We start from the raw sequence: 144179 nt of genomic DNA, 5'->3' as shown, positions 1-144179 counted from the left end.
GGTGAAAAATCTGTGCCAGTGTCCACATCACAAGAAAACCCCTTTTTAAAATTGATTGCCATATCGAAACTGATCTGAGATCCTTTCTTACAACAGCAAAATTATATCAAACTGGTTGTAAAAAGGTATCAAATGACAGTACTCCAGCAGCATAATCCAGGTCTGGAGTACAGTTAAAATACTATTTTTAGCTATAGCTTTCCTGGCCAAACCCTGCAGCTGTGCAGTCCAAACTTCCACTACTTGAAGGGCATTTAGTTATTTTCATAATCCTACAAGAAGGCTGAGAAGCTGTTTTAGGAATGTTATTAATATCTATAAGAGACAGGTCCAAGGGTCTCCGTAACCTGCATATTAAATAACTGAAGTCAAAAATAGAACCACAGAAAATAAATCCCTTAAGTACTCATGGTGTATTCTTTTTAAAAATACATCCTCATATTGTTATTACTAATTTATTATAAGAGTGAGTTGCTTACCGCTTTTTTTTTTTGCAGCAATCATTTATGCTGCTGTCAAGTCCATCTCTAACCATTCTGTCTTTCAATCACAAGAAGACAAGAAGACAAAATGAAGACCAAACACACACACACACCATTTTTTAAGTCAACTGAAATTACTCTCACTTAGCGAAATGACTTTGTAACCCAATTCTACCCTGTTGGAAAACAGCCAGAGAGCGCTGGAGAATCAGTAGATGAAAAAGAATTAGTTGAAAGAAAGTTGTCACTTTCTGTCAAATGTCACCATGAATACGTTTTTTTTTTTTTTTTGAAGACGGCAGAGAGTTCAGGAGCATGAAAAGACCAGATGTATCAAAGGACATTATGTCTAGAAGTCAGAAATATATAAAAGTGAATACCTTACAGCATATTCTTGTCCAGAGTCAGTGTTCAAGCACCAAATTCAAACTGTCATGTCAAAAACCAGGTTACTCTGCTTTGTAAAAAAAAATAAAAAATTGCATTGACATTACAGCCTTTCTAATATCGAGTACAGTCTGTTACAATCTTTGTATCAAAAAACATGTTCTCACTGTCAGAGCTGGAGGGGATGACGACAAGATGCGACAGGCCTTCGAGGATGCTCGTGCTAACCCGTTTGGCATTGATTTTGGCTTTTCACCATACTACCATACATCAAACAGCTTACAGTAGCATGACTTCTTAACTGTGTTAGCGGTGGAGCCATGCTCTCTATCAACTGACTTCTGTCGGGAAGTTCGGAAAGAGGCTGCAGCAGCTCCAGGCTGTTTGTCAGTATGACATCATACATTAGTTAATGTGTGGGTTTTTTTTATTATGGGGATCATACTGTATCATGTCTGTAATGTTACACGGTGAAAAATGTCCAGTCCTGGCAAATTATTTTGTACATTTACTCAAGTGATATACGTATGGTGACATATCATGCACATTTCCAGATCAATATTTATATTCTGGGGCTCCAGTGGAATATCTTCGCAGTTTAAAAAAAAACTCCTACTGGCCCTCGATGCAGCACCTCAGTTTAGCCTCTGTCTGACACAAGCTGTTCTAGCTCCTGTCTGTTGAAGGCCCCCCTCCCAATGAGCCCACTGATGGTCTTGTATATAATCTCTAATAATCTTGCTTTTAATTTGACAAGCTTACATTATTAATTTCTAGTTGACATTGTGGGTGTATGTGATGTGTTTTTTTTTGCTTTGTACTGTTTGTTATTGTGCTTTTATATGTTTTATTTGTAAGGGACTGCAGATGAAAATGGTGCAGTACATCAAATGTTAACATTTATGTTTAAAACTGTACATTGTCCTAATAAATACAATACAATTCTGATTGGTTAGCACCGCAGACGCTGCCCTCAGCAGACCACTGCTGGCTCTAGAGGTTACATAAACAAACAGTAGTCGGATTTGCTTCTTTTTCTCATTCTTTCCTAAAAATATAAACTTCTCAGATACATCTGCACATGTTGGAGCCTGAATCTGATCCAAAATATGTGAGTGGACAACGTGAAAAAACCCGTGGAACAACGAGACACCTGTTTGTGGTCATGTGCAAACGTCTGATGTCAGTTCGGTGTGCAAGTAGAGGTAATTTTGCAAACAAAGCATTCAGGGCAGGTTGAAGCCTCAAGTTTTGCAGCTTTGACCAATCCAACATTATAACTTTATATATAAATGACAGAAAATCACAAAAATCTTGTTATGACCCCTTTAATAAACCTGGGAGACTGAACGACATGCATGTTAAGATATGCTTTTTGCATTTAGGGATCAAATAAGCAGTAGTGTTGAAACAAATACGAACACCGAGCAATCGCCGAGAGCTCTAAGACCTCTCCACAAGAGGGATCGGACAGTAAAACCGCACAGATCCTGATAAGTACTTTCCAACACTGCAGTGGCACTGTGTGACACTCTCAACTCCAATTACATGCAGAGCCTCTTCTTGAGACTCACACCCAGCTCACCTAAGATGTTAGGCTTGAGGTTCATTGGCTATGCAAGAGGTGTTTGTCCCCAGAGAGCCTGCACCATCTTTGTTAATTACCCCTTGTCTACCTTTTACTTTCGAGAAGGCTCCCATCTACTCAAGTCAAGCTGAAGAGGGAAAAGGTGTGCATCTTGAAGAGTGCCATTATTCCTCTCGTTTTTTCCAAGTTTCAGTTGCTCAGAGGAACTTAAACTGACTATAGTTGTTTGGTTTAACTGTGTAGCTTTTACATTCAGTAAAGACTCCACAGGATGGACAAGAGCTGAAAGCCTTTTCCGCTTTTTATGTCATGGCGATAGATTAAATGCTCTATTTTTCTCAAATCGCAGTCAAGTGCACTGTTGCCGGTGCATTGGGGGCGTGCCAATACACTTCAGCAAGAATGCATTATCATACATTATAGGTGGGCATGTTAGAGGCTCTTGACTATCACGGCCAATCACATTTGCAACTTTCATCCCATTTAAACGCAAGGCTTTCATCGTCATGATGCACAGTTTGGGAATCCGGCGGAGAAGAAACTTATCATCCGGGACGTGCAGATGTATAAATACAGCAGCTCAAACATTTAGCCGATAGCAGATGATTTATGATCCATACAATAATCATCTGCAGTTAAATACCACAGTAGTGCTTGTTGTTTTATTTTTGAGTTTATTCCGAAAGTTTTCTTCAATTTTGATTTGATTTGATTTGATTTATCCTTGGCTTCACTGTGCCTCTCCTCCCACATGGGGCGCATGGCAAGTCTCCTTACCAAAGCATCACAAGCCAGGAAATGACCTCAGTGTGCCCCAAGAAAATGTTAGTTCGCCTTTTCAGAAAACAGAGGCCCAAGTAATTATCCCCAAGCTCTGATTTGTAGGTCAAAATATATCTGGATGTACATTAAACCTGGAAGTTTGCCAAGACATCATAGTTATTTACATACACATATTTAAAAAACACTATAATTCAGTGTGATGCAGTTTCCAACTATATACTGAAAGCTAGTCATTTAAAAGCTACAATTGTATGTGATCTCTACAGCTACAAAAACATTTTGGCTTGTGTAATCTTTGATTTTTTTAAATCTACAAATCACCATATCAATGCATTCTAGAGGTACAGACACCTTCATCAACACAAGTGACCACTTACGCAGGTTTCTTTAATCAAGGCAATCAGTGGAATAAGTGTTGAGCTCACAAAAACTCAAAAAAGTGTTTCGATATTGGCAACAACAACGTCTCTAATGTAGAGAGAATATGCACAATATACAACCATAAAGACGCCAGCAACATCTGAACTTTAAAAACTAATTAAACTAATTCTACTGACTTCAGAACATTAAAGATATGTTGCAGAAACTTTAATGAAAACCAGGCTATTCCTCACTCAACTGACATCAGCACTGTTATTTGCTTGATGTAACTTCTTGCCTTGAGCAGTGCTTGATTGTATTTTTTATTGTTTTAACATTAAACGTAACATCATTCAAAAGCTGTCTCTCTATGACCTCAGCTTCATATGTCCGTCCATTCCCTGTAATTTCCCTACTTAATCAAAAAGGCAGGAAAATATTGTGGATGACTAATAAAGTGATAAGATTTTGCATTACCGCATGTAGGAAATGTCACTCGAAGCTGCCCAGGGCTTATATTCTTAATTATAAATCATTTGGTTAAGCTGCCTGGCATTACTACACTGTTAAACAGGATCCTGTGGAAGTACCTGACTCTTTTTCACGTTTGATCATGTTCCTGCTGTGACTTTCATAACCAGACGACACAAATGTGACTCCCATAGCCAGTGAAGTAGTCTAGATGACTAACCAGCAGATATCTATTTAAGCTTCGATGTTGATGCACCTTTCAACAAATCACATTTGTGTCGTGACTTCATGCAAGTCTCAGCCCATATTCAGCTGCTGGCTCTAGCTTCATATTTACTGTACAAATATAAGAGTGGAAATTGTCTAGATTATTGTAGCATAAGTATACACCTAATAGCAAATATCCAGATTAGCTAAACTCTCCTTGGTCGCTCCTTAAACCTAACAAACTTGTTTTTGTGTCTTCACCTAACCAAACTTTAACCATAAATCATAAAATATATGTATTTTTCAACAGGGTTTTATAACGAGACTGTACTCCCAAGAAAAACAGCAGGATCAGTTGTTAGTGCAAGTGCTTCAAAACAACATATATTTACCTTCAGCGTAGCAAAGGAGGAAGTCAGATGACTTTATTATATAGCAACAAATCCCATGTAGAGAGGAGATTGTTCATTCTCCGCTTCCAACCACAAGTTTCACATTTCCTGTCTTTTAAGAACAATGACCACGATCATCCTCCAATCCTTACCATGTTATTATTACTGTAACCATGACGACGAAGGCCACCTAACCTTAAGGAGGAATATCAACCCAAACCGCAATGTCTCCCTGAATCTTACCAAGTGTTTTTTATTCCTAAACCTGATCAAACCTTAAAAGATACAGCTGCTGTTTTTCTATATTTTTCTTATTTACAACAAATCTTTTATTGTGGAGAGCCAAACCAACAATGAACTGATCCTTCTCAAAGTATTGTGTGTGTGTGTATATATCCATCGCTGCTGTTGTTAGTCTTGGGAAGGAAGTCAAGGACGGTGTGACTCATTGACGTGTTTTTAATGGTTTTTGGACAACAACGGAGGTTTACAGCACAGATATGATATAGTAGGCTTCGGATAAACACATAATACTTGTAAGAAGGACGAGTTGGTTTGAATGAGCACATGAGATTTGTAAACAACATGAAAAATGTAGAAAATGGCCAGCCTTGTCCTTTAACCGTGGTGTTGTCACATCATAAAACATGTTTGTGTCAGTTTTGGAAGGCACAGAGAAATGATGTCTTCTTCCCAATAGGGCCACTCAGATCAGAAAATGTATGTGTCAACAAATTTTGTCATTTAATTTGAAGAACTTGTGGGTTTAAGATGCTGAATAGTGTATTATTTATAGCTTTTCTTTTAAATTCAAGCTAAATACTGAGCAAGATGTTTAGAGAAACAAGTAAAGGCAAACTATTGCATCAGCACTTGTAGAAAAACTCAAATGCTGTTTTTTTTTTACCTCTAAGTTCTTGCAGTTCGTATCACATTTGTCTGACACTGATTCTGGCACCGTCTATGTATTTTTTACCATAATGTGTACAGCCGGAAATGCTTGACCTTTCTAGTCCATCTGCCTTTTATAAACCGCTAATTAAGACTCCAAAAAGGGATCTGACACCTAGCCAGTGAATAGACTCCTAAACACAACGATGTAGGAGCTCAGCAGTCATTGTGTGAGGTAAATGTCAGCTCATAACCCGCAAAAAAGGCTGTTATTACTCTAAAAAATAAAAGATTTGTTACAGAGAAACTACCCAAAAAAATTTAAATATCTTTGAGCACTTTGACTCTCTTTATTAAAGGCAGAAAAATAAAAAATAAGGTCCAGCAGACCTTTAAAAACTCTTAGAATCACTATCATGTGTGTATTTATTAATGATTGTTTGGTTTTTACAGTTTAACAAAAATATAAATGCTAAATGTAATGTTGTGACTGGTGAAGCACATGTAAAGTCACATGTGCAGTCTCCCCTACTGTCTCCCCTTCCCCTCCGTCTGGTGAATTAAGACGTTTTGATTTCATCAGAGAGGAAAGAGGAGTTGGTTTTTTTTTAGTTTTTAATGCAAATTTTTATCCAGAAGGTTTTGATGTTTTGAAAAGTATCCCTATAAACTGCATCTGATTCTGTGTATTTGCAAATGAGTATTTTTTTTTTGCACTCAGCATAGGTTGGATCTGCACTACTAAACCGAGCGTAAAGGGCTCCTGTGTTTAAAACATGATGGTTTTATTATGAAAATTTCCTTTCATCTATGTTAAGAGAAGTAATTTGACTAATGAGCCTCTGGCTGAATTATAATTGACAAGTGCCAAAGACCAGGTGTTTCCCTGTATTTGAATTTCAAAATCATGCTGGATAGATGTTTGCTTAAAGCACGTATTCAAATGCTGAGTGTGTCAAGATGAGGGACCAGTTTTGGCACCAGCTGCCTGGCACTACAGAGCCCCTGATTACGGCACCGGGGGCGACATGTCAACTTGAAATACTACGCTCTGGGTTAGCATGTTTTGAGGCCAACAGCTCCAGTAAAAACCCCAGCTGGATCATGACTTTAACTCAGTGTGTGATGGAGAGTATAGACGAGAGAGGGCTGCAAAAGAAGCAATCCCAGGCAAGGGCATCTGCAAGGCCAATAAATAATAGGGTGTGTAAGGAACTGGGGTGATGGCTAGCTGTATTTATTCACTGCTCTTCTTGACAGCTCTGTGAATGTGGTGTTTTTCTTCTTTTTAAACTCTCTTGCCTGCAGAGGGACAATTAAAGAAGCCCATGCTCGGTTCTAGACTCAGTGAATGATTATGGAATACTGATGAGAGGTGATGCCCAGCCAATCCTAACAGAGTTTCACTGCTGAGTCCTGCATTGATTTGTTTCTGTTCATCTTTTTTTTTTTTTTTGCCGACTAGATGAAAAAGGCTCTACCAGCTGACAGACTGAAAAAATAAATCTGGTTGAGGATGATGAAGGAAATATACACTGGGCTGAGGTAGTTTTTTTTTTGCTCAGGAGACAGAATGTGCGGACCATTAAGGTGTTTAATTTACATTTCACATTATGTTTTGTCCTGATAGTGCTCTTTATGAACTACACCAGGGAACAGACATAAAGGGCAAGATTCACTCGAAAGGTTCGGCTATAGCTAAGTAAATGAAGCTTGTATTTCACATTTTTATCTCAGTAAACCTTCAAAGAATCAATGGCCAGCATTGGGGTTTGAGGACTTTTTATAAAATCTGAATCCAGTATTGATAGTTAACGAAGTCAACGGTCAGCCATTTGGTTTCTAAGCCAAATGGGAGCCCATGAGTACAGGCCCGACCCCCTGGAGTTCCCCTCCCGGGCCTGGCTCCACAGGCAGGCCTCGTCTCCTTATCCGGACAAGTTTTCTCCATTCTGAAAATGGCAAATAATAGATGTCTTCTGGTGTGTTTCAATCACCATTTGTCTTCCGCTTGGCACTTGCAATTTAATGAGCAAGAGGGTTACGTCCGAGTAGAGGAAGATTTAAAATGGAACGCACTTGCCCTCGTCTGCAGACTACTAAAGTACTTTTCCGCGATGGATTGTCAAACATCTGTTTGCAAAATTGCCCGCACTTTGCAGTTACTTTGTCTCACCAATGTACCAATTAATGTCAAGAAGGAGACAACATTCTCAGTCAAAAACAACAAGCCACCTGGACGCTGTGGCTGCTACAAAAAGTGGGAAAATGGATGGATGAATCCAGGATGATGTTATTTGCTACTTACAATTTTAAAAAGCAAAAGTTAGATATTCATTATGAGGCTAATCTAATATTTAAGAACTAAAACTTAAAGATTGCAATTCAAAGAGCAAAACATTCAGGTTGAGATTTATTAGATTTAATATTTTAGCTAATTAGCTAAATGAGAATCTGAATTTACTGTCTGTTAATTTTTGCTAGCAAAAAAACATCCCAGAAGGTACGAGATTCAGTTGTTTTACCAGCTATCGAAACAGTATCACCACCCTACATAACAACAAAGGCAAAGAAACTGAGGAAAAAGCAAAATTTGTGTGAAATGGTGGAAGGAGAGATTTGGGCAACAAGAAGTGTAAACTCTTCAGAAAGAATCAGAGGTGAGTGAACTTAAAACCTACGATGAACTTCAGCTCTGCACTGACACTTGGATGAACTAGATCATAAAATAATACTCTCAGTCATGGCATAGTGCAATATTTCTCTGTTTTCAGTCAGTTTTTTTTAATACTATGTCTACCACATACACATAATGTCTAATATCATGATTTCAGTCTTACAAATGCTTGAAATAATCTAACAGGAAACAACTGGCAGCAAAAAGATCTGGAAGCATGAGATCAGACTTTTGAAACATCACACAATGATTTTTATCTCCCTTCTGTTTTACAACCAAGTGGACTCAGGCCAGCTTGGTTGGATCGGTCGTAGCGTCCAGTTACAACATGAGCTTCTGCATCATGTGACAGTAAAAAACGTTCCATTGAAGGCAAAAGCAAATGAATTCTTTCAGGCTGGATTATGAGCAGTGTGCCTCCTTCTGCTCTTCAACAGCAGGAAAAACTCTGAGCCGCAGAATAAACCTGGAATCAAACGACATGAGTTCTCAAATCTTGCCTGTAAAGGGCAATATTGACTGTGAACTTAGCTGCTCACAGTACGTGATAGGGCAAAGATGGCTGTCACACACATAAAGACAAGCAATCACACACCAGCAGCTCTCATTCATTAATATATCATTTGTACAGAAGCCTTCATTGTGAATACAATTACAAAATGTTGTATTTAAATCATGTATTTAGGTGTTTTTGAGATTAAGGCTTACTCTTATGATTAAACGATCCTTCCAAGGTGATGTCTTCCAATAACTTGTTTTGTCCAGCAACAGTTCAAAACCTCAAAATATTTTATTTACAATGATATAAACCAAACAAAAATAGCAAATGCTCACATTTGAGAAAGTAGGACAAGCAACTGTTTGGTATTTTTGCTTTATAAATGACATGAATGATAAAATAATTTGTTAGTAAGTATTTTTCTGACAATTGATCAATTGATTTTCAGCTGCGAGATTTAACCAGTGAAGCACCTTCCAAAGAATTACGTTTCCAAATTGTCTCTATGAATAGAAGTTAATAGTAAAAATGAATTCTCTTCCAGTTCATTTCCTCTGTTTGCCTCCTAATCTCCCATTAGTATTTGCCAGCATTCACTCTCAGAACTTGGTGATTCTTGGACCACTTCACACTGCATGAGCCGGGACAGACTGGGCTTGTCAAAATCAAACAAAATTACTGTCGGATTCCAGCTGAACTGGACTCGTAATAACCCAGTCTCCTGTTATGAAGCCACAGGAAAACCTCCAGACCAGATTTAATGCTTGGGGGGTGGGCTTAGAAAAACTTTGTGTGACCTTGACTTTAGTCTATTAAAACCAATCCACCAGGAGAGTTTTCCTGATTTGGTCATTCAGCCAGTGTCTCCATTGTCCTGTTTAATGATATGCTTCTCATCTAATCTAAACAATAGCACAAGTGTTGTGCTGATTACGGTTGACCCTAAAAGTAATTGGCAGGCTGCTTGCCAAAGCAGGGAATTAATCTAATGTTTTGGAGCAATGATGAATCAAAAGCATTCAGAGGAGATAAATCACAAGAGGCCCAACAAACAAATGACAGTGACTGTAATTATCAGGAGGACTTTGTTTTGCAGCTTCACCTAAGAACTCAGTGTACTGAGAGAAAGGCAATAAACCTCTCTGAGACAGAGGACGCAGTCTCAGCAGACTCCCCAGCTATTGTGTAAGTTGATGCCCAGCAATTACTTTTCTGCGTCGGCCACAATCGACACAACACTCAAGGGGAGGCTGCAGATTACAGACCTCTCTCCTGAGAGGTGTGAACAGGAGGGTTGCCGGCTCAAATGCTGAACCATCTGGGAAAGTGTAGTTGAAGAAAGTTAATGTGAAATGCTCTTGCCATCTCGCAAGACCTAAAATCAGGAGGCCCTTGAGCAGGGCACTAAACTGGGGAGTCACTTCACAACTGTATAGTCATAGCATACTGAATGCACTTCAAAGAAATCAATGTATAGATCGGTAGACAATAGACAGCATACAAAAAACCTGGCATTTTGAAGTGTGCATATGGGAGTTTTTCCATTGTGAACCTGCTTAGAATTAGGATGTAATATGGAGTTTGTTCATACTTTCGGAGAGTTGCCAGTTCAATAGCGTTCATGAAGAAAGATGAGTCTATTTTTGGTGTCCAGACCCAAGGAGGGAAGTGCTGCAAATGACTAGCAATTGCAGCACTTCCAAGGCTTTGATAGTTTGATGGATACTAACTTCTCCCATTTAAATAATAAGTGAAAAGATTAACGACTACGTTAGAAGATGTCTGGTTAGGGTTAGGGTTAGGGGTTAGGGTAATTAGCTAAACTATCAAAGGTTTGTGGCCTGTGTTCATAAAATGTTAAGGAGAAAAAGTCAACTATGATCCCATTTCAGTGAGAAAGTCTTTCTGTGTGTATGACTTGCAATGACTGGAAGCTAAAGATTAATCTTTGTAGACATGCATTAAATTCTAAGTCATTGTTGAGTATCTACTGCTCTTGATATTAAAATTTTAACCATTCATGTTTTTAACAAAGTTAAACAACACTACAAAAACAGCTCCAATAAAGTTTTACAAGCCCAGCAGGTGTAACATGAAATATATCATTGTAGCTGTTGGTTTCTCCTTGATATCCACCCACAACTTTTTTTAGCTGAAGTCTCTGCTGTCCAAAAAAATATTCCAACACCATCCCAACCAGTCTGTCCTGCTAGTTCTGGCCATGTCTCAACTAGCTGCAGCCACTTGAATCTAGCCTGGTTCCAGACTCCTGAATCACCGCCCACGTCTCTGATTTGTTGAGAGTTTCATGAAGGAGCTATTTCAGGCACCCCTGGTTCCAGAAGTAATGATCCAAAAGTTCATTTTTCCCATTCACAATGTAACATGACTCACAGTTGGAGCTCTTCTACAGCTCGTATCAGCATGAAACTTTCATGATTAAATAATCAGTAGAAAAGAGTAACGACTGCATTGTTTGGTTCTTTGATAAAAAAGTAAAAGACATAAAAACTTTGTGGGTGGAAGTTAACTTCACAATCAATGAGCTAAAACTTCTTTCACATGCAACAGTTGGCAGAAGCTAAAGGTTACGATGTTGAGAAAATCGATTTTACTATCTACTGTATAAATTTGCTTTTAATTTCTTGATCATTATTTGTCCTTTCTTTACAACTTTTAATTCTCCATAGAAACAGGAAGTGGGTATTGTAGTATTTTTTTAGCCATCCACCGTGCCAAAATGATGAACAAAACATGATTTCCCATAAAGTTTAAACCATTGACACTAGTGATCATAACATAAACCTGGAGTGTTTCTATTTTTTAGCAATATTGAGGAAATTGTTTGAAGAACATTTGAATGGGACTACAGAATGAGGGGAAACACTTGACAACTTTATATTGGTCTGCTGTTGTGGATCACAGTTGTTTATTTTCTGCTAGTTGGACAAACAATCAACCAATCAGACCTTTACGGAAAGGATTAACATCATCGTATAGCATAACTTGGTGGCTACTTAACTCACATCTATGAAAAACAGCCACAAAAATGGTGACAAACAGGAGACTCAGCTGTACTCTCATGAAAATTTCTCCAATTGTCCTACATAATGTTAAATTAAGTGCTCATTCCAACCACTTCCACAGCGATTCATTGGTATTGTATTATTTAGAGTCATCCACTATACCAAACTAACAGAAAAACCATGTTTTCTTAGAAACCAAGTTGAAATAATAAAGCTATAGTATTGTTAAATTATGCAAGAGACTTGTGTGTCTCTATATTCAAGAGCACCGAGGATTAATATTGAAATAAAATTTAAAGTGGTAAAAACCAGCAGCTGTATTTGTCAGATAAATAAAGGTTAACAAGGACACAGTGAGTGATTCTGCTTCTGTTTTTGCAATGTGTTCATAATCACCATCTATTCTTGCATATTTTATTATCGCTGAGTGTCATCGATTGATGAATGCAAATCAGATTCAAATGGGTGGTTGTAAAATCAAACAACACTGATTTGTTTCCAAATCTAACAATAAAAATCATTTCGAATCCAATTTCCAATCATGACTGATGAATAATGAAAACATGTCAGCAGACGTAAGCCAAAAAAAACAGGCCAGTTAGTCGGCTTGCTGTGATGTTTGTTTGTTTTTTTGCTCTCTGAAACACTTTGGCCGCTGACGAGAGGACTGCCCTCCCCGCAGACGATGTGCTGAAGGTGCTGCTTCTTGGGGATCTTTTGAAAGAGCATAAACATGGGTATTCATAGGATTCTGGAGAGCTTTCTGAACCGGTGCAGAGCTGTCCCTCACCGCAGCTGAGACAGTCACAAAATACCTCAAATTAAAGGATGTTGGGCAAACACTTGAGTGGGAAGGGAGTGGAGGAGGGCAGATAGGAAAAGAAGAGAAGGAGGGAGAGAGGCTTGTGACGATGCAAGCCAGTGCTTTTATGTCCTTCCAGGGCTCCCTCTCACATAAGGGTTTACTCACAGAAATCTGCCGCCTGTGGTTCTTCATAGAGTTTTGAATTGGCCCTATCGGTGGGATTTGTTTGCGCAAAAGGGAGACATTTGGCCAGGGATTATCACAGGCCCAGACCTCCATGTCTCAGCTCACTGTAGAAGTCTGCCAGAGATGCTCCTTCTTGCCAAACTCCTGCAATTCTGAACTAAATCGGTGTGCACGGGGCTCTACTAAGAGCAATATTTCATGTTTAAAAAGTTTGGAGAGTGGTTTCTTTTTTAGATGCTCTCACAAAAGCCCCGTTTTCAACTAGCACATCCACTATGTAGTACTTCCCCACTTTGTGAAAGACAGTCCTGGATGTTATCAGAGTTTAGTGTAATGTTAGCAACTCTGACCTGCTCTTTATTGGATTTGGGGAAGTTTATACACCAAGACCCCAGCTAATAGTACCAGAGATAGTGTTTTCCAACATATTGGTTAGTCATCATCCTAAAAGCTCTTCAGCATCCATGAATCATCAACCCCAAAGACCTCTGAGCTCTAGCTTTTAGCACTTATCATATATGTAGTCAGACAGCTTTTACAAGATTCTCATTCAAAAATGTGCATTTAAGTGATTTTCACTTACTAATGAAGCTAATTAGTTAGCTCAACAAGCTAGCTACAGCTGATTATCTGCCAGCAACAGTTGTCTTTTTATATAATGAAAATGATAAGCAGCTTTTGTCTTCTTCCTTCTTAAATCAAGGAGCAATACTGTCTGAAATATTTAATTTGCCTCTGTTAAATCTGAGCGGTAAATCTGCCACTGTTAATCACTGTAAACTGCATATATCTGTACATTTATGTGTCGTGCGAGAATAGAAAGTTTAAAAGGCATACTGTAGCAACTTTAAAGGTCAGGGATTAGCTGACAACTAATTTGTAGGTGCACTCGGTTCCTCAGTTTATGGATGGAGGTAATTTTAACAGTCTGAGGTCGACAGCAATGTTGTGATTGTATTTATACTTCTAATGCTAAAACCTACCTTAGCTGCTGCTAAGGGGACTGCAGATGGAAATCTGAAAGCTGGTGCAGATCGTTTATTGTTCTCCGTCCCTGTTGAGGGTGAGAATAAGTAAATAATGTGCCCAGGAGCCCCTCTCAGTGCTCATTTCCACTTGTTCATTGCAATCCTTTCCTCTGGGTTTTTCCATCCTTAAATGAATTCTCAGCATTACTACACTATTTCTTTATTGCAAGCTGGGAAAAAAAAGATATTTAGATATTTGCAAGATGAAGTTACAAACGTCAGTGTTTTCATCAGATAACTGATGCCGTTAATCACAAGATCACAGTGTCAACATCTTCTTTTGCAGTTGTGTCTCAACCATCTGCTGTGTACCATGAAGCACGCTGCGCACAAGAAAACAAGAAAGGAAAGGCACTGATTAAAGGAAATTTGGTAAAAAAGAGGTTCTCATTAATTTGAACAGTAGCACATAACTGTCTGTGAAACATGAAAATGCTGCAGCTGCTTATCCAGCTCCAAAAAAAACAAAAATAGAGAAAGATTAGTCTTGTAAGATCATTTCAATCAGATTCCCCTTCAAAAGGATAAAATGGCATTGCATCATATCTCTTAGAGAAGCATGAAACTGTTTATTCTCTCTCTCTGTTGGTGTTTATTCTGGGCCGAACACACAGTAGCGTCAGGGTAACGATCTCTTACACTGAGAACCACCACAACAAAAATAAATAAATAGATAAAATGCCGGGGTGCTCATGGGAAGAGGGAGACAAAAGCGAGTCATGGAGGATTTGCAAAGTGAGGAAAACAAAAAAAAATATATCAACATCACAGCCGATTTTGAGGCACAGCTGCATCTCATCGGAGGAGCTTGAACCTTGAAGTCTTTTCTCTGCCCCTTTTCCATGCAGATGCAACTTCTGCCTCTCTCCCTCCCCCCGTCTTTTTCTTCTTCTTCTTCTTCTTCATCACCCTCTTCTTGGCGTTCCAGTTCTGAGCATTGCCACTGTGAGTGTAATGGTCTGAGATGCACAAAAACAGAGATTTAAAAACACATAAGAGAGGAGAGGAGAGGGGAGGAGTGGAGAGAGAGAGAGAGACGAGCTCCAGAGGCGGTGGCGGCGGCGGCGGTGGTGGCATTGAGTATATTTTTGTTAAGCTTCTTTACTGCATGCCCCACAGATGTACAAGAGGAGATGCAGCAGCTACCGTGGAGCGAAAAAAAAAACCTGGAGAATATCTGTTTGCCTCATTAAAAACGACACTCTCAGTGAGGTGAGCGCAAACAAACAGACAATAGAAATAATAAGAAGCCCTGCAGCCCTTCACATATTCAAATGAGTGGGATACATGCAGATTTGCACTTCATTATTTAAAAATGCGTCGTCCGTGCTCACTAAATACGACCAGCCATCAGGATAAAACAAGCGGAGGAAAATAAAAAAAAAAAAGAATTAATTCCACAGTAGTTCATAGCTGTGAAACCCATTAGGCTCCAGACAATTGGGGCACATGTATTCCGCATTGTGTCGTGTGCAATATGGAGAACTACCCGAATCGGGCAGCTAAAAGGTGAATTAATCAGTTAATTAATCAGAGGTTTTTCTGTGAATTATACACACAAGTTTTTCGACAACTCAAAAGAGATGAAAAAAAAACGACATGAGAATAGTTGAAGTCCCTCGATATCATTGCATATGCATGTATCATCTACATAAAAAGTAGTCATTGTTCCACAACAACACAGACACATTTAAAAAAAGTACTTTCATTAAAAGTTTACTCCCAGAACTGCTGTTTAAAATTCAAGATTGTCCGTCCGCGAGTTCTTTGGCGTTATTCCATAGTGACTCGAAATGTATCATCTCAAAGATAAACACAGAGAGATGATTTTTTTCCGACGCATTTCATCAAGAGCCGATCGCCACAAAAATAAATAAAAACCACTGTGAAAGACTTTTCACGACTGTTAATCTGTTTCTAATAAAGTTTCTGTTTTTAAACTTTATTAAACTGATAACATATTCAACTCACTGGCACAGCTGTTCAGAAGAAGTTATGCCAGGTCACAGGAATACATACTCAAAAATGCCTATAAAAACTGATCTAGACTTTAAAAGTAGTGGAAGCAAGCTAACGTAACACTGACATATTATCATCTTTTAAGCTGATATGGCAAACTTGTTAGCCAATAGGTGCTTACATACAGAAAAACGTCAGCATTCACATTTCAGGTTACCAGACAAATTACTATATTGGTCTGTATGATGACACTGATTATGAGTTTTTGGTAAACAGACTTTTTGACGATACAAAACACTTTCACAGTCGTCCTTTTGGGAAAGTTTCCTGACATACTATTAATTCGAGCAAGAACAGAGGCCTCATCCTTTCTCGTAATAGTGAAATATTTCCATTAAAGCTGAATGTAAATCCCACATTTTGTGTATCTTGTCACATATTCATTCTCTCCCCTGTCAGGCTCTTGGAAGAGCGTCTAAATTAGCTTCTCCAGCAGTTAGCATCTTTCAGACTGTTTTTTTTTCTGTCTTTTGGAGCTCCTAATTACTAAGTCTTGGCTGCTTGAAAGATGATTCAGTCTGCGGCCGTCTCTGTAGTAAAAACAGATCGGAAGACACTTTGGACTCGTTTTCAGTTGTCATGAATTTATTTCCTCCGCGACAGAAAAAAAAACATGTTAAATAGGCCTTCAGAAAACTCTTGTACTGAGTTTCTGAAGCTAAACTGAGCTAACGAAACCCTTTTAGGGCTCACTTATAGACTCACTATGAACAGACTAGAAGAAACTGGCTAGCCAAGCGACAATAATGCTACAAATGACCCATAATGCAACACTGCCCATCTTACAGCAGTGCACTCTCCATTCAAAATCACGTAATTGTCTCCTTTTTGAATATAAAATGACTCTGACTTTTTCCAAAATGTAATTACCAGGATAAAATATCGTGCCAGTGCAGTAAGTCCACCCTTGCTTGGATTTTTAGAGCTTCTTATAGTGAAAGCGGCTTCCTGCGGCTGAAAAAGATTCTGTAAACACTATAACTTACCCGTAGTCATGATACATGTGAGAGACATCAGCTCATGCTTTTAAAGAGAAGAGAAAATCTGATTAGAGTCTGGAGCACACGTTGAAAACTGACTCACAGATATGTGCTAATTAAGGAATTAATTGGCAGAAATAGTAAAGCAGGTTATTTTTTATACGTAAAGATGTTAAAAGGTCATTTCACAGGTCAGCAGCCATTTTTCTTTGATCAACTTCGACTGAGCTCAGACAGTTTTGTTTGTTTTAGGTTTTTATACTTTTTTTTTTTTGGTTAATGCTGCCATTCAAAAACCTCAATAAAGCCTTATTTGCCGGGGGATGCCACACAGCAAGGCAATAAAGTAAAATGTTATTTGAATTATGTATATGTGAGGGAAGTGCTGTGAGTACAAAGCATTAGAAACAGGTCCTCTTTAGGGATGTTATAATAAAATTTCACTCAATATGCAAATTTTCTCCACGTTTTCAAGGCAATCATAAGTACACTCTGACAATGCTCTTTTGCTTGTGTGGTCTTTTTTTTTGTATTGAATTGAAATATGTTGCTTTTCTGAGTTTAATGTTTTTTTCCCGCTCAATGCGGTTTACAGTATCTTAGGCTGAGGAAATTGATGCATTTCGTCATGGCACAGACAAACACTAATAGGGATTTAAGGGAAATAAAAGTTGAATCATAAATTTCAATGATAAATTGATTATGTCTGTTAAATTTCACTGTAAACCAGTTTTCCTTTTCCTTCCAGTCATGCATTTGTTGTCGACTGAGAAGTTGCAGGTCGCGCTTACTGACAACATGACGACATCAAAAAAGAGAGTCGGTCACCAAGTTTTTAGTCCTCGCAATACAAAGCAGAAGGAGCAACATGCACATTTGTCAAATAGATGTTTTATCAGGCAGATCTTATGAACTTATGACAGTCCTCTGCACATCCCGGTGGGGATGGAGGAGTCTCACCAAAGGGTGTCATTAGACTGACGAGAGAAATGAACGGTCAGATTCAAAGCTTCCTTTGTGTGTAATTAAGGGAAATTATCCTTCACAGTTTTGGCAGGGCAACGGGCTGATGAAAATTTGCCTCCGCTGCGGTCAGACTGACTGCAAAGAGGATAGTAAATAGCTTCGCCGCTGAAAGATGTGTCAGAATGAATCCTCAGACCACCTAATGTTATAAAATTGCAGCTTCCCTTTCAGTTAAGGTGACATTAAAGTGACTTTGAATCACGTTGCACAAATGGACTGTGTCCTATTATTCAGCATTTATTCCAAAACTTTGCAAAACAGCAATTAGATGGAATTTTCTGAACATTTCCTTCTGGATGGATTGATATTTCAAAATACGCTGGAGAAGAAATCCTTTAAATTGAACTTTTTATAATTTACAAAACATATGAAAACAGATTTGTTTGCTTTGGCAAAAGAGAAATTAATAAAAATATTATCGTAAAACATAAGCCTAATTTAATGAATTCTTAATCTGGATGCTTCCAAACATGTAGCCGGTAACCATCTGTCCAATGTAATAATAGATAACTTTATTTTGCCGCCATCCAAATCACTGTCACTCAGGGAATAATGCACATTGATAAATTCAAATAGCAGTCCAAACTTTTTCAAAAAATCCAATCCCTAATATTAAATGCAAAATTATGTGTTGTTAGTAAATTGCACACACAGCATACTCATGTTTATTAGTCTGTCTTGGTAATATAACACCTTTGGACATTGAGTTTTACTGCATCCTCCTGAAAAATAGCCAGAAATATGTATCAGCGTGCACCTTGCTACAGCCTAACAAAGCAAGGCTATAGCCAATTGTGTTATAATCTTGTATAATCTGTAGTGTTTCCTGCGCACTGGAGACTTCTGGCAACAAACAGTGCACCCTAAAACCCAACCAAGCATGAAAAGAAGTGTTGTCTCGAGGATAAACTCAGGGGAAGCACATTATAATAAGAGGAAACTGTCACACACATGCTGACATTGATGACAGCCATGAGCTAGAGGGAGAGGTGTCTTCAGAAGGAGATTAGATGGATGCAACGCAGCGGTACATCAGCAAAACCCAGAAAAAATGCTTGAATATATACAGTAAGTGATGCATGTAATATACTTTTTCGAATGAATGTGCCAATATCAATTAACAGTACAAACTTCGTTATAAAGCAGGAGCTTCCCCTGTAGGTGTAAATGTTGATGCAGCATTTAAAATTCAAAATAGATACATGACGAAGCCCCGCCCCCCCTTTACCTGCATTTCCTGTTTGTATTTTTACTATCACTATTAAATAAAGGCAAAAATGCTACCCCCCCCCTGTAAAAAGCTTTAAAAAATATAAATACATGAAACATTTCTGGGAAGTGGGGCAGGTTTTATCTTTCTCATTAGCTAGAAGTAGTAGCGATATAGCTAATAGCCAACAAAACCATGCAAAACCCAAGAAGAATTGATACAAAGCTAAAGAATGTGGTTCGATAATGGACTCACACTAAATTAATGCAACTAAAGCAACGACTGCAACAATTGGACATCTTTCACAAATCCAATACAATGCAAATATGCAGCAAAAAAAACCTTTTTATTTTGCTTTTTGCTTTTGCCGACATTGACTTCATGTACTACTGACATTGGTGGTGGGCATTTCCCTTAAAGAATAAGGCTGGTGATATTATATATTTTGTTATTGTTAACAAATCCCATTAAATGACCAAAACTAACAATTAATTGATCCAGTGTTGCCAACTTTGTAATTTTCTTGCTAGATTTGGCAACTTTTAAGACCCCAAAAAAGCATCTGGTGACAAATCTAGCAGCTTTTTGGGCAGAGCTTAACTCTTCTCCTTGACTGAATGAGTGTTATTGCGGATGTCGCTCTCTGGACTGATCGAGTTCAGTAGCACTTTCAGTCAACCAATCATCAGCCAGAGACCTGAATGAGCTCTGAATGTACATATCGAACGACCAATCACTGATCCCCATTGTTTGTCCGGGAGACCCCTTCCCTTTTATTTTTATTATAAGCGGTTGAACTTAAAGTTAGATTTTTACAGTAGTGAGGTTATTCCAGTGTCTGGATCACCTCTATTCATGACATGTCACTTCCACAGTCTGTTACAACAAAGCAGGTGGTTTGAGTCAGTAAAGTTTAGTTTTTTAAAACTATTTGGGTATTTTTTTGCAGATATGCAAATAGGGCGTGACATCATGTTGCAACTTTTAAAAAAGGCTGAAAATAGTTGGATCACCAAAGTGATCCTACTAAGAAATATTGTCTATGTATCAAAGGCCTGAAATATCTTTTTTTTCTCTGTCTTAGAGCTTCATTGTTGTCTAAAATCTATTTAAAACTTCTCAAACTGCCCCCCTGAGGGACAAATAAAGTATTTTGATTTGAATTGGAAACACATTAATGAGCCACACTGGGTGACATGTTCCTTCATCACCATGAACACACACACACACACACAAAAACACTATAGTGAATTGTGAATCCGTCCCACACACACCATCTTGCTTCCAGAAATACTCACCAGAGCACCAAATGTGGATTCATCCACCACTGAATATAATAGAATAATAGTCCCCAACAAATGCACCATTTCCTTTGTTTGAGTAACATTTTCTAAAAAACCACAGTGTCCAGCTGTTTTGGAAAATGAATGAGCCCTTCAGAACTGAAACTAATATATTTGTGTGCTGTTTTTAAAGGTTTGGGTCTTCAGGAATCAATGGGCTTGAAGCTGAGAGCTGCAGACAGATTAAAGACGACAGAAAGTATTGAGAGACAGACTAACAATTGTTGGTTTTGGTCTTTTCATGGAATCTGTTCCCCACAGATTAACCTTAACTTAAGCCAGTTGTAGGCGGTTTAGCATCATGCAGTAATTAGTAAAGGCAATTGGCACAATTTGGCCACTTGGAGATGTTTGGAGAGGATTGGGAACACCAGTGCCACCACAAACTAAAAACTCCCTAGCTCCCATAAAGTAGGCCTAGAGGTCTGGGATTTTATACAGGTGTGGTTGACAAGATGTAGAAGGTATGTGGTGACTTGCATAGTTCTGGCATAAAGCATGTCCTAGTTATTGTTATTCAAATATGACTCATTATAGAGGAGTACCAAAAACGCTTTTTTTGAGCCATATTTGAACTGATGTGCTAAACAAGCACCTTTCCAGAAACTAGGAGAAGTCACCTTTCAAATGAAGCCTAATACATGCATTTTGGCCTTTCAGTTCTCTTATAAGCTTTTCCATTTAGGTATGCCAAATAGGCAAAAAATAATTTCAAAAATGGTTGGATGTTAAGAGGTTAAGGCATTTTTGGGACCTCTGCTGAGAGCCACAGACAGATTAAAGACGACAGAAAGTATTGAGAGACAGACTAACAATTGTTGTTGTTGTTGTCTTTTCATGGAATCTGTTGACAATAAGAAAAATATAGAATAACATAAACCTTCCCCACAGATTAACCTCTACCGGGTCGCTGGCGACCCACTTAAGCCAGTTGTAAGCGGTTTAGCATCATGCAGTAGTTAGTAAAGGCAATTGGCACAATATGGCCACCACAAACTAAAAACTCCCTAGCTCCCATAATGTAAGGCCTAGAGGTCTGGGATTTTATACAGGTGTGGTTGACAAGATGTAGAAGGTATGTGGTGACTTGCATAGTTCTGGCATAAAGCGTGTCCTAGTTATTGTTATTCAAATATGATTCATTATAGAGGAGTACCAAAAACACTTTTTTGAGCCATATTTGAACTGATGTGCTAAACAAGCACATTTCCAGAAACTAGAAGAAGTCACCTTTCAAATGAAGCCTAATACATGCATTTTGGCCTTTTAGCTCCTCTGTTATAAACTTTTCCATTTGGGTATGCCAAATAGGCAAAAATTTAAAAAAAAAAAAACGGTTGGATGTTAAGAGGTTAAGACATTTTTGGGACCTCTGTTTCGTTCTGTGAAGGTATTCAAGTTGAAAAGGTATTGTCCGCACCTGAACCAATTAAAAAAAAGTACAACAGAGTTGCAGTGTTTGAATGAACCACTCAGATTACACTCAGTGTTAACACTGGACAGATGTAGAAAGAGAGGAGTGAAAAAAAAAAAATCATAATGATGAGCCAAAGCCTTAACATTGGCTATCAAGATTCTCATCAGCACCATGTTTTCTCCATAGAGGAAATTTTTGCCGTTTTCATTATTAGCCGGTGAGCTAAATAATAGCTGCCAAAAACCATCAGGAGAACCTTTTCATACTTAATGTGCTCTCACTGGAAATCAAGCTGAAATCCGGCTGCCTGTGAAAGAAAATCTACTTTTGTTGTGTCACGTTTAATTCCACATCTCGCTTTCTTTATTGTCTTACTCAAAGATATGCAGAGGTGGGGTTTTTTTTATATATATATAAAATGAACACACAGGTCTGCCAGATCCCTACACCACTACCACCAGCGCCGCCGCCGCCACCGCCACACTCCTCTTCCCCTCTTTCCTCCTCAATTCCTTTTGTCTTCTGAACAATACTGACTCTGGCATTTTGATCACAGCTTCAAGGTCCCTGATGCCTGAGCTTAAGTTGAAAGCAGTACGAGAGAGGAACTCCAATTAGGGTTTTTTTTTTTTTTTTTCTTTATAATTTATTTTCAATCAAACAAAAGAAGTATGATGTCTTTTTTAAAAACGAGAGGAGCGACATCTGTGCTGGTCTTTGAGCTCCTGGAGGTACAGTAAGTCATTTAACATCAGTTTAACCATTTTCCCACTTTATAGGAATTACAATGACAAACACTGAGCGGCTCTCTGTTGGCATTATTTTCCCTCATTCCTATTATGATTCATAATTCACCAACCTACTCTTTATCAGGAGGCTTTTTCTGCAGGGAGCCTGGAGTTTCCCTGAACTGAACCAAATTATAATAAAGTACTTTATTATTATGATTATTATGATATAATTTTGGCTACTGCTTTTAAATACAGAATGCAGAAGGATACACGCTCACAGACTGGTTCTAGTCAGCTGCTATCAATGGGAAAGGTTCTCATGTTTACAACAAGTTAGGATGGTTGTATGATTGTATTAACAATACTTCTTTTTATCCATTATATCCGTAAAATTGTCTTGGCAGAATTTGGCTGATGTGAGACGTCCATTATTTGTCTGGTTTTCCAGACACTATCATTAAAGGTACCCCGTGGAGATTTTGTTCTCTAGTAGCGCTATGGGGCAGTTTTGTTTGTCTAATGCATTTGTATACCTTCCTGACAGTTGTTTCACATTATTTCACTGATCTGGAGGTGGTGTTAAAGCACCAATAAGTGCAGCAATGTGCCAACAAAGGCGCTGAAGAGGAAGAAGACTGCAAACTAGTAACCATGGATGTAAACAATGCAGGTTTCAAACTTCAAAGATACACACAATGAGTTTTGGTGAGAAATACTGAATGTAAACATAACTTTTGTTTCTTTACAAGAAAACTTAACATATATTGGAGTTTTTTTGAGTTGCAGTTACCACTTGAATGTTGACATGAAGGTTATTTACAAGCTGGAAACTGGCAGTATGACATGAACGGAGCATAAAGGCTGATTTATGGTAGGTCACTCAAAAGAAATGACATATTTTCAACAGAAAAAAGTGTTGCTGTGTTTGCAATGTAATTGGGTCGTGTTATTAACATCACCATGGAGATTTTAGTTTTCACTGAACTAACTTATTGATACTGTGGTCTGTAACTTTAGACAACTGTAACGCCCTTGTTTAATTAGTCTCCGTCCGGATGATATAACTAAACAAGCCGGCTAGAGGACAGCGTCTTGTCACCATTTTTGTTTAGCGACACTTATCAAAAGTGTCAAGTGACCTACCATAAATCATCCTTTTGTAATCAGCTAATCCATCACGATGAAGTAGAAGCGTTGCAAGCTAGCTTATAGGCTATAAATACTGTGGCATCTGGCATTGATCGATGATACTTTTTTCCTATAAAAACAAACATAAATAAATGAATAATATAAATATACTGTACATTTAACTCCTCAACTTCCCAGAACTTCATCAGTCATCTTTATACTGAGGTGAAGGTGTTACTGGTATCACAGTTTCCCTTATGAATGTCTAGATTGCATTTTTTGATCCACTGTTTATTTTAAATATTTAGCCTAATTGAAATAGGGGTGTTCACCTCTCAGTATAACATCATGTAATTCAACAGCACTATAACCTAAAGCAACCAAAATGACCATAAAGTTGACTTTTACATCATATTAGGGGTGTCGAGATATACCGGTATTCATGTTAATAATACACATATGATAATGTTGTGTAAATAATCCAGAGCCTCTTAAAACCCCTTAACGTTCCGATGGCCCGTCCACGGCCCTTCACAGCTATGCTATGTGCACAATTCTTGTCTTTAAGTTGGTACTCATGCGACATTTCTTTGTAAAGCTCAGATTCTTGTGATTCGATTGATACAAACCATTTCCAGTCACAACAGCAGGTACAATCAACGCCTCTGTCAGACCACCAATAAACAAACAAACAATTGCAAAATTCATGTTACTCCAGTCAATCCAATCCAGTATAATATTTAGTCCAAAACACATTATTACATCAATAAATATCCACGAATGGCTGTTGTATAACGAGATATGACGTATTCTCCGTCATATCTCTTTATTGCTTTTTATAAAGCCACAACATGGAAATTATGTAAATATAAATAGTTTGCTGTGATTTACTTACTTTCTATGAACTGCTTTTCCACCATAGTACTTGTTTTGACTCTTTTATATGCACAAAGTTTAGTTTCAACAGGGGAACAAAGCACTATAATGTGTTTATGCTTCAGTTACTCTGAATCAGGGGTTATTTGGTGTCTCTAAATGGCCTTTTTTGGGAAGACGCCTAGACAAACCCTTCGAAAAACGTGTGTAAAATATTCATTTTCTGTGGTATTGTCATTAAATTTAACTTTGGACCAGGTAAGGCTCCGTGCTTTGGTCCTATTGTGTTTTCCAGCTAATAAGTCACAGCTATAGGTCTGCAAGCATCTGTTTGCAAAAAAATATTCAGGCGGAAATGAATACCTTATACTTCAGTGTGTTCAAACTTCTTTCAAACTTCAAATCATAACCTTCAAGAAAACATCATTTACTGCAGGGCTGTTGCATTAGTAATAGTTTTCGACACGTGGACCTAACAAATTGGCGACTGTCTTAGGCCTTAAAGCTGCAATAATCAATATTTTAATATTAACAATGTGTCAAATAAGTATGTGTAATGAAGGGGTCGCTCATAATGACAAATTCAACTGTCACTCTCTATAAAACTCTCAAATTTCAGCTTTTAGCATCTTTCAGCTCATTGTTTTGGTTTTACAGGCTTAACTGATTTGGTTCACTCTCACCGCTCTCATTTGCATAATGTCCAGCAGCAGGCTGTTGTTTTTTTTTCAGCAAAGAAGCTCTGATAAAACCACTATATGCTAGTTGCCCAGCACCAAATGGCAGACAGACAAAATTGGTGACTAGATGGTGACAAAAGTGGAGCGTTTTAGCAGTTGAGTGGAAGCAAAACAGACTGAAAAGGAGAGTCAACATTACACTTACATTTGTCAGGTGATTAAAAACATGACTCCCATTGAATGCTAATCTTGCTCAGTATCTGCTGGATGTGTGCCAATATGTTTGCCATATCAACTTCATAAGGCAATCATATGATATAATAATATAATAAACTTTATTTGTACAGAAATTTTCTTAAAACAATGTTTACAAAGTTCTTTACATAAAATAAAACCCAAGGAGACAGTGATGTAAAATTACCACAATTAAATAAATAATAGAGCTGAATAATAAAGAACAAAAATAATAGTATTAATAAAAATATGAATAAAAGGTCGTACAAGAGATAAAAACAAACCAACAATTAAAAACAGATGGAACTTAACAGAAAAACACAAAGACCCCATAGTAGCTCCAAACACCCAAACAGCAGTGCGTGAGAAGGGATTCACATAAAGGCTTGTCTGTATAAGTGTGTTTTTAGAAGGGATTTAAATGATGAAAATGATTTAGCTAGCTGAACGTCCTCAGGCAGATCATTCCACCGTCTACAGAAAGCACAGTCACCTTTAGTCTTGAGCCTTGACTTTGGAACAACCAAAAGGGCCTTGTGTGAGGATCGTAGGCTACAGGTCAGCAATATAGCTAGGGGCTAGACCATGCCATGCTTTAAAAGTAATCAATAAAATTTTAAAATAAATTCTAAATCTAACTAGTAACCAGTGCAGATGTGCTAAGATTGGGGTAATAAGGTCTCTATGTTTGGTGCCTGTTAAAATCCTAGCTGTGGCATTTTGAACAAGCTGGAGACGTGAGAGTGATCTTTGACTGAGGCAGGCATACACAGAGTTGCAACAGTCTAGACGAGATTAAATAAAAGTATGAATTTACCTTCTCTAAATCAGTGTGAGATAAAGATGATTTGACATTTGATATATTCCTCAATTAAAGGAAGCAAGACTGCACAACTTTTTTTACTTTCCCCTTAAAAGTTTATTTTTTGCTTTCATTTAACTGTGAAAAGTTGTTGGACATCCAACATTTAATATCCTTGAGACAGTTTCTGAGAGTTTTAAAGCCATTGGGATTATTATGTCTTCAAGGTAGATATAAGTGTGTGTCATCAGCACAACTGTGAAAAGAAACATCTTGCTTTCGAATTACATGACCAAGTGGAAGCACGTAAAGGGAGAAGACAACGGGGCCAAGAACTGAGCCCTGTGGAACCCCACAGGTGATGTCTACTGTGATTAACGAAGACTTTCCTATTGTGACAGAGAAAGTCCTATCGGATAAATAGGTTTAAAACCAGCTCAAGTCTGAGATACCTACCCACTGTGCAAGTTAAAATAGTATGATCCCCAGTGTTGAATGCTGCACTCAGATCTACAAGGATTAAGACTGAGCTACTTTGACGAGGGCTGATTCTGCGCTGTGTAGTGTCCTAAAACCCGGATTTTTTCAAAAATCATTATGGTTTAGATAAGATGTTAATTGGGTAAAAGCAGTTTTTTTTTCTAAAACTTTTGATAAAAAATGGAAACTTAGAGAAGGGTCAAAAGTTACTGAGATTAGACGGATCAAGGCTGGATTTTTTAAGGAGAGGCTGAACTACAACATCCTTAAAGCTATAAGGAAAAGTACCGGTGGCCAGAGAAATGGTGACAGTAGACAAGATACAAGGACTGTCAGAGACATCTTTGAGAAATTTTGTTAGAATATCAGAAGAGCAAGTAGAGGACCTCAGTTGGAATACAATATCCATTAAAAACAATGAAGAAATTGGTTGAAAACCATTTGAAACAGCCGAGTTAAGGGACATAACTGAGAGGTCAGCAGAGGAGATCTGACATCTTACATTATCAACCTTTTGAGTAAAACAAGCTTAAAACTCCTCACACTTCTCTGTGGAGGCTTTAAGGCTGTGGCTGAGAAAAATGCATCTTGTTCATCCATTAACGATCCTCTCATATGTGAGCATTCGATTTCTCAAAATATCATTTAAGATCTGTAATTTATTAGCCTTCCATTTACGCTCGGCTTTTCTACATTCTCCTTAGAAAGGCCCATTTGTCAGTGTTGTGTTTACAGCTTGTTCTGCTGTCCCCAAGCGGCTAAAAATCTATTAATGCTGCTTTAATATCTCCTCAATACAACTTTCAGAACTTGCACTAAGGCAGACATTAGAAGAAGTAAAATTAGCTATTGATAACCCTCCCCCTGCTTGTGGAAAACAAATATCTCTGGAATATCTTGAGAGACATTGGGAGTTTTCCCACCCATCCTAATACATTTTGGAATATTATTGAGCTAGCGTCTTGTGGCCAGTAAGGGAAGAGCATCTGGATGCTCTCTAACAGTCATTCAAAGAGCAATTTTATCTATTTTTATTATTTCCATTGCTCATTGAGGCCCAAAGTACTCAAACACACACGGCAATGCCCATCTGACACATTACAACGTGTATTTTCACATTCTTCAGGAGATATAATGCCCTTTTCTTTTTCACTTACCACTGCATTTCACAGCACATTCTTTCACTTATTGTACACTAACCATCATCTTCTCCAATTTCTCATCTCTCCTCCTCACAGATGGGCTCAAAGTGTCTTTTCCCATGATGCTTGAAGAGGGAGTAAAAGCAGGCTGGAAAGTCCAGGCCAATCAGCGTTATTCAGCTCCTTCTTGGATGTTCAGTACAAGGTAGCCTGGAAAGCTGACAGAGCCAATCGTCATCAAAAAGCCATACATTCCCCCAGAACCTCCCCCCCTTCTCTTATCCGAGCACCTCGTCATCTCACATTAACCTCCCCCCCTGCACGGCGAAAGACGTGCGTTGCACCCCACCAACCTGGAGTCATCTGGAGTCCAGCTTCATCTTCATCGGCAGGATCATCACGCTGCAGCTCTTCAGCCCCCGGGGCAAATACTGTATCTCCTCTGAATTACTTTGTTAGACACTCAAACTGCTTCAGAACAGGTAATGTCACTCCTGAGATCTGATAACCACTCTCGTTCATGTTATCTCTTTATTTGTTACCTGAAATAAAGTCCGACTTGGGTTTTTTTTTGTTTTTTTCAATCAAATATGACGTATATTCTCCAATATTTTCAGTTGGAGTCATAAATTGTAAACGTATTCGTTTGCATATGGATTTATTGTGCCTTTAACGGTCTTGCAATAAGCCTTTTCTCCTCTGAAGACAGTGGAAAACCTGCTTTAGAAATACAGTGAAGGTTTATTGATCTTCACGGGCAGATTAGGCTTCTGCAGCAACACAAGTAGAAGGAGTCTGCAGGGAACAGAGAAGACTTTCAATGCAAGGTACGAGGGCGTGCTCAGACTGACATTAACGCCGCATATAAAAACACGGACCGTTCATTTATTTCAATGAGAGAAAAGGCAGAAACAGAAATGCAGAAACGCTATATCGTCTTCATCGTCACGTCTGCTGTCATCTGCCAATCAAACATGGGCAAACACACGTTCCTAATAAGTCACTTTGTAACATGAGCAGGATAATTCTGCTGTTTAACTTCACAATCATTCAGATAAAGAATAAAATGATTGTCTGTGTGATAACTTTCCAGAGTTTCAAAATATTATAAACCGCTGTACTGATAAGCCTTTAAAACTAAAACCAGCTTTCCTAGATAGTATTTCAAAGTCTCACTGATACCTGAAGGAATAAACTAATGCGGCCCCTTTTATTATTTCTTATTTTTATCATTTTTCCTTGATAAATTGCTCTAATTTTAATACATTGGACAAATACAAGCACATCACAACACAATATCAGTACAAAACAAACAAATAACAGGAAAAAAGCAAATAAAAATGACCAATTATAACTATTTTACGCTGTGTTATGAAGAGAATACCAGCCGGAGTTATGTATTTGTTGAGTGAGCATCATGGTACATCATGTTGCGGCTCGAGAGGAAGCAACAGGTGCAGCGATGAGAACTAGCCGACCCTTTCCCCCAACCCACTAACCAGTGACAGACTGGGATTTTTTAAAAAATGTACCTGGACGTCAACATAGACTGATGAAATGGCATAAAACAGCAGCATCGACATTAACAAGCAGAGAGCATTTACGGGGCACCATGCCATTACCAACAACAAACCTTTTTAACATTCATCATTTGAAAACAAATGCATTACCTCTCTCTCTCTCTCTCTCTCTGAGGCTGATGGGAAAGTCATTACTTTTACAGGTCATAAGCCAATTTTGAAAAAAAAAAAATTTGGACCTGATGATGGTGCTAGATGAAACTTTAAGAGTTCATCAAAGTTTTTACAATTCATCCTAGCGGGGGACATGTCTATCGCAAATGTAACTATGAATAATCATATACAGAAGACAGAGAGTGTAAAGAAAACATCTGATACAGTCCCATAAAAACAAACATTTTTCATGTTTTTTTCAGCAAGAGCAAGATTTGAATGAGACCAATTCATCATTCAGATTATCTATCAAAATTTATGTAAGATAGTAAGTTTCTGAAGTCTCTTTGAAATTAATTTCACTTTACTCAAGTCGAAGGTTGTTTCTCTCCTGAATCTATAGTCCTCTGGATGGTTTTCCGAACTTCAAACGAAGCTAAAAATCTAATTAGAGGGTAACTTTTAGCATCCGGTGGGTGTATGTGTGTCCGTTTTTGTGAGGTTCGGTTGATTTAGACCTTGAGAGTTTGAACGTTTTGGCCCGTCCTCACTTTGTCAAAGGGTTACTTAAGACTTGACTAATGTTAGAATAAGGTTTAGGTTAATGTTTGAGTGTTTATACATTTTGTTAATGGGTTTAAGATTGTCCAGATTTGTTTAATCCCTTTATCTTTAGCTTCTGATGGGACAATCTTGCTACAAATGGAGCTTTAGCGAAAGTTCAGACAGGAAGACTATCTTTTGCGTGCTTCGGCCTCCTGCCATTCATATCTCTCACACATTATCACTCATAATTTCTCTTGCTGTCATTGGCCGAGGCTATCAGCTGTTCACATCAGATGTTCACATCTATCCAATAGCATGGCAACACACGCCCTCTGTTGTTAGCCAATCATCTTGAGGCCGTCTTTTAAAATCTTTTTTAAAGTTTCTCCCTCTCCGCCCCATCGCTGCCTAGTCTTCCCCAAATTCATCAGTGTCATCACTTCATCAACCTCATCAGCCTTATCAGTCTCAGCAGAAGTCATCAGCCACCATCAACACCAGTGTCTGGACTAAATGGGGGGATTTATCCTGCTGCTGCTGCTCAGGACTGATGCCCCTCAATTACAGAATCTCCTTGTAGAGTCTAAGCGGCAAAGACTTTCTTGACAAGACTTAATTATCACCATATCATCTGTTATAATAAACAATCATCATCGCTTCATTCACTTGTCTCTCCTGATTGAAACTCCTTTATATTACCTTTATGTGACAGTTAGTAGTGATAGATTTCTCACATATTTCTCACATAAAATTGATCATAAAGTTTCTGACATTTTATTGCTGTTTTAGTAGGTTAAATATTGGCAGAGTTGCAAGTAAAATTCTTTCCTCCTTTATCTCTCGCCATGTTTCCTTCAATGGAAGAATATTTTTTCTAATGTTTTGTCTTTCACAAAACATAAGAAGAGAAGTCTCTAAAAGAAAGCTTTATCCAGCTCTGTAAAAAGCTAAAACAAATATATGTTTGTTATTTTTTTTTCTGATTTCGCACATTTCTGGGGAGACTTGAAGTATGTGTTAATAAGTAAGAAAAGCAGCTGGGTAACACAAGCTGCCTCTGCTTCTTCTTTTGTTTGTTTTAGAGAAACATTGTTATTATGATGTCTCTACAGTGAATTTGTGAAAGTCTGCCACAGACAGGTCACAGCTCTTTTTGTATTTGCACATTAAAAAGCCTCACAGTTTCCTCTCCTATTATTATTATTTTTTCCTCTCTCTACAACAATAAAGAAGGTCCCTGTAGATGTTCGCTTGGCTTTTATGTCAAAAGCTATCTGACTGATAGGAGGAAATGTCAGCCGAATCCAAAAGTAAAAAAAACAACCTGATTATTCCTTTCCATGAAAGGTCACCTGTGACACAGTATCTCTAAAATGTAAGATAAATTTGTACAATATTAGGTGTACCGAGGCATACCCGAGCATCTGTCTCTGCTGAGCCACAAAAAAAGAAGAAACAATTGGCTGTAGACACTCGACTGAAGTCACACGTTTTTTCATTTGTTTATGAAAACCACGGGTTCCTGATAAACTCCACATAATTCAACAGCAACTGCAACCCATCATAGGACCTTTATTATGCCTTCAAAGCATTCACAGTGAATGCATCAGTGTATATTCACACCACGAGATCTGATGTCTCCATCACACTGATTGTGCACATGCAGTTGTTTTGTTTGCTACCACAGGTGACCGCCTCGTTCACTCGTACAGGGGACGGAAGATGTAAGAAGATTGCTTTTTATGGATTGCATTTTTAACAGCTGGGAGTTTTTTTTTCTCTCTCTCTCTGGCTGGCTAGGCTGCTCTGTAACCACGGCGGATGATAGAAAAGCTTTGCATCGTGCGTCATTGCAGCACCTCTTGAAAAGGTTCTCCTCTGATGGCCGTGGCAATTCACACGCATCTGTCTTTGTAGGAAAATTAAGGTTATATTGTGCTATACATCTTTTGATGATTTACCTTATATTGAAGGTAATATAAAGCACAATATAGGAGCAGAGTGTATGGAGAACACTTTACAGTATGTGGTGGTGTTTCATGTGACTCCCTGCTGCGGGTGGCACAAATTTCCATTGGAAGTCTGACGGTGAACGCAGCACAGCACGCTTTTCTTCTTGCCTAATGATGCAAATTATTAAAATGGTTTCCCTCCACAACCTGTTTCATGTATTTCCTTCCAGAAATAATTGAGGAATCTTTTTATGTTTTCAATTAGCTGCTTTTTTTTTTCTTCTTCTTCTTCTTCTTCTTCTTCTTCTTCCTCCGGTTGACATTCGTTCTAATTGCTAAAGATTCAGGCTTTGCTTGGAAACGTTGCAGGGCATTACAATAACAGGCGCTTTATTTTCCCTGTCAATCTTATACAATGGGAAGGAGAAGTGAGAGGGAGTTTACAAATAATTACTGCAGGAAAAACATTAATTTTTTTTGCCTTTCTGCCTCAGAAAATAAATACACACATATTGCTCTCAGGGAGTAATTACAGTGAATATTGACATAGTACAATTGTGAAATTTTTGTTATTTTCAGGAAATTTGCTGCACTCACATCAGATACACATACATCTCTAATAATGTCTAGATTTAAACCTTTTTTTCTCTATTTCTTATGCACTGCTTGAAGTTTCTTGCATTGGGCTCGTCTTGTTTTGATGTTGCAAGCTGTAGAATAGCTTACAGGTTACAGAAAGGTTGCAGGTTTAATATACCCCCCCCCCCCCCCAAATATCCTTTGCTCTCTCCTAAAAGAATATTCTGCTAAAAGGATTTTTAGTTTCAAACACGAAAAATAATAAATAACTGCAGGCTTGAAAGGTGCTTTTTTTTTTTTGAGAGCTGGCAGATTTGTCCTTTGTGAACAACAGCAGCTGCGGTCAGTTTGAATTCAAGTTGGTTACAATGGATGGTGACTCAATTTTATAGAAAAAAAAAAAGAATCAAAACACCCACAGAACCTTCAAACAACCAGTGCACCACTCTGTATTCTGTTAGACAGTCCTATTGCTCACAAATATGCCAAATTACATAGCTTCTCATTGTAGATTGAAGCACATGAACATGTTTGCTTGAAGTAGCTGGTCAAGCAAACAATCAATTATTACAGTATATTAATTATTATAAAACACTAAAAAACACTATACTAAAAAACAAAAAAATACATTAAATTTGCAAATATATAATAGAGATATGAGCAGAAATTCTTTTTAGAAGCTGATACCAGTAAATATTTGATATTCTAGATTTGACTTCCACAATTAATCAATTATCAGATTAGTTGCTTATTGTTTTATGATGATTAACCAATGAATCAATTAATAATTAAAATGTTCAGAACTACTTTTTACAGTCAGCTCTCAACTTTGCAGGGGCGGAGTGTGGTACACATTTGGGTGGAGTGTTCCTTTAAGCGACATACTATGACTGGATCAACGTACGAGAAAAAACGAGGTTGAGTGTTTACTTGTCTTTGCCTAAAGTTATAATCCTGAAGGTCCTGGTTGATTTGGAAACACCTGTAGTTACTAGAAACTTTGTAGACTGTAAATAGTATCAAAAATGGGATTTTATATGATAAAAAAACATAATTTTAAACCATTATTTTAAAGGGTTGTTTAAACATTTTAAATTTTAAATTTACAGAAGACTCCCGGTCCTGCCATCAGATGCAGACTTAATCCCCATTTAGACGGGGATTAATATTCCAGTGGAATGTGGGAAATAATATTTCTCCTCTGTGACACCGTTCATGACTGCCAAAATACAGGAAGACCACGGAAAAATCCTGATACCCATGGCACCGGTGGGCTTGCATCATTCAATTATACACGTTACAGCTCTAATGTAGATTATAATGTAGATTATTAACCTGATCATAGCATGTTTCAGCTTATTCTGATTGTTGTTTTCTAGAAAAATGAGGTAATTAGAGTGAAAATTGGTGCAATCAATGTTGTGACAATGTCTTTTTTGATACTAAGAGTCACCAAGGTCAGAAATTGGTGTATTCAGAGGGGGTGGGGGTGTGATTAATAAGGGGGTAGGGGGGGGGGACAAAACACACACACATATGTGGACTCCAGATGGGATGGGAAATGAATATTAAAATCAACTTCTAGAGAGTTGAAAATTACATCTAAATGGGGCTTAATACCATTCCCGTCCAGTCCCAGTTGGTGAGAATAAACTCACCCTCCTGACTCTTGCAGTGTCCTTATGGAGGTGAAAACTAGGCTAACCTTCCTGGCTGTTTCCCTTGGGAGGAGGTGGCAGATGTACAGAACCGCACTTGCCCTCCGCAGTACACATACAACAGACATTTTTACACAAACACACACACACACACACTAAACCCAAAAGCTCTCCAGGGTTCTGTCTCAAGTCGAGCCAAAAACCCAAGCTGGGGTAATCCCAGGGGAGCTGAACTCTACCACCGGCTCTCCCCTCAAATCCTATTGGGTCAGAAAATCCAGAGAGCAACTGCTCCACCACTGGAGGGAGGGAGGGGAGGGGAGGGGGGCGCTTGTTATGTTCGAAGCAACATACAGTACTCTTGTCCCTGTGGAGAAAGTGAGGATGGGAGCAGGAACGCTATTCGGACACAGGGGCGTTTCGTGACTTCGCGAGGGGGCCCCAGCTGAGCCTAGCCAGCTGTGAGCACGCTCTATACGATTGTAAAAACACACACACACACACATATATATATATATATATATATATACACTGGCAGCCCTCTCCTGGGGTTTAACATTAACAGCACACCACACACATTTTAAACACAACAGCCCAGATTCATCAGCCATGATCATGTCACCCTCCCAGCTCATCACGTAAGAGAGGAAGAGGCAAAAATCAACAGAGAAACATTTTTTTTTTTCTTTCATCACTCAAAGCATTCTGGAGGCACAACAATCAATTTCAGCCTAATCCGACCAAACGCTGCGGTCATCTAATCAGCAGCAAGGCTGCAAGGTTTTGCCTTGAAACATGGCACGGCGGCGTCATGCCGGATGCCTGGTGCTGGCGTGGAAAATCAGGAAACAACACCAAAGAGCCAAAACGTGCCAAAGAAGAGGCTGTTGAACAAGCCGAGATGGGAGACATTGTTGGAAAGTACATCTGTTGTAGAGCTAAGATAACACAGATAGATATGTAAGAACTTGTCAATAGTGCTATAGGGAAATAACAATAGGAGGCTCCCCATGTGTAAGAATTTGTTATTGATGTTTTTTAGTGTAAATTATTACATTTTAAATGACATTTTTCTAGCATGTAGGGGGAAACGTCAAACAGTGGCTCTATGGATGTGCTTTCTAATAGATTCTCTGAAAAGAAAAAAAAACTATTGCCAACAAATTGCATGTTTGTTGATTCATTTATTTGGTGATTTATAATTAAAATTGGTATAAATACGAAAGAAAATATAAAAACAACAGCAAGTAGCATCCTTGAAATGACCAACTGTCTCTAAAAAAATATGCTAATTATGTATTTGTGATTAAAGTAAAACCCTTCATACAATGCAAATTACCCCCCAGCATCAAAATACACATGAATCAATCAACTTTTGGGACTCCGTTATAACAAATATATGATTTACAGTCATGAAATATTTACATCTAATATCCACATACAATCTGTGAACTGACGGAGTGGCCTAATAACACCTTCATTTCCCATCCCCATGTGCATAGCAGCCAAAAGGTCAACATCTGCTCTCGCCAGTTTGGAAAACACTAGGAGGCAGAGGAAGGACTGGGAGGAGGGAACGATATCATTAATTGGCAAAATGAATCTGAATCTCAATCACTTTACTTGCTCTGTGCGGTAAACGAACAGGAGTTTTATCTTGGTGATAATGATGCAGGGAATTATATGAGCAGGTAATATGTGCACAACAGGAGCTCAAACAAGTGTGCAAACTGACACACACACACACACACACGGTATCACTCTGCATGTACGTTAAACATTAAATCAGCTAAAATGTCATGTACCACTCTTCACGGGAATTTCCTGTGTACATTCAGACATGGTGAATGAGGGATAATTAGGCAGTTCTATGCTGTAAAATGACATCGCTGCACAGTTTTAAGCACCAAATCCTGATTTATGTGACTTTTGTTTTATCTTTTCATGCCTTTAAATATATACCAACAACACGACAGACATAATAATGACAAATGTTTTGCATGCCGGAAAAAAAAACATCCAGAGAAACCTTTTCTAATCTTTTGCAGAAAATCTTTCTTCACCCATCTGTTAATAAAAAATGACAGATTTTATATTAATTAACCTTAACTTGTAAATGGTAGGTTGGCTGAGCATACATGTCTTTTACACAATTAAACTGAGAAATAATACAATAGGAATAGACTGAATCATACACACAATAGAATAAAAGTCCAAACACACCAGCATGCCAAAATAAACAAATTCACTTTTGGGTGTTAAAAGATATGGCTGATTTTCTATATTTCTGTTATTATCAACAAATCTCAGAGCCAAACCAACAATGAACTGCTCTATTAACAAGTGTTGTGTGTATCCAAAGCCTCATATATCATGTTGTTGTCCAGAAACGTCAGTGAGCCACATCGCTGCACTCTGGGTGACGTGTTCCTTCATCATGAAGAGTTTGGTCACGTTAGTTTGTTTAGAAACGACTCCAAAGACTAATAACAGCATCAGGTTTTCAGTCTCCTGAGAGTAGTTCTGTGTAAGGTAGCTAGCTTGTTGTGCTACATATCACAACCTCTTGACTTTGTACTTAAGTTCTTTACAATATAGTACAAAGTCAAGAGGTTGTGATATGTAGCACAACAAGTTAGCAAAGCACCATAAACAGAATCACATTCCTGCACATGCTCAGTGGCATCTTCCTTACACAGAACTACTCTCTGGAGACTGAAAACATGATGCTGTTATTAGTCTTCGGAGTCATTTCTAAACAAACTAACATGACCAAACTCTTCATAATGAAGGAACATGTCACCCAGTGCAGCGGTGTTGCTCATTGAAGTGTTTTTAATAGTTTTTGGACAACAACGGAGGTCTACGGCACAGAGGAATAAGATATATCGGACTTTGAATACACACACAATACTTGTTAGTAGATCAATTCATTGTTGGTTTGGCTCTGCACATGAGATTTCTTGACAGTAAGAAAAAAGTAGAAAATTGCCAGCCATATCATTTAAAGACCCCCTCCAGACATGTTTTAAATTGTATATAAAAGACTCTACTTTGAATAATAATGTGTCTGATATGGTTTTTCGACAAAAAAAAGTTCAATTATCTTGTTGAAATCTTTAAAATGACATCTACTCCTTCTCCTTCATTAAAATGTATGAATATGCAAATATGTCTCGTTTCAAACGTTTAACTGTTGGATACAAGATGTTTTGTACTTCACTTAAAAGTCCATCCTCAGTGTTTGTGCACTGAAGGCTTTCAAGTTTCAACATCACACTTGCTTGAGTTAAATACTGGACCCAGGATTGGCTTCCAAACTAGTTGTGATGTCACAAATCATGCTTGTAGGCCCCGCCCCTTAAAAATCTGATTTTTTGAAACTTTCCACTTTCAGCAGATGAAGGTGAAAACAGCCTTCTGGTGTCAAACTCTGCACAGTGAAGCTCAAACATCCAACTGTAAGAAACAGTAAAAAAAAAAACAGAATTTTGAATGAAGGGGGGACTTTAAGCAATACTTGGCCATGCAACATTTGACCATAATACAGGGTTGAAAAGGTTGATATGAGAGCAATTATCACGCCACAGAGAAAGTTTGCATAATTTAAGCTGCATTAAACACATTTGCATGTTCATGGCCCCAAATAACATCAAGCAGTAATTGTTTCCTGTGGTTCTAGCTCTTCAGTACCCAGATGTCAGTAAACCAAACCGACCACAGGGACACGAGGAGACACTCTTTCTCTTGTCCTCTCTTTTGCAGACTCAGTGTGCGAATTAAACTGATAAAAGAAAGGTTTGTTTCTTACTAGGAAATCTTTTTTTTTTTCAGACTTTTACCATCTCCTGTGGTTTGACTGTTATATACAGTATATCTGATCCACTATGCATCATTTATTCCAATAAAATTATAGATATTGGATATGATTTGCATCCCAATGTGCACAGCATGTATGGATCACTCCGCATGGCATCTCGCATTTTCACACATCTCATCGGTGCAGAGGAGAGAGACGGTCCCCGCAGTGAGACACAGCAGCTTCTGCCAGGGGTCCAAACACCCACATAATACAAATAAACACACAAACACACTGAAGCACAAACACACATTCGCTCAGTCATGCTGAGATACTTGGAAGAGACTGACAGAATTTGGCGGTTGGGGGGGAAAAAAAAAAGGCAATCCAGTTTATTTGCTTGTTGACTGACAAGCAATTGCATATCAGGTTTTGTGAGACAGAAGGCCTGAACGTCAACTGACTAACTGTAGAATCGGGTCATGATCAAACCTGGCGAACTCCAGCTCACATCACACACCAAGTGGGATTTTCTCTCCTCAGAGCCGTCCGAAGCGTCACCTCTGGGACCACGCACGACTCCTCTACAGCGAAGTCCTCCTCTGTTTTCTCAGGCCCGACAATCATGAGCCAATGTAGTGTAAGGGTGTCCTGAATGATGTTTTTATTAGCATTAATATTATCTTATCTGCTTGCTTATAAATGATCTCAATAACTTTATAATTTCAATCTCATATTCTGTTTTTAGGGTGACTCTGCAACATCTGTCCAGGGACTACAGATAAAAAAAAAAAAAAAAGCCTCTTGTTTATTAATGTGCTCTGTCCCTGTTACATAAACCAACAAATGAAATAAATAAATAAACAAGTTAGCGGCTTTCCATCCAAATTATTTATCAGGCCAACACTGGACAGTCCGCTGGAAAATGGGAACTGAGAGAATGGTAACTAAGTGTCAAGAAAGAAATTGGTTGAGCCTCTTTCTTCTCTCCTTCGGTGGTTCAAGATGCCGAAACGCAAAAAAAAACCCCAAAAAACACATCAATCTTGCATGTGTTGTTGACAGATTTCGGACACCTTTTCCACAAGATTTGGTTTGTCATTTGAATAATTTGAGGACGTTGTTGTTAACGTGACCGGACCATATCAACAATTTACAGCAGCTGTGCGGTTTCTCTCTCGCGCCGCTGTCTTGTTTGGTATTTCAAACTATGACAAACTTTATGTGACAGTTGTGTTTGCAGTATAACACTGATCCAATATAGAGAAGTACAAGGCTCCCAAAACCTAATTTGCCATATATGGTACCCTGGTGGCTCAGTACACGGCCGTTATTCACATCTCACCTCTCCAATTTCTCTTTAGATTTGTGTGAAAACCTGTCAAATCAGAAAATGTTTATAAATTTATAAGATAATTAGCATTCTGTACCTGATCCCTGCACTTATTCTACTGCTACACCCATTATAAGTTGTTTTGGGGCATAAGATCATTTGCTCAATGCTCCTGCTGTGATTTAAATGTGATAACTGTTCATTATTATGCATTTTCTGTTCCTTTTCTTCTTCTTCTTTTTTACTGCGTATATGGTTTTTACAGTAACGTGGAGCTCAATCACGAATCAGACAACGAGAACCGGCAGCCGCTGCACATGTCCATCACAAGGCAAATAGCCGTTTGCATGACTGCAATCCAAAAGCTTCTGTCAAACTGCCAGCTAGTCACAAAAACAAGCAACTGTCACAAGGAAGAAATATAGCTGACAATTAGGAAGCTGTCATTGTCATTCACTTGCAATCATTCACATTTGAAATTGACCAGTGGGCCAGAATGGGAGAATTCAACCAGTATTTTTCTTCCTTCATTGTTTTCTCTCATTATCTCCCACTGATGCTTCACAGAGACTTCACTCACCTGTCAATTCTCGCTAGCAATTTGGCCATCAACCGCAGCACGCAGAGGGCATTTGGCATGTCCCGAGTTCTCACTCTATATGACTTCCAGGAAGCCGCTGTGTCCAAGTACAGTGGGAGAAACAAAAACAAGATTGCAAAAAAAAAAGGGAGGAGAGTATGCCGGGATGTCATTTAATAACCCTTTGCTCTTTGCACGTCTGTATTAAGTCAAAGGGAAAAACTAATAATTTGAAAGGGCAGCTATGACCATTGTCTGATCTCAATCAGCGGCTTTTAAACGTGAATGGGATGAAAACCACAAATGTGTGTATCTGGTTTGAAACGGTGCTTAAATGAATAGTATGTGTTTTCACAGCCTTGGTTTTGTTTTTGAGGTTCGGCGATCCTTTGTATCGGTTATGACGACATTTAATTAAGCAGTTTCTTTGCAGAGGTGCGGGGATGTCACAACACCAGAAACACAGCTTTATAATGGAGTCCATTAACACCAAGACTAAATTGTCATTTCATTTTCGCTTCATGCTTGCCATCATCAGTCGGCAATATGCTTATTTAAGAGTTGTTACTTCTGTCAATTTACAAAAACCTGTAAAACTGCGTCAATCTCATTCATGTTTGTCACCATTTTTGTGGCTCTGGCACAGGACAATACCATACTCATTGTTCACACTACTTGCAAAACTCTGATTGGCTTGGTTGTTTTTCCAACCAGTCGTCAATGAGCACAACTGCAGACATACATTACTGTGCAAAAGTGTTAGGCACTTTAGGTGTTTAGATTCTTACCCATTATGTAATACTATCAGGGAAGCGTCTGATCGGTCCCAAAGTCATAAAGAACTATCTTCAGCAACAAGAAGAACAAGGAGTCCTGCAAAAGATAGTCTTGGCCCCCACAGAGCCCTGATCTCACCATCTACAGAAGAACTGTGCAACTTCTCCATGATGTAGGAACAACTGACCTGCCAAATACCTGAAAAACTGTTGTGTTTTTGTTTATTCTAAAGGCAAAGCCTGCTCACAGCAAATATTGATTTGATCCAGTTAATTGAGTGCATTTAATTTAAATCTGTCAAGTACAATTTTCATCAGTCACATCGGTTCACCTGAAATTTCTCTCCTGTGTTCCTGTTTGTACTTTCCGTATTGGAGCAGTGTTAAGTTACCACTGATGAAAACATTTCCTGCTGCTGCTGCTTCATATTAAAAGTTTTTCATTCACGAACTAATGGAAGGCTTTTAGGAAATGAAATGTGTTGATCACTGAGTTAGCAGAGGTTTGTTAGCTGTGCTACTCTTCAATAAAAACAAGTGGACACAAGATTTGGAGATATTTGTTCAGCGGATCAGTTAAAAATACTGCAGAGAGGAAGAGAACAAGCAGCAACAGTCTCAACAGCACGTCTCCAACAGGTAGCCTAAACAACTTATTTTAACTTGCGGTGAGGACACTGCACTATTGTAACGTGAGGGGAACAGACTTCAACACTTACTTTTGTGACATCCTTCGTTGTGCTTCCGGCTGATCTTACTTCCGTGATCGTCAACATCTGAACCCACGGCAGCTGCTAACAGCTAGCGTTATGCGGACTGACTGATCCGCATCATATTCACACACCGCAGAAAATACAGTCCGGTGGCTGCTAGTATGTATTTTAGTTCTGTTGATAACGATATAGTCACATATTGGGAAGATAACAAGAAACAAGAGGCACCATTCTCCCTATTACAAGTTAGTGTACCAGCTGTTATTTTAGGGTAAAATAGTTGCATAATGTTGCTTTAAAACATACAGAAATTAGTGTTTTTAAATAAATTTAAAGGCAAATGTATTTTTTTGCTATGTGGTTTAGATAATATGGTTCAACTGGGGTTCCTGTCTCTCTGATTGCTTATGTAATTGCCCCATGCGCTCTCTCTTATGAAGCCATGATAGCTCAGTATTTGATCATTTGCATATCAAAAGACGTTTAGATGTCTACATTAGAGCTAAAATTAATAAATTTGGTGGAAAATTGAAAGATTTTTAGGCTTTGCTACAGCCTCATTACAATCAACCATATTAAAATAATTTCCTTTAATTACATGGTTTTTAAAAAAATTACTTTTACACCAAATTTATCCCCGTTTAAGGGGGTAAGGCTGCCATTAGGACCAATTAATTGTTGATTTTGCCCTTCACATGGGGTTTGTTGACAGTAATTAAAAATGTTGCCTTCCTACATCTTTTGACCTGCAAATGACCTAATCAGCGCTAACCTGGCAGTGTCGCCGCTCCCTTAGATCTCGGTAATTAAAGCGAAGCGAATAAATCAGCCTGGAAATGGTGGCAAAAAAAAAAGAATGATAATTATTTATTTATTTATTTATTTATTTATTTTAGAGGAATCGATGATGAAATGGTTGTGAAATAATCGTGTTTAAAAAGTAATCAACTACAGATTTTAAGAGTGCACTCTTACAGAAAACTACAAGTAAAAAAGTATTGGATAGGATATTGGTAGGTTGAGACATCTCCAGTGGACTCCACAGGTCAAAATAAGGAGGCAGGGTTACGAAGAAATGTCAGCGACTGTGTGGGGTAAAAAAAAATATGTGAGAGAACAACATTCTCTGCCCTATTTAATGATTTGTTTCCTTGATACTTTCTGTCTCTGCACCTTTGACAGTTCATACCAGCATAACCCTTATTTTGCCTTTATTTTTTATCACCTATCTATCTATCTATCTATCTATCTATCTATCTATCTAAGTCTTACTTTTGTTTCATCTCTGTCTCCGTGTCTGTGTGAGTTTACCATACTCCTCCTAATTGTTTTCTCATCTCACTCTCCTGGGATGTGTAGGCATGGCCTTATTATCCAAGCTGATCGATGTGATTTATAGGTTTAGGGAGCGAGACATGCAAACTTTCTCATCTCCTGGGGATAAACCGAAGAAATCAATCACACACACTCACACTGTGTGCGGGCCAATCCAGTCCTGAAAACGACTTTCTCCAAAGACCATCACTGAAAACAGCAGCACTCTTTTCAAATTGAGCTACTGTGTCTGAGTTGCCCTTTTTTCTCCCAAAATACTCTTTATACCTCAGAATAGTTCTTTTTGTGTATGCTAAAAAATATACAGTTAACACCTGGAAACATTTTTTTTCATGAGTAACTGATTAATTTGTTTATGCCGGTGCACTGTGCAGTAATTTGCCATGATGCAGATGGCCTCCATGTTAACATAATCATGTTGGCCCTCATGAAGACAGCAGGAAATCATATAGCTGTGGAGATAATTCCCACGGTAATCACTATCTTTTTTTTTTCTTCCAAATATTCATGCGTTTTAATGGTATTCAACTTCATCAGACAAGAAACACTTGATTCTGACAGATGTTGCTGTTTTTTATTGTTCTTATACATGACTCAGGCTGCTTGATAAAGGCTCAGTGACAATAAAAAACCCTTTCAAAGACTAGTGGATTAAAGTTGCTGTTATTTTTTTTAAAACCTCTCTTTTATCCTTGATGTGCATCTGCCAGACAGGCATGTGATGTCAAATCAACATACCGCCGGCTGTATCGATACAGCTTCTGGATCAATACGAAACATTTTAGCATTCAGATCTCGCCTCTGGGCTAAATAGAAGAACCAGGAGGTGTAATGCACATGAAAGAGTCAGCAAATACTCTTGAAAGTAAATCCAGAGAGGTCAGATATTTTTTTTGCTAACCTCAGCGCTAGCTAAAGCTGTTCTTGCTGTAATGTCAGACATGTAAGCCACGTTTGTCACTATTCAACAATGTGTTGTTGTTGTTTTATAATCCAGTTATGCTTTGTAGCAATGCTGCCTCTGATAAATGGTTTAAATTGCGAGACAGTTTACTGCTAGTTAATCTGATTTCATTGTGTTTCGACTTTGATTTTTGGCTTCAATTTGAAATAGAGTATTGTGCTTTGAAGTCAGTATACTTCAACAGGCCATTGTTCATATAACAGATTTCCATAACAGAACTTAAGAACCCATGATCTGAGACTTTTCATTACCAAAATTTGAAAACTGCTGAGTATTTTTATATTGATATTGGGTCAAATGACTATGTGTAGGGGTTACATGTAGAGGTGGACTTGCAGAGAATCCACATTTTAGCATTTTCAGCTCATTGTATTGATTTTACAGCTCGTAACTTTACTGTTTTGGACATCTATTTTGTTTCCAGCCGGTGAAAAGGCCCATCATAAACCCGCTTTACGCTACCTTCCCACAACCAATCAGGAGACAAAATTAGCGACTAGCTGGTGAAGATAGTGGAGCATTTAGCAGCTAAAGAACCAGATATGTTTTTCAGACACACCGGAGCTAAAAGGAGAGTGATTGTGGTCAGAAACATGACTTCCAATTAATGCTAATGCTAAAATCATCTTTAGAAGGTAATACTATGTCAGTGTTGAGTTTATAGTTTGTTGTGCTGCCTCCAAGTGGCCAAAAAAATCAATTACTGCAGGTTCAAAACTTTTCAATTGTATTTTACAAACTGGGACACTGTGGAAATAAAGGCCAACTGATGGTCTAGTTTGGATCCAGTGCTTTAAACCAATCACTGTTTTGTGGTTTAGGTTGCGTTCAGACTAATTCCAGCAATGTGTGAAAAAGACGTTTATGCTGCAGGGGTGGGGACCACATAGAGCTCAACAAAAAAATAAAAAAACAAAACACAGCGGTTGAACCAGGCTCAATGTTTGCCTGAACGCAACGTGATGTCATCCGACTACGCTTACTAATCACGTAAGCAGGCGATCAGACCAAAGACACCCACGGGAAGAACCTTGTTTACCATGTAGCTTTGTAGCATTCTGCTGTTTACCGAGGAACTGTGAAGATGGAAGAGAGACTCATCGCCACCATGACGACCTTTCCAGAGCTGAACAACCCTGCCATGAGGGAGGACGAAGACCTAAATCGCCGTGCACTCGCTTGGCGTTGTATCGGGCTGCAAGTCAGAATTTCTGGTTAGTATTTCCACGGTCAGATACATCACAAATGGGCCACGTACCGAGAGGCTCACACTTCCGTAGAACCCTGCGTGGTCATGCTGGTCTGAACACGACCTCACTCCGCTGTTTTGTTCTCCAAATGCTGCGATATTTTCAGCTTCACTCTTTCATTTCTTACAGCCGTTGCCAACTGTTCTTTCCAAGTGCTTAACAGCGCTTGGACTATCATTAATTGTCCGACATGAACTTTCACTTTGTTCTCATTTGTCAGTCGCATTTTCATTAGCAAAATGGTGACTATTATTGTAATAATTATTATTTCAGCAATCACTATCAAGAGACTCTGAAAGTTGAAGTAGAAGAAAAGATTTAATTCCGCCTGAGTCTGAAATCAGAGAGACTCGACTCGTAATTAAAGACTTTAAACCGCATTTGCACTTTTTCTTTTTAGAGTTTCACTCTCTCTCACTCAGACACTTCAGACTTTACTCAGACTTTGATTTGGTGACTTAAGAACTGAACATTTCTTGGTTCATATGACATCAGTCGATGAGTTCACCAGAAACGCTCCTCAGCCTTCGGGGACAAAAGCAGTTTGTTGTCGCTGGATGATTTTTATCTGTTTCCCAATGACTCAATATCTCCAATTAACTCCAATTAGACTTGTTTAAGGACAATTAATCATTAATTAACCAAGGGAGGAGGGTGGTAAATATTTACTTATTTATCATACATTTTTCTTATTTTGCTCCTGATTAGTTTATGAGACAATTTTCTTATAATGTGTGTAGCATTCTAATCTAACAGGCTGGCTTCCTGACTGCACATTCATCATGGATTTTAGACCATAATCTTTTATCCCTGCTTCAGACCGTCAGTTGATAAGATGCAGTCGAGAGCAGGGACTACAAAGTTAATAGACTATCACTCCCCCTAAAAAGAACTGATTGTACTATTCAGGAGGGTCGCATACACAGTGAGAGGGGTCGCCGCAAAAGCGAGAACAAAAGAAAAAAAAACTGGGGAAGAGTGAGCGGAGCCAAAGAGTGTATTTTGAGTCCTGCGGGTTAATTCAGTGGCTTTCAGCTACAATTGCCGTGTCTAAACATTCATGAGCTGTAGAGGGATGGAAGGAAGGAGGGAGAGGCAGAGTAGGGGAGGCAGAGAAGCGAGGGGAATGGATGGAGCAACAGCACATCGCTCAGACACAAGAGGGAGAGCTGGAGGAGCAGCAGCTGCCGCGTTAGCTCGTCCACACCGATCTGAGCAGGTAGAGCGAGCACTTGGAGCACAGGGAGAGGCGGTGAGAGTGCAGCAGCAAGCAGCAGCAAGCAAGCAGGAAGGGAGGGAGGGAGGGAGGGAGGGAGGAAGTCTGTCTTTTCACCTGAAGATTACTTTGTCTCACACTTCACTCACCCTGTGTGCTGGAAGGAGCAGCGAGGAGGAGAAAGAGGAAGAAGGTGCTGTTCATTAGGAGGTGTGAGCTCTTTCTCACTGGTCTTTTTTTTTTTTTTTTTTCCTCTCTTTTACTCCTTATTCACTCTTCTTCACGGGGGTCAGCTGGACTTCTCTGCAAAAAAACCCCGGTGATCAGACTCCGTTGGAAAGACTGAGAGATAGAAAAAGGAGAGAAAAAGTGAGAAAACTGCGGTAAATGGCCCTCGGCTGCAAAGGAAAAGAAGTTTCCATGAAAATTTGAGAGATTTTAAAAGGTAAGATTTCTTTTATATAACTGAGTGTAACTGAACATCTGGATGAATGTAAAATCACCATTATATATATTTGATTTGTACTCATAATGATCAGAACAACCTGTTACAAGGTAAGTCTTAAAATGCTGCATTTAAGAGCTGAAGTGTCGCTTTCCTTTCTATGTATGGAACTCACAGTGTCGCGATTACCAGTAAGCACCAGTAAGCCCTCATGAATATCATTTATTGACTTTGGCGAGCAGCGGCAATTTGCACTTGTTGTTTTTTATTTAACTGAACCACATGTGGAGAAAAATGATGTGACAACAAGGTAAAGTTGAATAGAGTAGCGAGAGGAGAGAGGAACACAGTATGTGTTAATAAGATAAGCTGGAACAGAGCGGAGCATGTCGGAGCCCCGAACAGAAAAAAGAAAAAATTTAGAGGGATAGAGGGAGAGATAAAAAGAGATCAAAGGAGGAGTGGGAGAGATGGGGAGTGAGAGAGAGAGAGAGCAAAGGGGGTAGGCAGTGAAAGAGAAAGAAAGAAATATACATGAGTGTGAAGGAGAGTTGGAGTGAGAAAGACAGACAAGAGAGAAGAGAGAGAGAAAGAGTAAAAAGAGGAATAAGAGGAGGGATGGAGGAGTGGAGTGGCGGGGGCTCGCTGGCAGCCAACTCAGTAACCAAGGCAGCTGACATGAGGGAGAGCCAACAGGGGACAGTGGGATTTCTATTTTTCACCCTCGTCGAGATACGCCGGGGCTCTGCCAAGTCCCCTGCCTCATCCCCCACGGATAAAGATTTCATTGTGCAGCTCTGTGACCGAATTCATTAAGCATCTACATTACTCTCCCCTGGCCGCACTACTCTCTTACGCTTCTTTTCTCCCCAAACTCCCTCTCCGGGCTGATACTCACTCTCTCCGTCTGCTTCACCCTCTCGCTTTCATTATAGTCTCAATTGGCCCTATAATCAGCTCAACTCGTGTTGCATCAACAGTTGTATTTTGTGAAGCTCTGCAGGGAATAATAAATACATACCGTATCGCTCTTTAGGGAGGACTCTATCAAAAAGGGCCGCTTTGGCAAGGCTGCCCCCCCAGACCAAAAGTTTATCGAGCTTGGCGTCGGGATGCCACACGGGGTCGCTCTATATGCAGCTGGAGGTCACGGGAGATTTAATAGATGGCAACTTTGCCTGCATTGTGCAAATTTGGAATTTTTAGAACAGAAAGAGTGTTTTCAGAAATCCTCTTTGCTGTTTCAATGTCAATCTGAAATGCTGTAAATGCAGCAGAAAATTCAAAATATATGCAGTATTTTATGGCATTTCTTTGTCACAACTCATTTACAACATTTAGTGATGCTTATGTAACCAAAACCAAACAAAATCAAGACTTTAACCCTGATTAAACTGTTGTTGCCTACTCACTTTTTGACCTGACGAGGCCCCAACTAGGATTGAAACATCGTCTCCTTTTGATCAATGCTGTTTTTCAGTAGCCCTACATGTACACTCTACACCTACATGTTACTGTAGGTTTGAATATTTACATTTTATTGCTTACTCTACACCAAAATGCTACTTAGCTAAAATTAACACCAACCAATGTTGATTTACGTGCTTTAAATTGTGACAAAGAGTCAAAAATTGTTCTTCATTTTCAAATCCAAATCTGGAGAGGATTTCCAGCTTTGGCGCCATCCGGTGGTAGCATCCAAAATGACAAAAATGAGGCAATTTACATGACACATAGTCAATTTCACTAAATTTTATGAGAATGTGTTGGGAGAACCACTCAAAAACTCCAGGAATTGACCCTACAGCAAGCTTTTGTGATGGGAATATTTAATTTCTTCTTGAAATGCGATGTAATTGGATTGGTAACATCCATGTGTGTGCATACATTTAAATGCACACTTCTCTCTAAGTAATCTCATTTTATTTAAGAGGTCATTGTGAATACAAAGGTCCCTTTACAGAGACGGTTGTGAGGGAAGCTGAACAAAGCTGTATTCAGAGGTAGGTAGGTTTTGTATGTGTTCAATGTACTGTATATCATGCATTAGTCCTTTCATGCCTTTTGTTCACATTGAAGACCAAGTCATCACCACTTCAGGTAAAAGGCTGGTAAAAGGCTCCTCATTGTTTCCAAGATGTGAGACACTTCGCTTGTGGTAAAATCAATAGCCCAGTAAATTCTTAATTGAATGAAAGCAGGGCCTGGAGCCCGTTGGTGCTTTATGGGCTACCAGAAGGCGCCTTTGAGAGAGTACGGAATAACAAGGACCCTGCTGGCATTGTTGTGGTCTGGGAAACATCGTCATGTCAATCAGCCAGGCCTGGCAGGCGACAGCGGCGGTGGGAGTTTGTTAGCGCTTGTACACCTGCCATGTTACGCTTGAGCTGAGACTGGTGTCATATTACCTCCAGTTAGCTTTTGTTCTTTTGAAATGCTTTTTTTTTTTGGTTCATTATTCAGCACTGGCTCCCAGTGTTATCTGACACCAGGGAGTGGTATCATAGATGTCATCACGCTGAGCGAAGGTAGAAAACCACCTTAAGGATTTCAGGGAAGAAACAGAGTTGACTGGAAATGGACACTGGTTGTCCAAACGACAGGTATGCTTTCTGTACATGAAATGCCCTTGTCCTGTTTTGGAGCAGAGCAAATCCTTTTGTTGAAGCTGTAACTCATCTGTCTGAGCTGTTGATGGATTGGCTGACCTCGGGGCTCTTGTTGCCACTCCAAAGGAAGCAAAAGACTACAATGCATGCTTTTGGTCAATTTGCTGAGTGTCATGCTTGTTTCATGCTGCAGAATGTTACCCATCACTTTGTTAACCAGCTCATCCACAATGGAAAGTGTGCAGATACTGTGTGGTACAAACTGTATACTGAAATAGCAATACTCTTTGACTCAAATGAATGGAAGTCAAGACAAAGTCCACGAAGGCCAAATATTTGCTTCAGTTCATGATAAAATGCTTGGTTGTACCTGGAGAAAAAGTAGCATTGGTTCTTCATTGGAGAAATGGATGGTTCATCCATAAATGTCAATACATGCTCCCTTAGAAAAGCTGTTTGATAGTTTGAAAGTGGTGAAAAGCTCCTTTTATATCATATATTAATCCAATTTATGAAGAGAATGGCATGAATAGGTGTGAAACTGGGCAGAGATCCCAAAAACTTTTGTTCACAACATTCCTACTTCCAACCCTTTCCATGATTACTGCTGCACCGCATTGATTGTCTCTGGTTTGGTAGCGAAATTTGGACCAAGTTGTCTAGCACACCAGCAAAATGTAGCGACCTGTCTGCTAACTTGAAATGCAATATTTCCCTTTTTGTAGCCTCTGTATTGATCTGTACCAACAATTACCTCTGCCTTTGTCACTCGACAAAAACTTCACCTTCAAGGGTTGCTGCTCTAAGAAAACGTGAAATTTTCTGACATTCTTGAAGAGACATTGCGCAACCTTGTTCTGATTCTTAAAGGGCATATTTTGTCCCAAACTTGTGACAAGGATTTGAAATATTTACAATTTTGTCAGGTCTTTAAATAGATAATTTGCAGTCTCTTAACAAAAAAGAGTCACTACCAGCACTTTTCCAGAAGAATCTGTTCAGCACAACAATTTAAAGAAGTGGCACACAGTGGACAAATGGGCCAAGGCAGCTAAAAATACAGCTGTAATTTAAACTGGCAGTAGCAGTACAGCTAATATACCTCTGCAACCTTAAAGAACACCTACAGCAAGTAACAAGTTTATTCCCCTGACTTTTAAACACAGGCAACACTTCCTCTTTTCCCTCAGTGTATATACAATACAATAATAGTCATTTGTGTGTATTAATGCGTGTGCATGGGCTATTGTTGTGTGGGTTAGCTAGAATAAATTCAGCAATGCCTGAGCCTGATCACGCACCAGAAGATGCAGGTTTTCATTTCATTAAGCTGCTCCTGCAACTCCCTCTAAACTCAGACAGTGAATTATTCCATCCCCTCTTGGGTTGAAGAAAGCAATCATGTTTTCACTTCATTTTTTTTTTTTTCCAGCACTGACTCTCAGGCAGTGGAACTATTCAAAATGAGAGTTGCTTAAAGTAATAGACAGAAACACCTCATCTCTGAAATTAATTTGAATTGATTCTCCCTAGTCCTTTTCCCCTTGCCCTGACAGGGTTTTTCAGAGGGAAATTTCAAACATTCAAGGCCACATGTAAAAATCAATTTCTAAATCAAGCTGTTTCGAGAGATGAGCTGTCTCTGTCTCTGTAGTCCTCGCTGTGGATAGGAAAGCATTCTGAGCACATACCAAACTTCTCTTAACTGTTGCATGGTAACATACAGCTCATTTGCTTTCACTAAACAATTGAGGATTTCTTATTAAGGAAACCGAGACTGCTCTGCCTGTATGTGTGAGCATTTGTGAATAATACCTAATGTGCACAAAGGATGACTGTCAAGGTATGTACACATACTGCTCATTGTGATTATTTATGATGACAAATCGCACAAATGGCGGGGGTTTATAAAGAGTTGGATGCCATCTGGTTGCTCAGGGCCATCGGAGTGCATTGTGTGGACATGTCATTGTTTGTTGTCAATGAAAAACAATAGTGGTGCCTACAGGGGTGGTTCTTGACAAGACACAAACACACTGGTTCACACTTTGTACACACCAACCCCAAACAACTGACAGTCATGGAAATAAAGAAGTGGCTGTTTGTCAAAAGCTACCACAACTAGTATTAAACTGGAACTTGTACAAAGTGAGGTAGGTTTGTACAAGTTTGTTTAAGAATTTCTTGCTAATCATTAGCAGGCTACTTAGCTTTTCTAATTGGTATATATCCATGTAATCAACTATATCAATAACATTACTTTCATATCATCATTAGCAGCGTTCAACTGGCTTAGATGAGAAGCTCAAGGCTCCTTCTTTCTTTTCACAAAACATGTGTGGTTCACATCCAACGTTAGCAGGTTAACCTTAGCACAACAAAGTTTGTTAACAAGAAGCAGTTGGCAGTTCGGTCAAAGTCAACAGTCTTTTTGGGAGACTGTCAATGGACAGCTATGACTGATGGATACAGCCAAAGGTGTCAGTAGGCTAGTTTTCTAGTCTAGTTGTACTGTAAAACAAGGTTAACAGTGGAGAAGAAGAAAACACGTTGAGTAAAACTCTACAGCAAAGAGGATCCCTTCACCATTTTACTTACCACTTCAATATTCCCTCAAATTCTCTAATGTGTGGGTTTGTCACCCATCAAAACCAACTCTGATCAGAATATCTATTCAGAGAAATATCAGATAATAAACTTTTTATTTTCAATAATGAATTTCTACTGAAATGTGTCCATTGTGACAATCTTTAAATAAAAAGTCAAATCAATCATAGCTAACAGCTCACATTGTGATCAGTTGCTAGCAAACATGCTTGTGAAGCAGCTGGCGAACAGCAGTGCTAGCTTGACTACCCCTGTCGGTCATGTGATTCTCTCCTTGCAGGTTGTAGCTGTCGAGTTTCCCCAGTCTTGTCATGACTAGAGCCATATGTGATGTCCAGAAGAATTTATTAATCGTTAACAGCTTTAGTAATGATTGTGTAAAGAGAAAAAAAGTATTTTGGTACCCAAGTGCATCACATGACCTGCAGTTCCATCTGTGACCACTATGCCAAAATCTCAGCTCAGTTCTGGTCCTGTGGGTGGTTGGGCGAAGGGCTGTCCGTGCAGAAAGCTGCAATGGGGGTTGAAGGACTGAAAGTAAACAGGATGATGTCAAACTGTCGAGGCCGAGTAGTTGAGGAGGCTGTCCCCTCACTGAAATGTCACCAGTTTAATTCATGCAACAGCAAATGTTCTCACTGTCAACCTGTTCAAATATCCCGCCTACTCGGTTATCACACTCTAGATTAGAGCATCAAGAAAAGAAAAAAAAACACCTAAAATATAGGTGCAAATTATGATCTGCTATTACATCAAAACCAAACACACTCTATTTAATCTTTTATCAATCCATCTCTGAGGCATAGACGAAAAATAAACAACTAATCTACTTTCATCGAAGGCCAAAATAATCATCATTGCATACATTGCATAAGGAATACAGTGTGACCTTGGTCTTGGCAGACAGTGATTACGTTTTATTGGCCAGAAAAAAAAAAAAGGAGCCCAATACTCACCAATGTACTCTGGCTGAATAAAATGGAGCCTGGTCGGGAATGAATTATAGCCTCTGGAGTCGGTGCGCTCCAGTCAACTTTTTCTCTCCTATTGCAGTGGGAGGGGGGGGATGAGTCGCCATAAATCTGACCCGGAGATCCATTAGGGTTTCTGTACTCTGCTGCTCAAAGCGTGAGGCTACTCTTTCTTTTTGTCACTCTGTCCGCTGCTCTTGTGACCAGCGTTGACATTAATAACACCAGTTGTGTCAATTAATGTTATTCAGGATTTTGTATGTTCATTTCTACAGTATGTTATCTCTTTATGTGTGTTTGCGTCAGTGTTGCTGATGAATTGTCGCGTCTAGAGTTAGTAGGTTTGTCTAATATTCAATGTGTGTGTGTAAATGTGTTTAATAGCAAACAGAAAAGAAACCACTGAATTGGTAGAAGTCCCTCAGAGACCTCTGTCAAGCCCACACTAGAGGTCTCCATAGGGCCAAAATTTGGGCACTGATCTGAAACGAACCTGTGGAAACAACCTGCCCGAACATTTTCAGAGAATATGATCTAAACGAGATATGAGAACCCAGTCAGACTCAGTCCAAAATACAAACTAAGATAACTAGATACAATTGAAAATGATTTAGACCCAAAGATAGAATAATAAGAATACTGGCAGCAGCATGATGAGCCCCAATTAACTAGCAGCTGCGGTTGAAAAAAAGGAGTATTATATGTCATTTATTGTCATTTTTCCTGTACTCCGCAGTTCACACTTTCTGCCTGCCTCATAAAACACTTTTATTTCTTTGTTGCAATGTAAATGCAGTAGCTAGGGTCCACTCGTTTGTTTGATATATTGTTACACAGACTCTTCCTTGACCTGATTAGATTGGATATATAATTGGATACGGTCCAATTCTGACATCAGGTCGGGTCTTGATGATTAAGGGGTCAAGATGGCTCGTGAAACCACAAAATTTGTTATTTTTATAACAGAAAATGATAAAAAATGTTAAGTTGGAATCTGGATTCAGATTTGCATCAATATAAATGGAAAATTATGCGCATTTTTTGGGGAATACCTAGATCCTATCTGGGAAAATTTGAGCTTTTTACAAGGATGGGTTATTTGATAATTGAGTCTTGCCATTTTGCTCAAAGTTTATATTTAAAGTGTCGACAACCAGTTGGAGAACGATCTGAGGAATGTAGAATAAATACACTTTTGTTTAAGCAGTTATAAATGGTCTCTTTTTGGTGCTATCCACATAAAAATGTATTTATTTAGTATAGTAGTATTTAGTTCCTCCTTGGTTCATGGCCATTTTTCTGAGATCATCTGTGTTCTCATCCAGTAACTGAAGCTGGTTTCTTCTCTTTTTCATGTCCAGGCTTGACGTGAAACCTGCTACTAGAATACAGTACGTGTGCACACAATGTTTGTGTATATTTCTTTGTTCGTTACCTGTGAATACGTGTGTTTGTGTGTGTGTGTTGTGGTGGGGAGGGGGTTGGGGGGAGGGTTGCATCAGCGCAGATTGCTCATGAAATATGACCTCTGGAAAAGTTTCCTGTCCGCATTCTCCTCTTTGAACTCCAATCCATTATCTTCAGGTATCAAATTCATCCCAACAGGTGTAGTGTGTTAAATGATATGAGCCTGTGGCAGCCTGCCACAGATGCAGGGCCCCATGCTGCAGTTATCACCCGCATCATCTGCAGCTGTGAGGGAAGTGAGAGTGTCGCGCTATGACAGCCATCTGATGGAAGTTTAGTGAGTTTCCTTCTTTTTTTTTTTGTGTCTTTGAGGAGATGTGAGTCAAGTCTTGAAGACATATATGCATTATAAGATATAGTTTGCTCTCTGATTGACTGGAAAGCTTTTATTTGAGCTTCCCTTGAACATCATTTCTCTTCTATATCCCGAAGCATCCGATCGATACAGTGAGAGTCATGTAGACAAAGAAGACAAAGACAGAAAAGAAGAAAAGTATCTCTTTCTTCCTTGCCGTTTGCTGAGACAAGCAAGAATAGCTGGTTGTTTGAGATGAAATGATAAAATCTTTTGCTACACTTTTGCCCCCTAAGTACTGGAAATGAAATTGTTTAGATCCAATCGGCTCCTGTCAAACTCCACCACAGCACGATTAAATACTACCTGAGTTTTGGTTCAGTCACGACACTCTCGTAGCCTCGTTTTTGGACGTAAAAAGCAGCTGTTCCCAGCAAAAAAAGCTCTAAAAATCCAACCCAGCACCAAGGTGACACCAAACCGACACTGTTAGGAACTAGCTGGTGAACACAGGGGAGCATTTAGCAGCTAAAGAGTCGGATATTTCCCTCAGGAGTTGGTTGATAGAAAAAAACTGAGCTAATAAGAGAGTGAATATTGAACTTACATTTGTCAGGTTGACATGACTGCAAATGAATACTGCTCCACATCTGTGTGAGTAACACATTCACTGCATCACTTTTATATGGTTGTGTGTACAGCTTGTTGTGCTATTTTCAAGTGGACAAAAAAAACCACTCACACTTTTTCATTTTTATTTATTTGACGGGGACAATGCTCATTAATCAACAGAAAGAAAAGAACTGTCAGTGAGCCAGCGTTAGCTTACAAGGCTAACTGTCATCTGTTGTCCCAGGCCAGATGTTAAAAAGGCAACCTCAAAAAAAAAAAAGATATTAAGTTGTCACTCATTCAATTCTCTTTTAGTCACATTCTTTATGTAAAGTTGTATTATTAATATTCAAACTATAGGCAGTTGCCATGAATTCAAAGTTGAAAGGTTAAGCCAATTAATGTGATTAACGTAGTTTTCCGAAGGTTCTTTCTTATCCCCAAAATGGGAATGCAAGAGAAAATCAATGGAAATGTTTATAGGCTGATCCGACATTATGAGAAGCTCCTAACAATTTAAAATCGGCTCATACACATTATATTAAAGGAAATGTCCAGTTTACTTGAACCTGATTTATTTCCCATTGTGCCTCTATGTGTGGTGCTAATTTTGCTCTCTCCAGTTCCGTTATAGAGATTCTGGCGATTCACAAAAAGACGTTTATCTCACAAAACAGCAATAATCGGGTCAAGCTGCTGAGCCTCCTACATCTGTCCAAATAAACATGATTTTTTACATGAATAGCTTCAAAAGTTTGTTTCTGACAGAAGATAGAAACTAGCCACCTGTAGCCGCCATTATGGCTGACTGCATAGTCTACATTTCAAGTGCCAAGAGATAGTTTATGTAAATATGACTAAAATTGGCACATTTGGGTAATTAAGTAAATATCTACAGAAGAACTGATGCTGTTATTGGTTTTATCTATTTCTTGTTGTTCTCAGAGCCTGTTGAAGACAGTTTATATTACATGGGAGAGAAGGAAGATAAAAATCCATCTTAAGTTAATGACTCTTACTTTCTTTGCTGAACTTCTTGAATAAGTGATATTGTCCCTTAAACAGGCAGGATAAATGATCCTCCCCATTAGGCATTTTTCACTTCCTCCTTACAGTAAAATAATAATCTAAATGTTTTAAGTTACCGGTGAGGATGGGTATTTTCCAGCAGAGATGAATGATACATGCTGCTGAGCGTCGGTGAAAGAGCTCCAGTCAGAGCGTATTTATTTGCTCATGCGGAACCAAAGTCCCTTGTGTTCACCCCACGCTGTTTGATGGGGCCGACATCCCCGACACCTGGTTGCGGTGATGGGTGGGAGTGATAGGGCGGGGCAACTACAGTTCCCCCACCCCCACCCCTCCCGCCCTCCCCATCTACACAAAAACACAGATGAGCCTGTTTGATCTCACTCCACTCTGGTTCAAAAGAGATCTACCCCTCAAATGCAGTCATACCCTTCAACACCCGTCCTCCCTCCCATCCCTCCTCCTGGTATCGTTACACTATACCTCCCTTTGAAATGACATTACCTGTGTCCTCTTTTTAAGCTTAGGAGAGAAGAGTAGTAGATGAGACAGAATGGGTGATGTCGATGGGAGTGCAGTGGGAAAATAATCTACAGGAAATTCCCGATAAGATTGGAGGATTAATTCCTATTCCAGCTGCGTTCAGGGTCTCGCGTGTCTCCTGAGGAGACTTAAATGTACCATGTGGTAGCCAATGCTAGCCATAAAATAAAACATGAGGAAAACTGCTGGAATTTCTACTCTATTTCTATTGTATTCTATTTATTTTTATATGTGAGTTAATCTATTTAGTTATTGTATATAATTTAGCCTTTACCTACTTGATTGTTTTTGTATTTTGTGATTTATGTGGCATTAATAACACATTTTAAATGTTTATCTATCTATCTCTGTCTGTCTTGTCAGTATGAATGTTCTTGACTATGTTAAAAAAAAAAAGGTTTTTTAGCATTTAGCTTAAATAAAATCATTGTTTTAACAACATGTTAACAACTAAATTTAAGTTAATTTAATCAAATTGGGTTTAACATGTGGTTAGGAATTGCTTTGTGTAATTAAAGCAGTTTTAATACATTTATTTGTCCATTTAGGGGCAGCAGAACAAACTGTAAACACAACATTGACATATTATCACCTTGTAAAGTTGATATGGTGTACGTGTTAACCAAGCAGACATGAAGCAACATTATCATTTATTCAGAGTTTTCTGTCAGCCTGATGAATGTTGGTTCAATATTCATTTTCCTTTTAGCTCTGGTTTGGTCTCCACCAGCTACTGAGGGAAATATGCGGCTCTTTGGCTGCTAAACTTGACTACATTCACCTGCTAGTCGCTAACTTTGTCAGTCGGCCATCAGGAATCATATAGTGGGGTTTATTTTTTGTGAAAACAGCTCTCTGCTGCAGGAGGAAATTGGGTTAATGAAAGAAGTGAACCAAAATATTAAAGTTGTAAGTGGTAAAACCAAAAGAATGGCCTGAAAAATGCTAAAACCTGGCAAAACTGAAGGTAACTGCAGGTAATAATTGTCTGTTTGTAACTACAAACAACCAATTTCACACTACACTTAGTCGTTTGCCCCATTGTTACTCTAAAAATATTTATTGATGCAGCTTTAATGTTGAAACCATTATTAAATGTAACCCAGATATCTAAAAACATTCACTTTTCCATAAAATGAAGCCAGTTTATTACTGACCTCTAGATGTCGTTTGGCCTCCAAATTACCAAATTAGTGCTTATTGTGCCACATTTCATAAACAAGAGTACAGCTCCCTCCAAAAAATGAACCAGTATGAATATATAATTGCTAAGTAATGGAGCAAAGTCAGTCAGTGATGCAGGCACAATGGTTTGGCTTCCCTTCTTAACTTCTGTGGCAAGCTCCTGTGGCCATATGTTTGAATAAGTGCCTGTCTTGTACAACAACCTACCTCGCCTTGTCAAGTGGGCCCTGGGATCCATGTTTGCAGTCACTTCAATTCTTAAGTCCTACCTTTAAATATTTGAAGAGCCAGTCACGAATTAAGAACAAGGAGAGGAGAGGCTGCACAGCGCACATGCAAGAATAGGGAGTGCATTCATAATGAATGCGCCTCAGCTCTCGCTCTTGATTTATTTCAAGGCGAATGAGCATAGCGAGCGCGAGCGAAATTAACTTGTTTTACACACTTAACATGTGATGTGAATGGCAATTGTTTTCCTGCAATCTAGTTAGGAATGCAAAGACTGTGTCTGATTATTATTTAAAGGGGAATTTACACGTTTTCTTTGTCAGATATCAATTTGTAAAGTTCACTATACGCCAGGTGTGAAGTTTAGTCATTTATTTTTAAGAGAGTACTCGCTTCCCCTCTTCCTGTCTTGTGTATGTCAACTTTAGTTTGTCATATCTGACATTTCCTGTAATGTAGTCTTTTTTTTTTTTAAAGAGAGAACATGTGAGCTACAGTCAGGAAAAAATGTGAGTCGTGTAGTGCGGCCATGTTCTGTATCTTTACGGTCTGCTGAACCTACTGTTGTTTGAGAAATTGCTCTCCATTTTAAAAATGGATTTTTCTCTGTATGACGCTTCTGATGCCTGAAAATGTCTTGCTATCAAGTCGCCACTGCGGTTGGAATATTTTTTTTGCTGCTCGCAACATGAATAAAACCACAAATTACACCCAGCAAACAATGACAAGAGAGATGTTCAGCTGAGAGGTTTAGGTGTTTCAGGGTTTTCTATAGATGACAACATATTATTTCAAAGATTAGATATAATCACTGAAATAGCTGCAGGCACAGAAGTGACTAAGTGGATTTAAGGGTTTTAAGATTCTGAACTACACTTCGACAACACACTGAGTCCCTTCCTGATCATTCTCTGGTTGCAAGCTAACAAAAAAACCTGCAAAAATAATAATAATAATAATAATAATAATGTTCCTCTTTTTTTTTGTTTGTTGTTGTTTGTTTTGTAATGGGAGTTGGAAGCACACATAATCATTAGCGAACCCTGTACTTGAAAAAGCAGTTGAAACCTTCAGTCGTGTTTTATTTGCTTTAGCGGACACTCTAATCTGTCATTTCAACACCGACAGCTTTACACATTTAGCGTTGCCGGATCAATTTGTTTTTTTATGACTCAATGTTTATTAGAGCAACTACTAAATTACTTCTCTTGAGGAAAACGCTGCAGTGCAGTTTTATTCCCCGCTCCCAACAATTACACAGCCCCCCCCACCCCCCGCCCCATACACAACACTTACAACACTCACTGCAGTTTGTTTGTTTGTTTACTACAGTTCTGAAATTATAATTTGCAACTTTACAGTGTTGTGTCTTTTTTTTTAAAAGATGATGGATGATTGCTATTCAAACACAGGAGAAGGGGGAGCGTGTGTGTGTGCGTGTGTGTGATGTCTGCTTGTGGACAATCCTTTTTTGCGAATGTGCCAAGCTCTAAAATGAGCAAAAAAAAAAAAAATGTCAGAACACTGATATGGTGTGAGTAAGAAAGAGAAAGCAAGACAGAGACAGACGCATGTAAACAAAGCAAGCAAGTGAAAAAAGCGGGAGTGGAAGCGTGCTGAGTGTTGGACTGTGGATTTGTCTCCTCAGCTGCTGGCTAAGTCTGTCATCTGTTCAGTGGTTGAATCAACATCTGGTGAAAACCCGCATAAACACAGCTCTCTGAGCCACCGACACAGTCAGTTAGGAAGAGAGAGAAGCTTATACACTCTTACACCTATAGAGAAAAACACAGAGAGAGAGAGAAGCAGCAGCTAGTATACAATGATGCAGCATTTTCAGCACATAATAGAGTTTATTCTGCTGGAAGTGATGCATTATACATCAGGCACCTCATTGTAATCACATTACTGTTTCCTGTAAGGGAACAACGTTGGATATTACAGTTCTACTTTTAGTCATCGCATTACATTTACCGATCCTATCAACAGGTCATGACTCATAATACACATGCGGTGTTATAAATAATTCTGATATATTACACTCACTTAAGATTTATTTATTTAGTATTAAGCCCGTTCTCTGCACTTACTTTGCTTCGAGAGAGCACCGAGGTAGAGGATGCATGCAAGATGAGACATGGCAGCTGAAGAGGAGGAAAACTCCTGGTAGCCGGAATAATAGATTTCGCTTTGCTCATTGTCATCTGGCAAAGCAGGGCGCTTTCTTCAACCTTTATGCAGCATTTTAGACCCAAATTTTAGGTAATTTTCACACTGGGTTTCCTTGTTTGAGGCTGAAAATGAGTTTTATTTCCTAATCTCTCTCTAACCTTAGTGGTGCTCTTTCACACTTACTTTTCTTACTGGAGTGCAGCTTGTTACCACCATTACTAGGATTGCATTCGGTCACTCTATACCACAGGTGGACTGGAACTGCTGTCAGACCACCTCGTTCAAGTGGACTTTCCCAACAAAGTGTTCACATTACCAGAGGTTTAGGTGAACTGGTTCCAGATTTGGACTAAACTGTCAGTGTAAATGCATCCTTTAATGGTCAGAATGCTTCAAGCTAAGTTCTTCAAAAATGTACTCCTTGTCCTGTTTACAGTACTTCTCTAGATTGTTGTGCTACACATCACAACCTCTTGACTTTGTGTTAGTTAATACTACTTTATATTACAGACTGTATATAAAGAGGGTTAATCCTAACCCTAACCCTAACCCAAGTGGAGCCAAAATATCTCGCTCGCCCCCTGGTGGCTGCTTGCAGTAAAGGTCATAGGTCCATGTTAGTGGGTGGGACATGGGTCAAACTAAAAAAATCAAAGTACACGTCAAATAGATTTTTCCCAAAGATGGTTTCTGTCATTTTAGGTAGTTTTCATCATGCTGGTGTTTGTTCAAAGTGCTCATTTTTTTGATATGTTTGTTTTTAATTAGTTAATTGACGATAGAAAAAGGGGGTGTGACGTCATGATTGATAGCTGTGATTGACAGCCGCCCTCAAACCTCCATCAGATACAGCGGACGAGCCGAGTGACCGCAGCAGTTTCTGATGGAAATGTACATTTTCATTTGTGATTCACTACTAGCTATAGCTGCTGGTTATCAATTGGTTTTGGTTGGTTTACTCCTGGGTTCACTCGGCTCCCAGCGGCTGCACGGCTGTCAGTCAAGTTGAGGAGGCGTGTCCCACGGGCTGTAATCCCGCCACCTGACTCTGCTACACACAGCTGAGTGGCTCATTGACGTGTTTTTAATAGTTTCTGGACAACAACGGAGGTCTACGGCACAGAGGAATAAGATACATCAGGCTTTGGATACACACACAATACTTGGTTTGGCTCTGCACATGAGATTTGTTGACAATCAGAAAAGATATAGAAAATTACCAGCCATATCCTCAAATACTGACTTATTGTTCAACTGATTTAATTTAAAGCCAATTCATAAGAGTTTCTAATCACACTGACTGGACTGAGGTTGGTCACAGGAAGTGATGAGTTAGTATTTGACATTTCTGGCAGCATGCCAAGTGCACAGTTAGCATGGACAGTGATATGCACCATAGATGAAAAGACAAAGAAGAGCACTATAAAAAATTAATTCATGAACTTCATGAACAGGAAATTGTAGAGAATAAATAGCACTGCGCTGTGATATTTGGAAAGCGCAGTACAGAATCACAACAACGATGGCAACATGTCGCCAAAGATGGCGCCAAGGTTAAATAAAAACAATTAACAGATTACCTCTTTAAATGAGTGTGCAGACAGTGTTTCAGTCGGCCATCGAGGGCCATTCTCGATGCATCAGACTGTCGTTCTATTTCTGGGCAGTGGGAGAGAGAGACGTCCTATATCAGTGCCTGTTCAGGCTCCCTTTATGGGAGACCTCCTCCTCTTGCAGTTCAAGTCAATTGTCAACATGATTTATGGAGATGTGAGCTATCTCTAGACTGGCTCCTCAATCTTCCCCTGACGAATTGGTACCATCGGCTCTTGTAAGTGTCGTTTGTTTTCTTCACTGGCCAATTTTCATCCGAGCTGACAAATTAAATCTGCCATGTTTTTGAGGAAGCTATTTTTTCCTCCCTTCTCCTTTTTCCATATATGACCTGCTCGATAATTACCGGAGATGCGAGATTGACACCAAGGAATGAACCCCACAAAACAGTTTGGCACCTGTCTCCAACGCTTTGATATGTCCAGACTTTTAATGGAGCTATAGTGTCATAACATTTAATGGATGGGAAGTTGGTTTGGATGACACGTTCTGACTCTCACATCTCTCAAAGACATGCACCACTTATTGTCCCAATCATCTCATAGAGCTGCTCACCAACACCAATACAACTTTATTAATGTGACCGGCTTTTATGAGCAGGATAAAAAGGCTCTGCATATTAGCGAGGCAATTATTATACCCAAGGAAACTCTTCTAAAAACAATGGAAAGCTCATGCAATCAACGTAAGTGGTGGTAACTTTTTAAAGTTTGGCTATTTAAGTTTATAATTGACTCCTCTCCACCACCAATAAAAATGAAATGAGGGTCAGTCGTATCTTTATCCAGGAACTTTGTTGCCCTGCTTTGCCCCGGCCTGACTGCAGATTAAGGGAAATTAACTGCCGGTGGCAAGGTTGCTGAAAGGTTGGTGAAAACTGGAAAAGGCTTCGGCTTTGACCCTTCCATCTACAGCCTGTGAAATACTGTGCCTGAGTGTCATCAATATATTTCAAATGTCAATAAAGCAAAGAGGTTTTGACGCAGAACTACATCAACAACTTGCTGTCAGGCTTCCCTTAGAGTGTTATAATCTATCTAGTATTTACTGCAATGCTAAACAGGGACATTGACTGCATTTACATGCACTTAAGTGACCTCGTTACAGTCGGCTTTCTCCTGAAAGCTGATTTTTTTGACTGTAATATAACTGAAAAAGTTGGTTTCCATAACTGGGATAAGGGATTAGAGAAACCTGGTTTCTCCAGGTAGATTTCTCCAGGAAAATGCTGGTTATTCTGCCATGAATACGCGTAACCAGGTTTCACAAAGTCCATCCGAAGTCCGACTAAAACTGAAACTAAAACAAAGTAGCCTGTAGAAGTCTAGAGGTCCACTCTTGTCAGTCGACTCCGACACACACACACACACAAATAAAAAGTCAGAAAGCAGCATCTTCCATCACCGATAGTTAAAACCATTAAGCCGTGTGTATGCAGTCAGCGTTTAGAGGCCTCCCGTCCAGAGGTGCAAATTATGGGTGGAGGAAATGGAAATTCATACAAATAGCCGCAGCGGTTGATTTACCACAGCAGACGGTTCACTGCGGCAGCGGAAACCGCGTCTCAGATTTAATGTTGTTGTGAAATCTCCAGCGATGTTTTATCAGAGAGAGAATCATGAGGTTGAAAATAATGTGAAAGAGAGAGAAACACCAATTAGAGGTGCTTTATAAAGATAGTTTTGCAGCAACCTTTCATTTCCCCTCGGTGGAATCCTGCTTATTTTTACTTTTAACAAGATTTTGGCATTAAAAACATATTAGAGGTTTAAAAAAATCAACTAAACAAGCATGCATGAATATGCAAACGTTTAAAATGTTTTGGATCTTAAAAAGTTACTAAAATGTCGATGGAGATCTTTATCAACAACACTGTTCAACTTTAACTTCTTTCCACTTTCTGTTAAATTAATGACATTATGAACTTAAGGTAACGGGGGTGTCACCTGAGCTCAACTGTTGCAAACAATACTTGCAATGTGACTTCATGCGAGGCTCAATTTTAAGTTTTGATGAGTAAAAAACAAAAAAAAAAAACCCTAAATCAGAATGCACAAATATAACAAATATATAGAAGTTTGAGGTTTCAGGTTATCAGATAAGATCATATAAACTGTCCAAATGCTCGAGCAAAACACAAACTATCAGATCTTTTGACGTGCTCGAACAAAACCAGCAGTAGATTCTTGTGAGATCATCACTGCAAACAGATTGATAGTAATGAAAAGTAATTCCCTTGTTCGTGTCTCTGATGTTATTATGAGTTTCACTTCTCCAAGATCCTGCTGATCCACCAACAAACATTATCAAACTGTAACAACAGTTGTCAAAATTCCTGATATATATGATGTTTGTGCCGACCGTGCGGTAGCGTGTACTGTAGTCTCGGTCACGCCTACGGAAGGTTCAAGTGGAGATTAAATAAGCTGTGGAGCGCTGAAAGAAAAGTAATCGGGCTAAAAACAGCAGAGATGGTGATTCATGGGAGCTGTGGATTTCAGGAGACAGGAAGCAAAGCGTAAGGCTTTTAAGACTCTTCGTCACCCCTCCTTTTTCCTTTTTTTTTTTTTTCCTTCCCACTTCCACACAACACAAAACAACAGGAATGCACACAAATGCACGCACGTACGCGCGCAATCACACTCCGGAGTATCACCACCTATAGTGCCAGCTGAGAAAGATGGATGGGGCGGCAGTGGTTTCTGATTTAGTCTGCACAATGTGGCTGAGTGATTTTCTCTGTGGAGCATGTCTTGCCTCTCTATGGTGGTGAGGGAATGGGGGGGTGGGGGGGGGAGGGGGGGACACAACCCGTCCTCCCCTACCAACCCCCCTGCCCCCCCCCCCCCCCCCCCCCCCCCGTACCCTCCTTGCTGCTCAGAAGATTGCCTCCGTTTTCCCAGTGTGATTGGGGTGATAACCACTAATGGATTCGGAGCCCTGGGCGCATTTAGGAGGAGAAATGTTGGTGAATCTTGCTTTAATTCCATAATAAGCAGGAAATGCTTGGAAACATGTTATCCCAGTGCTGTATGGTCTGCATCAGGAGCATGTTTCCTCTTCCATTCATACTTTAATGAGGACATATCATTCTTATTGTGATTTTCTGTTATTTTTATACTGTTATGATATTGGACGTCTATGTTAAACGTGGTCAAAGGTCCAAAACTTGAGGTGAACGTATGTAAAAATGCTCCCTGCATGTCAAAAGCCAGGACTTCAATCTGTTTACCTCTACTTCCTCGTTGTGATGACATCAGATTGTTCTCTCATGCCCACAAATGGCCGTTGTGTTGTCCACTCGCATATGTCAAATCGGATTCGGGCTCAGACGTGTACAGATGCATGTGAGAAGTTGATATTTCAAGTAAAGAATGAGAAAAAGAAGTGAAACTACTACTATTGTTTGTTTATGTAGCCTCCGGAGCTGGGGGACACTTGCATAAGGGTCAATATAAGATAAATAAGGAGTTTTTTGAACTGTAAATAATGCAAAGATATTCTAGTAGAGGGTCAGAATATAATTATAGACCTCCACGTTTCTGTATAAATCCCTTCAATGAGCAGGATAAACAACGGCTAAGCAAAGGGAAAAACATAAAGATACATAATCATGAATTCATATACACAAACACTGGTGCGCCTGCACAGCGTGATCTCTGTACAGGCCCTCTTTTAGCTTGCCTGGGGGGGGCGGGGAACTCTCATTGTCATGTTGAGCAAATGTGCCGTCAAAGCTCTGCACTTTAAAGATGGGACATGTCACAGGGGGCATGCGAGAAGCCCACTCGCCTGGAGGCAACACGGCCGAACGGTCTGAAACAGAAGGAAGGGAGGAGGAAGTAAACACAACAGGCGGCGGTGACAATCCTTGACATTTCGCCGCGAGCACTCGTCTTAACTGCCGTTGAATACATCATCTGAAGCGAAGGAATGATAAATAACCTGACTGGTGAGGAGGGGAGAGTTGTGGGCAGACCTCCAGAGAGAAGAGTTATGAGGTTTCAGGTGAGGAGGGCTGAAATACGCAGGGAGTCCATCTGACTTTTGTCCAAACAGAGCCAAGTCAGATGATAGCTTTTTGTGCTCTAGGGGGGCTGTTCAGCAACTCTTTTCACCTTAAAAAACACCAATCTGAACACTCGAGTGAAACTTCTGTAAGGTGCATTCAGTTAAAGTTGGATTTCTCCACACAAAATCCCAGAACTCCTCAGTGTTAGAACGATATGTGAACATTTTAAATTACTGCCAGAAGTCTAACCTTGAAGTCCCTCAAACTAAATGTCAAGTTTTTTTTTTTTGTGAATGCCTTTTAACTGACTTATTTGAGCATTTTCTCATCTGGTGGAAAGATCTCGGTTTGGGTTTTAAAAAAAAAAAAAAAAAAAGACTTGATTCGGGAGCAATTGTGGTCATTGTTTAAAGAAAACAACTTTGACTGCTGGGAGGAAGTATCCCTTGTCAAAGTCCATCCATCCATCCACCCACCCCAACCTTCTTTCCTAAAGGTGTTTTCAGACAGAACACAAAGCTAAATTTGTCCTTTCATTATTTGACCGCTGGACTGTTTGTGCAGTCTTTGTTTATTCATCCTAAACGGTGAATGTACTGATCTCAGGAATCACCATGGACTCCAGTTATTTTCCTCTAGTCTCTCTCCTTTTACCTCTCATCTTGTAGATTCATTGAAGCCCCAGGATAAGCTTGAAATGTCTTTCCATTGACTTTGTATGAAAGAGTTGAAATTTGCATTGTGTTTTGTCTAAACACACCTTAAAGGGGACATAACAAGCTTTTTGTGATTTTCTGTTGTTTTTATACTGTTAAAATGTCAGATATCTATGGTAAACATGGTCAAAGTTCTAAAACTTGAGGTGAATATTTGTGAAAATGCTCCCTGAAAGTCAAAAGTCAGAGTTTCAGCCTGCTCAGAACGCTCCGTTTGCAAACTTACCTCTACTTCCTCCTCCAGGTGATGTCAGATCATTCACACATGCCCACAAACGTTGAGTAAAGAACAAGAAAAACCTTACTTTTACTACTATAGTTTGTTTTCGTAGCCTCCAGAGCCAGTTGAAGTCTGCCGAGACGCAGCTTTAGACAGCTAACCAATCAGAACAGCCTTAAAGAGACAGGAGTTAAAACGGCCTGTTTTAGACAGAGGCTGAACTGAAGGGCTGCATAAAGAGCCAGTATAAGATAAATAAAGAATTTTTTGAGCTGTAAATCATGTAACGATATTCCAGTAGAGCCTCAGAATATAAATATAGATTTGGAAATGTGCATGATATGTCTCCATTAACCTCATCATAGTTGCCATACGCAGAAATTGCAGAAAATGAGTATTTTGAAAATGCTTCCATTGGACTTGGGTCTTGGGTTTTTAAGTGTTCTTTCCTGCCAATAGGTTTGTTTTTGTAGTTAAGTTCCCCATTTTTGTTTACACTTCATATTTCCAAAAGATGGTATTATCTCAAAGATTTTGTTTTTTTACTGTAAACTACAGGTGATGAGCAGGAAACACAACGTATGAGTGCACAGCGACGTAACTTTGGTTGTCTTTATATCTCTTAATGTCTCATATTGGAGACTATTATAAGCATTTATCTTTTTGTGTGTGTGTGTGTGTGTTTTGAAAATAATATCTGAAAATCACTACAGCATTTGCCTCCATCAGTAAACAGTTGGAAACACAAGTGGCTTGGCGGGAAGTCACAAATCTCGGCCGAGGCTTCATTTGATTTTCTTTACAAGCTTCCCACGGAAAACATCGAGGGTCGCTTTTTGAAATCAGACAGCAAAAGACTGTATCACTTTAAAACGGAATAATGGTTTGAAAGGGTCTTAAAATGCAGTCATGCAGTTGTTTTCTTGAAACAGGACATTATCTCTCTGTGGCAGATCCTTCCACTGGCATCAAGATTTCCACCATCTGATTCTCCTCAAACAAGAAAACTGTGATTTTTTTTGTAGAGGATGAATATTTCACTTGTTTTAAGAAAAGTTGGAAGACTCCTCGGCTGGATTGAACTGTTTGTTGAGATGTTTTTTTTTTATCCTGGTCTCCTTCTGTTCGTCTCTTCCTGTTATCCTATTCGTATGCCCCCTTTTGCACCTCGCTCTATTCTGTCTGTCTAACACGCTGCCTCAGAGGGCTTTCATGCTTCAGTAGGTATACATGCACCTAGATAGAGCTTCGTAAATGGGCAGATAGGTCAAACACTAACAGAAGCAGGAGTGTAGTTGATGCAGGGCTTACAGCTGGACGTACAGACAGTGTGGCCAATTATTATTTTTTCCTCTGCTCCGTGTCCGTTCCCTTTTTTTTGCACATGTACAAACACAGATGAGTCCTACGTCAAAGTGAAAACTGCCCTTCTCTTGTTAAAGGCTTTTAAACATGTTGGATGGAGACGGGAATGTGTGTTTAGCAAGCTGGAAAGGTGTGGGTGGACAGCTTTTCGTGTCTTTCTTATCAGTTTTATCCATCCTGACAAGTTTCCTGGCGATTCTGTCAAATGCTTTGGCATCGGAGGAGGAAACCAACCTGTGCTGGCCCCAGTAAGAACGTGTGAAAATCAATGATGTTTAGATAAGCTTGCTGTCAATTCTGACATCTGCTCTGCCTCCCCTTCATCTTTTTTTTTTTTTTCCCTCCGCGGAGAACAACAACAAGGAAAACAAGCCTCCGAAATATTGTTCTTTGTGTGCGTGCATGCACATGTCGGATCTGAGCGAGTCGGGGCGAGAGGGGAGTATTCCGTGTACAGAGGGAAGCTAAGTATCGGAGAAGTTTGTGGGTAAAGTTGCAGGCAGGGGAACACTCACTGTAGATTATGTTAATTTTTCTCAAATCCGCCGCCTCACACCAGCAGCGGTGGTGAGAAGTGGTCGAGATCTGAGACACTTAAAGTTCAGGCTTGAAAGTTTTCAGATCCTTCTGTAAAGAGGGATGAAAATATTCACACACACACATAGATGGATAAATATCATATATTTAAAGTCCATGTAGATTTCTTACACGTTGTACATGTTAGAAAATAATTGCTGAAAACGTGAAAAGACTGTGAACCGTGTACTTCTGAATTGTGGAGTTCAAGCGTTTCTGTGTTCAGGGTTTTCTGGGCGGGCCCGGGATGGTGGTTCAATGACGTAGCGGGGTGATTAGCATGACCTGTCTCTCGCTATATGAACACTAGAGCACATGTACTCATAGTTACTACTGTTTTAACAGGTAGTTTAACAAACTTCCATCAGAGACAACTCACTTATAGACTGTATAAAAATATGGACGTAGTTACCGTGACGTCACCCGTTGCCTGCCTCACTCCTAGCCAATCAAAATTGGGCAAGGAGGCGGGCCGAATGGCTGAAACAAGCCACCTAGCGGCTTAATAAAAGTTAAACGAGTGAGTTATAAAAAAATTCACCCCCCTGTACAGTTGTCATGAAAGGGGATACTAGTTTTTTAGTTTTTTGTACCAGGCTGTAAACATGTTTATTTCTGCTGTAAAGTTGGGCATTTTAACATGGAGGTCTGTGGGGATTGACTCGCTTTTGGAGCTTCAAGTGGTCATTCAAGGAACTGCAGTTTTTGGCACTTCCGCATAGGTTTCATTTTTCAGCCCCGGAGATTGCCGCTTGGATTCACTTCAGATAATCTGTTGTTACTGGTGATTGGGGCCGTTTTCGGGTAACGTTAGCACTCAAAGAGTTATTTTAAACCCAGCTTCAGCACTGGCTGTGCGGCCGAGAGGTCCCCGGCCAGAGGGAGAGCTTTTGCCGGGCAGCACTTCACCAAAAAGCACGGAATGAGAGGCTCCGAGGGTGACAGCCACAGTGAAGCCACCGGGGATGTTTCAGCAGAGAAGTGAATAACGTACACCGAACTCCACTGAAAAAAATTACAATTTCACATAATGATGATTGGTGATGGATCGCTTGTTAACTAATCATTTAAGTTACATTTTTACTGAAACAAGTCCACATTTACCCACACAATATGTGCTGAATTAAACATTGACCTCTAACGTTACTTTATTTTTAAATTATCTTCCATGCTTCCTTGCCTTACACGTATCAACAAGGCCTATTTTAAAATGTGTATTTTTATACGGAAGTTTGGTAGCGTTGTTAACTCAGAGGCTGTTCATATGTATAATTTATATTTATTTATATTTTATTTAACTCAAATGATTTGTGTTTTACTTATTTTTAAACTTATTTTTATTTATATATATTATTATTTTTTATTTTTCAGCATTTTTTAAGTAATTTTAATATTTTTTACAATTATCAATTATAATTATTTTACAAATATTTTTTACAATTTATTATTATTTATATATTTAGATTTTGAAAATAACTACAGATTTTTTTAAATTTATATTTCTGCATATTTTAGTTTGTAATTGTTTATTTCATTAAATTGATTTACTCTGTATTAATTTCATTTTGTATTTTTATATATTACTATCATTGTGATCATTTTATTCCTAGTATGATACAAGTAGCATCACCAATTGAGCCGTGTGCTCTGCTTCTCTCTAACCGACATCACAGACAAGTCACGTCCGCTGGTTGTAAAACTCCACGAACCAGGATCAGAGAAGCGATCGCTGCATTTCGTTTCCTGGCTTTCTTTTATTCATTTGCTCTTCCTCCAGCCTTACTCTATTTCAGACGTGCTGACAGGGGATTGAGACCCAATATTCTCTAACCCTACCTTCCCACCCTCTCTTTCCTTCGCTTACAGAGGCTAACATGAGACATGACAGAATGCAGGAGATGGAAGTTTCAACTCCTTGAATTACCAGATAGATTAGAACCAGCGTTGGAGGGGCACAACAGGCCTCTAAGGGATCAGAAAGATCTGGCGTGAAGAAGTGCAGGTCAACATTAGATGGGTATCCCAGAGCCACAGCTGTATATGGATCCTGTCGCCAGTAGCAGATGGCATGTGGAATTACACATAATGAGCGATGAGAAGTGTTTGGTGCAGTCTGGATGATAGGATGTGGGTTGAGGTGAAGGATCGCAACCAGAGAGCAACACAGTGTACTCATGTCTAATTCAGAACTCAGTGAAACACAGCTAAGTCTCTGGACAGGAGATGGTGTCCTGTTGCTTTCAACAAAGTGAATACCGTTATTATATGGGTGAGTGGAAAGGGAGGGCAGACAGAGGACTAAATGAGGAGTGAAGTAATCATGGCTGGGCAGCAGTGGAGGATCTGAAGAGGCAGATTGTACTATTATAGTAATTCAGTTTCATTTTTTTTGAGGTGTTTAGTTACAGATTGTTGGTTTAACAACCTTTTTCAGAGGCAGAGCTGCTCATGGGAGCAGAGAGAAGCTTTTTTACAGAGTTTCTAGAGAGCCGAAGTTAATGGGCAGTTGTTGCATGATGAGCTGCAACACCAGAGGTTGGCAGGAAGTTGCTGTTGGTGCAGAAGGTGAGCTGAGCTACCACCTGATTGGGTGATAAGTTGCAGGTGAAGAACAGCGCTGCAGAAATCTGTTACTGACGGACTCACCAGTTTTCTGAAAGTTAAAATTGAATTTCTTGAACATGTCCAGGTTGCATTAGCCACTAAAAACCTGACATTTCTATATAATATTTATAGAATTAGTACCATTAAGTATTATCAGTATGAACCAGGACTTTTTGCTGTGACAGAAGTGCTTATAAATGCTTTATATTTGATTCATTGCCCCAATCTTGTACTTTTGTTGCTCTGCTGGTCCATTTTTCATACAAAGTTTGAGGAAAATCAAATATAATCCGTCGGCAAAAGGATCCAATGGCCACAAGCGGGCACTAGTCCATCTGTGACTCACTGGATCTGAATGAATGAAGAACTTTAAGCCTCTCTCAATCCGACAATACATCAAAACGTGCATGACAAAAGAGGAAGACAAAGCCCAATAAATAGTGGAGCTTTGGTGAAACACGACTGCAGTTTAGCCAAACTATCATCACATAGATGGATGGTAGAGATGGAAAAGATTCCCATGTTTACAACTTGCAACCGTTAATATCGCAGGACAACTCAAGACGGCCGTATGATTGGTCGAGTGAGGTACATTGACAATATAACACCATATCCAGTAAATGATGGTTTAATCTTTGGCTGACATGAGGCTATTTATCACTATTTGGTTGATTTTCAACCAGTTCCATATCACAAAGCCTCAAGTCTCTTCTGGACTTTCTGGAAATTTGGTTAAAATTTTATTTGGATAGAAACCTACCTACAGTCCTGAAATGAGTGATATCACCTGTGCAGGTGTGCCATGGGTGTGTAAAGCCTTTAAAGATTGTCAGATAGCTCCATGGACTGTATATAAAGAAGGATATACCGCAGTGTGACATCAAATTAGCTAAATTGTGCTAACAGGGCAGGTCAACGCCCACATGGCAGACATCAAAGCTGCTATAAGTCTTCAAATCTCATTAACAGAGCAAAAATGACCACAAGCACACTTCAGGGCCTGAATTTAGAGACTGAGACCATAATGACTCATTGAAAAAAAACTACTGAACTCAGTATTTCTGGAGAGAAATCGACGCCTTTTGAAGAAGAGTCAATTGGTGCGATGCCACCGGCTGTCTGTGACATTGCACTTTAAGCACTTTTGTACTTCCACATTGGCTTCAGCCAGTAGTTGCTGTTTGAGTAGCTCTCAAAGAACGTTGTCCTTGCAGTTTCTACACTGATATAAACTCCCAACAATGAGATTTCCGCCTCCAGAGCAGCTTTGTGTCCAATAAATATTTGTAGAACTCTGTCCAATGTCTCTGTCTTATCTGCTGTTGAGCTTATCCAGAGCGGTTTGAACTTAACCGCTTAGTGTTTGGTTTAGGAATATTTGAGTAAAACAAACACAGGTCGCATGGCAGCTCTCGACTTATTTTTTTTTTTAAATCAACTGAACTTGTGACCCTCCAAGATTTTAACTGAGTTTTATGAAGGGATTTGCTGTAATGAAAAAAAAAAAGGAGTAGACATGAGAGAACAGTCCCGCGGGGAGCAGAAATAGGAAGAAGAATGTATGCAGCACACTTTGGGCTCTGCTTGTGTCATTTTTTTTTTTCAAATCTTGCTCCGTGCCAGTCCTCATTCCCTTTGGGCTCTATTACAGCCGATACCAACTCGCCCTGCCCGGCCAGATCCAAACATAATCCCTCTTGGTATAGTGAAGCCAGGAGCTCAGGGGCAAGGAGCATGTTTAACATCTAGATTCTTCTTATTCCACTGTGGGGGAAACGGTCTTGGCAAAGCTCGTGCTCCAAGATCAACACGGGTTTGACGGCCATCTGGTCTACAGTGCTGAAAATCCTCAAATGGCAAATACCACCCACAGCCTGGTTTTCTGTCTCCCAGCAAACACAGCAGCAGCAGGCTCCAACAATCAGTCAGCCCAACAGCAGACCAACAGGCACCCCCCACCCCCCACCCCCAGACCAAACTAGGGAGATTAGATCAAACAAACGATCCCCCTGTGTGGGGCGGTGGCACGTCTCTTTAAACAGAGAGGTGATTGGCTTTGTACTCTTTTATTTATGGCAGCGTTTATCTGAGGGAGAGAAAAAGACTTTGTGAAGGCCAAGAGACTCAGTCATCCAAGGGGAGCAGAGTGAGGGGGGGGGGGGGGGTTTGTGAGCCAGTCAAGGCTGTGTTGCACCAAGCTCCACGGTGGATGGCAAGGAGCTGTGCACAGGGGGTACTATTACCCTCCTTGGCTAACATGCCCTCTCTGGATCATCATTTCTATGAGAGCTGCTGTAAATCATTTTTACTGCGATGGAAACATCTATTGTGATTGCCTGCCCTTCTATTGGCAAAAGTCATTGTCATAATAATACCTGGGAGGGTCCGCTTTACTGGGATTATGAGTGCCACGCTGATGGGGCAGTGGTGGGCAGAGCCAAATAATGTCAGTGAAGAACATCCTCAGGGGGATGATGACTTTTACACAGCGGTTAACAGCTCGTGTGTTCTGTATGAAAAGTCCTGTGTGAAAGGTTGAGTATAACAAGAGTCCTGCTTTGTGGTTACATCTGTTGACATGTTTTGACATCTGTTGAGGTCTCACTTTAGAAAAAATACATGAATGAACGGTTTTCTGCTAAAGTTGGACATGAGAGATTTATTTCTGTGATGTTTTGTCTGTTTGAAATGGGTGAGGTCAAGCTGGAAAAGACAGACGTTATTTACTTCCTTTCACTTAACAACAACATTTAGCAATATTTAAATTGAAATGTGATGACAGGCAGAGACATTTCCACACAATCCTGATGAAGCACTTTACACTATTATACACTATATCATAAATATTTAATGTTATACAAAAATACATGAGTTTGGAATCAAGTTTTCAGGCAAAGAGGTCCTATTACTATTATTACTTTGTGCCCTATTTATATACATTATATATTACTGCTCATTTTCATAGTATACAATGTTAGCATACAAGAAATTAATGTACTTCTCAGTTTTGCGCAAATAAGATACAAGTCATGTGTGGCCAGACATCAATTTGTGACACTGGAACTGAGAGAAAGCTAAATAATTTTGCAATTTTACTTTGTTTTTAGTTTTTTTGTCTGTTTCACCAGCATCCATTTACATATTTGCAGCTGTGAGTAGCTCCGCTGGTCTCCTATGTGTCTCATTGTCTAAAAGTTACATTTATATAAATGTTTTTAATACATTTTGAAGAAGACGTTATTGTTGTGTGGATTAGGTTTGTGTCATGTGTCTGATGTGTGGTCACGATAGGGCTGCAAAAAACTTTGGTTAAAGTCCAGATGAAACAGCATTTCCAGAGTATCTAACCTCCATATCGTGACGTTTTTTTCCGAATGAAACAGGACAGACAGACGGGACGTAACATTGGGAGGAATTTGATTTGAAGGTTGAAAAGTGGGCGTGTCACAATGAATCTTAAATCTGTGCCACTAAAAGTTCAAGATTGAATGATGGGTGGATGTCATGATATTATTGGTTGAAATCGGTTGGTTCAAGCCAAGCACATGTAATATTTTGTTTTACAGGAAGAAAATATGTTTGGATTTTGATATAAGAATGCTAAGAAATCAATTTTTTGTGCATATATTGTTAAATCGGTGCCTAAAATGACCAGGGATGCGATCTAAAACGATTTTTCATTTCATTTGACTTTAAGATTAAGGAAAAAATGTGGTTTTGTCATGATGTAGAAAAAAACTGAAAGTAGTCGTCATTGCATTTATTATTTTTCTAATTTTCAGGGTTGTGTGGAATAAAAGTGACTATCATGAACAAAAAAAATCATTTAGTCTGTATATTGGCTGCATCTTTTCACTTTTTTCAATTTGAACACATCATTATGTAGTATGGAATAGGGACAAGCTCTATACACATTAATATGTCAATAATAACCACATGTGATTTGAAAAAGGCTATTATTTGCTTAAGTACGAGGTCACACACATGGAGCAGGCAAATCATATGAGCTGTATGCAAAGGGAGAAATGTACCATGTTTGAATTCTGCAGCATGCATAAACCAGCTCCCCAGAGTCTTTTGTAAACAATATATTCCAGGAACCTATATGTCAAACATTAGCATGCTGTGCAACTGACTAACACACAGAGGAATTCTATTGTTTAGGACCTGGGATGTGTCATCCTGAGTTAAGAACATGTCAGCTACGAGGGTGGCTTCCTGCTCCCCCCCCCATCACCCTCCACTGCACCCAATAGATCTATGTAACTCTAACTTTCTTCTATCTTCCGCTCTCAATCTTTACAGCCGCACATCACTTTTTCCCTTTACTTCACTCCCCTAAGACAGAGGATCCTCTCTTGTCTCTTTGGTTAGCTGTTCATAGATCAATCCCCCTGTCTGTTTAGCTAATTGTCGGCAATTGTGAGCGGTGTGTAATTCATCCCCAGGCGTGATCCATCAGCCGATCGATTGTATTGACGTGCAGAAGTCTCCACGTCCCGACATGTGTTTATCACAGTGCCGCAGAGAACACATGCAGAGAGAGGCTGATGGCTGTTTGTCATGATGATGAATATGGAACAATGCACTGAAGTGAGGCGAGAGTCAACACGCTTCTTGAGTTATTCTCAGTGCAATATCATTTCTAAGAGTAGTTTTTTTTTTTTATTATTTTGTCATCTTAGTAGTTCTCTACTATCTATCTTTATTGATTTTTTTTTATTTGTATGGTTTCTTACCTGCAGCCTTAAGTGTCTTCTGTTGTTTGTGACTGAAATGAGATGAAACAACACAATTTCCAAGTGCGATTGAGAAATCACTATTATGTCTTTTCACAAAATAATCTCTATTCAAGGCCTATTAACAAGATTTTTTCTGAGCTGCGCTCAAGGTCCACTTACTACCTTTTTTCTGAGCATTTCAGCTGAAAAAAAAGTGGACTGTTAAGATTATTTTGTCAAATTATCCATCATCTATCCCATCTATCTATCTGTCCCTTTTGAGGTTTGTTTAATTTACTTTGTAGGAATATTAAGCATCAGTACTTTTTGTTCCCCTGTAAGTTAAAAGTCTGTTTCTGGTTATATGACAGAAGCCTAATTTTGCAAACAACGGCAGATGCATCTCACCTTTCCTGACAGACACATGGGGCTTTAGAAAACCTGAAATTGCTCCTGAAATCTCTAAAAAACCATTGTGTGAGTAATGAACAACAGGCACAGGCCTCATTTTTGATGGAAATGAACTACTGAGAAAGAAAGAAAGGAAGGAAGGAAGACAAAAAAAACCCCCCAAACAACACAAAAGGAACGGAGACACCATACTGACAACACATCCTCAGCACTCAGATCTGAAAAAGTCCAAGTCTCTGACAACAGAGATGGCAGCGCCTGCATTGGGTGACAGGCCCGATCCATTTGGCGCAGGCGAAGACACAAACACAAGCTGTCTAAAGGGAGTAAGGTAGACTTCAATCAGCTAAAAGGTGATAAAACATAATTAATTCAATCACCCACTCACTCTCTCTCTCACTCCTTTTCTCCCCCCTCCTTTCCCTCCCTCCTGTCCTCTGAGAGAAAAGCAAAAAAAAAAAAAAAAAAAAGCAGATGAGGTTTTTTCCTTCACACAAGCAAGTTAATGGGAAACTGCATTCATAGTTTCTTTCAAAGAAGCCTGTCCTTTCTCTCTATTTTTCCTAGTCCTCAATAACAAGCTTGTATCTGAGTCAGTGCTGTTTCACAAGATGGCTCACAATACACCCCATGTCATTAAACACACACTGACTCGCTCACACACCCACCATTACCTGTGCAGGCAGAGAGGAAGAGGGATACTTATTCATGCATCACATGTTGAGACCCTTTTTACACTTCTACCTTTAGTCATTAACTGTAAGACCTCGAAAAATGATAAATGACAGGCGCGTGTGACGGATAAAAGATTGTTGAGTGAGCGAGTACATACGAGTCTGTGTGTGCACTCGTGCGTCTGTGAGCGCAATGCAAAGTAACGCCATTAGCGCTACTCGTTGCCCTCACACTGGCAGAGAGGCCATTAACACCCCAACCAGCCCAGCCTTCATCTGCCAGGGTCAAGTAGGCCGCGATTACTTCACTGCGCCACGCTCCACATCTCGAAAAAAAGAGAGACTGAGGCACGGGCTCTGGGTGGAAAAGGAGGAAGGTGGGGGCTTCTGAAAAAAGATCAGATTTTGTTGTCAGGCTGGGAGAATGAGTTGTTTGTCTGTGAAGATCAGGATGGTCTGAAGGCAGATGTGGCAGGATCAGAGAGGAAGTGTGTGATTTGTGAGCGTGTGTGAACACCTTTTCGCCAGCCCAAATGAGTAAGTGAGCAGGTGAAAGTGTATGAGTGAATCTGAGTGGGAGAGTGGATGTTCATCGCAGGTCGTAGAGGCAATATATCCCTGAGAACTGGTGCACCAGTGAAAGTAGAATCCACTTCCCCGAGGCGCTCATCTCCCACTAGAGCAAGGTGTGAGGAATGAGAACAATAGCTGTTGAAGGCAGAGTAATGTTTCAGCACAATTGCTGGTCTCTGTAATACAAGGCCGCTACATCCTGTCTCCCATGACAACCAAGCCCTGTGCCCCAGGGATTGGTTGGTAACACGGGAGAGGGTTTTTCGTCGTCTCCGGTCTTACCTGACCGCAGTGGAAACGTCGTGGTAAATAAAATCATGGCTGCTGTTTGTAGAAAGACAGAGAAGCTATAACAAGTTGAAATAAGTCTTTGATCTAATCTAATCTAATCTAATATTTAAGAAAAGGCATAAATGTAGGCTTTTTTCCATTTAAAGACTCTGATCACATATTTACAATTAGATTTTGGTTGATAGGGGTTTTTAAAGGCCTAATGTGTCTGCTGGTTGCAGCTGTGTTATATCAGTATCTTCTGATGTATTTTTAAAGCTCAGCCAATCAATATTAATGTAATTAATATATTTTTTATATGAACAATGAATCATGACTACATGTAATGTGAATGGGGTTGCTTGCAAACCAAAACAGAGCTAACATGATGACATTGGGATGACAATGTTGCTCTGTCTGCTGGATGCGTTAAAGGCTATTTTTTTGCTAATAGTCAAAGCAACTTTATGATAATGGCAATAGATAATATATAGATAATAGGGCTGTTAGTCTGTCAACCTCTGCTGGAGTTTTTCCGCCACCTAGTGGCTGAAATAAAAGTCCACAGCTTTAAATGGAAAGAATGAAAGTGATTGGTTTTAGTGCAGAACACACAGATAATTATGACCCAATAAAGCTATACGGTTTTTGATTTTCATAAAGTTTCCGTTTCCAGTCAAATAAAAAATGAAAAAGCTCTGATAAACCCAGTGTACACTTCCTGCCCAGCACCAAACGCCAGACAAAGTTAGCGACCAGTGAAGTATTTAGCAGCTTAAGTCAGAAATCTCCTTTGGAAAACAGTGGTGACGAAAGCAGAGTTAAAGTGTGCGTGAAAATCTGAGTTACATCCATCTGTGTAATTAGGAAATTTATTGCTAGCATGTTAGCCAAATGCGATAGTACATCAGGGTTGTGAGTCAGGCAGGTTTTGGATTTTTTTTCCCCTAGTGGCTGGAAAAATGCAGCTTTGAAGGACCAATGTGTAGAATTTAGTGTCATCTAGTGGAACAGACGTGGCAGAAATGGAATATAATATTCATAAGTATGTTTTAATTAAGTGTATAATCACCTGAAAATAACAATCGTTGTGTTTTCGTTACCTTAGAGTGAGTCCTTTATATCTACATAGGGAGTGGGTCCTCTTCCACGGAGGCCACCATGTTGCACTGTCATGTTTCTACAGTAGCCCAGGATGGACAAACCAAACACTGACTCTAGAGAGGGCCTTTCACGTTTTACACGAGTAGGTTCTCCTACATGCTTGGAAGGGGAGGGTGAGGAGAGGGGTATTCATTTGGTTGCAATCTTCCACCAAATCTTACACACTGGTCCTTCAAGAAAAAAATAATCACATATACTTTCTGAATGAATATTTTCTCAAGACAGAAAAGCTCCTGAAGTAGCATCTAGACCATCAAGAGACACTAAAACTGTTATTTTCAGCGATATATTTGTGATTTAAAGCTCATGACTCTGCCGGTTCAATAGCAGCAAAATTCTGGAATATATTGCTTTGAAATAAGAATTCATTAAAAAAACAAAACACCACTAAGTAATTAGATGAAAAAGAAAATGTGTAAAGAAAATAAGAATTTAATTGCAGCCCATACAGATTGATTTTATGTCACAAATGATTAAAACTTAATATCATCAAACTCATATATCATTCTAACCTTGCTTGACATAGATTCTTGTGGACCAGAAGAGTCTGCCAACATGTGTTTGTGCAGCTAAAATGATATGTGAACTGATTTTCAACGGCTTTACTCTCCACCTGATGACACATTACTGCATCATAGTGCAACATAGCATAGCACGTATGAAAGTCATTTGTTTTGAATTGAGGGTTATAATCTTGTTTTCTTTAAACGATGATTTGCCAAAAAACAAAAACATGGTCCAGCTTGACACCCACTGCTACTACTATTACGGCTGCTCACCGAGAGCTCGGTTCTGCACAAGGTTTCCTGCCATTGAAGGGGAGTTTTTCCTTGCCGTTGTCGCCAAGTGCTTCCTCATGGTAAAATGTTGGGTCTCTGTAAATTAAAGAGTACAGTCTAGACCTGCTCTATGTGAAAAGTACTCTGAGATAACTTGTGTTGTGATTTGGCGCTATATAAATAAAACTGACTTGCTAATGAATGGACTTTGGGGAGGTCAGCACACTAAAATCACCTAAAATGTGTTTAAGAAGCAATTGAAAGTATGAAATGGATATTTTCCAGAAATACAGTACAGTTGACTCTCTCAAGTCCTCATCTACGGTATTCAAAACCGTCAAGACCTGAGCTCTGCTCCTATTTTTTCTTCAGCATCAAGCAGTCAATGAGTGAAGGACAAAAGAAGATGAAGAAGTGTGTTAACCCGTGCACCAGCTGCCGGTCCAGCTCCTTCCTCCTGTTGGATCCTCACCCCACTGCGAGGCTTGCATCAGTGCTTTGCATGCTGGGCTAGCACTTACCCCACAGGCCGACTGCCAGCTCTGTGCTTGCTTGTCTACGCAGGAGCTGCAGCGACAAGCAGATACTTTCACGGTGCTCCATGTTGAGGGAGGCAGTGATGGCAGCAGGACTGATATGACCATGAGGATCTTTCACCGGAGGCAGAGATGGACCTTTTTTCAGATGACTCGTCTCCTTCCATTTCAGGTTCTCTTCCTGGCTCTCCTTCCTCACCATCGGGAGCCCTGGAGCTTGATGTTGGGGGATCCGGAGCTCCGCATTTGCGGCTCTCTCCATCCCCACCACCGCTAGCGGCCCCGCAGCAGCAGCTCTCCTTCTCCACGTCAATCTGCTAGCCATATGCCCACTGCTACAGCACTTTTTCAGGACTTGTCAGGCATCATTTAAAAGGCAGCAGAACAGCTTGTTGCCTCTTAGGTGGGGACATCTACAACCAGGAGCCATCAGCCAGACATCCGGTGTCCCGCTACGAGTCTTTCACCAGAGTCCACAAACAACACAAAACACTATCTCGCTGTCTTCCACTGTCTCTGCCTTGGCCACTAAGTCCAGGGCTCTTTCTCCAGAGCTAGCTACTGACATCAGGAAGGTTATGACAGCTGTCCTGACTTCGACTGTGGCTTTGTCCAGGATAATGGCGTGGCAGACAATGATGCAGCCTAACATCTGGCTCCAGATCTCAGCTTCCCCCTCAAATCAGACGGGAGCTGCTGGATGGTCCCATATCCCCGAGAGGGTTGTTTGGACCACTCATCCAGAGCGCCACGGCTCATCTGCACAAAGCAACTGAGGAAGTGGAAAGAGTAAGGAAACTCAACTTCTGGAGCAAAGCCGCATTTCAGCCACAGCATCAAAAACGCAGAGATACTCACTCCAAGAAGAAGCACCCTGCAGCCGCCACTGCTGCTGCCAACGCGCCTCAACATGCACCTGCTTCAGTGCCACCTCCTCCGCCATGATATCCTCCTCCAGCCCAACAAACTTTGCGCCATAACAGCAAGAGCCTGCAGCCACCGTCCTCTTGGCCCAACCCGCCAGCCAAACTGCCTCACAGACACCGGCATCAGTGGCAATGACAGGATGCTGGGAACACGTGTCTCAATCCAGCTGAGCAAAGGAAACACAACAGCCAACCACTTTCCTCTAAAGAGCAGTTACTTCTCAGTGAGCCCGCTTTTACCCCTGCCGAGCATTTTTCGGTTGTTTCCAACAGAGACACGTTCCCCACACACACAGAGGCTCGCTGCCACACACACAGTGCGGCAGGTGCAGTCTGGTCACTTCCTCACATTTTCATGAGCAGGTACGAATCCCCACTTCAAATGTGCATTGCTGACCATAAACAATTATCACCCACCTCCCACCCATCGGGGCAAGTTAGTTGGGATTTCCTAGTATGGCCTGTTTCAAACTGAAGGTTTGCGGAGCTGAAAGCTGACTCTGTCATGCGTTTTCAGCACCACGGCTAGAGCCAGCCCTTTTCATTCTGCCCTGTGGTAAATGAGCACTCGCTTCACACAGCTGTGGAGAGGACATTGCACTGGTTGGTAACTATGTTCAGAGCACTGCTCAGCGTGGCAAAGCCTGCTATCCATGAACCCATGGATGTCAAGGCTAATCACAGAAGGCTACACGCTTCAGTTCGCCCGTCCTTCACCCCCATTTACTGGGGTGGTGGAAACAGTCATGTCATCTCAGATGAAGATAACAGCGGTGATTGGTTCCCATCCATCGATCTGAGAGATGCTTATTTTCAGATGCCAATCATTCCAAGTTACAGAAAATTCCTGTGCTTTTCCTTCCATGGAGTGCAGTACCAGTACAACTGGTTACCCTTTGTTTATTCTCTGGCTCCACACACCTTCTCCAAGAGTGTGGAAATGGTGCTAGTGTACCTGTCAACACAGGGTTTTGCCATAAATTGGCAGAAGGGCTCTCTGCTTCTCACCCAGTCAATAATTTATCTGGGTGTGCACATGGATTCCTCCACCATGAGAGCAAAGTTGTCCCCAGCCAGGCTGGAAGCAGTAAACTCTCTGCTGTCATGCGTCGCGCCCCCATCTGTGATGCATCTGCTGGTCATGACGTCTGCAAGTCAAGTTATTGTCCCCTTGGGATTCCTCCACATACGGAAAATTATTCAGAGATGGTTCAGCTGCCTGTGTCTCAACCCAATATGGCACAAAAGACACATGCTGACTATTTCTCCCTCACTGGAGTCAGACCTGGTGTACTGGAAAACCCCTCATATTCTGTCATGGGGGTTTCCCCTCGGGAGAGCTACGTCACACATATCAGTGTACATGGACGCATCTCTCTCCAGCTAGGGAGGGATGTGCCAATCTCAAGTTGCTGGAGGGAGGTGTAAGAAGCCTCCATCTCTCCACATAGACTGTGTGGAGCTGTCCATGGTCCTGAAAGTGTTAAAACACTTTGCTGCTGACAAGCAGACATGTTTTGATGAGAACAGACAACATGACAGCAGCAGCATACAGGGCGGCTTACGCTTAGCTCGGCTGCTGGAAATAGCCAGGAGCCTCCTGCTCAAAAACACCTGCCCCCCATCAGAGTGGTGTACATCCTGTACAGTACAGAACCATGCAGCAGACTTGATGTCTTGCTTGGAAGTTGAGTCCCACCCTCATTCATATGTTGTGGGACGGATTTAGGAAAGTGGAGGTGGATCTGTTCGCCTCACAAGAGAATGCACGATGACACCTTGGTTCTCCACAAACACACAACGCCACTGGGAGTGGATGCTTTCTCTCACCAGCCATGACCCACAGTTCCCCTTTGTTTACTGCGGTTGCCCTGATTCCTCGCGTCTTAGCATTCAGGAGGAGAATCTAGCGGTCATTTTGGTGGTCCCAGAACGCACAAGCACATCGTGGTTCTCAACCATGGTGCAGCTGCTGGCAGGGAAACTGTGGCAGCTCAAATGGCACAGAGACACACTATCACAGCTGGACGGTGCGATCCTCCATCTCCTGGTGATAGGCCAATGGCTGGGGGCTGGAAAGGTCAGGCCTGCCCTCCTGCAGTGGTACGTGCAGTCCAGGGGGCGAGAGCTCCTTCTACTACAGCCTATTATGCAGGTAGATAGTCCTCTTTTCAGTGCTGCTGTATGGAGAGAGGCTCAGACCCCATGTCATACCCTCTGTCCCTCCGAAGACCTATCTCCAGACGTTGGTAAGTAAGGAACTGGCTCCATCTATGATTAAGTTCTATGCCGCAGCCATCTCATCCTGTCATGAAGACTTCAGACAGAGATCTGTTTTTGCACATCCTTTGGTTAAGTGTTTCCTCAAAGGAGTCAGGTGACAGAGACCTGTCATGCGCTCTTTGGCACCTCAGTCGGATTTACCCCTTGTGCTGCCTGCTCCAGAGAAACCTGTTCGAGCCAATAGCCAAAATCTCAAGATGCTGTCATTAAAAACAGTGCTCCTCTTAGCCCTGTCTTCAGAAGAGTGAGTGACTTATGCCTGTTATCAGTTTGCCATCTTGTCTTACTATCAGGGAAGATGGGAGCTACTTTAAAGCTATTTTTACACCTAAGAGCATGAACATCTCTCTCAGGTTGAGGGTTATCTCCCTGGAGGCCCCCCGTCTCACAACAGTGAAACAGAGGAGGTGTCTCACTGACTATGTCCAGTGCGTGCTCTCTCATAATGTTTTGCGCACAGCTAACATCAGACAGAAGCAACAACTGTTAGTCCACTACAGAGGACACCCACAAGCTATGTCCCTGTCAAAGCAGCAGCTGTCTCATTGGCTGTGTGATGCTATCACACAAGCCTACATTGCAGTGGGAGCAGAGCCTCTGCAGGGTGTTCGTGCTCCCTCCACGAGAGCCTTATCTTCATCCACAGCCCTCAGGGGGATAGTGGTGGCAGACATCTACGCAACAGCACGTTTGGCCTCTCCGTGCCCCTTCACCCGTTTCTATCTGTGTGATGTATTTGAGTCCTCCTTGACTCACTCAGTTTTAAGCATGCTAGACAGCTGATGACATGTTGTCAGATCTGGCACTATTACACACGTGCAAAGAGGTGTTCTTTTAATCCCATCATGGATTAGTGAGCAGCATGAGGACCATTATGGTGTGTAATTAATGTCCCACTCTCTTGCAGCACTAGGTGAGTTGTGTGAAGGGAGTGTAATTTTCACTCTGTTTTTCCACACAGGGCCTGACATGGTAAATGACCATGACACAGCCCATACCTCCCTGCCTTATTGCACCTCACATTTATGGGGTTATGAACTGCTGTAGACCTTCATGTCACAGCGGGGCATTGACTACATCAGCTCCACCCTAAACCCAACAGTGACAACCCTAAGAGCCAGAGCTATACAAAGTAGAACATTAGTTACATATCATAAGACCCAACCAGCATTAGCTGAAGAAAATGCTTACTTTTGGCAGCAGATCTGAGATCTTGATGGTGTTATATACCATAGATGAGGACCTGAGAGAGGCAACTGTACAGTGGCCAGCGGTGTGAAAGAAAATCTTCACGACTGTGCATGTGTGCGGAGATAAACCCAACAGCGACGGCTCTTTGAAGGCTACGCCTATGCCTCATAGAATCTGGTGTTACAATATGTAACTAACATTCTTGTTCTTTTTTCTGTGCACCAGTGTGTGATGTTGCCCATCAAGTAAGAATTCAAGTCCAAGAAAGAAAAGGAGCATAATAGGTAGACAGATGCACACAATGAGACAGAGAGCGAAAGGAAACACAGAGATGTGGATAATTACATTTCTACCTTTCTCTGGCAGTTGCATAGCCTTAATGCTCGTAATTAATTTCATTATTTTCAGGCCTGGCTGTTGAGTGCAGATTAGTTCTCTCTGAGTTGTGGGGATAAACACGCGGTAATTGCTTATTACTCTCAGAGCCCACATTAGATTATACTCAAGCCAACGAATTAGAAAATATCCAATCACCTTTAGCTAAAATTCAAAACCTGCTTTTGTTACTGTCTTTGCTTGTTTTTCATTTCTTGAATAAGTCTTTCAGTGTGTGCTGGACACTGTGGATCAGCTTATAACAATGCTCCGGCCCCTGGTATTCTGTAAATACTCAGCAGCCCATGTTTTAGCTTCTTTGTTTTCACGTTATTTGTATTTGTCTCAATTTATGACAAGACTATTTTCTTGCAAGGTCTTCCGAATCCATTTTAAATGAACAGTAATAGAATAACATGGAGACATTTTGATACTGTGCCCATACAGTTGAATTCTTTGAAAATAGCCCATTTAGAAAATCCCAGTTATCCACAGTACATTTCATCAAAATCACATAAATCATTGAGTCTTTTTAAAATCTATTTCTGAGAAGGTTATCAGAGCATTTGTGGTCTTTATTCAGTCTACTTTTCTCAAGTACAGGGTTATATTTATATCTGGGAGATGTCCACTGCAAATGCAGTTTCTTTCTGCTGTCTTCTGACCAGTTTAGAGAACCTCAGTGGTTATTTTTGAAGGTGGTAAATGTTCATCAGCAGCTTCAAAGACATTTGAAAAGGCAGAGTATAACACTGTGGGATATTAATTAATCAAGTTTCTCACCAAACGCTTGTCAACTAATGCACATTACAGAGCAAGCAATCAGCAAGTTAAAAAAGACGTTTAATAGTCCACCCACACAAGTGTTTTCACTGCTTCGACCTCTTCTGAAGGCCTGTACAGACTGTGTTTGACTGACAGGTACTTCACTCTCCTGTAGGATTTGTTGCACCTGTTAAGGCGGGACAATTTAACACCTTTATTACTGTTATTATTTCATAGAATTTGGTGACATCAATGATAAGGGGGTCTAATTAGCCAGAGCAACACCTTTAAGAATATTAACATTTACTATCGGCCCAATTGAACTGTATAGCAGAGGTCTGTGATACTGCCTGAGGTAAAAGGATCAGGTGCATACTGATGTTCTAAAAACAAGAAGAAGTTATTGAGGTTTGGCTGCTTATCAGTCAACCTTTGGAGCTGCAGAAGTCACACAGCCCATGGAGGCAATTAAAGTCTTTTAAAACCGTTGGCGCCCAATTGCTGCAATTTGTGTCAAAATTCGTACTCATGTAAGTTATAATTCAGTGATTAACATGTTTTTAGATTTAGTGTGACTTGCACTTATTATATTATCATCATCATGAATAAACGTCCATAAATCCACTTGGAAATCATAAAAACAGATGCTCCTGATAACTCTAGAACATGAGAATCATTACATTTTTAAGGTTTTTTCAGTATCAAAGTAATCCAGTGTTAGCTGTCTGTACATCCATGGGCACACTGCAAACAGGAACTGCTAATAACTAATTCAGCGTACTTTTAATGGTGCTGATTGGCTGAAAATGTAAATAAATGTAGGCTGAAAAAACTGAGCTCAAATTGAGATGGAGGGTGTTGGGGGGTGGCTTTGTTTTACCTGAATCAAATTATGATGAGTTATAATATATAATATAATTAATATAATATAATATACAATATACAATTATATATAGTTTTATGGTCCTACAAATTTGTGATTTAAAAAGTGAGGACATAAGTCATTGAAATCTTTGTTTTACGCGTTTGAAGTGTGATGCATAAGACTAGAAGCGTAATTTTTACTTGACTTTCTACATGGTTCCACATACATTTGCTATATTATGTTATATTGTATATCAATACTGGAAAATAACCTTTTTTTATCATAGTGATATTGATTTCAATCATATCATCCAACTTTTATAGGAAAACTTGGCAAGCAACACATATAGTTATATACATCGGTTTCACTCAAAAGCCTTTTGACATCACTGCCAAACACTCAGTCATGTAGTTACACACACAAGTGAAAAGAAATAAAAAAAGATGCTTCGGGTTACAGCTACACACATTATACATGAATGAAGCATGAGCCGTTTGGAAGATATATGCAGACGTCTGTCAGATGACTAAAAAAAAGTGACTGAAACAGGTTTGATGTTCGTAGACTCCCTGTTGTAGAGCAACTGAAGTCATTATGGTCTGAATTCACCTGGAACATGGAAGAAGTCCCAGTAAATAAAGAACCTATACCCAAGAGCGATTAGTAATCTTCTCTTCGAAGACGTATCTTAATACAGTATCTACTTCTGTGGTGGGGCGACACTCGAGCATCTCCCTCAGGGCTTAATATATGGTTACTTCTGCTCAAAGGCAGCAGCCCACTTTTCTGTCACCACCAGCAGAACTCTACCTGAGAAGCACATCAGAGCGGAGGCTGTTATGAATAGATCATAACTCCCGTAACGAGATCTCGACACAGACACCTCGTGTTCCATCAGGCGGGATGAGAGCTTGTCAAGGACTAAGGGCAGGACTTCTGACAATGCTTCTTTGTATGGAGACAATTCTCAGCGTGGCTGGGTGAAAAGGCCTTGCAACAAGATATAGCAGTCAGAAGAGGAGACAAGGGAGACAATGACCCAAAAAGAAAGATGGTTAAAGAAAGAGAGGCATCACTGTGGCAACGGAAAAATGCATGGATGCAGCCATGTTTTCATTAATAATATCAATTTGTATTCCACCTGCACTGCTTCCACCCCTTACTGCATCTTTACACTAAATATTTGAGACATTTTGCTTGAACCAGCTAATAAATACAGCAGCCACTTCACCCCAACTATAAGAAACCTTTTTTTTTATTTACCTGTAGTGGTATCCAGTCATGTAGATATATATATTTTTTTATTTGCCATGGTTTTAAGCAGAGGTGTCACGCCCATTAAAATATTTGAGATTTAGAAATAATTAAATTATATTTTCTTTTTAATTAGACTTTAATAACATGGTATATGAGCAAGCTATGTAGGCTATATTTTTATATGTACGTCACATGTGCAGGAAGTAGCTCATTACTGGTAACATTTGCGTATGTATTGTGAAACTGTGTCCTTAGTTTTAAGATACTACTTTTCTTAGATCTTTCCCACCACCCCAATGCAATAAAAATGCATGAAATTTCATTTGTGTTACTACAATATGAAGAATTACTGTAGTCAACCAGGATATTGTATCTGGCAGAAGTGCAACAGCAACCAGGCAAAGCAGGAAGTCGTACCTGAAAATGTGTTTGTTTTGGAACACGCTGCTCTATTCAATATGACAGAATTTACGCATTTCAGGTTTCCATCCTGCAACTTTAATATTTTTTTGTGTGTAGTTTCTGTTATTACAGATATTTTTTTCTGTAAATTGGTTGAACTAAACCTTTAAAATGTGAGTGGGGAATATGAGTGTTTTTTCTAAATAACCTCACCTGTATTTGCATTCCACCTGCTCTGCATTCACCCCTTTCCTTCTCTTGATGCTAAATAGTAGGGACATTTCGCTCTAATCACATGCGAGCTAACGAAGCTAACGAATGTAGCAGACGGCCCCCTTTGACGACTAAAAAAAAAGCCTCGTTTTCTCATGGAGGTTGACGGGCCGAGGGGCAGCGCACACACACACACATCGGCTTATTAACACGGACTGACTCGACTCACAGATCAAATCCATGCTCTCAATTTCTCGCTGTCAAGCCCACATGTACGTACAAACATGCAAGGTGAAGCATGCATGTGCTGAGATGCAGAGCCGTTTAAAGCCCTGACTAAATTTCTTCTGAAGGACTGGAGGAGCTCTCCGGGGATGCAGCAGCCTGGCCCTGCCACTAAAGGTAATAGGGTCAGACAGCTGCATATTAGCTGTGGATCATCTCCTTTGACACAGCCGTTGATCTCACTGGCGGCAGCAGTGCAGAGCCCATACCTGTACCTGCCAGGCATATCTGTGCCTTCTCTCTGCAGAGAAGGGAGGGTGGGGGTATGTTTAAGCAGCGAGGGGGTGAGCGGAGTGCCTTTTATTTCCACACTTCCCAGGTACACTTCACGCCCCGCACTCACCTTCGAAGACATCCTCACTTTCTCCATGTGCAGGGTGGCAGATTTGCGTTGTGCAAAAATGCACCAAAGCAGGTGTACACACATTCCTAATAAGTTAGGAGAATACTCACTTACTCTAATAATCAACAACTACTCTTTGTCGATGCATTTTGTTAGACGGGGATGAGTCCAGGGGAGATGGGAGATGGGAGGTCAGGCCATTCATTTCACAGGAACAAGAGCAGATCAGACGGAGAGAGTTGCCTCTCCCCGAGGCCTCTCATTTGAACATGACAAACACAAGGCCTGTAATTAAAGATGTAACAAAAGCTCTATCAATTGTTTCTCTCATCTCCGCCAGCGCGTCACCTTGCATTACGGCACAAAGCTTAGTCTGGCGTGCTCTGTACACAAGGCTGCTAGCTAAGGTTCATCTGTCCTCATCTCCACTCCAGCTAAAAAAAAACAAAAACTCCTCTTTGCCCCCTTCGAGAGAGAGAAAACAGCACTCCGGCTGGCTTCTGTGTTGTTCTTTTGTTTTAAGCTTCACAATATCAGCGATGGAGATGATGAAATCCTTCAGAGCTCGTGGTGATTTATATTGCATGACTGAGCAGGTTGGGATTTGGAGTCTCGCTCAAGGACACTTTGACAGCGCACATGGCTGTTGATGGACGTATGCCGGCTGTGGAGGGAATTTGAACCTGTGAGCAGATTTGAGTTTTCGCGTCCGACATTTCTCGGAGACAGAGCTGCTCTGGAGGTGGAAATAATCTCATTGATTAAGTTAAACCTCAAGTGGGCAGCGCTAGAAGGGCTGCAGCGTTTCAGAGCGTGTGGAGGTAACTCACAAAAGACTGAGGTCAAAACATGATTTTTCAGATATAACTTGCAATTTTTCAAGTTAGAAGGACAGCACTTCACTGCCTTCACTTGAAATTCACTGTAAGCTGCCTATATAGGAAATATAGATGAACATCCATTGACATTAAATCCACAAATGTCATTTCCTTTCAAAATGATGATGGACAGATTTGCAATATTTACTGCAACAACCCTCATGTCAATTCTTTATCCTTGTCATTAAATAAATATATGTTCTCTGATGCATCACAAGTGCTCAACGGTTTTTATTTAATTCACTGTGCTCTGTCAGTCAATATCATCCTTAGCATTGGACGTAGAAAAAGAAATAGAAAAACAAGGGTTGTTTTTTGACATGATGTTTGCGATTATTTTAGCAGCAAAAAAACAAAGAGGCAAAGATGAGGAAGTAGCTAGTCGCACACTAAAACCCTCAACTCTGTACAAGCTTGAAAATAAATAATTGATATTTATTAAAGCAGTGCTGAAACGATTCTAGTCTTATTTTTATACAGGAGGTTTAATCGCTGTATTTACCAAGTTTATTGCTGAGCTCTTAAAAAGCAGCAACAACACTAAGAATAAGTCAAGTGGAGCAAGAAACACAAGCAAGCAAACAATCAGACAGATTTTTAGAATTCTTCTGGACAGAGAAAACGAAGGTGACACGTAGAATTATTGTTTAAAGGTGCTATATGTAAGAATAGCATAGCAATAAATGTCTCGTAATACCACTTTGCACCTCAGGAGGCGATAGTGAGTCACTGTAGCGTCCAGTCTGCCCTGAGTCTAACATGAGAGGATGAAGAAGAAGCGCTGCCCTGAGCTGTTGTAATTTTCAATCTAGGACCATTATCATGTCACTTTATTGAGTTTTAATATTTTTTCAGGCGGGAAAGTAGCCAGTCAGTTTATCCAAATAACGCCTGCTTGGAAATTTGCTCTGATGTTTTCAAAGACGTGAGGTCATCTCGGCCGCTAGCAGCCCGACTCCTAAACTTGAAGTTTACAGCCTGACTTCCCGGTTCAACTTTACTGCCCTCTCTGTTGTTATATGTAACCCAGGTTTCATGTGAAAAGAGGAATTATTGTATTATTACCCCCAAATAAAGTAGTTTAGCTAATTTGGCTAACCTGTTAACAACCGGCTAACCTGTAACTCGTGTTTCTTGCTCAGTCAGATTTTGTCGGTACTTTGTGAGGACTTCCTATAATATTATCATAACCAATAAAAATGATAACCAAAGCTATGAAAACAGGGAATTATTAGTGATGTCACAGTGTACTGACCACACCCTGGAGCACACTTCTACATCACCACAGCAAGGTGAAAAGTTAAACCACTGGAGGTCAGCAAAAACAAGATTTTTAGCTCACATTACATTGGAAAGATGTTGTGGTTCTTGTAAAACTGAAATTTCAGTCATAATCGCTTCATTAGTTTTTCTGTAATAACATGTATGGATACTGAAGTAGGAATTGTGTGCACTATAAGTTACAGTGGGTCACTTTTTCCTACTATGAACCCTAAAATACTCTGACACTAACTGATATGCTGCTCCTAATATTTCATGTCACTCTGACTTTCTGGCTTCAGCATCTCTGCTAAATTTGCATTTGTCATTTCGGTGAATGTGAAGGTGTCACGTTATCCTATTTTGTGCACGGGGAATGAATTCTGGTTTAATTTTCCCGCAGATAATGCCCAGATCAGTCCTAGAAGTGTCACATCTTCAGAAACTCATTCATAGAAACGGCGGCGGTGACGGCAATTAACTCCAACTTTAGAAGCGCTGGCCTGCTTTTTTTCCACCTTCGTCAGTACCGAATGCTTCCACGTTGCCGGGATAGTTTTTGTCAGTTCCGTAAATGGGGTATTAACATTCTCCTTTGCTTTCTGTGACTGTCTATCCAGCACACAAATGACTCTCTTTTAGAGATAACTGATGGTGACGTTTCTCAGACGCCTCCAGGATCCAGCAGCCCAGAATCCTTCTTCACCGTGGGGCAGAGCACAGCAGTCGAGTCATTAGAGCAGTCAGAGAGAAATGATTTCAGATCAGTCTGTCACCAACCTCTGGGTTGCAACCCCAGCGTAGCGTTAATGGGAACATTATTAAATCAAGTAGAAAAACAGGTGCCAGATTTTTTACTGTGAATCAAGAAGCCACTTTAAACCATTGTTTCATCCCCGCTCTCCTGCTTTTTTTCTCTCCTCATCTCCTTTTCTCGTTATGTTTCTCTCCGCTAGCGGTGGAAATAATAAAGTCAATTCATGATTTCATAACGTAGGAGTTCACAGTTCAATACACTTGGGATAATTTGAACAAAATTTGAATCAAAACAAACCACGGCTGGTATGAAATTCTTTATTTATTCCTCCTTAGGCGTAACAGGCAAGAAATGTGAATTATGGTTACACAATTCAAAATTTTAATTGTTTGGTTGTAAAAATTCAAATAACAGAATCAAATTAAAAGATGAAGCAGATCAATCTACATAACTCTAAACTGAACTAATACCCAAATTTAAAGTCGCACCTATTGGACAACCTTGATCAAAGATTCATGGTTGGTTCATGGTTCCCAGATGAATAGGTTGACATTTGTTGTATTGAGTTAAATATCTAAACAACTATTGGATAGATTGTCATTACATTTTGTACAGATATTCACAGTTTTCCCCACAGGATGAAGTGTAATAACGACACCATGATAGCGCTGGGAGTGAACCAAAACAGTAAAGTTGCAGCCGGACAACTAAACAATGAGCTGAAACTCGCTCTAAACCTCCGTGAAGCTGCTTCAACACGCACAACACGTTACACACCGTCATCTCATACGTTGTTACTCTGAAAAATATCAATTTTATCCTCTTTAAAGCTTCACTGCAAGATGTGCATAATCTCTTAAATGAAAAAAAAAAAGCAGCTTTTCACAGGCAAATCTTTATCTGCGTGAAACTAAAGTGAATTAAGATAATGTCTTCATCAGAGAGTATTTGTACAACTCCCAAATTCAAACATCTTTACACAAGCTGAGTTAAGATTTCAGATTTCTTAAAGAACAAAAATTGCTCTCTCTGGTATTTGATATGTGCAAACTGAAATTAGAAGCTTTTTTCAGAGTCTTATCTGATCCCATTTAAGTAAATGTTGTATTTTAATGTTCTGCTCCATGATGTCATGAAGTATGGTGCCACAGTGTATTGTAACCTACTCTCAACCTCTCCCTCTCCTCCTCTTTCATCCTCTTGTGTTTAAACAGGATGTTTAATGCTAATGCTCTCCTCTTTGTCCTGCTGTACACTCTCACATAGGAACATAAAGGTTGTTCAAAAAAAAGGCACACACATAAAAATAAACACATGCACCTTTTATCCAGCAGTACCTTATAAATCCACTAACAAGGGAGTCTTCAACATAATCACTGTGAGTGCACGGAGGAGAAAGTCATGTGCTTTAGTAAAAGGGTTCACCGCTACCGTCCAAGATGCTTTGACCCCCAGCTAGTGTGTTTATAAGAATAAAGCCAGAGGCGAAGCAAAGGTTTTGTGGATCTGAGACCTTCTAAGATGAGCATGTGCTTTGAAGCTTTTAGTTGCCAGGTGACAGAGAAAAAAAAAAAAGATTTTCCCCCACACAATTCGGCAGAGCGTGCTGTTACAGACCTTGGGTTTAAGACTCCAAGTGTAGGGCGGACTTCATAACTATCATAATTGGGGTTTTTTTTTTTTTTTTCATGCAACAGCAGTTAATGAGTAGCAGCTTCATCTCCAGTTTAACACCAGTTCCTCTGAGGACAAATAACAGCGTCCTCTCCTCCTGCAATAACTCCTGCTCCTTTCCTCTGTTTAGATTTATCATGTTGTTTATGACGTTGGAAAAGAAAACGGAAACTTTTTTTTTTTTTTTTTTTACACGCACGTAGCTTTGAAAGGAACCACTGGTTTTTCCACTGTGATAAGCCAGGTTTGTTTCGAGGTGGAAGGAGAGTGGCAGACGGTGTTGTTTAAACCCCCGCTGAACTATTTCTTCCTCTGATCACTGGATCAGTATGGAACTACAAACACACAGAAACCAACAAAGGAGACATTTATCCTGTGTGTGTTTGTTTCTGGTTCGACGTGGCTGCCTGTGCATACACCCCACTGCATACCAAACGTGTAATGGAGCGCGCACACTGCCCTAATTGTTATTCTATTGACTCTGGGAAGTGGGGGGTAGAGAACTTAAGAGTCAGCCAAACCTGCTGATATGAGACGCGTGCACTTACGACTGGGACATGAGCCATTTTGAACCATTAGTTAGTTTAGGTTAATTAAGTTCAGAAAAAAAAAAAGCTTGAGTTTCTGAAAACCTTTCCAATCGCTGCCACTGTTTGAGTTAAAATACTCTGGAATGGGATGTTATTTTTCATTTGAAGAAACATGTTTTCCTCTATTTTTTTTTCCTACATTCATTTCATTGGCTACATGTAAATAATTAAGCAGGAATAACATTGCAGACAGAACGCATTCATAATTCAAGGCGTTTCATGTTCTGCGTGCATTTGTGTTTGTTTCTTGCATCAGTCACAACATATGTGCTCCACCTTAATTCCTACTTCAAAAGTTACTTTAGTCTTTTTCATTTCGGATGCAGCAGCGCAGACAGGGTCACGGGGACAGAGCAGAGAGTTAGGGGTTATGGGGAATGACAGAATAGGGAGGGGTAAATATCAGAGTGAGGCACACTGTTCCTGAGGTTTGTGGTCCTGCTGCTCCGAGGCCCCCGCGTCTCCTCGGCTCCTGTCAGCTCATCAAGGCCAAGTCCCTGCCTATCCCCGTCGGAATACCGCATCAAACAGCCCGGGGAGCCTTTTATCCCAAACAGAATGCCGCCTCTTGTCACAGCGGAGGCTCAGCAACAAGCCCCACACGGATGGCAAAGTTTAACACGGCGGAGTGAAAGTCAATACCCTGCCGAGGTGGCGTAGCTCAGACACGAGAGAGAGAGAGTGGGGGGGGGGGGGGGGGGGGGGGGGGAGGCGGTGAAAAGGTCACTGGGAAAATGGAATCTTGAAAGAAACAGCTTGTCTGAGACAAGAGCATGCGAAGCAGGAAGCCAGATGATGCCAGGCAGGCAGTTAATGTCACGGTTCACTCTTTCGACCCTGTGCCAATGTCTCACAATTAAGGCCAAACGTCTTATGTTTGTCTTTTCCACCAATTACTGTAAAGGTTACCGCTTCAGTTGTGAACTTGGCTTCTGTATACAAATCTTCCTTTTCACGTGTGTATCTCCCTCCACAAAGGCACAATGACTTCCTCGTCTAATTTCCCTTTGTTTCAACCTGTAGCCAAAATCAGACATGAAAAGGCTTGACTGCACACCCCAAAGACACAGAAGAGCTCTTTGTACTCAGGCTTGTTCTGCTCCATGCCATTTTTAATCCCGGGCAGAAGGGAAGAGAGCTGCTCTTCTTATCTTAGATGACATGGAGGCTTTGCTCCCTCTCTCCCTGGCGCTCTCTCATCTTGTTCTTCTGAAACCTAACCCTCTTTCATGCTTTCCCCTAGTGGTGGTTGTGGTGGCAAAGTGATACACTGAATGAGACTGGCTGAATTTTGTTTAGGTTATTCTGTCTGAAGGTTCTTACATGATAAGTGGGGGTAAAGAAGGGCAGACAACGAGTCAAGTTATTTCCTTCCTGGGCTATATTTTTCATTAACCTAACTGTTGCCATTATTTTAATTACCTTATTGGAAGCGCAGCACTTTTAAGAGCTTATTTAGCTTTGAATCTTGAAAGAGTGTGTCAGGAATGTTTATTCAGTGGAGGATTCTTCAAACCTTTTGAACCGCCACCCATTACACTGGCTGTATCCCCAGTGAAACAATCAGAGGCTTTGCTGCAAGATCAGAAACATCAGGTCATTTGAAGCCTTGACCGCATTCAAAAAATATAATAGCTTCTTGGAATATCTTAAATCTTTAGTTAAACTTCAGAACTTTAAAAAAAAAAGAACATGAGACAATATCTGAGACGAGGTTGGAGAGAGACTGACTGGGAATCCACATGAAAGGTGAGACGTGAGCAGCCTGTAAGCACTATTGAGGCGTTCTATTTAATCCACACCAATTACGACCTGCGTTCGGACGTCTCTGTCCACAGAACCGGTCGTCTGTCATCAGCAGCTGACGGGGGAGCTGAGAGGACAGCGGCCGACCAAACTGTCTTCACCTGGCTGACTGCATAAATTTACTGAACCAAAATAGCTTTCATGTAAGGCTCTGGAGGAAGAAATCGACAGTGTTTGTATTCATTGATTCATTGATTTTATTTCCGTAGCGGGCGAGGGGAATCTGCTTGTAGTGAAACCGGCAAGCTCATAGCCACACTGGAGGTCCTGATCAATCAATATAGACACCGTTACAAAGTTCAGAGTGGGAGATTTGTGCGATTTAAATATCTATCTGTGGAGATTACCCTTCACTAAACGAGCCAGAGCAGAAACATGGGAAGCATATCTGTTCTGAGACATGCAAATGATGGTTGAATGATTCAAAAAACATCAGAATTTCTAGACATGCTTTCTATGTGGATTAGCCTTAACAGTAACACAACCATTTACTGGATCCTTTCTGATCCTTAGGACACAATTTCCACATAATTTGCATTATATGAAACTGTTCGTGTCTGCTTCTGATCTACCAGACATTTAGTTTGACTGTGTAAATAATTTATTATAAGTTTTCAAACTTAATAGCCTAACTTAACAGTTTAGTTTAAAAGTTACAACTTAAGTTACAAATTACTTGAGTTAAAAGTTACAATTTGAAATATTTCCTCAAATAAAAGACGGTAGTCATTAAAAAGCTGGGTCTCTGATATTGGGCTGGGGGCGTGGTCGACACAAACAAACAAAGGCTGGCCTAAAAAACAGGCTGGGGAAAAAACAAGGGTGGAGGAGACGCCATATTATTTAAATACATGGATAATGGCACATATTTGAATAATAATGACAGCAGCGACACTACATTAGCATGGGTATGCTAACCAGGATAAACAGAGTAACTTGGCTAAGAGGGCTAGCATACATCTGTGAGCAGGCTACTCGCAAGCTACAGCTAAGTGGTGCACTGCAAAAACGAACTCAAGCACTAGAACTATTACCAGTAATGCAGTAACAAGCATTTCACAGAGAAAACGAAAGCACATCAGAGAACAAGGAGGCTTCATACTAAAATATGAGCAAATATATTTATCAAACAGAGGGAATAAAGGTCTCTTTCTAATATAAAGCTGCTTCCAATAAAGACCTGGCACTATTTGAGGAATATGTTTTTTTATGCCAAGTTGTCTTAACAAGGAACAGTAACATAGCTACACTAATATGTTAGTTAACTTAACCTCAGGTTGTAGAAGCTTAGTGATGGAGTGACTACTCGCACGGCTAGTTGGTAAACTGCTGTAAGCTAGCTGGAGAGAAAACCAACATTATATTTAACATTATTTCTCTCTACTGCTACTTCCCTCTGGCATTTTGTTTGCCGTTGCACATCATTTTGTTAACTAAAAAGTTATTAAAAGGGAAAATAAAACTCTCCAAGCGAACAAACTTGTTAACAATCAGTTAGCAAACTTGTTAGCTCATTAGCTTAGCTTGGGACAGTAACATCACACAGTTGAAACAGATTTGTACTATTGACCCGGCTCAAAAGTGCTCCTTTGTGAAACAGTTTTTACTTCCTCCATTTTGGACGGTCGGTCAATAGCATGTAATCGCGGTCAAAGTTCACCAAAGTTGAATTGTGATTCTATTGGAATGAATTAATTCACCACAAATTTTAAAGTTTAAATGCTGGCATGACCAGGTCTTAATGGAGGGATGCTAACAAAGTGGCAATTGAGAGGCTATTTGTTCAAAGAGGATGTAACTCTTAACTACCATAAAATCTGCTTTCCTAATGAAAGACCTGAACAATCTTGTTAGCTTTGGTAGAGGTACTCTGAGGTGACGGAACAAGACATTGCCTTTATAAACCTATATCAATCTTAAGAGTAGGCGTACTTGATCCGATGCGTGAACGCACCGTGTCCCTATAACATCTAACATATTACCACAAAACCAAAGTCCAGCAACATGCAGAACATAACTGTATCAAATCTATTGCTACGGCGGATCTGGGCCTTTGTGAGGGGACCCAAAGGGACTTGTTTTCCAGATGTCTACCACCATAACAGACTTTAAATACAGACAGAGGCCCTTCCATAAGCCCTATAGGTTCAATTTGTTCTGCCAATTATTATCCTCTGCTCCGCCACATTGATGGAAGGTGTTGTTCAATGGGCCTGAATGCCACCCTCTCCGCGGCCCGCCCCAACAAAGAGGGAGCCCCTGACTTTTTTTTTTTTTTCTGGAGGTCCAGTCAAGCATTCGCTGACAGATTGGCTGGGGGCGCTAACCAGTCAGGTCTTCAAAGAGACAAAGACGATGGGGAGGGCAGCGAGGAAAGGAAGGAGGGGGGCTAGTGGTGAAGAAGAATGACCTGCCAAATCAGAAAGAAGACATATTGAAAGGGACAGAGTGGGAGAAAGAAAAAAAACATATTGAACCGATGGAGAAGTACAACCTTTTGACCATCTGGCTCGGTGGGTGATAACAGCCTTCATCTGTATTTTTAGAGCTGTACAACACACCAAATTACTCTGTCAGGAAGATTAAGGAGAGTCAAAGGGTTGTCGAGTGGAGAAAAAAAAAAAAAGAGCAAAGTCGTCCCAATCGGGAGAGAAGTGGAGAAACTCAAAACTTTGTAAGCATATGTCTGAAGCACCATCACTTTATTTTGACTATATATGTAATATGGAAACATTTCAGACTATATATATATATATAAAAAAAAGAAAAATAAAAAATAAGAACCAGAGCAGCCGCCTAGAACACTTCTTGTTTCTGTGTAATATATTCTCATTTCTATTGAAACATGGTTGAGTACATCTCCAATATGATTTCACTTTCCCAGTCCTTCTCCTCCTGAGCAGAAATATGCAAGAGACTCATCTCTGAAAAACCTCTTTTTGCTGCATTAATTCCATGATTGCTTAAATGAAACACTGCTATTTTCTCGCTCAGTACTAAACAGGGATCAAATCTCTGTGACCGTGACTAATCTTCCGCCGTGCTTTTTGTGTGTATTGGCGTGCACCTAATTTTTCAGGATCTTTTTGCCAATTTGAAAAACTAATTGCTTTGACTCTGACTGGGCAAGCAGCGGAATATAATGCAGTTTAAAGCTTCATCTTTTATGCCCATAAATCCTTCTACAGATCCAGTCGTGTACAACATCGGCTCATTAAAATGCATTAGGGCAGGTTCTCTGGTGCAGGAGGGAAGGTGATTTTTTCTCCTCTCTCTCTCTCTCTTCCTCATCCTTTGCGTTTTCTACTTCGCTGGTCAGTGATCCAAGGACCCTGCACCCCCCCCCCCCCCGCCTGCAATTTCCACACACCCCTCTCTGCCGTCACACGCTCCCGAGTTTTTCCTCCGCCGCGCTGGTCACTTTATTCACTTGCAAATACCCTGAGATGAAGTGAGTTGCTTTTGTGGTGCGTGCAGGAGCATTTCCCTCCACCGCTCACTATCTACCACCTCATGTCTCTCTCTTCTCATTCCTCCATCCCTTGCTTGCCTGATTTCACCCAACCTCTTTGATTTTTTTTCTCCCCCCCCTCCTTCCTTCCACTCGCTCTAATTTCACCCCTATCCTGCTGTCAATCTACCCCCTACAGCTCTTTCTCTCTCCTCCTCCTCTTTTCGTTCTCTTTCTCCACCTCTTCTCCGTCCGCTGCTCCTTCCCATGCCCGAGGTTGTAGATTGCTGGATTACGCTGTAGCCGGGGGGAGGCCGTCCCACTGATTGTAAAGAGAAGGACAATTGGTCCTTTAGTCTGATTGGGTCCCCAGATAGGCAACACCAGGGATGAGAGTGTGCAGACAGTTATGAGAGGCAGAAAAGGAGCAGTGACAGAGTGGAAGCAGCAAGAGAAGATATATATTTATATATAGATGTGGAGAGAGAGAGAGAGGAAACTTTACAAAGAGGGCAACGAGCGAGAGCTTGGACTCAAGGTGACTTTAGTGAAACTGATGCACTGCAGGCGGTAGCTTTCACAACTTTTACAAGGGAAATTTAGCAAGTGTGCAGGGAAAAGAAGAACAAAGAGATAAAGAGAGGAAGAAAAATGAGCATTTTTCACAAAAGAAGAACTGAGAAAGTGGAATAAATTTGAAAAGCATAAGGTAAGGCATGGAATTTTTGCTAAAAAAAAAAAAAAAATCATCGACTTTCACTGTAGTAGTGGCAATAAGAAACGCCAATAGTACTTTCAAGCTGTAAACAAGGAATGCTGAGGATGATTTAAGGGTGACTGGAGATTTGATAGCTGTAACTGAAGTTTGAAACACTGTGAGTGGAGATGGAGGGTGCTGGGATGAATAAGACACGAGGTGGGAGCACTGTATCATTACCGCACTGAATCGATAGCACTTTTTTGTGTGTCTTAATTGATAAGCAGTGTTTACAGGAACAAATATATTGCACTTTCTGGCTGTCAAAAGTCGGAGAGCCTTGCGTCAGCCGGCGGGGTGGGTGGGGGGGGGGGGGTTTGGTGGCACATTTAAAAAACTTTTATGTACACAAGCTCAGGCTCAAAGCTCCAATTCTCAGCACGTCTGCACTGTCGCTGCTTCAAACAAGTCACGCTGAAGGAGAGGAATGCCTATCTGCTTCTTTTACGGACCTCTGTTTGGCATTCAGACCTCATTCCTGAGCCTGAGCCAAGGTTCTAGTTCCTCAAGATGAGGACAGATTCATTATTTTTTTTCCCCCCCCACCTATCAAACCCATTAAGCTATCGCCTGTCTTGTAAGCCCAGCCTGACAAATAAGATTGGCATATGCTCTCTCGCCGGGGCAGAGAGACTTTTCTTGCCATTATCGGTGTCAGCGAGAGGCGGCGGTGAAGATGAGCATCGTGCCTTCAGAGTAACAACACCTTTCAGGTCGGTGCTTGTGGTCCAGTGACATTCCAGTACAAAAAGTGGTCTTCTTATGGAGAGGATGTTTTTTTTTTCCCCAGCAGCAGCCACAAGATGGATAAATACCGTACAGCCAAGTCTCCTCCAAAAAATTTCAAAGGAGAGTTTGATGAGTTCGATATTAATTTGAATGGATCTGTCCCCAAGACGCCGCTGTTTAATTTGCGACGGAGTGACACTGATTGCAAACTTTTCCAGATGACGCTTATGCATGGTGACATCATTTCCATGCACCAGTGCCTGGGATGAATGCCAGTTTGTGTGATTTAATTTCCCCATAAATGACAAGGCTCCTTTTATGGCCTCCACCGAGCGATGAATGAACTAAATGTGCATCGGGGAGAGGAGAGGAGAGGAGAGGAGGGAGAGAAGAAGGAGGGAGGGAGGGATAAGGAATCGGAATGTAAAGAGTTCAAATGATATATTAATACAGACATAATACAGATGTTGAAAAGATGGAGCAGAAGAAGGAGAAGGAACAGAAGGAAACAATTAGGAAGAATGAATTCGATTTTTTTTGTGTCCGTTTTATTGCAGAGTACAGAAACAGGAGCAGCAGCAGGGCTGAGCAAACTTCTGACGGCACACACACACACAGGCAGATAGAAAGTGGAGGGAGGGACGAGTAATTAAAAACACCTTACAGTAAAGCAGCCACAGGGAGGGAGACGCTCGTCACGGCACAGCGGTGGCGGTGCGCACACACAGCTGCACGGGGGCCCAAGCCTGGGGAGCTGCTCCCCCACAATTAGAGAGCACGGCACAGGCAGGTTCAAAGCCTGCCCCATGCCAGTGTCTCTGTCCTGAGGGGGGGAAGGGTAAGAGGAATGAGGACGAATAGAGGGTAGCATTGACACACACACACACACACACAGGCATGCTGTGCATCCACAGAGAACTCATACCCACACACAAACAACTGTGTGATCTTGAGAGAGTTTGGCCAGTATACACGCCTCCCTTTAGCCCGAGTCTGCCTTTGAAGGCTGCCTTCTCTCCCTGTGAGCCTGCCGAGGAAACTGGGTCCTTGCTGCAGGCGGTGACGGTATAGAGACCCCCTTCGCTTTAGAAAACCAGAAGACCTGGTCATTTTATTCTGTCTCGACACATAGAAATATATATATACCGGAGGCCATACTGCAGGAGCGGTCTGCTTATTAAAAGTTAAAAGTGCTGCAGCAGTCTGAATTTAATTATGAGTAAATAAGTAAATAAACATTAGCATTCAGAAATTAGAAAAACTACGCTTCGTTGAGGAATGCGGCTTGTCGCGCTCAGGCCAGGAAGTGAAATTAGATTCAGTTGTGTTAAAGGAAACCTTTATACATTCAGCTTTCTCATGCAGGGGCATCCAAAAAAAAAAAACAAGAAGTAAACGTGCATGGATGCAACCCTCATCCGGGCCGGAGATATGCAGAGCTTTGGCGGTGGCGTCGTTTTCCACCATGCCAAATCAATTGTGGTTAACAAATTGGCCGTGACGTTTTGCTCTGCCAGGGTGGGAGGAACCCCTTTTTTCATGGGTCCACCCAGTTTTAAAGGACCTTTTCCACAGTCTGGGAGGCCTCTTTTTTTAGAGCTGAGGTGAGTGGAGCACATACATGGCCACTGTGAAATTAACACTTAATAATGCTCCACGTAGCACTTAAACAGGCTGAACTCATACTAATGTGCCCACACACACTGAGTCGACCCTTGTTAACCTCACAGAGTGAATCCAGAGTTTGACGGACCGAATGATCTGGATGAAGGTTTTTACTGCATCTAATAACTGTTTTTTATCATTGCTGATCATTTTCTCAGTTAAGCAATGAATCACTTGGTCTACAAAAAGTCAGAAAATAATTTTAAAAGCGCCCATCACGATTTCCTAAAGCCTAATGTGATGTCTTCAAATTGCTTGTTTTGTCCAACCAATACTCCAAAACTGAAAGATATTGAGTTGACTATCACATAAGACAAAGAAAGAAAGCAGCAAATCTTTATGTTTCAGCTGCTGAAACTATGTAACATGTTGCTTTTCAATAGATTGATTAACTCTGTTTTAACTCTATATACAGTAACTTTTACAAAGCTTTATTTACAGATGTTTCGCCACCAAATGTCAAATTTCGGGACTGACACCAACTAATACGTTATTTGATTCCTTACTTTGAAGAAGCTAAACAAAACCCTTTTCTCATTTAACAAAACATACCAAACTTCTGAGCGTTTACGTGTGTGTATGTAGCCAAAATCCAGTCCAAAGTGAGCAAAATTGGTGCACGATTTAAAACAGGAGCTCTCTGAAGAACCTGTCAAAGCATCTGATGTCAACCTTTGCTCTGTATTTACAATGTTGAGGTTTGATATCCAGCTCTGTTAAGGTTTCATGGGTTAATATGCTGTGGTTGAATGGGTTTCTGAGCTTTTGGGGGGCTTTTAGCAACTCAATAATCTGAACAGGTGTCGTTAGTCAGTCGTGGTCAGTCAGTCGTGCTGCAGCAGTTTGTTTCCTGTTTGTTTCCCTCCGTTGGGTGGAAACATTCACTCCTCTCTCACTTATTTAGGAGCAGTTTGATAAAGTCTGTTGTTGTCAGATCGCAGTTAACGGAGCCGCAGGTGGACTCGGAGTAAGATGATTCTACAATATGGTCCATCATTTTGTCACACTAGGTGCTCCCTCTGACAATCACCATCTCTTCCACTGTCACTCAATTTCTTCCTCCCTCTCAAACAAACACTTTTTCTTTGCAGGTGTTTCTTGCTTTTCAAAACAAACAGAAAAAAAAAAATCTCATGTATACCTATTTTTCGGTCCATTTTGACTTTGTTTCTTCTCATCGTGTTTTCTAGATAACAACCTAAAATTGTGTTATTTTCTTTGGAATATAATGGCTGATTTTTCAGCCGGGAAGAATGCTTCAGCACGGTGGGAAAATACCTCTTTGACTTAAGTCTGGCAAAGCTTTTTCATATGATTGCTCCTCCACCCTCCACCTCACTCCTCATCCCCTTCATCCCTTCTTCCCATCCCTTCACCTCGCCTTTTCACAGCATGTGTGTGGCAAACGCCAGCTGCTTTTTTTCTTTAAACAAGTGAAATGCCATAAGATTAGCAGGAGAGAGATGTGTGAAATGTTTTGCCAGCACAATTATGTAGCGAGTCACCTCATTAAGCACGACAAAATGGAGCAAAATGCTCGGGTGCGAGCTGTGACCTTTGAGGGGCGGAGCTGAGAGGGGAGGCCGAGAGGGGGCTGAACGGGGAGCTAATTTTACTTCATAATGGCAACCAGGCGGCTTGAATAGACAGAAAAGAAGGGAGCAGCGAGGTCAAGTGTCAGCCGTCCTGCCAAGCGGCCCTCGCAGTGTTTGTCTCTGTAGAAGAAGCCCAGAAACACACACACACACACACACACACACGCACACACACACAGTCGGCCCTGCCTCCTGCTGACAATGCAGCCATGCCCCCCCCCACCCTTCCCTTGCCTTTTGTGCCTCTTCAACAATGATTAACTGAGTTTGGCGATTCAGAGAGAGTCTACAGCAGCACAATGCACTCTCTCTTACAAACATAATGAAGTCAACCCATGAGTCAAACAGTCTCTCTTTCTTCCGCTGTTTTTTTTTTTCTTTTTATATCGGCCCCAAACTTTCCATCTCTCCCCCTGCTAACAGCCTCTTTGCTTTTCTTAACCCCCCCCCACCACCACCACCACCACCCCTTCTGCTTTCTCTCTGCCTTTTGACCATAAATCCGCCTTTTTTTCCCCGAGCTCGTTAATGCAGGAAGAGCGGGCAGATGCGTCCGTCCTCCTAATACATAAAAAAACAAGATGCAGATGGAAAGAGGCAGCCTAGGTGCCATGCACTGCATGTGAAAAGGTATTGATTAGCTCAAATCGATGCATAACCTTAAAAAGCATCTCCTGCAAGGAATTCGAGGAATTGACCTCGCCGATCTTAAAAGATTCCTATGATGCTCGTTTCAAAAAAGAGCGATGCGGAGGGAGATAGTATTTAGAGGCATGAAACATCCAGACGATACCATAGGGACACGGAAAATCTGAGATATGGGTGAAAAAAAAAACACACACACAGTTCTCTTGTAATGAGCGGTGTGCAGCGCTGAAGGGAAACTTGTAGTACATGGTGTGAGCGGAGCTTAGGAAGGCTGTTTGCAGAAACACTACAGTTTCAGAACATCACACCCCCAGGCCTTTTACAAGAGGTGTGAAGGAGCTCACCTCTCCTCATGACAGGAAGAAGAGGGAGGAAGGGAAAGAGGATGGTTGCACTTTTTTTTCTCTTTTTGCTTTGCTGACTTGAAATGTCTGATTGTCCCGTGCAGCAGGGGAAGGAGCTGAAACAGGTGGTATCAACCAGTGCACCATCAAGGCTCCAAAAAGCACCATTAATTAAGTTTTTATTAAAGTTTTAAGCTAATTTCCAAATTAGCTAAAAATTAGATTATATATACCACGAGTTAAGGTTGGTTTATGGTCAATCAGAACTGACTTGTGTGATCACGTTGATCACGCAGCTGTCATGGGGAGAGGGGAGTGACGTGAGATCGTTCAAATGCGACGATAACAGTGCATATTTTTAGACGGTTTCTCCTTGAAGGCATTCATTGTGTTGCTCTTGGTTGTTCATGTTAAAAGTGGCTGAAATGGTTACGCCAGGAATGTAAAAAGAAAGCTAGAGAGACAAGTTAATGTCCTCCTTGATCCGATGTCAGAAAGGTGTGGGGTGAGGTGGTTTCAGAAGCTATTTGACCATCTGAAAAGTACGTCTGATGGCGTTTAAAAGCCCCTTTAGGCTGCTGTCATGTCTGTGTACAGCGTACAGAGAGAAGTCAGGAGGCAATTAGCTTAGCTGAGCTTGAGGTGAGTCAGTAAATACATCTACCAAAACCTCTAAATTTAATCTTTTCAAAAAGAGAGATGGAAAAACCACAAAATGTGGTTTTAGAGGAGTTATAAACAACAGTTTATCCATCCGCCTGTTGTGTCATCTTGTGTCGTCATGTGGTTGACAAGATGATGTGACTCTAACTCACCTCTTCCAGATGTTGTCCAACAAGTAGAGTTAAAGCACCATTTTTTTTGCAAAGCCAAGATAACGTTGCAGTTGCATACACCGCAACATGTCCAGTCTCTTTCACCTCTATTTTTTGAATTTCTGGTGGAGTGAAGGCCTGTGATTGGCTGCATGACATGAATGTTTTGCTTACAGTAGCAGTAGCTAAGCTATGTACTGCAAAGTTGAGGTGGAGTACCGAAAAATCTCCAGTGTCTGGTGTAACGTGATCATATTTGTCTTCTGAAAAGGAAATAAGACACATTTCATCCATACAGTGTTTTTGTGTGACTTTTTTTGACCATTTTGTCTGTATTTTAAGGTGTGCAGGTGACCAGATATTAGGGAGGAGAGAGGGGGAATGAAACACAACAAAGGTCCCCAGCAGGGAATCAAATCTGGGATGTTGTGAACAAGTACATGGTTTACATCTTTAACATTATTTAGATTAAAGGAATAACATACACAGTTTCAATATCAGCACAATGTACACAATCTAATGATCAACAATGACGACTGTGATTAAAAAAACAACATTTTTCATATTGCTAAGTAGGCTGTCTCCCAGTACTATCAACATAAAAGGAGATCAAGTATTACCAGAGAGGATATCATAGTAAATTCTCTCTTTTGCAATATGCCAACTATTCTGGAGCTTCCACTCCAGTGGAAATTGAAAATGCACATAAAAACAGGTGGATGGAAACCTATTGCCCCCCCCCCCCCCTCTTCTTCTCCTCTCATATTAGCTCCTCTCCTCTTCCACGTGACCTCATCGGCAGTACAAGAGGAAGCCCCTCTTTCAGCCGTGATAAGGCACACACCGACACACACAGAAAGCTCATTATAACTCAACAAAAACTCAGTAGTAGAGGGCTGATCTGGAGGAGGGAGAAAAAAGATTGCGGATGTGTGTCACCCTCAGGTTTCAAACACTGCAACACAGTGTTGATGCTCAGTATACAACAAAACGATGATCCAAAAGGACATAAATCTGAGACTCATCTGTCCTCTTCTCTTTTATCTTCCAGGGCATCAACAGTAACTAGAAAGAAGGAAACCAGGAGGCAACTGTACTTGAGTGGCAAGAGGAAACTAGAAGAAGGAAATAAGACTTTTCAAATACTACTCTGCTTCACAATGGGAGCCCGATTGCATCTTCCAGCAGTTTCCAGCACCTTGCTCCCTGTGGCCCTTGGCATTTTGACCCTTCTGCCTCATATCCTTCTGGGTAAGCCCGCAGCGGAGGAAAGCACAGAAAGCTCACCACTGCTCCAGAGGGTGAAGCGAAGCTGGGTGTGGAACCAGTTCTTTGTCCTAGAGGAGTACACTGGACTGGAACCACTTTATATTGGAAAGGTCAGTGAACACTATATACTGTACTGTATCCACACACATACACACACATAAAGGTAAACCCCGGAGAAATGTAAAGCATGGAGGCCTCTGGGTTGGTTGGGAGGCATCTTGACCTTTGACCTTTCTACTCGTTGCACCTGATGTGAAAGGTGACTCAGTGTAGGTGCTGCAAAAGAGATTTCAACTTTCAAACTGTGCAAACTAAAGGATCTATAAGGGAGCTCTCAGCTGCTTGGCGGTAATCTACAGCTTGGCCAGAGATGAGCTCATGAATGCAAAAGAGGAGATCATGAGTTGGCTTCAAGAGCTGCAAAAAAAAAAATCCCAATTTAATCCCTGGATGCACTGCATCCATACTAAGACAGCCCTTCTTCTATCCACTTTGAACCAGAGCCAGACAGCAGTGATTGAGGTAATTGACTCGAACCAAGGCTTCACTCAGTCGGCCCTGTTTCACAGAAGTGGACGGTACGTCCACAACACAACTGACATGCTCTGAAAAGAGAAGCCAGTGGATGCTCACAAAAGAGCACTTTGATCGCTCAGTTGCTAAAGTGGATTGAACATTTGATCAATAGTTGTAAGGCCAGTCATCATCAGCGGAGAGACACAACAATCTTGCAAACTGGGCTGAAAATTGCCATTATATTACTAAGAGACAGTTTTTAGTTAAGCTTTTAAGTGGCAGAGTTGTCATGTGTGCAGGGTTTGAGCCGCAGCTCGCTGTTGCGACAATGTGTCCTTAAATATCCTTCGACTTCAACCTTGTCCCCATAAAATCAATGCTGTTAGCAGGCTTCTCATGTTTAGATGTTATTAGTCGATTACGATCATATCATGTTGTGAGTTAGCCACACTACAAAATGAAACTGTTCTCTGGTTAAATGCATGACATTTGTACAGTCAGACAAAGATGGTTTTGTTATGGAAAGTCGGCTGTCTCAGTACATAAACAATCTTGCGTTAGTCACCTGTGCATGTTTATTTTCCAGCCTTGTGCTTCAGCAAATGTAACATTAGCTCAGCAGCTACAGGAGAGACTCAGAGCTGTTAACAGGATCATTTAGTATCTTACCAGCAGTCATCATTAAGTTTAATGCCACATTTGTATATAATGATTTTTTTAAAGATATATTTCAGAGCATATTTTGCCTTTAATGGATATCTTATAGTAGATAAGCAGAAAGAAAAGAGATGTTGTGGTTGTGTGCCATTCACAGTAATCGCTTGGCTACCAGTAATTTTAAGTATCCAACTAATGTAGCTACTGTCACTCTGTGTGAGTGGTAATGCAACAGGTGCATCAGGAGAAAGTAACTTAAACACACCTGATGAAGGTCGGACAGAATGAAACATTGTGAACTAATTAGCGAAACAGTGTGTGCAAACTTTTCTTGTTGTTTTTAAATAGATTTAAAGTAAAATACAGATAAAATATTTGATAGTGGCATAGTAAAACTTTGGAGATATCCAACAGAAAGTGTGTTTGCATAATGGAAAACAACATTAGTTTAACATGATATATAATATTACTTTCTTACACTCAACAGGTGTACAGTTATCACAGTTTTGCTTTTTGACCCCCTTGAATGGAAAAGTAATGGGCCCATTTGACCCCACTTCTATATAATCCTGGCTCCAACACTGTATGTACATGATGCTCTGCATGTAAATTGTGAATTCAGTAACGTCTGTTCCTGTTTTCATCACCCAATAACGAACAGAAACTGAAAACCCTACAGAGCGTTCAGTCAGAACTTGGATATAAGAGATTAATTATATAAGATTTTTTTTTCCTCCAAATTCCTAAACATATACCCTGATTGATTTGCCTTTGCCTCAGCATTCCTCGTTGACTTTTAAAGCACTACGGTATTAACCACTCATCCTCTGAAATTTCCCCGTTGGGAATGATGTAAACCTTCCTAATTAGTGTTCTGGAATAATCTCATCGCAATCGCTCGGGAATACTGAGGGAAATACTGGATTCCAAAAAGTCACATGCTCTGATTGGATAGAAGAGTAATAAGTCCTGAGAGATTGCTGCTATAGCGCTGTATAAAAAGCACAATATCTGCGTAGCATATGTGGTATGAAGAACTACTTAAAGATGCTGTTTTGCTGTATATTCTCTTCCATTTTACCTATTCATCGCTTCCATTTTGCGTTTCTTTGCCGGTTCTTTTCAAGCCATCCGCTGTAATTTTTCCAAGCTGAATGAAATAGGTGATGCTGACAAGCTTCTACCTAGAGAGCCACTCAAGGTAGAGAGGCATTGTAGGATATGATAAAGCTGGAGAAAAATGTCCTCTAGCCTCCCTCCTTTGTTTTTTTTCTCCTTAGTTCAGCCTACCTTGCCTCTCCTCTCCGTCGAGGCACATAGCAGACTTAGTATTCAAAGCCGTCGAGATGTCGGCGGTTTGTGCTTTGGGGCCGGGGGCCGAGGCCGAGCAGGTAATTGATAGCCTGAGTGTCAAACTCCCTCCTTTCATAGGCTTCGGTGGAAAGGAAAGATCAGTGAAGAAGGTGGCGGATGAGCAGGAGAGAAGGCACCGGCCCTGAGATATATCACCGCGAGACACGGGGCTGAAGCCCACAATGGGGTGTTGATTAAAAAATCTATTCTGGGCCGAGCTGGGCTACGCAGCGCTTTGCAGGAGAGAGCGCAGGTGGGCACGTTGTCCGAAGAGATAGGAAAAGCTGTATTGTCTGCCAGCTCGGGAATGATAGGTATTGTGAGGATTACTGCTGAACTACCGCCGGAATAACAACGAGTGCTGTAACTGTAAACTTTTAGCAGTTCGACAACCTCAGCTTGGTCATTTCACTTAGTGGCCCCAAATGACACAAAGGCCAAGTATCTTGAAAGAAGTGTGCTTTGAATCAGCGGGGGGGGGTTGTCAGCGCTGTGTTGTGTGTTTACTGTGCATGCCTGTTGATTATATATGAGACAGACGTCAATGGGGGCATTTAATTCCGCTCTGCTAGTGTGATGGCAGTAAGTACTCATCATACGCAGAGATCCTACAAAGTAAGGAGTGATTGCACATCAATAGGCTGTCATTTGCACTTACAGGCCACAAAAGGCTTCTGATTGCACCGCAGGGCCCGTGGCAACAAACGGGGCTGTAAGCTGTGATTAGATGTCAACTTAGAGCTACAGTATTATGGTACGCATATAACCACGTACCACCCATAGAGGTCTAGAGTTAATTTACCCCCCTGGTCCAATTAGGAAGGAATTTGTTGACAATATGCTTTTATGTACTTTAGTATATAGAATGAAAAGAAAAAATGTTGTGAAAATGACTTTAAACTGCTTTTTGAAATAGCATAATTAGCATTGTTTACTCATTGCTAAATCTGGGTTGTATAATGTTAAATTAATTGGAATTGCCTTTATGAACAGAAAACATTAGGACAGTGATGTTGGCTCTGTAGTCCAACACTTTGAATTTGAAATTAGCTTTAATTTTAGGGTTTTACATCCACATAAGGTGAACAATGTAGGAATTACTACCGCAATTGGACAAGAAGACTTTATTATTTGGTTCCAAATCTTTAGCAGTCACTGACAATGTAAAAGGCAACAAACTATTATTTTCATTTTTGTTTTTTTTTTTGTTTCTTTTGAGTAACTGATTAAATGTTTAGTCGATAAAGTTTCGTTCAATCATGAAAGTGCCCAAAGCGACGCCTTCAGATTGCTTATTTTTTCTGTTCAACAGTCTTTAAACCAAAAATATTGATTTTAAAATGATATAAAACTGGAAAACACAGCAAATCCTCATATTTGAGAGGCTAGTTCCAGCAGATATTTGGCATTTTTGTTTATTAATGATCATCTTGTTGATTTATCAGCTATTACAGTCTTGGAGATTGAAACAGGTGACATCACTGTACCGCTGCATTGTGCTAAGACTGGGAAACTCTCTGGAGTCCTAAAATGTTCACATAATATACATGTAAACATCAAAAATATGTCACTTTCCCAATACGTATTTATTAACATTTTTGTCAGTTTCATCCTGTATAATGATTTTAAATATTGATGCCTTTACAGTTTGTTTGTTTTTTTACAGTTTTGACACAGATTTGACCACTTTGGAAGTTTTTTTGTTGTTTCTCAGTGATAATAAAAGCCATTCAAAATCTCCAAACTAAATGTTAAAAAATGGATATTTTCTTTTGAAGATGCGCCTTGTGAAATCTTTTTCTGACTGACATGTAAACATCTCCGCAGCTCCACTCAGACATGGATAAAGGGGACGGCTCCATTAAGTACATCCTGACGGGTGAGGGTGCGGGCACCACCTTCACCATCGATGACAGCACGGGGGACATCCACGCCATTCAGAGGCTGGACCGGGAGGTGAAGGCCCAGTATGTCCTCCGCGCCCAAGCCCGCAACCGCCTGACGGACAGGCCTCTGGAACCCGAGTCCCAGTTCATCGTCAAGATCCAGGACATCAACGACAATGAGCCGAGGTTTCTGGACGGACCCTACCAGGCGACTGTACCTGAAATGTCCAAAATAGGTAAGGGAATAGACCGAAATAAAGGCTGACAGATGGACGGAGAGAGAAACTATACTGTTTCCTGTGCATGTCTGTTGTGTTTGTTTTCAAGGGAGCGGCTATTGTGAGTTTGCAGCCTTGGTGAACAATAGCAAAGTACATAATAACCCTGCAGAGTTAACGTTGTAGCTTGTTCTTACTGGCTTTTCTCCATCTGCTTCATTTACTATTCATAAACCTACTTTTGTGGTTACTTTGATGTAAATAAACATAGTTAATTCCTTGAGATGCTCAAGCCACAGATGGAAAAAACCCCAAATTGTGATTTAAATGATGATATTTGCGTAGCTGTTCGGCATCTTCCTCATTCGCCTCTTAACTCCTTCTTCTCGTCCTCTTGTCCACCCATCCTCACCCTTTATACTTTCTTTCCCAAGGTACATCTGTGATCCAGCTAACCGCTACTGATGCCGACGACCCCACATATGGCAACAGTGCTCGTGTGGTCTACAGCATCCTGGAGGGCCAGCCTTACTTCTCAGTGGACGCTAAGACTGGTATGGCTGCACATCTGCTGCAAAACTCACTCTGAAACACCTGTAACCAGGGCCATGGGCACCTGTTTATGTTTTAAAATCGTGGGGGGCAAACTTGGAAAGATACAAAATTGTGATTTAAAACAAATTTCCTGCATTTCTACACCACCTAACCTCTTGGATTCAGTCAAGAAACAGCCACCTGCACTAGTCTAGATTAGTTAGATTGAGAGTGCCAGGAAAACCAAGAATGCATCAAGAACAGTGTATAAATTGGGTGGATCAGGACAGGAAATGATTATTAGAATAATGGCTATTGGTGGGAGAGGAAAGGGACAGATGTGCTGCTGCCAGAAGAGCTGCTGACTGAGCTGACTCTGAGCAGCATGCATGGAAATAAATTACTATATAACAGATTTGTGTATATTTCTGGCTTTCCCCCTGATGGTCTGAATAAATCCCTGCTGCACAGTGCTGCTCTTTCTTGTCTGTCTGTGCGCTGTCAGTGTTCTCTTTTTGCACTGTGACGTTATCAGATGTGAATTTGTTTTTCACTGCATGACAAAAATGGATGTGTGGCATGAGAGCATGTGAAAAATGTCAATTGCATGAGTCTCACGGTCAATGCGTGAGAGTTGGCAGCCCTGTTAATAGCAACGTTACACTTAAAAGAGCGGACTCTGATTCGGCTCCTTCTTGAACGTCCAATCTCAACAGCTAAATCCTGTCTGATCAGCAAGCTAACGTTACGTGGACAGGCTGGCAAATTTAGCTAGTGTTGACCTGCAGATTGGTTTGGCATTTCAGTGACAGTAGGAACAAACAGTCAGCCATGTGTTCAACTGGACCAATTCGAAGGGTGGTCCAAGAATGTGTAATTTTTTTATTACTTGTTTTTGTCAGGCTGCTTAAATATAATCACCTGTTTGCAGAGACTGTATGATGATAAGTTTAATTTTAAAAAGATGAAAGGTGGTGTAGCAAAGCCATAACTTAACTCCCCCTAACTGAATAATGGGGATGCATTTGCTCCACTTGCTCCATTGCTCAGGCACCTTTGACCAGAGCAACCAACGTTTTTATCCATTGCATGAAGAGTCTGATGGATTTCAAACTTCGCCAGACACTTTCACTATTTTATGAGCTACATATGAATTTATAATGAGCATGAATGATGTTAGATGACCTGATAAAGTCGACAAACTTGGCAGACAGTTGGTGTTAATTCCCAACCTTGTTTATAACACTGGATCACACTATAATTGCAGAACAGTCTGATTTTAGCAGTCCACACTCTAAGCCCCTGTGTATACCAACCAGCTCTGAATGTGGGAAGCTCAGCATGGCTCCTGTTGTTGCTATGAAACTACCAAACTCACTTGCTAAGCTCAAAGTGTGAAAATTAGGACAGAATAAGACAGGCAGCCCCTTGTACCTTCTAATGTAGTGATTGAGTGTTTCAAGAAACAGTCTTATAAGACAAAGCTCACAGGTTCAGTCTCGTAAAAACATAAAAATATATCCATAAGTCATCACTTGTCATTACAGGACCATAGCAGTGATTTTGCATATTTTAGCCTGTTTACCACAAATTAAATATACTATTTTCTAACATTTTATATACACAGAGAAGATAAACTTTACATTTATTTATGTCAAAGTTACATTAAAAGAATCACATTGACATTAGAGGGAAATACACTTATTTGCTTTCGTACTGAGATTTAGATGAGGAGCCTACAAAGCTAGAGCCAGGAGGCTGTTAGTTAGCTTAGCATAAAACAGCTAGCCTGACTAAAGTTTAACAAATGCCTTCCAAAAGATCTAAAGCTCACTAATTAACACATTTCATTTTGTTCGTTTAATCAGTAGTTTTTTTTTAAATCTAGACAAAAGCAGGCTAGCTGTTTTCCCGTTTGTAATCTTTATGCTATGCTAAGCTAACCGCCTCTTAGCTGTAGCTCCATACTTAACACACAGACACTAAACTGGTATCAATCTTCTAATATTACTAATATATTTCACAAAATGTTGAATTGTTTCTTAAAGAGGAATGATTGAAGCCTTTATTTATATAAACAAAATAATGTTTGTAAGGAACCATACGTTTTAGTTACATTATGTTCCAGCTATTTTATTCCCTTGATTATTATTTTAATCTGACAAGAGAATAAATAATAAAAATCAAATGAAATTGCCCACATAAATTTACCTTTTTCATTGGTGCACCATACACCCGCAGCAGAATGTTTCTTTTAAAATGTGAAGAGGAAAACTTGGAGGGGTGAGATGAATGGAGTCGGATTAGTGTACAGACAGTTATGCAAGGTTACAACAAGAAGTAAAATAAGATAAACTCCTATTTTAACATGTTGCAACCTTAGGAAACGACCTACCCAGCGAAAATCCAATAGTCAACTTTATTTTGGTTCATATTTTGGTTTCCTGACTGTAAATCATATTGAGGGTAAGCGGGCCGTATTCTTGTTTCTGTATCTTTAGAAAAAGGAAAAATTCTGTTTATTCTGCTGTCAGCATAAAACAGTATTTCATCCCAGCTATAGACGAAAAAATGAAACAATACAGTTGGTTTTGTAAATATAAATGAAAAAGGGAGAGTTTCAGTCGTTTTCTTGTTTCTGTTTTCTGTTGGTTCTTTTTTAATTTCTCCTGCTGTCGTTCTGAGGCTTTAATTTGGGGACACAATGCAAAATATGAACACGTACAGCCCAAACCCCCAGCTCTGTTAATGGCATCCCTTTTCTTACTTTTAAGCACAAAACATCACTTGACCTTGGTTGGATTCTGCTACATCATGTATGGATCTGTTTGTTAATAATACATGGTTGATAATAGAGTATAAGTAGGATCCAAACAGCAGGGAGAGCTATCTGCAAACAATGAAATCAGGCATCCTTGAAGGTTGAGTTCTGGTTACATGTTCTGCAATAACCTCATTGTAAAACCTGCATTAACATGATTAACATGAAGGAGGACAATAATTAGATTTATCCATTAACCACAGACATATTTTGTACCAAGGCTGGTTGATTTTATGTGACATAAGATGCAGTTCCTGAAGGGCTTTTTGTTGTTTTTTTAATCAATTATTGTCTCTGGGGGTGGACTGACAGTGCAGATAGAGACTCGGCTCTGTACATTCTTAAAAAAGTTGTGTCAATTCCCAACACACTGATGATGTGTTTCTGCAAGGACCACACATTTTGTGTTACTTTTAACACACCTACTGTGTTGAGAGTTTTAACACAAGATTTGTTTTGGATTTTCAAACACAGTGATTGTGTAAAACACAATATGTGGTCCTGATATAGACACATTACTATGTTAAATAAAATGTGCTATTTCTATTCCTAAGGACTTGAATTTAAATAAGCAGGCACCCAGTTGTAGAAAAAAGGTTTACATTTATTGTACAATTCAACAATCATGGTTATGAGCATAAAAGATTTCAATTACAATTGAATTTTACATGCATATGCATATGTACATGCATACTTGGTCGCCCTGGAAACATGACAACAGGCTTAATGATCTGATATCTGCAAGGTGCTAACCATTTCAATTACATCTTTTTTTGTCCACCACATGAGCGATTTTTCTGACAGCCTGAATTTGTCTAAAGTTTATAAATACTCACCTTTGGAAACCAACTTTTACAAGCTACCATCCTTTTAGTGTCAGTTTCAGTTTAAGTTTGGATTTGCTTATTTTTGATGCAAGCATGCACCCCTACGATTATTGATCTTTCCTTCTGTCCCACCACACTGGTGTCACGGTTATACATTTCCTGTCTTAAGTGTTAGTCATTCCCTTCTAAAAACCTGTTCAAGTGTACACATGGCCAAGAAATCAAGTTTCTCCAGCAGAAAGCGTGCTATGTTAACTGTGTTTCTCCGTAACCTCACTAAAAGAAACCCAGTTGCAGCTGTAGCTCAGGTGGTAGAGAGGGTTGAGCATTAATTGAAGGATTGGTGGTTTGATTCCCAGTTCCTCCTGTCCACATGTTGAAGTGTCCTTGAGCTACATAGTTTCACACAAAGAAAGTTCACACAAAGCAAGACAGTGCAAACATCTAACATTTTTTTAAAGGGTACGTGTCATGCACATCTCCAGGTCTGTGTTTATGTTCTGGGGCTCTAATGGAATATCTTTCCATGATTTACAGTTCAAAAAACTCCTTTTCTATCTTATACTGGCCCTGTATGCAGCCCCTCAGTTCAGCCTATATCTGAAACACTTCATAGATAAAACAGACACTATTAGATCAAATTAATGTCAATGTCAGCCTATGAATCTTAATACCCAAGAACACTGGAGAAATTTGTCCTGGTTGATGCTGAGATGCTTAGCAGTTATTTCTCAATTAAAACCAGCAACCTGCTTTTTAGATCCCATTCCCACATCCTTTTTTAAAACCGTTTATAGCTTTTTTGATGAAGATTTACTCAACGTTGTTGACTACTCTCTTCAGATGGGTGTTTTCCCTACTGCTCTTCAGACCACCATAGTTAAACCTCTTCTGAAGAGGTGTTCAGGCCAATCATAGCACTGAGACAGCACTAGTCAAGGTTGTAAATGACCTCAGGTCATATATGGATATGAAAAACTTTCTGTATTAGTACTTCTTGACTTAAGCGCAGCCTTTGATACAGTAGATCACTCGAGTCTTTTAGGTAGACTTCACAGCCTGATTCGCCTCTCTGGTACTGTTTTTAATTGGTCTTATTGATCTTAATCTTATCTTACTGATAATCACAGAATTTTTTGTAAGCATGGATGAATGTTCATCTAAAAGATATAAAATTAATTGTGGTGTTCCTCAAGGTTCAATTTTAGGTCCGCTTTTTAATCTCTACGCGCTGCCACTTGGAAATGTCATCAGGAGACACAGGAGGCATAAATTTCCATAGCTATGCTGATGACACACAGCTTTACATTGCCGTGTCTCCTGATGAGTGAGGGCCAATAGATGCCCTTTTTAACTGTATTTTAGATATCAAGTTATGGATGGCAGAGAATTTTCTACAGCTCAGTCAGGACAGAACTGAAGTCTTGGTCATTGGTACTGAAACTCAGAGAGACTAACTCAATGCAAAACTATCCCTGTCAACAAGTAAAAAACCTTATCTTTGATTCAGATCTTAGTTTTGAACCTCACGTCAGGAACATATCTAGGAATGCATTGCATCATCTTGAGAACATCGTCAGAGTGCGACCATTTCTCTCCCAAGCCAACACAGTTTAGTTTACTGTCTCCACCATTTTAGCTCCTGTCTCCTGAAGGCCCCTCTCCAGATGAGCCCACTCTGTTCTGATTGGTTAGCTTCAGAAAGCTACTGGAGGCTACATAAACAAACAGTAGCACTTGGGTTTTACTTCTTTTTCTCATTCTTTTTTCTTTGAATCTGATCCAAAATATGTGATTGAACAACACGAACAACCCTAGCAACAAAGGCTACAGAATAGATGGCCGTTTGTGGGCATATGTGAACAATCTGACATCATCACAAGGAGGAAGTAGAGGTAACTTTGCAAACGGAGTGTTCAGAGCAGGCTGAAGCCCTGGCTTTTCACTTCAAGGTGACATTTTTTCATACGTTCACTTAAAATTTTGTAACTTTGACCATGTTCAACATAGACATCCGACATCATAACAGTATAAAAATAACAGAAAATCAAGAAAAGCAAGACATGTCCCCTTTAATATGGCAAAAGTGCCACATTTTTTACACTTCTAAGTAACTTTTTTATGTGCAGAAGCACACAAAAGCATCAAAAAACATTTTAATCTGTTCAGTCTGAAGTACGTGGGTGGAAAGTTCTTTTTTACTGCAGCAAAATAATACACTAGTTGTGTTTATACCTCATTGTGTGGTGCAGCTTTAAATGAGAAACCACCTACAGAGTAGAATAAAATGACTAGTCTCATTATAAAACATTCAATGACACCACCATCACTCGGGCACATGAACCTAATCTGTGTCACCAGTTTGCTGTTGCTGACCTTTGATTCACTTCTTGTGTGTTTTGGTGTCTCTCCTCAGGTGTGGTCCGCGTCTCTCTGGCAGACATGGACCGGGAGACCAGAGAAAACTACACTGTGGTCATCCAGGCCAAAGACATGGGTGGCCAGCTGGGGGGGCTTGCTGGCACCACCACCGTCAACATCACTCTCAGTGATGTCAACGACAACCCACCCATGTTTGACCAGCGTAAGAGATAGCTTGCACTTCATACTTCCTGCACTCAGTCTTATTTATCTCCCCTTTTTCAATTTTTTCCTTTCTCATTTTACCCTCTGAACCCTTGTCACCGTCTTCTAATCCCTGCTGATACTCTTCCAACTGAAAAAAGGAACAAAATTAAAATGTTCTACACACTTTCTCTCTGCAGTAGAGAAAAGGTGTGAATAAAAATGCAATAATATACATTGTGAAGCTGAGAAATGGATCACAAAATTACAAAATTAATCTGATCAGTTATGACTCCCATGTTTGCATACATTACTTTAAATATCATACATTATCAACAGCCTAAAAATGCAAACACGCTTATAGTCTTTGAAAAATGTCCCACTGCAGAAATCTGAATCCAAGGTTTGAGAATATTACTCCAGACTTTTTTCATCACATGTTGTATTTTTCAATTTAGTTTTATATTAGAAAAGATGTGTTTGAAACGTGGCTAATATATTTTTTCATTGAAGAGATTCTAATGTGCTCTAAAACCTAAAAGAGAGGTATTCTAAAAAATAAAAATACTGAACCTTGAAACTGTTTTTTTCTCTTTTCATACTTATAGATAGAATAAGAAAGGATATTTGTACAATCACAATTAGTTTCCATTCCAACAAATATCATGAGTGTACCCTTACAGTTATCACATGTGTACAGTGAACCCTGTATGTTACCCTATAGTATGTGCAGACATCTGTGGCTGAAACGCACCACGTACCTCATACCTTTTCACATTTTTTTAACAAAACTTGTTGTTTGTAGTGCTTTTCAGTGAGTAAGTCTGCCTGCAACAAAACTACATTTAAATTTCATGTGTGATCGCTTATATCCAAAGTGACACACACGCTGCCACACAGCCACTCCACATCTATCCATCTAATTTCTTGCAAGCATCCAGCCGTTAGCCCCTCTGCCCTTCTTTCCATGTCCACTTCTGGTCACCAGTCCCTGGCCATTTACCCCCTGGCCTCCTCCCTCCCATCCTCCCCTCAGCCACCAGTCGCCCCATGCTGTCTCTTTGATTATCCCAATTTCTGCTTCTCTCATTACCGTCTTCTTGAGGTCAGGGGTTGTGTAGTTGTCTGCGGCCATCTCAGCTTGGCCGACGGGTGTCTTCACTCCTAGACAAAGAAAACACCCGCCCACTTCCACTTCCATCACTGGTCCCCCACCAATTAGCGCCATCACTTCGATGGAACTTTGATTGGTTGTGAAGAGCTTCAGGGATTCCCCTCTGTCAAGCACAATGTGCAGGCATTTCACTTTGGACTGTAGGGAGGGCCACAAATTGGGCAGCTGTCACCTCTTCTTTGAGGTTAAGCGGTAGATGAAATTCAAGCCGACCCACGAGACAGTATATAACCCAATTGTGAGGCGTTTATGGAGCCATTCATTTTAGGCTGCCTGAGATGTGATTTTTAGAGGAGAGAGCAGCCGTGGAGGTGATGCTAGAGGTTTGGCTCCCTCTAGAGGATAAAAGGGTAAAACAGATGGAGGAGGTATAACGGTTCATTTATTTCCTCAGGGCTGTACCAGATGAGCATCCCAGAGTCAGCGACTGTGGGTTCAGTGGTGGGTCGTATCTGGGCGAAGGACAGGGACATCGGGGTCAACGCCGAGATGAAGTACAGCATTATTGACGGAGATGGAAGGGACACCTTTGACATCAGCACTGACCCCACCAACCTTTTTGGTATCATCACAGTGAAAAAGGTACACAAGGGAAAGGAATTTCAAAATGTATTTATATGTGTGTTACATGTTACACGTAAAACATATAATTGTTACATTTATTTGTCCTTGCATTAATCTTACTTGCTGTAAAGTAGAATAAGTGGGAAAAAAGGCAAGATTTTTAATTTTTGTATTAATGTTTATAACTTGTACACATTCATAATTCATAAATTATTTTTGCCTTTTGAGTAGAAAACATCAAGTACTTTGTAAAGTTGTGTCTACAGACCATTTTTGTTTCTTTTGGTGAATTCAGCACCAAAATGAATAAATTAAGTTTCTCTTTTGCAGGAACATCCATCTTCAAAATTGAATTTCTATCGTTTGATGTTTGTTACTTTCCACTGCTATTCCTCGCCTTTTTAGTGTTAGAGTAGCTATAGAAGAGCAAGAGATTCTTTCTTTAACACTAACACAGAGGCTGCAGATCAAAATTTAAGTGCCTCTTTAATGGCTTTTCAGCAACTTTTTACTGTAAGGAGCTTAATTTAACTGCAGCCAAAGTGCATCAGCAGTTCACTCAAGAATTTAAGGTGTCAGCTATATAACAGCTTTATTCACCTGAGTCTCTGTTTTCACCCACCAGCCACTGAACTTTGAGAGCAAGCCCAGTTACACTCTGAAGGTGGAGGGTGCCAACACCAACCTGGACCCTGCTTTCCGCCAACGCGGGCCCTTCAAGGATGTAACCATCGTGCACGTGAGCGTGGAGGACGTGGACGAGCCCCCGCTATTCGACTCGCCGGTGTACTACATCGAGCTGCCAGAAGACGCTGAGATCGGGACGGTGGTGAAGATGGTGTCAGCGAGGGATCCTGATGCTGCCAACAACACTGTGAGGTGAGGAAAACAACCACCACATACAAGAGACCTCCAGCACTATTCTGTGTTCATGTGGTTTATCAGGCTTCGCTAGCTGTTTTCAACCTACTCTCCTGTTGATTTCTGTTACACTAATCAGCTCTGACTGAACAAAATATCAGTTGTTCGAAAGTACTTTAGCTTTCTTTGCAAGTACTATACCCCTTTTCTTCCTTTTTTGAGCATTGAGCACCTCCCCTGCAGTTAAGCTACACAATGGGTCTACAATGAGTCTACAGTTCACAATTCAAAAAGAACAATTAATACTCCATCAAAGAAATGAATCTCGAAAACACATATCATGTAAAACAGATGTAAAATCAACGGGATATTTTCAAATCTGAATACATTATTCAACAGGGTACATCATGTATTTTATACAGTTTGGTTAGTATTATTTATATTCAGAAGTCTAGGAGGAAAATATAGCTTTCGTTTGCTGAAAATCTCTTTAGTCTTTACTTTATTAAAACATAAAACTGGTGTTTTTTTCTGTAGTACAGCAGAGCCGTAGACTGTTGGTCCGTCTTTTCTTTCCATTCATCTTGGATCCACTGGTTTGACCCCGCAGATACACCAAGTGTTGTTGGGAACTAAGACAATGAACCGCACATTGCTCCAGATGACTGTGTGTGTCAGAAAAAGTTTGCATTAGACAGCAGTAACTTACTTTATCTCTGTTACATCATTACAGTATTCTGTTTCATTTGCCCAATGCTGTCAAAAGAGATAAATTTTATTTACTGGCTTGTGATGCTTTTATGTGCTGCTGACAAGCTCTGAAATCACAGATATGAGCGTTTGCCGCTAAAATCTTTCATTTAGAGCTGCAACGATTGGTCGATCGACAGAATATTAATTGCCAACTAATTTGATAATCAATTCGTCACAAAATCGTCATTTTCTAAGAAAAAATTTAAAAATTCTCTCTCTCTCTGTTGACTGTTACTCAAGACAAAAAAAGACATTTGAGGACATCACCTTGGACTTTGGGAAACAGTGTTCAACATTTTTCACCATTTTCTTACATTTTATAGACCAAAAGACAAATCAATTAATTGAGAAAATAATCGACAGATTAATTGATAATGAAAATAATGGTTAGTTACAGCTCTACTTTCATTAATTCATTACTGCACCTGTATGTTGTCAGAAAATCAAAGCAGGAAGACAAACGATAAATAATACGGGCGTCATAAAAAGGATCATATGGATTTGACAACTCTGTCAAATAAATATAACAGTAACAATATAATATTTAGCGGCTGTTCGGCTGATGTCATTAAATTTCATTATTATAATTGTTAATTTCAGAGCATGAATTTAATGCATCAACACCCCAATGAAATGAATGTCAATGACAATAATTTAGACATGAAAACACATAAAAATCAACCTTATAAGTGCCAAACTTCATGAGAATGAGTGTTTCTCCCAATGCATGCTGGGACAGTTTCTGTAATGCCAATAAAACATATATGTCTAAAATTTTATTAGAACATTTAGCAGAATTTATTAATCTAGAACAATTGATCATAAGTTGCTCCAAGTGGGGATCAAACTACAGTTTTGTGGCTCTGCAGATGTGATGTGACCTTATAGCCAGCAGGGGGCAGCATCACAGCATGACTTTTCAAAGCAGGCTGCAACTGCAGGCTCTTCAGCAAAGCAACATGACTGAACCACCATTCACCAACATGTGTGTTGAGAGCTAAACAGTGGGACAACTAATTCTAATGTAGACGAGGATGAGGAGGGAAAACATAATAACAATGATAACAAAGATTTTCAACATCCAACAATTAGTCAACACACATAAATGAGAAGTGAAGGACTTTCACTTCTCTTAATTATCAGAGAGTATGTTTTGCGTTCTAACAGAACAGATGTGTGGTGGGTTGACTGTCCAGACTGCACCTCTCATAAACTAATTAGACATAAAGCCTTTAATTAGGCTATTAATCATCTGAAGGAATCAATGTCTGCAGCAGTAAATGAGTGTTTCACATGGCACAAGCTGTACCCCGTCCCAGCTGTCCGTTTTACAACCTGTATTAGGGCTGAAAGTAGTGCAAAGGAAATGAATATCGATAATACAGTGGCTGCTTGTGTGTGTGTGTGTGTGTGTGTGTGTGTGTGTGTGTGTGTGTGTTTGCTAAACTCCTCTGTCTATATGGACACTCAGCAGTTTTATCTCAAGTGCTGTGTCCGAAATCTCTCCCGGATTCATTCGTTCACTATCCCTCGAAAGCTCAGTGGATTTCTCTATCGTCAGCAAGAAAAGTGTGGGGAATATTTCACAGCACACAAAAAATATTTACTCTTAGAATCCATCCATCCATCCATTTTCTGATGCTGGTCTTGGTTGCAGTGGTGGCAGGGTGAGTACAGTAAGGTATCCCAGAGGTCCCTCTCCTCAGCTATGTCTCTAGGGAATCCTGCAAGTGTTCCCATGCCAGACGGGATATATAATCCCTCCGGTATGTTTCAGGGTCAGCCCCAGGGTCTCCTTCCAGTTGGAGAGGCCTGAAATACTTCCTTTAATGGCTAAACACGAAGGAGCAGAGGTTCAATGGGATGGGAACTCCTCACCCTGTCCAAGGATGACACCCAACCCTACGAACCTCATTTTGGTTTCCTGTGTCCATTAGAGTTGCAGCAATTAGTTGATTTATCATTAGTCTATCAAAGTAAAGTTAATGTGGAACTATTTTGATAAAGAATTAATTGTTCCAGTCATTTATCAAGCAAAAATGACAAAAAACTCTCTGGTTCCAGCTTCTTAAATGTGAGGATTTGCTGTTTTTGTCATATTTAACATTGAACTGAACACCTTTAGGTTCAGGGCTGTTGGTCGGACAAAACAACCAAACTGAAGGCATCACTGTGGGCTCTAAGAAACTGTGAATTCAGTCATTTTTCACTGTTTATAACATGTCATAGACTAAAAGATTATTCAATTAGTTGAGAAACTTATCTGAAGATTCATCGATAATGAAAAATTAGTTGCAGCCCTTTCAGTCAACAGTAAGGGACTCTGGACGAGAGAAAAATGCACAAATACCCATCTGTCTCCTCCCCTGAAACCAGCGGTTCTCGACCGTTTTGCTTGTAATACTTTACTGTCTGTTTTCTATTCCTTATCACCGGTCACATATCATAAGTTTGTTTAAGATTGTTTCATTTGATATTTTCCCAAGAGGTGAAACTACAGTGTATAGTATCAAAACCATGCAAGATTAAAGAAAGATATGAACCAATTTATGTAGCAGAAAGTTGTCTCCTATTACGATTAAGCAATATGAAGATGTGTATACTGTGAGACAATAGAAATTTGGAAACCACCTAATATTTTGCCGCATCATTTTTTACCAAGGTATCTGTTCCTTTAATACCTTGCAAACTGTCCTTGACTGCTTTATGGCTATATTGGATTTACAGGACACATTTTGTGATATTTTTATCTGCCAAAAACATTCCCATGGCGTTATTTTGTCAATAATCTCAATAAAATTTACATAAAATATACCAAATCGCAGCACATTTTGAAACTACAATCTAAAATGTCATACACAGAACCGTGACAGAGGATTTTATCCTATTTCCTGCCGTGCTAAATATCTCTCAAACCCTTTAGATTCTTAGATAGGAACCACTGAGCCAATTAGGCAACAACACTCTCATTCCTGAACAGCCGCCGATGCAGCTAAAGCTCCATTCTGAATATCATGCTTCGCTGAAATCCCCAGAGCTGGCACCGCATCCTGGCAGTGTATCAGTGAGAGATTTTTTTTTTAAAAGCCGGTTTGTAGCGTGAGCAGAGTTACGGCACAAGTAGCTGAGAGCTGAGGAATCAGTTAAGGGTGACAGTGAAGCGCTGAGGCCAGATACTGCAGCAGCAGCAGCAGCAGCAGCAACAACATCAGATGACAGATAACGACAACAAGCAGCAGGTGACCTTCAGTCTCTCTGTCTGTCTGATTTCCATTTTACATCTTTCTGTCCTTTCACTGACTGCAGCATGACTGGCAGATATATCTGAACCCACACAAGTACATGGCCCACACACACACACACACACACACACATAGCAGCCCCTCCTCATGACTGTGGAGGAGTGATATTAATAGAGATCCTTCAGGGAGATCCTTGCTAGCCGTAGATGTGCCAGTCACGACTGTTCCCTGTCGGAGTCCAAAACACACACACACACACACACACACTTACACACACACACACTGCAAACAACCCTACGGACATGAACACACACACACACACAGAGGATAAGACAGACATTAATGCTAAAGTGACTCTAATATGAGTTTGCTAATATTGTTCTATTATCAAAATTAGATCTTCACCAGTATGATGGAGATTAAATATTTTAATTATGTGTTTTGTAGGTTAATTATTCGTTTAAAAAGAGTAATGTGTTGCAGTTTATTAAAATATTTTTGAAGTCTTAAAGGCACAGTGTGTAGAATTTAGTGGCATCTAGCTGAACGGACTTGGCAGAAATGGAATATAATATTCATAAGTAAGTTTTTATTAGTGTATAATCACCTAAAAAAATAAGAATCGTTGTGTTTTTGTTACCTTAGAATGAGCCCTTTATATCTTTACCATATTTAACATCTGACATTATAACTAGAAAAATGACAGAAAATTAGAAAAAGCATGATATGTGCCCTTTAAAACAATCACACGTCCCCACAAATACAGTATGTAAATACAGTTGAACCCACGATCACCCATTAACAAACATCCAAACCAGAATAAGTGATGAGACAGAAAGAGAGAGAATGTGACAGCGCAGTCGTGTCCTAAAAATCCTCTGTGTTGATTGGATGAATGTTGATGTATTTGCTGACCTTTAAGAAAATATTATTTTTACATCTGTAAAGAAATTTAGTATTTCATCTTCATCTTTAAAAAGGGATCTGTTGTGTTCTGCTCTCTGTCCTGATTATTTTCCTTAGAAATTAATTTTTTAACTAAACATTTGATTCATTTCAAACTTTCAAACATAAGGAAAAGTGGGCCTTGTGAGTCCCAGATGACACACGTAATATCTTAGGTTAGTTTATTGTGTCTAAACAACTATTAAAAGTAGCTGCGTAATTAAATTTACCAAAAAATATGCAATGAAGAGAACAAATCTTCACATTTCGGAGGCTGGAATGTGCTCATCATTGGTGTTTTTGCTGAATAAATGTCTTGAACAGTGTATCTGTCCGACAGTAAATCAGTTGATTACATAACTCGCTCTGGTTCGGTTTGATTCAGACAGACATACACACCTCTACTTCATCCAGGTGAGAGCAGAGCGGAGCAGCTACAGGTGAGCTCAGTTCATGTGTGAACACGGGACACCTCATCGTTACATAAACTGGTTTCTGCTCCACAGCCTGGAAGAGGATGTGCTGTACATTTCCCTGTTCCTCCTCCTCCTCCTCCTCCTCCTCCTCCTCCTCTTATGTGTGTGTGTATGTGCCTGTTGTTGCATGTCAGAAGAGCGTTTTGGAAAACGGCCCGTGGTGGCAGGAGATGAGCCAAGGTGCCACGCTGCAGGTCTGTGTATACGCGGCATCAGTTTGGCAGAGGAGGCAGATACTCTGATTAAGCTTTATCTGGAGCCTCTTCTTCTTATTGTGCCTTCAGAACCTGCCAGCCTGACGCCTTATCTCACAGATACACACACATGATGCACATGCTGGATTGTGTGTATGTGTGGTGTGTGTGTGTGTGTGTGTGTGTGTGTGTGTGCGTCCCCCTCAGACAGGATTACAAGGTCCCGCAAACACACAAAACTGCACTTAAGTCAATCGCGGATACTTCACATCGCACGTGTCGTTTTGTGTCATCAGGTATTCCATCGAGAGGTCCAGTGACCGCGAGAAGTACTTCTACATCGAAATCACTTCCGGATCGCTGATGACGGTGCGTTCGCTGGACCGAGAGAATATAGGATGGCACAATATCACTGTCCTCGCCATGGAGATGGGTACGAAACACGCACACACGCACAGACATATTCATGTAATTTCTTTCTGTTACAACCTTATTTTCTTGATACAATTGTAAAAGTGCAAGTGTTCACTTCACTGTCTGAGGTTTACAATACTAATATAACATCATATCAATTAAATTTGGGCTTAATTACATTGACTAGTAGTCTCTGGATGATGTGAGGCATCCATGTTTGTTTGGTTTTATTGGAGCTGTGAGACAAATATGAGATTTTTATGTGAGTGCTGTTTACAAGTTGGAAACTCATAATTACTATAACTGTGATATGACCTGAACGCAGCAAAAGCAACAGCAGAAAAATGAATAAAACGTCAATTTTCTTCATGTTGGTTGTTACAGTTTTGACCAAATAAGTGTAAAAGTCAACACACACTAAGAACATGTAAACGGATTCCTCAACAAAAATGATTTTTCACTTTACTTCGACTTTGAAGACTTGAATTACAGACGAGAATGACTTCATAAGAAGGAGATTTTGTTCGGTGGGTTTACCCAGAAAAAGAACAGATGGGTGAATATTCTCGCACAAATGCAAAACCAGTGATTTTGGAAAACAACTCCTGCAGAGTTATGTAATGTAGAGATGCCCCGCAGACCTGCACACAGCTGGTAGCACCCAAAGTCACCTTCATCCCCCCCCCCCCCCCTTCCCCCCCTCCCTCTGCTTTGTTTGTCTGTTTGTCTCTTTGTTTGGTAGACACACCTAAAAGGAGACGGTAATTGAATTAATGACTGATTAAATAACGTCCCGCATGGTGGCTAATTAAAGATGTGACGGAGACGGAGAGAGAGAGAGAGAGATAGAGAGAGATAGAGAGAGAGAGGCAGGTGAGGGAAAAAAGTGAGAAAGAAACAGCATGGAAGAGGAAAATTAGCTGGAACAAAGTCAAGTTGACTGATTCGCTGCAGTTAATGAAGCAAAGAACCAAAGTCATTCTTCTCACACACATGTTTAACTTATTACTACGAAGTTATTCTAAGTAAGTTACGTCTTTTGTTATTAAACTCTTTATTTTTACAATTCATATAATTGTTTTTCATCTATTTTTTCCTTATTCTGCTGCTTTTTTATTACCTTGTAGAGCACTTTGAACTGTGGATGAAACGATGCTGTACTATCATGGAGTTTTAGCATAACTGTGGCAAAGAGAGATTTTGAGAACAAAGATATAACATTTTTAGAAAAATGTCTTAATATTATAGGAAGCAAGTTGTATTTTTTTGGAACAAGAATGACGAAAGTCTTGGTTTTATGAGAAAAGTCAGGATTATTGTAAAGATAATGTCAAATTTAATCAGAAAAGACATAAAATAATTAAGATGAAGTTATCATTTATGAGAAAAAGTTATTATAGTTTGATATAAAGTTGTAATTTTATAAGGCAAATCACAAGATTATAAGGATAAAGTCATAATTTTGTATGAAAATCCTTTAAATTATAACAAAGTTGTAATTTTATGAGAAAAAGTCTTTATATTATTATATAAAGTTGTATTTTTATGAGAGAAATTGCAGTAATATGAGGATAAAATCATAACTTTACAGGAAAAGTCATAATATTCTGACAACTTAGTCATTCAAGGTCATTTTATTATGATGTAAAGTTATAATTCAACAAAAAAAAGTCAGTGTTATGAAGATAAATGTTAGTTTTATGGGGAAAATTGTGATATTATACTATAACATTGTAATTTTATGACAAAAGTGATAATATTATGAGGTAATCTTAGAAGATAAAGTCATATTATGAGATAAGGTCAAAGTATTATGAGGATTAAGTCATAATTTTATGGGAATAAAGTCCTACTTTTAAAAGACAAGTCATATATTATGATATACAGTTGTAATTTCACAAGAATGAGTATATGATGAAATATAATTATTATGGTATAATATATATTATTATGGCCTTTCATCCTTTTCACAGTCTTTGTGGAAGATTTATAGAAACTAAACTCTCATTTGTTAAAGCAAATCAATCAATATTCACATTTTAATTGGATTTCTATGTTTTCTTCTTTAACGCAAATATTTTCCATACCACAGATTTTACCTCACTGAGGTAAAACATCAGCAAAGTTACAGTACTTTCACTGGAGCCGGGTATTGAAGTACTTCTGTCCGACCCTTAAACACACACCAACTCTCTCTCTCTCACACACACATAAGGCGTCACGGAGCTTCGACCTCCAGAGTCAAAGTCACGCCATTGATTGATCGATCATGTGATGAAACCTGAGAAAGTAGTTACTGCCCACTAATTGCGTTTCTATTGCCTATTACACAGCTGGTTAAGATATGCAAATTGCAGATTGGTAATGGAGAATAATAGAAATGTAATCTGAGCGTGAGAAGCCCTAATGTGCCGCAGGCTCGCTGTAAATGAGGGGAAGATTAAGAAGAAGCACAAACTGAGCTCAGCAGGATCCTGAGAAGGGTCATTTATCTGAGTCCATCAGTGCATCTTACTGTACAGCCTCTGACCAATATGTGTGTGTGTGTGTGTGTGTGTGTGTTCCTGCAGCTAACCCCACACAGATCGCCAGTGTGTCGGTGGTTGTAAAGGTCCTGGATGTGAATGATAATCCTCCATCGCTGACGCACTACTTGGAAGCTTATGTCTGTGAAAACGCCAAAGCGGGACAGGTAAAGAGACACCTGACATGACAACATTTCACATCACAGCATGAAAAATTATACACACTCAATAAAGTACTTTATACTTTTACTGCAAAGGAAATTATTGTACTTTTTACTCCATTTCTGTGATATCTGTAGTCATTAGTTACTTTGAAGATTAAGATTGTACATACAAAATATATCATCATACTAAGAAATATGAGATGTTGTTATAGATTAAATAATCCAACAGTATAAAAAATAGTTACAATTAGCTCAGCTGCAACATTGAAAGGCTGCTTACACATGAATGAATCAGTAAAATGGTAATAATTCACTCTGAAACACTCTGAACACAGATGTTTAGTACTTTTACTCGTCATTTTTAAGTATTTTCCTGTAATACTTTAACACTGTCAGACTTTTACATACTCAAATACATTTTTTTTTCGTTGTTTTGCAACTTTTACCGCAGTAAAAGTAGGATCTAAATACCACTGATAGTGATACTATAGTGTAATACTTTATAGTCTGATGCTCTTATATGGAAAAACTCATCATTCTTCCCAACTTAGCCTTTGTAATTAACATTAACATTTGTAATTCTTTGCAATTATTAGTTTTCTATCATATTTCTTTTCTGAAAAGTAGGGCTGCAACTAATGATTATCTCATTATTGATTCATCTGTTGATTATTTTCTCCATGAATTGTTTGTTTCTATGAAATGTCAGAAAACGGTGAAAAATGCCAACATCTTCAAATTACTTGTTTTGTATAAAATGCAGAAATATTCGCAGTTATGAAGCTGGAAACAATGAATATTGGGATTTTTTGCTAGAAGAAATTACTTGAAAGATTAATCAATTATCAAAATTGTTGAAAATTAATTATCTGTCAGTCAACTAATTTATAAATAAATTAGTTGTTTCAGTTTGTATCTGACCTACTGTTAAGCCTCATGGCAGCAGCTGTAAATGCTAATAAGATAATGTGTTTTTGTCTTTGTTTATATGATAAGTGGCTGAAGATGTAATAACTAGAAGATGTTTTAACTTTTAAGATATTAATGAAAGAAACTCACAGAGTTAAAGATGCTGCAGCAGTTGTTGATTCTTGATGTCAACTTAGCTTTAATGTCTTGTTTGTTCTTGCTTCTGTGGTCAATAGCTTTGGATTTTGTGGCATCATAAGCTTGAGGTCAAGTGAAAAATTATATAGTTTAGTAAAAACAGATGGATGTAAATATATTATAAACTAATCAAAAAGATTCTGTTATGTAAATCATTGCCTTTCTTCTTCTGTGATCTGCGTCTGTTACCCAGCTGATCCAGACGGTGACGGCGTTGGATTCGGATGAGCCGCTGGGCGGACAACACTTCTACTACAGCTTAGCTCCAGAAGCCGCCAACAACCCCAACTTCACCCTGAGAGACAACCAAGGTAGACGACGTCCCAAAAACAGTCTGTCAGGATTGTTGTTTTATCTGGGTTATAAGAGTGAGGTGTTTTACCAGCTCAGACATCAGTTGGCACCCGTGAAAATCCATTTTGTATGATTAGAGCACTGCTTTGAAGCTACACGTAGCATCAAAAGATTATCAGTCTTCACAGTTTTCTGCTTAAGGGAAGAGGATGCCTGAGGTGAGATGCCTCGTCCCTCCGCCATCTTCAGTCACTTGTAATCACTGTACTGTGTCATAAATCATACAGAGGATTTCTTGTCACATTTAAGTCAGTGTCAACATCAAATAGTTCCCATATGGTCTAGCGGTTAGGATTCCTTGGTTCAACTCCCGGTATGGGAATAGTACACTTCACCTGTGTAATGTTGGAACAAATAGCATTATCCATATCTACAAAGCAATCCTAGTTCTCAGTGTTTGGCGTAGTTAACTTATCAATTCTTCTATTCTTATATATTGTTCTTTTTATTATCCAGATATCCTTCCTTTAGTAGATCAGTGCAGTAGAAAGCTGACAGGAAATGAAATATGGGGTACGTAATGCAACAAAGGTCCCAAAGGATTTCATGATTATATGGTCAAGATCACCTGATACTCTTAAAAGCCATAAAACATCTTCCAGATCTGAATAACTGGCTCAAAATGTCAAGTCAGAACAGTAAGCAGACAGAGATCCCATATGGTCTAGCGGTTAGGATTCCTGGTTTTCACCCAGGCGGCCCGGGTTCAACTCCCGGTATGGGAACAGTTTCACCTCTTTCCAGGTCAAAACTCACTACACGAACCATGCAAGGTCCAGACTTGTTTTCATCATACAAGACAGGATTGCACAGTGCAGTGCAGATTTGACCTGTACATAGACTGTTAATGCTTAATCATTGCTTCATCTGTATCTTATATTGCTAGTGCGGCTAAAGTTTTCAGCTTGTTCACTATGAAAACACAGCTCACTCTTTGTTTTTTTGCCCCCTAAACTAACTCGTCGGTTCACCGAAATCTGACTCACCGGCTCAAAATATAAAAGTCAGTATTACTAACACAGATATTCCCCACATGGCCTAGTGGTTAAGATTCCTGGTTTTCACTCAGGCGGCCCCCGGGGTTCAACTCTTGGTATGGGAACAGTTTCAAAACTTTCAGTGTGAAGAAGTTCAGTATTTACTCCTGTGTTCCATCAACCCTAAACATCCAGTAACCATTTGATCTCCATATAGGTAACGAACTGTAATTGATGCTAAAAGTCACATACGTACTAATCTCACTTAATCTCTTATGATTCTGTGCAAGTGTGGCTAAAAGCTTTAGCTCATTTGTTCTGGAGGAAATCAGATTGATGGATGATAATGTTTCAACTGTAGAGTCCCTATATGGTCTAGCGGTTAGCTAGCGGATTCCTGGTTTTCACCCAGGTGGCACTGATTGGTGACCTGTTTTATTACCCGTCCAACAATAATTAGCCGTTGCTATCACTGAAGACACTATAGTCAAATTTTGGGAGTAGTTTGCATCCTGTAATTACACATGTTGGGTTTTTAAGGCAGACATTTGTTTATATCTATATAAATAGATTTAGCATATTCACCTTTATAAGTACCATATGGGAGAATGACCTGATAATTAGCCGTTGCTATCACTGAAGACACTATGGTCAAATTTGGGGGTTTTAACTACATCCTGCACATAACAACATTACACATGTTGGGTTTTTAAGGCAGATGTTTGTTTAGACTGAATATATTTAAATGTGGCTGCATTTATACCATCATATAAGGAGATAAAACTAGAGAACATATATTTATTTCAGCATTCATTTGACTTTTTCTCTACTTGTATAGCATAAAACCAACCAGTACGTACAACAACATACTACAACCCTGCATATACTGCACACAGACGTCATTTGGCCTGTGTATAGCTACTGTATGTGCTATGAAAGTTGATTCTGTGTCTGACGTCAGCAAAGACTGACAACCTTTTGATGACACTAATCGCCCTGATGTCTCCAAATATCAAGCAGTCACTGACTGGTGTTAAATTGCTGTTTATAGCCTCTTCAATCATCACTTCATCTTCACAGCTGTACAAATCTTGAAATCTCGCTATCACCCCCGACTCCCATGACTCTGCTGTTTCACAGTTACCTTCTGTGAACTCAACCCTATTCCCTATCTATATTATAATTTTAGCTCAAATGAATCTAAAGTCTCTGTGTCTCTGTTCAAAAACTCAACCTCTCCCTGACCTTTTTGTCTCTTTCCAGACAACACAGCGTGGATCCTGACGCGGCGCGGAGGCTGGTCGCAGCAGGACCAGACCGTCTTCTACTTGCCCATCTCCATCTCTGACGGCGAGCAGCCGGTCCAGACCAGCACCAGCACGCTGACCATCCGTGTGTGCAGCTGCGACCATGAGGGCAACGTCATGTCGTGCAACGCTGAAGCCTACAGTCTGCCCGCCAGCCTCAGCAGAGGAGCCCTCATCGCCATCCTGGCCTGCATCTTTGTCCTGCTGGGTGAGTTACGCTCTGCTGCTGCGAGGATGTGGCTTTCTGGCATATCTGTGTAATAATATTCAATCTGATGCCATGTGAGCTAAAACTTCATGTCATAGAGATACTGAAGTCATTATTGAAGTCTGTTCCACTAGCTTCAGTAACTCAATGCAATCTCTGGTTTAATGTTTCTTTCATCAGTTTTTCTGAAAAAATTAAGCGTGTTCCTGAAGTTTACTTTCCATATTGTACTTAGCATCCACTACAGCAGCTGCTATCAGAAATTTAAGTCCATATTTTAATAAAGTTAAACAACGTTTTTGTTGTGCTCAAAGAAAAAACTACAGCCCCCATTAGAAGAACTACAAGCGTTGCAGCATGGGTGGTTGTATCACTATAATTTGGAAGTAAAGCTAACTTGGCTAATTGCAAAATTTTAAGAAGTAATTTAATACAGAGGGGTTTAGTGAGTTTGTAACTTTGTTTTTCTTGGGTGGGGGGGTTGTGTACAAAGTATTTCTTTAGACCAAGAAGTTATCAGCCAATTAGAGACTCAAATAAAAGCCTAAACAATCATACCTTTATTGATTTTTTAATTTTTTTTAAACAAACATCATTAAATAGTCCTTCGGCTAAAATAGAAACAGCATTTTAGAACAAAATATATCCTTTTAAATCAGAATTATTATGTCTATTCTAAAGAATGAGCTCACACTCAAAGCGAGTGAAGATGTTTTCACAAAATTTATTGCTGCCTCTCGGTGGAGCAGAGTGAGTCAACCTGCTGGGCTCCTGCTCACAGTTACAGGTCTGCAGGGAGAGATAAAGTGGGTCCATATCAGCCTCCAGGGAAAATGAGAGTGTGATGCTAAAGGGCAGCTGGTGCTAATGAACGCTGGGATGCAGAAGGAAATCATATTTAATCCCATACTGATGATGTCACACTGGGAGATGCCTTACTGGCTGCTTTTAAAGGTGCACTATGTGAGATTTGTACAGGATTTTAGTTCAAAACTGTCAAAAGTTAACTAAAATTATCACCAAATTGTGAAGAAATAACAGTTTTGACGTTATGTCAAAGACATATATGTATTGTGTTGCAGAGATATCTACTGAAGTTAGCATGCTAGCCAGCTAGTCCCGGCCCATCTGTCTTGTAATTCCACTTTGTACCTTAAGAGGCAATAGTGAGTCACTGTAGCGTCCAGTCTGCCCTCAGTCCAACATGAGAGGAAGAAGATGTAGCTGCACCAAGCCACCCATGGATGTATAATAAGAACTGGATAGGGCGCCACCGCTCAGCCTTGCAGCCAGTTTTTCCCAGTGGCCACTAGCGGTATTGCGGCGAAAAATCCCCCTGCGGCCCAAAAAGGATTTTCCCCATAGACCACCATTGTAGAAGAGACACCTGTAAAACTGTTGACAGGACACTTTGAACTGCAAACGTCAATTATGACTCTTTCTATTATGAACTTTTGATTCATGGAGGTTTTATGTTTGTAAAACTTTCCTCGAGCCAAGAAAAGCAATTTTAAAAATCCGTCATCACAATGTAATGTAAATTTTGAGCCAGGCTGACAGCTGGTCTAAGTTTCATTGTAGGGCTGATATATATATGTATATAATATGTCACTTTATCAAGTTTTAGTTTTAAAGTAACCATGTAGAATCCCAGTATGTGATCAGTTTATCCAGATAACACCTATTGGGATATTTTGCGCCGACATTGATGAACTGATCTGTGCAGCTCTTTGGTAATTTACCGCCGGCTCTAATGTCTCTTCAGCATTCTAATGTCTGTACGCCATCGTAGCACATATTCACTGTAAACTGGGAGCTTTACACTAAATTCAGTGGGTGATTATTCTATCAGAGTGGTGGTGGGGTGATGTGTTTTACTTTCTGGTGATATGCTGCACCCTATTTGTTTGGTGCAGGTGGCCAAATCTTATGTAGTGCACCTTTAATGCTCCTGCGTCATCTCCATACTCAAACTGAGAATTTCTGCTCTGAAGTGTTGACTGCTATACATCTTTTTCTATCTTGTTCTCATGTGGTGAGCAAGCGGAGTGCGTTTAGCGTAAAGTCGCTTCAGAGGGGATGAATATTTAAAATTATATATTTTGATTCAGCTGTGAAAGCTTAATGTTCTGTCCAATTACCTGATGACTCACACAAATACTCAGAAGTAGCACATTCAGTAGCTGAAAGGTCAGAGTGTAAAACAAAGTGCTGCAGTGATTTTTAATCAAGGCCTCCTGCTGCCCCGAGGCTCGCCCTCGGTCAGTATACTTTTACATTCTTCTACATGAGTAGAAAATGCAGAAAAACTCAGGTTGAGGGCAAATACTACGTGATATTTTTCTGCATTCATGTACCTTCACGTTCGGCCCCTTAACATTCGTCCAGAGTACGAGAAGGTGCAGACATGTTGACTCCAATTCCAGTTTGTGTGGGGCCTGATAAAAAAGAAACAACTTCAATCCTTGAAATTGGGTCGTTATATTTATCTTCAGAGCTGTGATTTTAATTACGCTTCAAATCAAAGGTTGTTTATGTGTCTACGTCTCTTTTTTTGTTGTTCCAATGTATTAACCTTTAATTTTCTGATGAATTGATCAAAACATTAATTGAAGATGTCAAAAAAAGTTAAAATAATGCCAGTCATATGTTCCCAAAAGTGACATATATACAATATTTTAACTAACTGATAATCAAAATAGTTGTAGCATCAGTTCAGACTTAAGAAAAATGATCTTTTATGTATCAGAAACCGTGAAAACAAAGTATTTGTGCTTCATCTTTAGGAAATTGTCTCTATATTGATTGTTTCTTTCCTCTCCCCTCCACCAGTGATGATTCTGCTCATGCTTTCCCTGCGGACCCATCGTAAGAAGCCCTACCTGTGCGACGAGGAGGAGAACGTGCACGAGAACATTGTGCGCTACGACGACGAAGGAGGCGGCGAGGAGGACACCGAGGCCTTCGACATCGCCGCCATGTGGAACCCGCGAGAGGCGCACCACCACCTGGGAAAGATGAGGCAGGACATGCTGCCGGAGATCGAAAGCCTCTCCCGCTACGTCCCTCAGGCCTGCGTCATGGGCGGCGGCGGGGACAGTAACGTTCACGGATACGTCCTGGCGAAGCTCCTGGAGGCCGACATGGACCCGTGCGCCCCGCCTTACGACTCTCTGCAGACCTACGCCTACGAGGGGGAAGGCTCGGTGGCGGAGTCGCTCAGCTCGCTCCAGTCAGGGACGTCCAACACTGACCACGAGTACGACTATCTCAACGACTGGGGGCCTCGTTTCAAAAAACTTGCGGAGATGTACGGCGTGCTGGAGACAAACAGTCCTCCGATGTGGTAGGACGACCAGAACCTTTGCCTTTGTAATTTACATAAAAATTACACCAACAAAAAGAGAAAAAGAGACTTTAAACACATCACAGAAATGACACAAACAGACAAAAAAGTGCGCGAATAGAAGACACAACGAAAACCCGGGATGTGCTCACATCCACATCCGTGACTGTTAGCACTTGAAATCCTGCCGAAGCCTCGATTCTTCACAGCCTCGAAGGCCTGAGGTGCCCGCAGCAGCAGCAGCAGCGTGAGCCGGTTTTAAACCTGCCCGAGAGACGGGGGGCTTCAGAGACGGGCTGGATTGGCAGCCTCGGGAGGCCCACAAAGGAACGGCTTCAAAGCACATGTTAACTCCCCCCCCCAAACCCCCCCACCCTCCCCGCCTGACCCAGCCACAGGCAGAGCCCCTTTGGTTCAAAGTGTTGAGCGATTTATGCCAGAGATGAAAACGAGAGAGAGAGAGAGAGAGAGAGGGACTACCTAACTCACAGCAACACAGGAGACAAACTCTGAAATCCACTGTTCTGAGTTTGTGCTTTTATACGACCCCCGAGCCACTACAAAAAAAAAATGAGAGTGAAGAGTCATCGCTGCGTTTTCGTTTCATCCGTGGCAGGTCTTAATTTATTTCTTTGTTTCATGTGCTGTATTTATATTTTTTGCTAACTTATTTGGGTACTTCAAAACCGACACTGTACTTAAAACTGCCGCTACGTGAGGAAATCTTTAAAAGATCACACATATATGTTGTAACATACATGATGTAACTGCCCTTGTTTCAGTCTGTGTGAAAAGGAGTTTTCCCATACATCTCTGAAACGTCACATGACACGTGACGTGGGGAGATGGCGATGCTGTAATCCCATGTGGGTTTTCCAGGTTGATATGTTTATTGTATTATTGTTTTTTGTATCATTTTGAACTCTTTGTATTGTAACTCTGTGTTGCAGTTATACATTCATGAGGATAAGAGGGAAGCCAATTTTTAAAATAAATGTTGCGGGGATATATATATCCCACATGATGATCCCACATGACGCTTCCCCGTAGCTGGACGAGCACACGACCGAGTCGCCTTTCATTTCGGATCCACCGCCGTGCCAACCACAGTGCGACGGCAACGAGGCTTGATCTGTCCTGTTAAGAGATACTGTGTTGCTTTTCTGCCACCACACAAATGTGGCTTAATCCTCCAATCCTGTGGACTACAGAGACATTGATAATCTGCATTAAGTGCCAAATGTAAAAAGGACAAAACAGACATTTTGGAAGAAAAAAAAAAAAAAAGAAGCAAAACGTTACCAAAAGACAAAAAAGGATTTTACAAACTAAGAGGGAAGTGAAGGTAGATTTTGATAATTTGATTGGGTGAAGTTTACTTGAAATCTATGTGGTCAGTCATGCTACAGTAAGTGGTATGTGAATGTAGATATTTTTTGTATTCTTGGTAATAAAAAAGTGAAAAATAACATCTCTTCTTCTCTTCTGTCCTTAAACCACCTGGAAACTGTTGTTATTGAATCCACGACGCTGACGCAAGAAAAAGAAATGATCCTTTGCGAACATCTCTCGAGTAGTTTTGGAATAATAAACTGCTTCTTTTTGGCAGCCGAGAGCTTTATGCGATCCCTTGAAGCATGACAAAAATGTGAGTCCTTCAAAAGATAAAGTAGCTATTTAAATTTGCAATCATATGCTAAATTGTCCTCCAAAGTGTTATTGCAGATGATTCAGTTTTCATTACGGTCTCCCTCAAAGTGCTTAATTTGCTTGACTTATTTTGTTTTGCAGCGATAATGCTTAGCATTGATTAAAAGCTCATCCCCCCCCCCCCCCCCCCCCACACACACACAAACACACACAAACACACACACACACTCCGCCTGCCGTACCTGAGCCTCCGGTCTCGGTAGCACAGCTCAGAAACCCTCCATCTGATTGCTTCTACTGTAACGTTTATGTGAGCGGATGGAGCATGTGCCAACGGGAATCAATCAATTATAAACAAGAGTCTCTACTTAACTGATTACGCCGATCAAAGTGATACCGATGAAGGGAAAGAGAGAAACAAGAAAAGATGTGGGAGGAGAAGAGGGGAGAGGAAAGAGGAAATATAAAAATAAAAGCAGCAAAAGAAAGGGAAAAGGACAAGAACACAAAGGAGAGAGGAGGAGAGTAATAGAGATCAGAGTAATAATCGACTCAGAGCAATTTTTATGTTCCAATTTCCACTGTGAAATCTTAAAAGGTAAAAAAACAAACAACAACAAAATAACTCTTAGGAATCAGCGTCTGTGGCGTACCTGCTGGGTGGCATTCAACAGTGAAATTGCACAGAAGATGAGCCTATAATATTCTCAGGATTTAAATTTTCACCCTAAATGCATTCATATCCCTCTGCACGCTGAGCAGAACACTTCAATTACACACCGGGGATCTTTTTTCTCTCATTTGTCTGCTTTTGTTTTAACGTTTAAAAGTCCACAAAAAAAAAAATCTTTATGTTTCTCCGTCTTGCGTCATATCTCAGGTTCCTCGTTAGCGTTTTAAAGAAAACATTCTCCTAACCTCCGACCTTCCTCATCATCGGTTAAACACTGTTATCCCTCTGCGGGACTTGATGTATCCTGAAGTGCAATTACTATTTCAAATGCTCGCGAGGTAAAAATGAAAGATTCAGGAGTATGAATGTGTTAAATTGCTCAAAAAAAACATCCTAAAATACTTCACAAGTCTCTGAGTGCCATTTTAAAAAAAAAGGAAAATATGATAGAAACAAAGAAACTATGATGGGAATCTGACCTCAGGAAATCTTTGTATGTGAAATAAAGGGGTGTTAATGTATTAAGTTCAATGCTAAGTAGATTATGGCTAGCAATGTTATAATATAAAGTCGAATTAGCTGTGATTGCTGAAAGTGCAAATCCTCCCATTGGAGAACTTGCAAATGTTTAGTGGAAACATTACCTTATTGTTTAAGCGCTTCTCATAACTCTGAATGGCTCTTTGTGCTTCTATTTTTTTTTTAGGGTTTTAGGGGTTTTTATTATTCTATGAATGCTTCTCAAACTTCCTCAAGCTCACAGACAGACAGGAAGGATCTGCGCTCGCTGCGACTTTATTCCCATCACTTCTCACTATAAATCTCTTGTTAAAAGCAGTTTTTTTTCCCAGCATATAGAGCTCATGTCCTCAAGTCCCTTTCTTCCTCAGTGCCCTTCCAGTGCCCACCGCATAAATTAAATCCTAACAACCCCTCCGAAGCCAAACCGTTCAAACCCCTCGCACTCGCACGGACGCCCCATCGCAGCCTCCTTCTTCCCCCCCGTTTGCTCCCCCTCCTCCTCCCCCCCGTTTGCCAGCCTCTCCCAGGGCCATTTCCAAGCCGGTGCAGTGCCATCCGAAAAGGCACTGAGGGGGTAATTTGTCTTAAGCTCCACTGCCTCTTTCTAACAGACGAAGGAGCTCAAACGGTAGAAGATAATAAGAAGCCTTCCAGCTCTAATCCTGCTGAGGGTAAACCGCAGCAGACCCAGTGAATCATCCCCTAATGCGAAGTGGAAAAACACACTCCGCTCGGCTGGAAATTGAGGGGCGGAAAGAAAAGCAAACTCCAAGGCCCTGAGAGAGAAGAGCAGGTCCAACCCATTTGACATGTGGAGTTAGTGAGCGAAACATATATACAGACCCAAATCGCTGCTGGGCTTTCTCTCGTTGATCCTCTTCTTATCTTTCTCTCTCTGTCTCTCTACCACTTTCATTCTCTCCCCGCAGTTCGACTCTTCTTTCTATCCTTTCTGGTTCAGTCCAAACACTCTTTCAACGTCTTTCATTCCCTCTCCCTCCTTCACAGAAAGTGTTTCCCCTCCTCGTCCTCCTCTCAGCCTCAGCTCATGAGTGCGGCGATGGTGTTATTTCTGCTTTATCTCTTTAAGCTGCAGCAGAACATGAGCTTTTTGCCGTCAGGGTCTTTGCTGCGAGAATACTGGCGTCTCCTCAGCGGCGCATCATCAGTGTCTTTCAGAGGTTTACAGTAACTTGACTGGTTCACACTCTGCTGGAGACACTGGTGCATAGCTTTACTTTGAAACAATTCATTTTATTTTCTTCCTCCCTTCTTTGGGCTGTTTTCCTTCTCTCAACTGCTAAGTGGCCGTTACTGCACTTCACTCATTAAGCTCATTTAACAGTCACATAATAGAGAAACAAATGTTGTCTGCTTCACCGTATTTTGTCTGGACATGGTGGTAAAGTCTCTAAAAACACAATTGTATCATCGTCTAATATTTCTGTTTTTAGAAGACTTTAACGGACATTATTTCACACAAGACCAAGAGATCTTAGGTTAAAATGTCACATGTTGGACAGAGTGATGACAGCTAGTGGGAGGACTTCCTGCAGGGTAGCTTTGCTATGTTCGCTAATCTCTGGTTATGTTGTGGTAGTGGTAATAACTGTAATATATTGTCACTGTTCAGTAAAATGTCAACCATCTGTTGTTTTGTCCCATGACTTCATCTGCTTCTCTCTCTCTCTCTCTCTCTGCAAGTTTAAGGGGACACACAGTGAAAGAGCAAGGAGTTGATTATTTATTGTACATTAACTACAGAAATAACTTATTGTGGAAAAAACTCCCATGAATGATCCAACGATCCAATCACATCTCTGCTGAAATCTTCTCAGACAATCATCGTTGGTTCTCACAACCTCTTATAAACTACTTCTTGTTTGGTTTGGTTCACCTCAAGTTTATGATACAAAAATACTGCATAATAAACAACAGATACATGAACTGTGCTAAACTTTTGGTACAGATTGATATATGTTGCACACTCACACTCTGCTCATGTTGTACTACTTGTACATTATAAATAACTTCAGTATAAAGTCAAAAGGTTGTGATACGTAACACAATAAGCTAGTGAGTCACTGTAAATGGCACCATGTTCCTGCACATGCTCAGTGGCGTCTGAAAACGTGGTCAAATTTATTAGTCTTTGGAGCCGAACTCTTCACGATGAAGGAACATGTCACCCAGTGCAGCGATGTGGCTCATTGACATGTTTTTAATCGTTTCTGGACAATAACGGAGGTCTACGACACAGAGGAATAAGATATATCAGGCTTTGGATGCACACACAATACTTGTTAGTAGATCAATTCATTGTTGGTTTGGATCCAAACATGAGATTTGTTGACAGTAAGAAGAATATAGATAATCGTCAGCCTTATCTTTTAAAGTAAAGACTGTATCATTAACAGTGAAGAGTGGCTGGTGGCGGCTGTGCGGTCCATGATGAGTGCGGCCATCATTAGTGGCTGCCGCTGCCTGTGAGGAATAGAGATGTTATGCTGCAGCAAAGTCGCCTGCAATTGGTCCCCGGAGAGCGTTAATTACCTCCCTGACACTATATCAATAAATATTTAGGGAGAAAAAGAGGTTCCTGAGGGTAAACAAAGAGAGCATGTTTCCACCAAGTTCACTGAACCATGAAATATGGGACTTTGATAAAGAAAGCTACTGGGAATAAGCTTTTTTTTTTTTTTATCTTTCAGTGAAGTTCATTTCTTTAAAAAAGGAAACATTCAAGCAGTAAATGTCAAGTAGTTATATCTCTAAAAAAAAAAAAAAACAAGGGACATTTGTGTTAAACCTATAAAAGCTCAATAAAACATTACATTTAAAAATGAAGACCGCTGGAGTCCTAGTTGTTTCAGATTCAGAGCATTTTGCTTTAACGTTCGTCAGCCGTCGACCCGACACAAACAGGAAACTAAAAACAGGAACTTCACAGCGTTTTACAAACACACAGATAAAAAAATATAGAAATATATTTAATAATATAGAAAATCGCCAGTCATATCCTTTAAGATTTGAAAGTTTTCAGGTTTATTTATATGAAATAACTGTTACCGTTTGAGTTTACTGCTCAAATCAAAAGTGGCATCCTTCTTCTCTCCTGCTTCTTAAACTAAATAACAGAAGAAAACAATTCTGTAGCCTCCTCACATACAAGACATATACACCGTAGGGAGACATGCTGCACGGATGGCAAAGTATTCTCCAGGAAACGATGACAGAAACATGACAGAGTAACACAAGTACACGTTCTGCTTTCTGTCTTCTTCTATAAATGTAAAATTATTCAAGGCAGGCACCTGTACGACGTTTATAATGTGGAACTTCAAATCGTCTTTGATCCTGTGAAGATTTGTTTCTGAGCAGTCCTGCCTGTTTTGCACATTTTTATTATTAATGGCACCGACAGACGTTTTTTCCCCCTCTTGGCGACTACATATGTGAATTGAAATGAAGCAGTGGAGGGAGGGAGGGAGGAGGAGGAGGAGGAGGGAGGTGTTAACTACACTTGTCAAATGCGATGGATTAGTATCGGAGGGTTAAATGAAAAAAAAAAAAATCCTCCC

The 144179-nt window shown here is 40.2% G+C and overlaps 1 protein-coding gene, 1 long non-coding RNA gene and 1 other non-coding gene across 14 annotated transcripts; 2 read left to right on the top strand and 1 right to left on the bottom strand.

Annotated features, from left to right (window-relative positions):
• Window positions 1-41352: 41352 nt before the first annotated feature.
• Window positions 41353-138119, top strand: LOC121887810 (cadherin-20-like). Of its 12 annotated transcripts, XM_042398835.1 has the most exons (15): window positions 44732-44972; window positions 46518-46669; window positions 49133-49272; window positions 69731-69871; window positions 107548-107875; window positions 112119-112413; window positions 112830-112949; window positions 118994-119161; window positions 120711-120898; window positions 121506-121759; window positions 127648-127784; window positions 130336-130457; window positions 131755-131872; window positions 134156-134407; window positions 137240-138119. In XM_042398835.1, exons 3-15 carry the CDS (start codon window positions 49247-49249, stop codon window positions 137755-137757), a joined length of 2667 nt encoding a protein of 888 aa, XP_042254769.1. In that variant the 5' UTR covers window positions 44732-44972; window positions 46518-46669; window positions 49133-49246; the 3' UTR covers window positions 137758-138119. The 12 variants fall into 12 exon arrangements, with proteins under 12 accessions (XP_042254771.1, XP_042254769.1, XP_042254778.1 ...); XM_042398836.1 differs by lacking the exons at window positions 44732-44972; window positions 49133-49272 and having other exon boundaries at window positions 46348-46669; XM_042398833.1 differs by lacking the exons at window positions 44732-44972; window positions 46518-46669; window positions 49133-49272 and adding an exon at window positions 68293-68562.
• LOC121887812 lies at window positions 87285-89107 on the bottom strand. The gene is made up of 2 exons (XR_006093062.1): window positions 88900-89107; window positions 87285-88017 (listed from the first exon to the last, which is right to left on the bottom strand). It is a non-coding gene; the product is annotated as an uncharacterized LOC121887812 (long non-coding RNA).
• Window positions 132569-132640, top strand: trnae-uuc. The gene has a single exon. It is a non-coding gene; the product is annotated as a tRNA-Glu (tRNA).
• Window positions 138120-144179: the final 6060 nt, after the last annotated feature.

The sequence above is a fragment of the Thunnus maccoyii genome, chromosome 21 (assembly GCF_910596095.1).
Source record: "Thunnus maccoyii chromosome 21, fThuMac1.1, whole genome shotgun sequence".
NCBI classification, from domain to species: Eukaryota; Metazoa; Chordata; class Actinopteri; order Scombriformes; family Scombridae; genus Thunnus; species Thunnus maccoyii.
Note: the sequence above shows the minus strand (reverse complement) of the source record. Positions and strands in the feature narration are given on the sequence as shown.

Coding starts and splice junctions, on each gene's coding strand:
- LOC121887810 (XM_042398833.1), top strand. CDS start 68,402: ATGTTGGATGGAGACGGGAATGTGTGTTTAGCAAGCTGGAAAGGTGTG. Junction 68,563..69,730: donor ACCAACCTGTGCTGGCCCCA/GTAAGAACGTGT, acceptor TTTTAAACCCAG/CTTCAGCACTGGCTGTGCGG. Junction 120,899..121,505: donor GTATCATCACAGTGAAAAAG/GTACACAAGGGA, acceptor TTCACCCACCAG/CCACTGAACTTTGAGAGCAA.